Below are 144179 nucleotides of genomic sequence, written 5' to 3' on the forward strand. Positions count from 1 at the left end.
GTGGTCAATGCTTAAAAATGTGGCCTGTGCCTGAATCCTAGAGCAGCATATGCATCCAGGGTACAAATATGCAGGGCTGGAATGAAGGTGCACGCGCCACCTTAGCTGCAGCCCTTCACAACTAAGATGTAAGATTCAATACATCAAAGCTTATGAGCAAAAGTAAAACCTCATGAATGTGTCAAACATCTGTGCACTGGAGGAACAAGTAGGGCCGGAAAAGTGACCCTGCTGGAGTTTTCTCAGCACCTTCTAAAATGCCAGTAACAACATTTCTCCCACTCTTAAAATTAACAGTGAACTGAAGTGACACTTTTCATTATGGTGAGTAGTCAGGTAGATTCCACTGACAATGGAATTGTAGTCTTTATTAAAGTTATTTTACAAATTTATGTGTAATATGAAAAGGCTGCTTCCATTTTAACATGTGCTTTGGGGATTTGCATCAGCCGTAGGAAAGGCTTTAGCTGAATAGAGTTCTGTCTTCAAAAATGTGACTATATCCTTCACCTCCAGTCTTTCTATCTTCCAGTTATGGACCTTACCAAAGAAAGGAGAAAATAATCAGTTTGCAAGAAGGCAACACATAAAATAAAAGCTAGTTTCAAGATCCAAGCATGTGAAGGTAATACCAAGCCAACTGCTCTTTAAAAGCAAGTGTTATCTTATGATTACTCATGTTTTAAAAGGTTAGTAAGAGTATGTGCTAGGGTTAAAGAAAGCTCTACCAGTGTAAATTCTCAAACTTTTAAAGGTTTCCTGGGGCACCTGGGTGGCTCCACTGGTTAAGCATCCAACTCTCAATTTAGGCTCAGGTCATGATCTCAGTCTATGGGATAGAGCCCCATGTTAGGGGGTCCTGCTTGGGATTCTGTCTCCCTCTCCCTCTGCCCCTCCCCTCTCTCAAAAATAAATAAACATTTAAAAAATGAAGGTTCTCTAAAGGGTGCAAAAATCCCTTTCTTGGGATAATCATCCTTAGAATACATACAATATCCATTATGGGAGAAAAAGACTTAAATAGTTGCCCATTAAGAAAAATGTGGCATCAACCTCAGTAATATGCATGTAATCCATTTTTAGATATGAAAAGTATCATAATGTAAATGTGAATGTTTACATTTCACATAATATGCAGGACCAAATAACTGGCAATTAAATAGATCCCAACACTAACATATACATAAATTCATTCATAAGGTTCTTGCTCCATACAGACACCTCTGGAGATGCTGGTCAAAAAAAGCTGTGGAGTCGGAATGAAAATGAGGTGTGAACTCCCCTCTTACAAGCCATCTAGCTTTTCCTGGGGACACGCACCCTACAGCAGCCTCACACCGGCCCATGAAAACAAAGCTTTAATATTCATCTTTTCTTCCCTTAAGAAATTCTGGAAAATGAATAGGATTTCATGGGTCTTTAAAAAAAAAAAAAAATATGATTTACATTTTTCCTCTTAACAAAAAAGATGAAAGTTGACCAGATGCTAGCATTTATAAAACTCCTAGTAAACGACAGCCAGCAGCTGAGTGGACACCAAGCCACGTAGAGAAATGCTCTCCACCACAGAACCCCTGCAGGACTGCCGGCAATTCCCCCCGAGTCCTCGTGACCACCCTCAACCGCAACGTCCCCAGCGGAACGGACGTCAGTCACTGAAGACTATCCCGTTTGCATTTTCTTCTTACCAAGATCACATGAAAACCCATTATTTTCAAATGCCGCATTTTCATAGCAAGGTATCCTCTGGGGCGGGTTAAATCCAAACAGTAAGTGGATCTAGGAACACACAGCACGGCTACTCTGGAAACGAAAATGCACCAAAGGAGACCGTTACTTACGAGACCACACGTACAATCACGCTGTGTTCCTGTTCTTTGCAGACTTCATGGCTGAGCTCTCTGCCGACCACCGTCTTCACCGTCCCTCACTGCCCCTCCCGTCCTCCACCCCCTTGTTACCTGGCCTCTGCGAATACTCCAGGACGTGAAGGCTGCTTTAGAAACCAAAAGCTTGCAATAATGCTTTACATAGCTTTCCCTCAGCCACCTTCAAGGGTGGCTACGTACTTGATGAGGAAAATACCCAGATAGGAAAGCATTTCCAGGCTGTCCTGTGCAGTGTTAAAAATCTGACCCGAATACAATTATTTATGCTACTAGAAGCAGGGATGTAGATAAACAAATGGCACGTGTTTGCCTTGTACATATGGTCTCCCAGAGAGAGAAGCACTTGAAAACCAGAACGGAGAGTCCAAATACAAAACAGGAAACACTAAGAGAAAGGCCAAAACTGTTAAAAAGATAAAGTCTGTATGCGTAACAAAATATGGAAGGCAAAATTTGTTTTTTCATTGTTCTTGGCCTTTTGGAAAGATTAAGTCGGTTGGGGGAAAAATAAGACATTTGTATCCTTACTCTCTTATACTTTGGCTGTTATCTGAGATAGCGTAAGAGAAATTTTATCTTTTAAAGGAAAGCTCACACTCCTTACTTCTCCTCAGAGCTTCAGGCTGAGAGCTACTACATTATTAGGACAGAACAATGGAGCACCTGAAAGAGAAAAATTAGCTTTCACAGAGGTCAGAGAGAAAGCCACTCCTTTGGGGGAGGTACGTAACAGTATAGGGGAGACCACAGTGAAAAAGATGGACAAGGAACAAGCTGGGTGCATTCAGAAAAGGGTAAAGTTACAGAGCTGTAAGAGAATGGTGAGGGATGAGCAGATAAGAGTTTGAATCCCTACATATTTTTTCCCTAAACCTCCCCCTACTGTATGTACGTGCATACACACGAACACATCCTATAAAGCAATGGGATGCAGGCTCCTTGGGGTCGGGACCCACGGCTGCCTCCGCGCTGTGCGTCCCGCAGAGCCTCCGCACGGAGGCTGACTGAACACGGGGTGCCACAGCCAAGACCGGAAGCGCCGCTTCACCAGCACGCAGGATAGGCCCTCGGGGCGCAGTACCATCAGTCTCCAGAGACACCCAGGGTGCAGCACGCGAGTCAAGGAAACGCCTTATGATTAACTTCAATATGGCTTGACCCACGTACAATACAGCTTCACTAAAAAGCTAAAGTTTCTCTGCCTTTAGGAAGATCCTGGTGGTAAAACAAAATATTTACTGGGTACTTAATTTTTGTAGAAGCCTTAATTTTTTATAACAACTATTNCTAATTTTTAAAAACTCCTTGTTAAAAAAAAAAAAGACAACAAACATTGCCTATTTCATTAAATGACTCAACTCCAGTCCACCCTCTTTAATCAATGTCCACATTTACACCTACGGAGTAGATGAACGGATGAGAAGTCTACACAAACATAAAGTCTTAATATTGTTACCGCTACTTAATATGAAGTCTTTGAAAATCAAGATTTAAATGAATATATGCAAGCAACCTTTGAATATCTGCAGCGGCAGTTATCACATCCACACTGGAAAATGGAAGCACTTGACTCCTGTTAATATCCATTCTGACTTCAAAATCTGAAAGAAAAGAATTAATTTTTCCAACATTACTCAAAGTGATTTTCTGTTTCAAAATGTATACTGCCACTACTACTACGGACAATGGCATCAGACAAAAACCATGTTGAGCTGACCACGTGCCAGACTCTAGTCTGGATTTGACACATATAACGTCGCTTACTCCTCACAGGAAGCCTGAGAGGTGGGCACTACGGTTACTGCCATTTTACGGACAAGGGGCTGGGGGCTGAGGAGTGCCCGAAAACACTAGTACGCACAGAGCGAGAACCCAAACCAGCCCAGTTTGGAGACAACGCAGCACTAACCTGCCGCAGAAAACTCATCTTAGTCCAAAATAGAGGAAAATAAATAAAATACATAGAGGAAAATCATATAAAGCCTCATACCGATATGATAATTATGGGGCAAGTGTACATTTTTTAAGAAGTATCCTTCTCCGAGAAGGCTACTTAGCGCGTCTGCCACTTTCGCATTTGGATATAACGGGGTGGAAGGCAGCGGCGGCAGCACTAAGTCTATGGCCTTGTGACAAGAAACATCAAGTTTTAGACAAGCAGCCAAAATACGAAGCTTGTGAGCGTTCCTCTCTATGTCACCTAAAGAAAAGAGAAAGAAAATACATAGTTAAGAAAAAATATTACTGCCACATTTAAGACATTCTATTAATGCACCTATATTTCTGATTATCTGTTTCTTATTGACCACTGTCTTTGTGTTTCCCTAGTTCCCACAGACTCTAGATCAGTGCCCTGTATTTGATGATATTTTACAGTTTAAAATCTCTCTCAAGGTGATTTAGTCTAAACTCTTTACTGAATGATGAGGGAATGCCCAGGAAAATGTTCAAATGCCTCACGATTAACGAAAGGCAAAACTGGGACTAGAATCAAGGTTTCCTGGGTTCGAGGCTGCTTCTCCCACAATAACTGCTTAAAAAAATTAGCAAGTGGCGTTGTTTCTTCACATTTCAACTTCAGAATTTCCTAACATTGCTTTTCAAGGAATGTAAACTTTTCTATTCTCAAACACATTATCAAATTTTGTACATCTAGCCAGATATTGCTTTTCTTTGTTTAATATAAAAGACCAAAAGTCCACAATTAATTTCATTCCAAGAGTAAATAAATTCACTTCTTTGGGAACTATCTGATTGCTTGACCTCAGGGTGTGTATCCTCATTATAGGCCATGAGTGACAATGTGTTTAGAGCTGCAAAAGCTGACTGGACTTGGCTTCAAATGTGACATGTAAGGATTAGGAAGTACAAACATCTCTGTCACGGCATAAAGAACACCTTGAACACTCAGCCTTTGTACAGGTGCAGACAGCGTAAATAAAAGGAACAATGATGATGGGTTTCTTATCCTTGCCTTCTGTATCCAGGATCTGTCAGTAAAGGAGGCTGGTTTTCTGGTTTAAAGCACTGACCTCTGACTTCGTCATTTCTGGTTCTTTCCTCAGTAGCATCTGCTCCACCTATGACCCCATTCGGAATCACGAGGTAGCTAGCGGTATGGCCTTATTTTAGTCACCACTGTACACCGGCACCGTACCTGATGTCAGCAGCTCATTGATGATGTCCTTTTGGAGAAGCTGATTAATAAGGCCCAGGGGAAAATGATTCATCAAGCAAAATGAACACACAGCATTCAATAGGTTTTCAGAAGAGATGTGGTGAAGGTAACCAGTCAGAGAACTAGCCATAGCTTCCTGGAACCTTCAGGGGAACAGAGAAAAGGCAGCTTTCAAACATAAATAGAACACAAGTTCATGGTAAGGCGAGTAAGGTGCCAGAGAACCAATGGCTTTAAGGAGTCCAAAGAAAGGAAATCAGAAAATTAAACTGGCAAGAAGTATTCACATGTCCTTCAGGTCAGGTGGCTACCTCATAATAAATATATATTCTCAATAAATGTTATTAGTTAGCTACTGTCATGTCTTACACAGAACAAACACTTCATAGGCTTTAACTCATTTAATTACTACTAAAGCCTTATGGGGTAGGTATTATTATCCTCATAAAAAAAGACAAGTAAACAGGTTCATTGAGGTTGAAGAACTTGTCCAAGAAAAAAGAGCCAGGAAGTAGCAGAGACAGTGCTAGAACTCAAGTTGTCAGGCCCCAGAGCCTTTTAACCATGATACTGGAGTTTTTTTGTTTTTTTTTTTTACAATAGTTTATTGTCAAGTTGGTTTCCATATAACACCCAGTGCTCATCCCCACAAGTGCCCTCCTCCATGATACTGGATTTTAAGATGAGTGTGTCTGTAAGCCTAAAACACCACTGCAGATTCTCCAGCTATCAATATTCTGAATTAAAAGTAAAAAAAAACTGCAAGCCTAATCCTACCACTCAGAACCAATGTTATACAGTGTAACAAAGCAGTTAAACATAGATGAAGACATAAAAGGTCAAATTAGGTGAAGTCACTTGCCCAGGGTGACGCTGGTGATAAACGGCACAGGCAGGAACTGAACCCAGGTCAGCCAGAGTCTTAGACATAGCTATCTTATGTAGGAAAAAAATGAAGGACATGCAAAGTACAGAGATAGCACACAGCACAGTAAGTAGATAGAGATTTGGGGACAAGGAGAAGTACAAGTGGAAAAGACGGGAGAAGGGAAGATCACTTGAAACTGAGCAAAGAAATGGAGCCCGGAAAGTGCGTGCTATCTGCTGCTGTAAGGAGCTGGCGGGGCCAAGGTTCAGAGCAAAGGTGAGTGGGCCTGCGAGTGAGTCCTTCTGCACAGCGAGGTTGCAGAGGAAAAGCTGGGGGGGCCGGGCGGCAGGAGGCGGGTGAGGGAGGCAGCGGATGCTACGCAGNAGCGGGGCCAAGGTTCAGAGCAAAGGTGAGTGGGCCTGTGAGTGAGTCCTTTGCACAGCGAGGTTGTAGAGGAAAAGCTGGGGGGGCCGGGCGGCAGGAGGCGGGTGAGGGAGGCAGCGGATGCTACGCAGGCAGGCCGGGAAGGACTGTGGGAGTTACAATAGGGCAGGAAGAAGGGAACAGATCCTAGGGAAGGCAGTGAAGCAAGCACGTGTGGGCTGCTGCTGACCACGTCCGGAGCCTGGGTGGTAATTACCTCTCGAATCTTCTTACCCCACTCCTGCCGTTCCTCATGTTTTAGCAGCACCCAACTGCGTGTCCTTCCCTGCACGTGTTCTGCTGTTTCTTTCTCCCCAGACTGAATACGGAGTCCCTTCTGCTCAGAATCTTCTTTCCTGCTGACCTCACTATGGTTACCTCCTGCTGCTCCATCTTTTAACATCTGCTTAGGAACCACCTCTCCAGGCAGCCCTGCCTGGCACCCATTCTGAGCCTCCAGGTCACTGGGCTAGCTAGTGTCCTGGCACAGCCTTCCTCTCTTGCCATTTATCCTGTATTAAACTCGATCACTCCAATTTTTATGCTGTATATAACTACCAAAATCTATGTATCTACCTTACCCATTACACAGAATCCTGGCAAAAAAGGATTGTGTCTTGGGGTCCCTGGCTGGTTCGGTTGGGTGGGGCATGGGACTCTTGATCTTACGGTTGTGAGCTCAAGTCCCACACTGGGTATAGAAAAATACTTAAAACTAAAAACATTAAAAAAAAAAAAAGGGGGGATGCGTCAAGGAAGTGTCTTACTCATCTTTGTTCTAAGTGCTCAAGTGCTTAGTATACATTTTCTGACTAAATAAATAAACAGATTTAGATGAGGAAGACATAGGAAGGAGAATGTTAGTAGAAAAGGATGAATCAAAAATAATGAGTTAAAAACTCACCAAGTTGGGTACATGAGACATGTATTTTTTTACATGTTAATCAGACCTCAATAAAGTGGTTTAAAAAATCACTTCACATAGTATTTAGTAAACAGTAAATAGCTGCTGGAGGAGGAAGAAGAGAAAGAAGAAGAAAAGGAAGAAGATATACGGTGACCACATGCAAGTGACCAAAGTTCTGGAGTCCAGTAGCACATTAAGGAGCAGAGAGGCAAATCTGGGATTATTTACAGGGTGGTAAATACGGATCAAGAAGAAACCAAAGGACTGAAATGACAGTTTAAACGTTAAATGTTTTCTTCCTCAGGTTCAAACCCAGGCAGATACTCTGGATTTAACCACACCCTCCCTCCCATAAACGAAATGATTACTCACAACGTGTGGATACATAGTATGCTAAACCAACTCTTCTACCCACCCTCTTCCAGTCCACTTACTTCCCAAATGCTCTGAGCTGGCCTGCCTTTAAAATCTCTGCCCCCGCAGCCTAAGACCCCAGCATTCTTTCTCTCTCTCCCTTATTGTTCATTTGGTACCTACCATTTACTACCTTCCTCTGCATATCCAAGACTTGCCTCCTTAGGCGGACTAGAAGAACAGGGAACACAATGTAATAATTTGGACCACATTGTCTCTTGGGATGCTTACAACAGGCTGAAAAACTTCCTGACCACCCCAGTGCTTTTTCTTCCAACAGCATGGAATCTGTGCAGCTGTTTCTGGAGTTTTAACTACCACTCAGCTTGACTGTGTTTGTCAAGAAAGTGCAGGGGGTACATGGGAGCCAGCCTCAAAGACAAGCCGGCAAGCAGAGAAAGACCAAACTGGGGGGGGNACTTGTGCTCAGTACAGAATAACAAGAACTGAGTCTCACTCCAGAGGGCTTTCCAACCGGGATGCAGAGACAGGCTTAATGATAAGTGATTACAGCTCTGTGTCAAGGCTCCACCAGAGATCCACAGACGAGACAAGCACAAGGGCTCTGAAGGGAACAAGCAGGGAAGGCACGGGAAACGCAGCACAGAGGTTTTTGGTACAATGGAGGGTACAGCGGGCAGCTGCTTTGCAGTGGGCCCCACACTTCTTGGGTTATGTGCTCCAAAGCGACGGGCATGTGACCCAAACTCGGTCAATCAGACTTCCTGTTCTAGAAATCCCAAAATAAAAATAAAATGAAGTTCTGTTTAACTTCAAAAATAAAGTATACTCATGTTTTATTTCTTGATATAGATACTGACCACGGATGTGTTCATTTGTCATAATGCATTGAGCTTATGATAACATGTAATCTTTTCTTCAAGTATGTTATGCAGCAATAAAAAATTTTAAAAAAGAACAAGTACATACTCTTGGGTGTGGCACTTGTGGAAGTGATTCAGAGAAGAATATACATGGAGAACAGAGATAATGTTTTTCATGGTTAGAGAGGCAGGATCATCCATCACTTTTCTTATAAATAAGTCCATCACATCAGTATGTCGGAAACCAAGTTTTTCAAATAAAATGAGGAGAAAGAGAACCTTTTAAAAAGAGTAAATTGAGGAAAAACTTTTTAATAATTATAGTATGCTACCAGTAATTTCTTTAGACCTCAAAAAATTTAAACAGCAATAGAATTATCTGAAGAGAATATTCCGTACAAAGAAACAATTCTCTCTTCCTCAAAAAATCTGTTCCAGTGATGCTTGAATATTCAGATATTCAGTTAATACCAGAGCATACAATGGTTTTCATATTTCCAAATCATCTCCTATAGGTGTCTCATACAACAGACACGGAAACTACTTTAAATATACCTTTTCTGAGATTTTTCAAAATGAGCAACTCATTTTGAATTATTCCCTCTTCCAAACCTAGACACTTCCTACATTCAAAACATGTAAGAGACAACCCAAAACTTTCTGTATTCCATGTTGAGCTGTACAGATGAGAACAGAGATGAAATGCTATGATTAAATTAAAATTTCCAGTTCACTTCTCATTTCCCTCTTGGAACTTCTCACAATTAGTACTCCTTTTTCCAAAAACAATTTCCATGGTAATCTCAATATATACTTTACCCTCCAAAGTAAAGTGAATCTAGTCATCTAATGCAATTACCATCGCATCATTACAAAAAGAAATTTTTACCAGCAGCTTCATTAGATATTTATGTTACTAACATAGCTCCCAAATTTAAAGGTTCCTACTCTTGAGGAAACAAGACAACTTTCCATAAATAGAAAATAGTCATGATCATTAAGTAATGACATTTTATTCTTCCAAATGCGTAAAGTAAGCCTATCACATCACCCATTTTTATTATGCTAGATTGAAAAAAGTAAAAGCAGAAATAGAAATAATCCTAATTATCCAAAGTATCACACAACTGTTTTTTCGAAAAACAAATACAAAGAACAAACTTTGGACAATATGGTTTTTACTACAGTAAGATAGTCAAAAGACTGAATAGTATATTAATAGGTAACTCCTAGACATAAATGATAAGGAGCTGATTTTTCAAAAGTAAATCCAACACTGGAATATTTTAGTCTTTTAACTGCTCTAAAGCTGATACAGAAATACTCAGAATATTAAATGAATTGATATGCTTCTCAAAAGTTTCTGAGGTTTATTCTAAACTGTTAACAAACTTACTTGTTTTAACTTCCAGATGTCAATAGTTACAGCCACATAATCCGCTATCCCCTTAAAAAGATCTAAATTACGGTACTGGAGGTCTCTGCAGGACTGCAATATGCTGATCAATACTTTAAAAGGACACCCATGGATATTACCTTTAAGAATGAGTTAAATAAACAAACAAAAATTACCACATGGCTTTGAACGTAACATCCAAGATACTCTACACTCAATACTTTTGTTTCTTTAGAAAAAAAATAGCACTGTACTTTGTAAAAACAAAACACAAATCAAAACAAAACAAAAAAACCCAAAAAACTACAGGCAAAAATAAAGTTCAGATCTAATCATATTATCAGATAGTGTTTGCATAACAGCAAAGATTTTAAGACAAACAAAACAAATACAGTCCTCAACAGTAGGTCAGATGCTAAAAATCATGAAAGGAAAATTCTTCTTACCTATGACCATCTTACTGCATTCATTCAGAAGTGTAATAGAGCGGTGATTCATGGCAGCTAAAGCCTCAAACATGTGCTGGCTATTCAAATCAGAAAATCTGTCTAATTCTCTCAAGGCTTTCATCTAAAGAAAATAAAACTTTATAATTTGTGGCAAAGTAAATTAGACTTTTAAGTAAAAAGGATAAAGTCTGAGCAAAATGACTCAAAGAGATACACAGATTAAATACATATATTTGAATGTACAAAAAATAAAAATCTACACCTGTTATTTCATTTTAGCAAAGTTATAACCCAAAAGCACAACAATGTCCTCCTAAAAAACTGACTTTAGGAACTGATAACAGGTCATAAGAAGTATTTTTTTTTCAAATCTTGCCCACTAGAGAAAACTTAAAATATGGTTACCTCCAGTTTCCTTTTAAGAGCAATTGGTGCATCTTTCCCAACACATTTCATCACAACTTGTAATGTGAAGACACGTTCAATTTTCCAGACTTGCTGATTAGCTAGTATCCTGTAATTACATACAATAAATACCACAATCTAGTATCTGAAAATGAAATTACCTTAGAAGTCATTTGGTCCTGCTCCTAATTCTAGGCAGGGAAGATGAAGCCCATAATATAATCTGCCTGCCCATGGAGCAATGTAAGTACTTAAAGATGCAGGGCCAGCCTAGCACTATGTCGTCTCACATTATTCTGCTATCATTATGAATAAATAAATCACATCAGATTATAATAAGATATCCCAATGCACAGTCAATGAAAAAGGAAATAAGTACTATCCTCACAGACCTATGACAATAAATCAGTTGCACCAATTCTGTAAATCATAAAACTCAAGCCCCCTTTCAGGCCAGGTCAGCATCGTGTAACCTCCTCATAGTGCCCAAATAACCGTGATGAGCTGAACACAAGTCAATTCTCTCCCAGCCCACATCAGTACTATGTTTTAGATCAATTTAGAATTATCAGTATTACCCACACTTTTTTTTAAATGGTTGACCCTAAAAGAAGTATTATTTCTAGCTTTAGCTTTACTAGATCCAGAGTCAGGATCTGAAGTTTAAGAAGGTACTGAAGACCTTCCAAAAAGGACCCCCACCCAAAAAAGGCAGGTCAGCTTTCACCTTGGTTTTTGACTGGAGATATAAAAGCAATAGAGAACACTACGTGAAGAACGAGTAAGAGAGGACTCACCGCACTCCTGCTCGAAGAACATCCACATTCTTGCATGGCTCCATTGCCTCTAAAATAGTTGACAAAACTGAAAGACATTTCTCGTCACACTCATTGATACGTTCCTATTGAAATATAATTACAAGAACACTGCAGATGACAAGCCCAGAGCAGACTATCTCACCTAAGCAAAACTACTGAACTGATACTTTCAATGAAATGTCTAAGTATCAAACCAATTAATTCATGGTCAGCTCACAAGAAACGACGTCTTTGGGAAGTAAAATGTCTTATGTAGTGAATTTTCCAAATAACCAACACACACTTTTGTGCATCTACACTTTTTTTTTCATTCATCATTATCACCGAAAATCCATTTGATATTGATTATATTCTTCTGCTTCTGAAATAACTTCAAACATTACTTTTACTTCTTAGGACTCAAGTTCAGCACGAAGACAACAAATGCAGTGATGTAAGAGCTACTGAGGTATACATGGCAATCTGTCCATCCCTAAAGAAACTTAGATAGCTGTTCTCTTATAATTTCTCTCTGTCCTCTCTTGGGTATCATACTGTAACTTCAGCTGTGAATCTTCCCATCCACATCTGCTATCACATTTTACCACTGGGTCTCAAGGGCAGTGGCCAGGCCCCAGATCCCTCTTTCAGATCTCCTGGGTTAGGGTACTGATCTAGATTCTAGAAATGGCAGTGGGAATAATTCAGAAAGTTAATAGTAACAACACAGCTTACCTAGCGCTCTACAATTTAATCACAACTAGTTCATATACCTCACAAGAGTAGTTGTGATCACATATGAGAAAACCTAGGCTGAAAGAGGTATGCTCCTCTGTTAAAATGGCATGACTAACAAGGCACAAAGTTTTAGGTCAGGACCAGGTAATGAGAAGAAATGGATAAGGCTGAAAGAAAAAGAAAGGTCTCATTCCCATGGGAGGGTTTCCATTTCAATTTACAACATTCCATCATCATCTGCGGTGAAAGGAAAGACCAAGTAACTGAAGGGCAAATTCACTAATGACATACTGAGCTTTCATCTCCAGCTAAGGAGGATGATATGAGACAATTCTGCTTTCCAACTTTGTATATCTCTGCCTCAAACACTAACCCTGTATTCTCCTCCCTTGTCTTTTCTTCCCATTATGAAGGCCTTCTCCTGACTAAGCTTTAAGTCTGTTATACACTCGTACAAGACTCTATTTTTCTTTCACTGCACTCAAAGCTCTATGGGGCCATTATTTTGTTCATAATTATATTCCCTTGTGTTCAGCACAGTGCCTATAATGTAGTAAATGTATGACTTATCAGAGCAATGTTAGTTATTTTTGTAATTGCCTACAAAATATTTGTCTTCCCTCCTACATAGGGAAAACAGGACTCATGTCTCCTAAATCTTTCTCTCTAGTAGCAAGAACAGTAACTGATACATTACTGACACCAAATAAATGTTTATTGTATAAGTAAATGAATCCACTAGCTGTTTGACATTGGCCAAGTTGTTTAACATTACTAAGTCGTTTCTTCATCTGCAAAACTGAGGTAAATATTGACCTTGCGGGGCTATTGAGGATTAAGTAAGTAAAAAGCGCAGGTACTCAATAAATATTAGTTCTCCCCTCTTCCCTACCCTCAACTAACCAACACTTCCTTGTATGTTTGTATCTCTCCTCATTTTATTACTCACTATTGGTCAACTATGGAGAAGAAAAAACCAGCATAAGCTTTCATAGATTTCCATAGCAAAAGGAAGGAAAGGCCTAGTCAACTTAAGGTCTCTAAATGAGATATATGCAAAAACAAATATAAACTACCATTCCACTGATAGGGAGGATACATCTCTATTTCCCCTCAGTCTCTCAAAGTATGCCAAATCGAGTAAGATGATATTTAAGTAGCATTTTGATGTTACCTGGACCACCCTCAGCAAAGTCTGTACCAGCAAAGTGTTCTGAGGAATTCCCAGCTTCACTATAGCAAGAAGACTGAACAGCACGTGGTCATAGCGCATGATCTTGGCTTCTCTCATCATTTGTTCACACAGTTGGCTAAATGCAGGGTGGTTAAACATCAGTTGTTTCTCAATGCGTTTCTGGTCCTCAGACATCCTTTTGGCAATTGTCCACATTGAGGAAAGATAGTTACTGCTGGGAAAAGTAGGTGCTTCTGAAAATATATCTAACACATCACTCAGGGAACTACACTCCTGAGACAGTTTTCTATAGTTGACAGGGGTTGGCTTTGTTTCCTTGGTGAGAACATCTTCATTGGAGGCCTCCTGATAAAAGTTTATCTTCAACCCATCATCAGAGGCAAGAGAGTGTTTTGAATCAAAGGGCAGTCTTCTAGGACAAAGCACTCTGGTAACTGTAAGGACTGTTTCAGTGCTTATGCCCTTTGTTTGAAAGTCATCTCTTGATTTTAAAATTAAGGCATCCTGAAAAAGGTATCTAATAGATGACTGCACTCTATTGCCAAAGTCACTTAAGAGAAAGCTTCTTAGGTTTGAATTGTTTGAAAAAACAACTTTTAGTCTGGAAAATCCCAAAGGAGACAGCCTCATAGTTCTGCTTGTTGGAACGGCAGTACTGAATTGTCTGAGGTTCCATAAAAAGGAACTTGCTCTGTTAATCATTTTGCTCTCCACCAAACACTTTCAAATCGCTTTGAAGTAGTCTATGTATCACAAATGCCACTTCTGTGAGTGAAAGAGAAGACGTGCCGTTGTTTTCCTATGGGGGGAAGGGTTATAAAGGGAATAAAAGCCAAAGCAAAACCTTTATTTAAAGAGATGAAATGAATTTAACTGAGGCTAAAGTGAGAACCTATGGAGACATTAAAGATTAAAACGTTAAAACTACTTTACCAAAACGGGCTTCCTTCACTTCCACCGCATCGTATACACTGTCTTAGAGCAGCCAGGTTACTTTAGAGGTAGTCATCGTATAAATGAGTTTCAAAAATAAATAAAGTAGGGTTTCTGGTGAAAAGTGTTTCCACAGTTTCCTTTTAAGAAAGGGATTTTATGTTACCACTGCCTTGGAGAAATCTTCAATGAAAAAGTTTTAACGTTGAGGGATACTTTCTAACATGAAGATTTAGCAACTGCCAAACTCGGACTTTTAAGAATAGGGACTGGGGCAAGTACCGCTGATGAGAGGAAGCAACAGGTCAAAGTGACGCTTGCATGCGGCCTGCGCTTGGGAGGAAGAGACAGCCAGTATCACCAGATCTCATAAAACGTTAGGAGCCAGTCTTTTCGAAGCTGAGCCACCCAATATTAACCCACCTTCCTAAACTTAATGCCCGAGCAACTCCTAAGACTCTTCTCCAGAAAGCAAGAAGTCTAAGGTATAGGACTGCCAACTGCTCCCGCCTAAGCTCGTCGTCCACTCACCTGAGGTCAGAACCCCGAGGTCTATACAGGAGCAGCCATGACAGCTTCCCCCGCGATCTCGCGTATCGCGAGGTTTTACGGATCCTTCATAGGTCAAAAAGCTTACGTTCGCGGCAGTTAGAGAGGTTGACTCCTTGAAAAGAAAGCCCACCCGAGAATGACTAGTTTTCTTGGGTTTGGGGTTAGGGACAGGGGAGAGCATAAGGCTTTTAAAGACAATATATGATCGTGTGCCCCAACACCTAACAACTGCGGCAGGGCCTCAGACCCCGCGCTCAGCTTCAAAGTGCGCCTGCGCCACGCCGTGGTTGCTAGGAAACCGCTGGGCCGCTGTTTCTGGTGGCTGCTTTAACATGGCCAAATTCGTGCTTGCGGGTGAGTGATCCCCAAGTCCCCCCGTAGGACGCTCAAAACACCCAACGTGCTCATCTCCTTTCGTCTCTTGGCAGTGATATTCTTAACGTTTGTTCTAGCAACTCCGGCATCTCTATGGACCACCCGAACCTTCTTGTGAATTCATTCAAGATGTTTACTGGGCAGTGTCCTGTGCAAAGCACTCCCGGACACTGGAGATACCATGGGGGGAAACAGAACACCTGGGCCTTCGAGGAGCTTTCCGTCTCACAGAGTACAGAAGCTTGTAGATGAGAAATTTGGATCCACTGGAATTCATGAAATAAGGGAGATGTGCACAGTACTCTGGGAGGCGTTGCAGGAGCTGATTTGTGAAGATTTGCGATAGGGAGGACATTTCAGATAAAGGCTAAAAGAGGCTAGAAGTCTCATGGCCTAATGGAGGAACTAGATATGGAGGAAGTGTCCCGACCTGGGGCTAGAATGGGAGCAGCAGCCCGATCCTTGCACCTAAAGTCCACCAAACAAAGGTGTTTGTACTGTGTCTTGAAAGCAATGAAGACTAGGAGAGTATCCTTAATGGGTTTGCATTTTAGGAAGCCCACCTTTGCAGCAATGTAGGGGAAGGATTGAAAACATCCACTGGCATCCAGAAAACCACTAAAGGGTTTCAGGAAAAGCAGCAGACTCTTGTACCTGCCTCCTTCCCTTCTCAGCAAATTTCTTGAAAGAGCAGACTGCTTTTTTTGTCTTCAGGCCCTCCATTCCATCTGGCTCTCACTTCTACCTCTTTTCAGATATAGTCTTCACCAAAGTCACCGATGACTTTTACAGAAGCTGTCCAGTCCTTATTTGAACTTTCTGATTAACACAATTCACATCTCCCATCTGCCTGGAAATCTATTTCCTTTCCTTCTTTATTCATTCAGAAGAACATTTTTTATCACTGACTATTTGCTGGGAAGGCAGTGATACAGAAACTTACAGAGAATGGTGCTTGGGTGCCAGTGGCAAGGCAGACTCTGTAGAAGCAATGTGGCAGGAGACCTCATTTAGTGGAGGCAAAGACCTCCCAGAAGGTCTTTTAAGCAGCGATCTGAAAGATGAGAAGGAGTTACCTAACAGAAAGGAGGTAGGGAAGAAGAGAGAGATTAAGCATAGGTGGCAGGGAGTGGGGTTGGAAGGAGGAAAGCTAGTTTGGTGATGATCGAGACTGTACAATAAGCAGAAGATGGAAGTAGATTTAGTAGGACTGGCGTAAAGGGTACAAAGGGAGAGAGTATCATAGGCTGAGTCCAGCATTAGTTACTATAAATTTTTGTGAGCCGTGTTTATATTTTAAATATTATCCAAAGTACATGGAAGGCTTTTTGGAAGGAGAGAACATAATCAAAGTTGCATCTTATCTGAATGTTCTTCTCCATGGGAAGAGAAAGATTAGATGCCAAGACCCCAGTTAGATGTGATAGTCCAGGAAGGAGATAGTGGTGGCCTGGTCTGGGATGGTAGGCAATGGAAATGGAAGGAAATGAATGGACTGGAGAGATATTGCAGAGGCATAATTCACAGCACTAAATATCTAATTAGGTTGAGGAGAGCAAGTAAGGGAGAAGTAAGAGTTAAAATTATTTCCAACCAATGGTTTGGAAAAATGGGTAGATGAGGAGTCACTAAAAAAAAATTGGAAAACTAGTCTTAATACCCTGGATACTCTTAATTCTCTTAAATAACTATGTAGGTAAACATAAAGAACATAAGAGAAGGAGCAGATTCAGTGGGGGGGAGTTCAGGCAAAATCTGTCCTAGCCATGCTGAGTGCCTATGAGACATTCAGAAGGAGATGGAAAAATCCAGGAAGGTATAAACATCTTGGATAGTTCTGAATGGGATGTGCAGATTTCTACTTGAAACCAAGGGAGTGGAGGAGATTAGCCAGAAAGAATGCATAGAGTATGAAGATAAGGTGCAGTGAAGAAATTTATCCTTTTAGGGGATTGATAAAGGAATAAGAACCTACCAAGTATAGAGAGAATGGCCAGAGAAGTAGGACGAAAACCTTAAGAGTGACCCGACCGTAGCAGGTGTTCTAGAAGGATAGAAGAGGGCAAAGGTCAACAAGAAAATGCCCATGAGAAAAGAATCAAAAAGTATCCATTCGATGTAATGACATGGAGGTTCCCTGTGCCCTTCCAGAGAGTCGTGGTTCAAGCCAGATTGCAGTGAGATAAGAACTAAATGGGAGTAAAAAATGGGATGGCAAGTGTAGAGGACTCTTTCAAGAAATTTTTATAGAAAAGGGCACATAGAATGCATTAGCTAGAGAGACATAGGCTTTTTGTTTTTTTAGGACAGGAAAAACTTAAATATAACTTTACTATATTTAAATATGATAGAAAAGGAACATTAAGAACAGAGATAAAATGTTGAAAGAGAGGCAGTTCTGCAGGTAGAAGAGAGTGGTATTCAGAGCATAAGTGGCGAGGTTAGACCTGGACAGGAGGTAGAAGCCATCGTCCATTGAAGAGGAGAAAAAAGGAAAGAATGAGTCCAAATGCAGACAGGCTTATAGGTATGATGATAGGAGGTTGGGAGATTTACCAACTGATGACTTTTTGTATGATTTGGGTTTGTTTTTGTAAAGTAGAAAGCAAGGTTGTCTGTCGTCTTCCAATAGTGTGGGAAAATAGAAGGAAGAAGTTTGCACGAAGTAGGCCACATTTGGAAGGGTAATTGTAGAGAACAGAAGAGAGTGCTGATAAGGAAAACAGGAGGAGCTCCAGGCAGAGTTGAAGGCCAGTTGAGGCTAGTGACCATGAATTTATAATGGCGCCTCTCTGCTTGGATCTACTATGTTTCTCCAGGGGTACCTAGCGAATGAACCCAGAAACAGAAAAGGCAGGTAATTGAATTCATCCAAGGTGAGACATGTTTACCAGGCTCATTTGCCAGAAGCGTAGTGGGGCAAGATAATTTAAAACATGAGCCAGAGAGTGGTTTGAATTCATGAACCATGGATTTGAGCTCAACAGGGAGGCTAACAGACAGGGAGTGAGTGAGAGATTTGATGAGTTAGAAGTCACCCTAACGTTGAAGAACTCATGACTGTGAGTAACTGGGGAAGATTGTTGCAGAGGAGGTTCTGCCCTCGGCCTCTGCCCTTCCTGCTCCATCAGACACCCAACCCCATTGACTCTGGTGGCTTTAACTTCATGTGTGTTGATGGCTACAAAATCTATATCTTAATCCCTCACGTGGGTCCTGTACTTGAGACAACACCTGCAGCTACCTGCTGGTCAGATCCACTTAGATATACTGCACATACCTCCAATGCACTTGTCTGTAACTAAAATTCCTACCTCTCTAGTAAGTGCAGGATCATCTGCGCAAGCCAGAAAACAGAAGTTATCCCAGACTTGTCTCTCTCCCTTCCGCTTCTCCTCCTCCTAGTACCACTCCCTGCAACATATAGCAAATCTACATGTGATTTTACCACCACCCTTCACTTCATACTTTGCCTTTTAGTGGCTCCTAATGAGTAGTTCACTATTAGTAATTCATGCTTAGTTAGTAGCACGGCAGCCCCTTAGAGAAAGTGAGGTCTACCATGATACTGGAATAGAGTAAATATCCAATAGTCTTTTTCTTCTTTCCATATTTTATTACTTAAGATTCGGACCATCTATGAAATAATTTTTTTTTACCTCTGTTAAAAATAAGAAGTTTATATGGTGGCAGTTATATAATAAATCTATGTAATAGAATATATCATAACTCTGTGATTATTTCTGTAATTACATGCCAAATACTTATAACTGGATGACAATTTCTATGTGATGTATGAAAATGTTGCTATTTTGAACTCTTTTAGGTAGAGCAGATTGCCCATATTATGCTAAAGCAGAACTTCTGGCAGACTATTTACAAAAGAATCTTCCTAATTTCCAGATATATAAAATTACACAACGTCCTCAGGTTTGGGAGGTAAGAAGCCTTTCCATGTCTTCTAATTTAATGAAATATTAGCCAGTGTATCAGACAGTTTTCCAATAATGAACTTTTATGTACTACTGATATTTTTAACACTAATAAAATAAATTTCTATTTACTGGTCTCAAAATATTATGTATTTTCTTTTCCCAGTAGCTAGTAGAACAAATGAGGCCCTAACCAATCAGTGGAATAAATTTCACTATTTTTTCTCCCAAGAATCCAGGCAACTTATGTTATCCTTTTTAACTTTTCATTGTCCTTCGCCTAATTTCTAGCAACATGAGACACTACCATACTGCTGCATCAGAGGGCTCAGCCAGCCTTGAACTCTGAAGCTGGGTGGCCCTTCAGAGACACCCTAAATACAGGCAAGGTGGCTGGGCTTCTGTACTGACACAATTAACAGTCCTTGGATGCCAGCTGCCCTTGGGGAAAGGACTTAACTCTAGGCAAGGGAATGTCTCTGACCTCAGTTCCTATAGAGAGACTCAGCACTGAGCCAGCAGCAGCCAGTGCACCTAGTGGCCCAGGCAATGAGTGTCTTGGTCATGAAGGGGAAATCTGAAAGACATATGACAGGATCTACTACAGTTCACCAGCTGTGCCTTTGGGATCCATGTGCTCCATATAATAAGTTATTTTCATCTGGGAACAGCTTTTCTGAGGTTCTGGTTGGCGTCTTTCCCTGAGGAAAATTTACAAGAAGATGGTTAATCAAAAGAACATAGTCTCCACTGCATATCATTTTAGGGCTGTAACTGACACTCGTCACCTTTCTTGTCTATGATCCAATGTTGATCCCCCTCCTGCTCTGCTTGTCCAGGTGACTTAGGATGTGTGATGAACTAGACCTGTATCCATAGGGGTCTGAGTACTAGTCTCCAGTGCATGTACACTTGCTGTCAAAATTGAGCAAAGCAGTACCGAGGGATTCCCCAGTGGATCCCCTAGATGCCAAATATTCTTTCCTGCCCACATGCCCCAGAGCAGCAGTGCTGTTTACTCCTTCCAGGACAGTAGCTCCTTTCCTTAACTGCTGTCTCTTGGCACAGGAGCTCACAGTGACCGAGGAGCAGCCACAACTTAAAGTTTAACAGAACTCTTCCCAATAGAAACACCCTTGCACTTCTGGAACTTAGAACCTCCAGACCCATAGAATCTAGAGTAAGTGGGTTCGGGGAAGCACAAATTCTCCATGTGGGTCACTGGGAGTAAAGGTAAGCAAGATCACTCTTAATTCTGTCCCTTGGTTCCTGGGTTCATATATGTTACCTATTAGGGAAAAACACCATATTGATTCATGGTATATGTTGCATCCTGAAAGACAGTGTTTCATCCTTACAGGATAACAACCTCTAAGCACCTTCGGTGGGCTGTCCTATACCTCTATCAGGCTGCTATGTGGTGTGATATAGGATAGGGCCAGTACATCCCATGGTTACATGCCCAGTTCTATAAATGCTTTACTCCAAAGTGGTTCAAAGTGATGTTACTCAGGATCCCATGTTGCTAGGTTGAATGTTTTGTAAGCTCTTGGGCAGGGTGCTGGCCAAAGCCCTATAAGCAGAAAAAGCAGTTCTTTATTTTATATGTTGATTCCAGTCACATTGAATCACTGCCGTTTCTAGGCTGAAAGGGGTGAAATGTAATCACCTTGACACCAAAAAGCTAGTTAGTGTCTTTAAGGGATAGTGCCATTATCATGGAGTCAGTGTTGGTCTCTAGGGACATAGCATAACCTCTGTCTCCTTTGTGAGCCCATCGTCCCTTCAACTAAGACATTATCTACTGGTTATCTTGTGCTTTTATCATAATAGATGTTCTCTGGTGGGCACTTTCCCCGGCCTCTTTTATTTCAGGATTCTATCATCCCACTCACCAGGGAGTCCAGCTCTAGAACAGCGTGTCCTTGAAGATCCCTGGCTGGGAATGGACATCCACACCAGGCTTCTCAGTGGTGCCAAAAACATATCGCCAGCACAGTTCTTATCATTTTGATGAAAATGGTGTCTTCTAGGCCCTTCTGGAGAATGTAACTGACTAGTAGCTTCCATGCTTCCATAGTAGCATACCCACTCCAGCATGCCCACTTTTCTGAGCTTTTTGAATCCTTCTCCTATTGTCCTCCAAGGACGTTCTGGCATTTCTGTTTCATTTCATGTGAGTCATCACTTTTTCCAAGCTTCAGAGAGCCATCTTAACAACTTGTTACCACTGTCTTCTGAGGTTCTTGCCAGGATATACACCACTGAGTTGCAGAAGAGTGATTCATATTGATAAAATCTCCCTTATCCAACCATATGTTCTACTCTTGATTCTGCACCCTCAGGGTCCAGACCTAGACATATTCCTCCATCCTCTACCAAGACATCAACATGCCCCACTGGATGCTGAAGGTCTTTTGGGGCAGAGTCCCTTTCCTCCAGGCACCCGGCACTTCCCTGGCCAGGCTCTATAATGACTAGGGGAACCATGGCAGAATCCTCACCGCAGCACTATTTGCCTTAAGGGGAGATAAAGGCACAGAGATCTTCAACATAATCAAGAGAAATCAGTTTCTGAGATTTTATGTGTCCAGTAGTCTCATTATACTGTGTCCAATGACAAGGGTGCTATCATATACTTTACTTTCTGGCTCTACTCAGCTCTTATCATTGGAAGGCCAGGTCTACACAAGCCAGATAATTATGATTTAAACTTTTTCTAATGAATATTATTAGAAATCCATAGATCATTTTTAGCTCATTAATGCAGTCTGAATAACAAACTGTACCCTCATATTTGGAAAGCAGTGTCAAATTTGTGGGCCTAAGCCTGAAAATATCTCCTATAGAAGAGCAAGGGAAGAACCAGTTGAATTTTTGGCTAGCAGAGAAGTTAGAACACTTGGCTTCTCTTTTAAGCTAACTATTTTCATTCATGGTCTCCTCAGCAGAGAGCAACTTTCAGTACCTTTATTTGGTCAGCAAATTTGAAGAGCCGTCTTTCTTATTTGATTAATTTGTTACTTAACTCACTACTATTTTCTCTATTGACCTTTTACAATGTATAGATATCTAAATTTTATTATGTAAAAGTTTTACTACTCAGTGGTAGCAAAAAAAAAAAGCTAGTTTGTGTTTAAATTCTGAAGTATTGAACTAAATTCTGACACAGATTCAATGGGTGACTTCTCTTGGAATATCATTCAACAGGAGTGGCTAAAAGATTTGTGTGATGAAAAGAAGTGGAATCACAAAAACTCCCCCATCATCTGGAGAGAGCTGTTGGATCGTGGAGGAGAGGGGTTGCTTTTAGGAGGCTATAATGAGTTCCTGGAATACGCCCAGGTATATGAATTAAGTTAATTTATTTTCTCAAAATATTATCTTTCTCTCACACTGTTCTCCAAATGTCTTGCTTTTCAAAGTATTCCCTCATCTCTCTTTTTACTCTATTCTGGCTTTAAGTAAGAACTTCCCATTGTGATTACTGTCAGCTAATTATGTATTCTCGGTGTTGACTTTTTCTTTCCTAATATTAGCTTTACTATGGTGTCACCTCTAGCATGACTACTGAGCTGATGGAGACAATCGCTCAGGAGAACCTGGAGGCACATATAGAAAAAGAATTGGAGGAAGAAGCCAGGAAAGATCTTGTCAATCCCTTGCAGGTCTGGATCACCAGGTGGGACAAACTCCAGAGTTCATGAGGTTGGGTGTTTGTATTTAGAAAGAAAAAGAATGTGGGATTAAGTCCATGGTGGAAGAACATCTGAATGTCAAGTTTAAGATCTGGATGGATGGATGGATGGAAAGAGAGAGAGACAGACGGATAGATATGTGTATATATGCATATATCCCTCAATACGACTTCATATGTTTTATTTTTTAAAGATTTTTTAGAAGTTTATTTATTTATTTTGAGAGAGAGAGAGAGAGAGAGAGAGAGAGAGAAGGCACATGTGCATGAGCCAGGGAAGGGCAGAGAGAGGGAGAGAGAGCATCCAAGTAGGCTCTGCACTGACAATGTGGAGCCTGATATGGGGCTCGATCCCACAAACAGTGAGATTGTGACCTGAGTCGAGATCAACAGTTGGATGCTCAACCAACTGAGCGACCCGGGCACCTCCACATTTAAGCTGTAGAATAGAGGTGTATGTATGCATACACACATACGCAATCTAAGAGCAAGTGTATAGTGAAGATAATTACTCTGATAACCCGTCTCCGGCTCTTGTCCCCATTCTGTGTCTCTCATGGCATCTGCTGCTCTCGTTCTTGCTCTGCCTTGCTGTCTTTTGCCCTTTCCCTCACTTTCTTTTCCTCTCCCCCTGCCACCTCACGGCCTGCTGCCCTCCCCACTTCCACACTCGCTAGAGCTGACCTTGGCTCTTCCTCTGTCCCCTCCTGTTGTGTGCCTGCCTCGGTAACCAGTGTTGTGGCTGGACCAGCCTGTGGTTCTTACCGTGACTGCGGGACACCCTCAGCAATCACCATCAGGGAACTGGGGAAAGGGGGTTGTTACTTACACATCCTGGAAATTACATGGCACCTATGGAGCCACCCAGTGACATCACTGGCACAGAGAGAGAGAGAAAGAGAGAGAGAGAGAACATGTGAACACATATGGGCCTGGGGCTCTGCTTTACTTGAGGTTGAGAGTGGGGGCCTAGGGTTTTGTGGGCTCACTCTGTACTGCCGAATTTAAAACCTAAGAGTAGAAATTTAAAGCTTGGAAAGAGAAAAAACAAGTGGCCCAGATAGTCAACTACCTGGATACTTGCTGAATTATGGATACAGACCCATGATCCCCAGCTTCTGCTGACCCTAGGCTTCTCTGCAAGGATTTAGAAAAGATAGCCCTTTCCCCCAAAACATCATTACTTTGTAGCTAAGAGTATAAAGTAGAAAAGAGCTATGGTTAAATAAAACTTGTTATTTCTTTACCTTTTTAAGACAAAATGTAAACATGTTATCAGAGTAATATAATACCATTCTTTTAAATTCTGCCTTCTGCATATTCTATTTTATTTGAAAAGCTTTTTAAAAAGGTACATTTCTTATTTTGGGATTGTTTTCAGAGGGCCCAGAGCAAGGGATAGTAGTGAGCATTTTTTTGTTCAACTTTTGCTTTCTTATCTTAGAAAGTCTAAGCCGTTGTGGATGCTTATTTAAGCTATTAGATCACCTTATTACTGCACGTGCAGAAATCTCTATTAAGAATAAAGGCTTAACAGGGGCAAAAGATTTAACCATTCATAATCTGGCTTTGCACTTTACTAGTGCATCAGTACCTGCCTGCTACAACCTAATTCCCATCTTGGTAAGTGGCGAGGTGTTCGGAATGCAAACGGAAATGAGCATAAATCTATTTGACAATGAGCGGGCGAAAGAAGATCTCCACCTTCTCAGGACTGAGACTCAGGATCTGGTGGCGCCCTTGCTCCGGGGCGTCTCCGTCTGCACCAGCGTGGAGGATGCCTTCCGCCAGGCCCACGTGGTCATCATCCTGGATGACAGCACCGACCAGGAGGTGCACACTTTAGAAAGCTGCATCCAAAGCAGGCTTCCTCTGTGTAGGCTGTATGGAGGCCTGATCGAGAAAAATGCTCACGACTCCGTCAGAGTTATCGTGGGAGGAAAAACGTTCGTGAACCTGAAAACAGTTTTGCTTATGAGATACGCCCCAAACGTGGCACACAATATCATCGCTGTCGCGCTAGGGGTGGAAGGCCAAGCCAAAGCCATGCTGGCCAGAAAACTGAAGACTACCCCCTCGAGTGAGTGAGCTTCTGTTTCCATTTCTGGTTTTAAACAGTGTGATTGCAAAGCAGCTAGGAAGAACACCGTACTCTTTAGGATTATTCTGGGTAAACTTACTGTGTGATCTGACTATTGTGCAAACATTTTCTTTCTTTCTTTCTTTCTTTTTTTTTTTTTTCATGACTGGCTGACTTTGTCCATCATTATAAAAATTAGTAAACAGAGGCATCTGGGTGGCTCAGTCGATTAAGCATCCGATTTGGGCTCAGGTCATGAGTTCTAGCCCCACATGAGGCTCTGTGCTGACAGCTCAGAGCCTGAAGCCTGCTTTGGATTCTGTGTCTCCCTCTCTCTCTCTCTGCCCCTCCCCTGCTCTTGCTCTCTCAAAAATTAATAAACATTAAAAATTTTTAAATAAAAATTAGTTAACAAATGTTTCATGCAAAAAGCTATTTTTCAAGTTATAATTTGAAACCTAATATTCCAGTTTTCCATTATAATAGTCAACTAAGTAATCAGTGTTTTTAAAAATATAATCAGGGGAGTATTTAAGTGGCTCTACCCCACTGTGTGACCTTGGGCAACCACTTAACCTTGCTGTGCCTCAGTTTCCTCATCTGTAAAATGAGGATGTAATAGCACTTACCTCCAGGAACTGATGTGAGGATTCAAAGAAAAATATTTCCAAAGTGCTTGGAGGAGTGCCCAGCATGGGGTAGACATTTGAGAGGGCATTTCACTTGTCTATGGGATTATATCTGAGCTTTTTGTGCTTCTATTGGTCTTTGGACATCAGAATCCTGTGACCATGAGACTGGATCAGAAAATGGATTGGTGTATTTAAAAGGGGAGTGCTGTGTTTAAAAATATTTATTATGTTTGACAAATTTCAGCCATTGGGTAAAGGAAAGAGGGATGTGAGAGAGACAGCAGTCAATTGGAATTGTCAGCAGAGTAGCAATTAGAAACTCAGCACCAACAAAAATGTTGAAGCAAAGAGACCTGAAAGCAGAAAACCATCAGGGAGAATCATTCAGAGAAGAGTCCAGATACCAAGGGGGTAGCAGACCTTTTCAGGATATCCCTTGAGTTTAGTTCACACATAACCCTGTTTCTCAGACCATGTGCATTGGGCTTAGCTGGAACTCTTTCTGTTGCAAGTGACAAAGTCCACTCAAAGCGACTGAAGTCAGATAGCTTTTTGTCAGGCATAGATGGATGCTGGGGCTTAAATGATGATGTCAGGACTGGCTGGTTCTCTCTCTTGACCGATCCCTCAGCCCTGCTTTCCTAAGCATTGGCTCGAATCTTGGGCAGGCTCTCTGGAAACAAAAGTGGCAAAGTGGCCCCTGATGTCCCCAGACTCATACATTCATAGCTTAGCCACCCCAGTAGAAAGAGGGCTTGCTTTCTCAAATGTACATAAGTAGCAGGATAATATCTCGTTGGTCAGGCTTGGACCATTTGCCCGTCTCCAAAACAATTGTTGTGGCCAGAAATCTGGAATCTGGGTCTCGTGCCTATTGATAGACCTAAGGGGTGAGGACAGCCCTACCCAAACCATATGGACTGAAATTGAGAAAGGGTAGTTATTTAAAGGAAAACCAGGATGCTGTTAAAGAAAAACATTAGGAAGAAATGTTAGGAGGAAAAACAGCAGATGTCCACTATGATTTTCTCTAACAGAGCTAGAAAGAGCCTTCAATCTGATAAGCAGACTTCTTCCTGCCGCCTGCCTTTGCACACAGCCCTGTGAGAGTGTGAGGCCTGGAGCTGCTGCGGCTGGTTTAGGACCAGGCGGGACAGGCCAAGAGGGCAGCGTCCTCTGAGCCCTGAGCAAGCCTCAGTGTCACTGCCGACCTCAACCTGTTACCACAGAAGAGACGGGAACTCCTTCTAGTTAAGCCAAGGTGCAAGGATATTCTGTTACTTGAAACCAACAGCAATCTCACCTCATGCAGAACAGTAGAGACTTTAATCTCCACAAGAGGAAGTGCAGTGAACTTAGAATTCAGTCTTTAAGCGAAGAAATAAGTTAATAAGTCAATAAAATTACTTATTTTTCACTTTGGATACAATATTCCTAATAGATCCACAGTTTTAGAATCATATTAAAGCTTAATCACTATTTATCTCTGAGCCCCAGCCTCGTTTTTCTTCGTAGTACCTATCACTTTGTACAGTAGTCGCTTTGTCACCCACTCCCCTCCACCCTGAGAACGTTGCAAGGATTTGGACTGATATGTTTTCTTCTAAACCTCCCACCTAAAAGTGCCTCACACACAGAAGCTAATTCACTTATGTGTTGGTTAGGATGTTCCTGGGGTTCTCTTCTTATAACACCCTCACTCTGCAGAAAATGAATGGGGCGCCTGGGTGGCTTAGTCGGTTAAGCGTCCGACTTTCTCTTGGGTCATGATCTGGCGGTTCATGGGTTTGAGCCCCGCGTTGGGCTCTGTGCTGACTGCCAGCTCAGAGCCTGGAGCCTGTTTCAGTCTGTGACTCCCTCTCTCTCTGACCCTCCCCTGATCAGGCTGTCTCTCTGTCTCTCCTAGAAATAAATAAAAAACATTAAAAAAAGTAAAAAAAAAAAAAGGAAATGAAATTCACCCAGGAGTTAAGTGATTTGCCCAAATTTTGATTCCAGTGTAGGATCAAGGACTCTCTGTCAGAAACAAAGCAGATAAAAAGTTCTCTTCATGGCAAGCAGGGAGGGAAAAAGATCACACCGGTAGTATAATTTTCAGTAGCAATTCTCTGAGGGAGGATTTCAGTATATCTTGAATTCAATCATATGCCCACAACCTACACAGAGCATGATTAGGAACCGCCAAACCCTGATGATTCAGGAAATTATCCATGCCATTTTCACATTTTGGGGGGACCATAAACTAAGATCATATTATGGCAAAAAGATCAACCCTAAAACAAATGCACAAAAAAAAAAATAGACTGCCAGCAACTTTTTTATATATTAATGTTCATTATTATGTTAATTTCAAATTTCTTTTTCTTCACAGACATCAAAAATGTGATAGTTTGGGGTAATATCAGTGGAAATAACTACATTGATCTGAGAAAAGCCAGGGTTTACAGATACGAGAGTGCCATTTGGGGGCCTCCTAACTATTCACGTCCTGTTTTGAGCTTGATATTTGATAGGTATGGTATATTTTTAACTGAAGTATACTAACAATGGTGGATGAATGTATAATAGTTGTTAGAATCCTTTAAATCATCTTAGAAATCATTGTACAAAAATATCTTGGCATTATTCACACTCACCTTTGTTAATGCACTCTATTGAAGAAACATAGAAAATTCCACAGAATCTCAACTAGTAAATCCCCACACCCAATTTATTTGATTTTGCAATTATGAATTTTTATGTTAGACTATCCTTAAAGTAGCTCACATACTTCTTCAAATTTATTTCTAAAGCAAGCATATGTAAAGTGAGTCTTATTTAACACAGAGACATGTATCCAAATTGAAATTGGTGGAGACATTTGCGAGAGTAAGGAATTAAGATGGTGAGTGAGCTCAGGCCCGTGCTGGGTGCTCTGTCGCATGAGAGGCAGAACCCAGAATTGGTGAAGAGCACAGTCTTTAGAACCAAGCCACTTGGATTGAAATTCTATGAGCCGTGTGACTTCAGAGAAGTTCCTTAACCACTCTAGGCCTCTGTTTTTTCATCAGCAAAGTGGAAATGGTCACATATAGTATGAGCCTTATGGGGCCCTTGGGAAGATGAAAGGGATTAGTACAGGCAAAGCACTTAGAAGCAAGCCTGCTATGGTCAGCACTGCCATTACGATGGGCTGGGGGAGGGGAGAAGAGGGGGAGGCGCTCTGAAGCGTTTTTTCTAAACTTTGCAGCCCTTTTCCAGTTGCAGCATTTCCTTCCCATTGCCCCTTCCTCAGACCAGAGGCACTTCATCCATTCCCAGAAATTATGTGTCCCTGAGCCCACTCTTCTGGAGTGTGCTTCCTCTGGGTAGCAGCAGTATCTCAGGGAGCTGTATCATGGTGGCTTAGCAGGAGCAGCCATTCAGTGCTTGTTCTGGTCTGGCTGGACTACTCCCTGAACTTAAACTTTATAGAGTCTAACAACTTAGTTCTTTCCCCAGTCTTATGATATCATTTTACTTAGAATGAAGGATGCCACTGGTTCCAAAGATATCATCTACATAGAATAAATTCTTTGTAATGGAAGTAATTGTTCCTGCAGCCTTTGACCACGTTTCTGTGTTTTGTATGTGTTGTCATGTTTTTCATTTGACACTTTGGGAGTCCTTTCTACTATATTTCATTTCTTTTTTCTTTTTATGGGATTGAAGAAGCTTGAATACTTAGATCCATTGATCCAAAGAACATGCTTTTTCATTTGCATTCTTTCCTCCATTGTAACATTGTTTCTTTGTCTCCTTATAGGGATTGGGTAAACAGACAGTTTGTGGCAACTCTTAAAAAGCTGACTGAGACAGGAAAACAATTTGGAAGCATCTTAGCTGCACACAGTATAGCCACTACGTTGAAATACTGGTTCCAGGGCTCACCTCCCGGGGAGATCGTATCTTTAGGAGTACTAAGTGAAGGTAAATCTGGTTTGTTTGTTTTAACATTGTATTGTTTTCAAACTTCCGTGTATGCTCTGTGCTCCTGCTTTCGTGTCCCCACCTTCTGCCTTATGTGATCTATAAACTGTCCAGATGTCCAGAGTTCCATTGCCATTTATGCATCGTGCAGTCCTTCAGTTATCCATTCAGAAGTCCGGGAGTGTTTGTGTGAACGCGCAGGGAGCACACCGGGATCAGACCTGGCCTCCGCCTTCAGGCGACCTAGAGCAGGGTAAAGAAGAGCCAGCTAACCAAAACTAAACCATTCCATCAAGTTTCTCTCACTGCATCCCAGCTGAGGAGGGGAAGGCAAGGTTGATTGTAGGCAGATGGCAGGAAGAATCGAACAGACTTCAATAAGGAGGTGACACTCCAGGAAGCCTTCAAGCTTGAGCGGTGTTGACGTGGCAGACATGTGTGGGAAGAACATCCTGCAGATGCCACAGGAGCAAAGGCCCAGCAGGGGCGGGACCCAGAGGGCCCAGCAGGACACAGATCCCAGGTCCCAGTGGAAAAGTGGAAAGCCTGCTCTCCGTCCACAAATACCGCACATGCATTTTTCCAGCCTCGCTGCTGTCATTTGCTAAAACCCATTTCCAAGGACTTCTGCCATTTTTGCAAAGTAGGAAAGAGCCAACAGTTGATGTGCCGTGCTTTGTGGGTTCTATCTAAAGCACCTCTTTCCTTTGTGTTTTACTTTCTCCCTGTGCAAACTCATTCATGCCTAATGTTTCCCTATGAAAACATTGCCACCTGGATGTCATGTTGTCACTTCAAGCCAAAATACACCAAACTGAACTTATTGTCTTCCTCTCCCATGTGATACTCCTTATATTCCTTATTTTTCCACCACCATTTTCCCTGTTATTCCAGTGACAATAATGCAGCTCAAGGTAATCCCCCCAAATCCCCCAAGTCAGAATTAATCTGTCTCTCCTCTGTACCCACATAGCATTTTGTTCCTCTGTCAGAGAGCGTATTCCAGCCTGCCCTCGCTGGTGGTGTGGCTGATCACGTACGTACCCACCATCAGCAGACACCTACCCTGAGAGCAGGGCTGTGTGTGGCTGGGCCTTCTTGCTGCTTCATGGTTAGACACTCAGTGAATCTTGTTTCACTTGCAGTTAAGGTGATGAGCACCCTTTTACTGAATGAGGTGAATTCAAGTCAGCATGTGACCTTTTTAGTGTAATAGGCATTTAAAACCTTCTCTTTATTTGTAAACACTTTGCTTAAGCTCCGTAGGAATTCACCGATAAGCAATGCAATCAATTCTGGAGGTGAGGAGCATGTAATCATTGTCTCCCTGAAGCCATTTAGGTCCAGCTCTCTCATGTTGTCTACCCATAAGGCTGGCTTTTTACAGATAAAAAAGAGTGAACAGAGAACCTTGGGTGCTCTCTAAGGAAGGACCTTTTAGATCCTGGTTTTTTTTCTTTTTCTTGTTTTTAAAGATTAATTTTTCTTTTTTTTTTTTTAAATGTTTTATTTATTTCTGAGAGAGGGAGAGAGACAGCATGAACAGGGGAGGGTCAGAGAGAGAGCGAGATACAGAATCTGAAACAGCCTCCAGGCCCTGAGCTAGCTGTCGGCATAGAGCCTGACGCGGGGCTCAAACCCACGAACCGTGAGATCATGACCTGAGCCGAAGTCAGACGCTTAACCGACTGGGCCACCAGGCGCCCCTAGATCCCGGTTTCTTGACTGTCCTCTCATTTTTGTTCTCCTGTCACCATTTTTGATGACCAGATGGTAAGAATGATTTTCTCATTTGATCGAGTTACAAAAAGAGGAGGCAGTTTTCTCTGTATGTTGTCCAGTTAGTGGTAAGTATTGTCGATCTTTTTATTTGGAACACATCCAAACTGGGCCCTGGGAGATGCGGGGAATCCGTCGACTTTCCCTCCCATCCCCCCATCGCGGTGCTCACACCATAGCTGCAGGCCAGCCACAGCAGGCTAGCAGAGCAAGGCCAGGTGGACAGGTACCTTGGGGTCTTGGGCTACTGAGGCATCAAGGAGAGGCCACAGGGAGCAGACAACAGGTATCCAGACAAAATGGAGGAGAAAGAGTGCACTGGCCCCTGAGGCGGAGGCAGGGGATTTGAACCAAGCCAGAGGAGACAGAAGGGACGACAAGAGAAGCAGTAGGTCTTCTTTCAGAGAGAAGCACAGAGGACAGAGTTGTCAGAACTTGGAGAGGTGCTCAGGCAGTACTTCTGGAGTAAATGCTTCAATCCTCCCAGGAGAGAAATTGTCAGAGATGTAGTTCCACCGTTATCCTTAAAAATCATATGCAGTGTCTGTCCTTGTCTACAATGCTTAACGTGAAGGGTTTATTGTTCTGAGCGCTTTTGCTTTGCTTTGCTTTGTGTTTGCTCACTACAGGCCAGTTTGGTATTCCTGAAGGGATCGTCTTTTCTATGCCTGTAAAATTTGAGAATGGAACTTGGGTGGTTCTTACGGATCTCAAAGATATTGAAATCAGTAAAAAAATAATAACCAGAATGGCCAGTGATCTAATTCAGGTAATGTCCAGCTAAATACAAGAGCGCTGACTCTGATACTGACTATAAACTGATTCCTCTAGGCTAAGACAAATACTGATGTTCTTGGATTCAATTTGCATCTTATTCCTAAAAACAATAAGGAGGCAGTAAGAGTTGGAAGAAATCAACAGAAGAACACTACTCATTAGGTTATATTTCTGGCATGTTAAAAATATTTGTTGGTTACCTAAAAAATCAAGACTCAAAGTGTTTTTCTATTGAAGAATGATTAACTTAGCAATTGTGGCCATTTACTTCTCTGATTATAAAATTTTTCAACAGGAGAAACTTGTTGCACTTGGAGATTTGATCAGTTTTCAGCCCTATCAATCAGGTAATCTTTTAGATGTGACATTTTATTGTGCTGTTATTAAAAGACTACTAAAATAGGTGTTGAAACGGAATATTACTCAGCCATCAAAAAGAATAGAAGCTCACCATTTGCAGTGATGTGGATGGAACTAGGATATATTATGCTGAAGAAACGAAGTCAACCAGAGAAATACAAATACCACATGATTTTATTCATATGTGGAATTTAAGAAACAAAATAGTTGAACATATAGGAAGATGGGGAAAAAAGAAGAGAAGAGAGGGAAACAAATCACAGAAAATCTTTTTGTTTTTTTATGTATATTTACTTAAGAGAGAGAGTGCATGTGCACATGCAAGCAGGGGAGGGGTACACAGAGAGAAGGAGAGAGAATCCCAAGCAGGCTTCTTGCTGTCAGCACAGAGCCTGACCTGGGTCTTGAACCCACGAACCACGAGATCATGACCTGAGCCAAAATCAACAGTTGGATGCTCAACAGACTGAGCCACTCAGGCACCCCACAAGAGACTCTTAATGACAGACAACAAACTATGGATTGATGGAAGAAGGGGGGTAGGCGATGGACTAGATGGGTGATGGCTATTAAGGAGGCTGTATATGATGAGCACTGGGCATTGTATGTGAGTGATGAATCACTGAATTCTACTCTGAAACCAATGTTGCACTGTATGTTACTTAACTAAAATTTAAATGTAAAAACATAAATAAAATAAAGCAAGATCACCATAATCATCCATTAAAAAATAAAAGAAAATATTTGTTCAATGAGAAAGAATGAAATCTGGCCATTTGTAGCAACATGGATGGAATTTGAGGGTGTTATGCTGAGCGAAATAAGTCAGGCAGAGAAGGACAGATACCATATGTTTGCACGTATAGGGAGATTAGGAGGAACTTAATGGAGGACCATGGGGGAGAAGAAGGGGAAGAATAGTTGGAGAGAAGGAGGGAGCCAAACCATGAGAGACTCATGAATGCTGAGAACAAACTGAGGGTGGATGGGGGCGGGGAGAGGGGAAGGGAGGTGATGGGCATGGGGGAGGGCATTTGTTGGGATGAGCACTGGGTGTTATATGGAAACCAACTTGACAATAAACTATTTAAAAATTAAAAAAAAAGAAAATAATCTCCAAAGTGTAGAGTGAAGATAAAAAAATATTTTTTGAAACTGAATTACTGTTTAAAATTGATAACTATAATCCACATTTTATCACTTTTAAATGAAATTATTGACAAAATAAACTACCAAGCTCAGCGTGTCCTTTGAAATAAAATATCTCATAAAAATGCTAAAGAAATTACATCTTAAAAACAGTATGACCTTGGGGCACCTGGGTGCCGCAGTTGGTTGAGCATCTGACTTTGGCTTAGGTCATGATCTCATGGTTTATGGTTCAAGCCCCACCTTAGGCTTACTGCTGACAGATTGGAGCCTGCTTCAGATTCTCTGTCTCCCTCTCTCTCTCTGCCCCTCCTGTACTCAGGCTTTTGCTCAAAACTAAATAAACATTAAAATAACATCTTTTAAAATAACATCTTTTAAAAAACACTATGACCTTATAAATGTGTGTAACATATGTATTCATTTCCCAGAGCTGCCATAACAAATAACCACAAACTGGGTGGCTTAAACAATGGAAACTTATTCTCTAGTGAGTAAATGAGACTAGAAGTCCTACATCAGGGGCATGGTCCCTTTGAAGGCTCTATGGAAGCACCCGTTCCTGCCTCTTGGAGCTTCTGGTGGCAGTGTTTGGCAGTCTGGGCTAGAGCTGCGTCACTCCAGTCTCTGGCTCTCTCTTCACATGTCAGTGTTCTGTGTGTGTGTCTGTGTTTCTTCTTAAAATGGACACAGTCATTGCAATCCAGTATGACACCATGTTAACATGATTAAATCTGCTAAAACCCTATTTCTGAATAAGGTTACATTTGCAAGTATTAGAGATTGGGACTTCAGCCTATCTTCTTGGTAACACAATCCAATCCACAACATTCCATTTACTTTTAGATCACTTAAAAAAAAACCCAATAAATTCTAATAAGCTTATTTTTCTCATAGGCAGTTTCTCTAGTCCTAAACTCACAAAGAAGTGCTATCATCTTTCTTTAATCTCTACCTATTGAAAATATTTAACAATCAGTATGGCACGGATTGCACCCAATCTGGCTCTCCGAAAGAAGTAACTGGTAAAAAGAACTGGTAGGGGACAGAGAACTGTTCATGGTCCCACCTGGAGAAGTTTTAGTGAGGTCAAAGCATTGCAGAAGGGGAAAGGCAGAGAGACTAGACCTTGAGGGAAAAAGATTCTGGGCAGAGAGGTGGGCTTTGGGAATTCAGACCTGGTTCTGCCTGGTGGTCAAGTCACCAGGAATGGGCAAAACCAAATGAAGCCCCAAAGCAGCATCAGATCTGAAGGTACGGACTCAGAAGTCCAAAGAGCAGTTGATTTTCACTGATTTATTCCCAGAATTTCGAGGCGCTCCTTGAGGTGTCTTGCTTTTGCAGGGTGGAGCTACCCAAATTCCTTTTCTGAGAATTCTCAATGTGACTCTTTTGATTGGTAGTTAGTTCTAAATTTTCCATAATACTTATAGAGGATTTTGTGAAAAAAGAATAATCTGATTTTATGGTATTTTCATTAACAAAGGTCAACGGGCGTGTGCGCGCGCACACACACACACACGTATGTATGTATGTATGTATGTATGTATTTGATTGATCTTGACTCTGTCACCTTCAGACCTTGCCCAAACCACTGTTCCAGAGATTCCAAGATCAGAGCTTTGAAAATAATCAGAATTTTGCACAGTTTGGAGGTCTCTGCTTATTAACATATCAATGAGATGATTCATGTATGAGGTTTATTTAATCTTTTCAATTAATTTAATACATAACTTCTTGACTTTTAGAAACTGACTTAGCTAAAAGATATGAAAAGACCACCTTACCCACCACATATATCAACCAGGAAAATCAAAGAGTCTCAGAAGGTAGGTATATCGATTGAAAAAAAATGTCCTTTTTATTCAAGGTCTAACATTAAATTTCAAAGAAAGGAATTTGATCATCTATTAACCATGAAGGGGAGGTAAGTCTTTCATCACCCTCATCCTATATTCAAAACTCAGATCATATTTAAAATCTGTTAAAACCTGTGAAGAAAATGACCAGATATTCATTGAGCACCTTCGGTATGCTGGTCACTGTGAGGGACACTGGGGGACGCAATAACAGAGTTGTGGTCACACAAACATGTCTTGGGAAAGGAGCCATAAGAATATGGAACAGTAAATGCAAAGGTGCACAATTAACTAAACAGGTCAATAAAACAAAGCAAGACAGGTCAAAAGTAAAGAGAGTATAATAATGAATCTGGAAGCTCACAAGGAAAAGAGGGGTCGTTGTAATATATGAAGGAGGAAATTTAGTCATATCTTAAAATTTAGTTGGGACTTACGGTAGCTAAGATAATCAAATGGTCATATATTTAGCTATAAACTGTGATAGTTCTGTCACACAAGCTCAAAATATTCTAGAGATCTATCGTACAACAATGTGTACATAGTGAATATGGTGGCGTACGCTGAAAAACATGTTAAAAAGGTAGGTTTTGTGTTACATGTTTTTAGCATAATACAGAAAGAAAAAGAAAGAAATCATACTAGATTCTAGAGACATGAACGTAAATCAAATCTTGTTCTCAAAGTGTTCACCATCTCACATGGGAAACAGCAAAGCCAATTAAAAACTACCCAATTGAGGGGCGCCTGGGTGGCTCAGTCGGTTAAGTGTCTGAGTTCTGCTCAGGTCATTATCTCACAGCTTGTGAGTTCAAGCCCTGCATCGGGCTATGTGCTGACAGCTCAGAACGTGGAGCCTGCTTCGGATTCTGTATTTCCCTCTCTCTGCGCCTCCCCTGCTCTCTTTCTCTATCTCTCTCTCTGTCTCTCTCTCTCAAAAATATAAAAATAACTACCCAACTGAGAAGGAAGTGGTATGCCGAGAGAGGCCCAGGCATAATGGAACCACACTGGGGGTCTCCTGACATAGACGGGATCATTAGCAAAGGCGTTCAAGAAGAAACAAAGTGGGAGTGGACCCTATAAGGAGGAGTAGGAATTACTCATGTCATGTAGGGAAAAAGAAGCATGCAAGTGGAAGGGTAAAAGAGGCCGTGAAGGGTGCACCACCAGAAGGAGGCACATGAACAAAGGAGACATTTCGGGTGACCGAGGCATGACCAGAAGTGTGAACCTGAGGCGGTCTGGAATTGTATTCAGAAGACAATAAATAGAGTAGCCGGGCTAGAGGAGAGGATCTCAAGAGGATGAATAGAACTGGAAAAGGCAGATGGAGGCAGTTTGGCCAAATGGTTGGTTGAGAGCTCAGCAAAACAGCTGGTGGACGGCTAGACAAAGCATGAAATGGATGGTCAGGCTTCGAGAACTAATGTGGCTTTATCATTGGACCCTAGAGGACGACGGAGCAGCCCAAGTCAGTGTCTGCAGGACCGTGCTGAGCTCAGTCCCATACAGAACAGATACTTTAAGAGGCCCAGTGAGACAGTGTCTGCAGGGATCAGGGTGTCAGCACTATTGTTCCGATGAGCTCGCTGGCACTAAGCAATACTCAAGGAAAGGAGTGAGGGCTCCGAGGCCCTCGTGGGAGAACTGAGAAAAATTTGGAAGATCTGTCATGGTGAAGGTGACTGGCAGCTTCCCAGGATAGACGGAGAAAAGCCAAACTGTAGAGTATCTATTCCTGAGTTTCGGCATCAGACCAATCTAAGTTGTTAATTAAAATGGCAGGTTCTTAGGGGTGCATGGGGGGCTCAGTTGGTTAATCAAGCATCCAACTCTTGATTTCAGCTCAGGTCGTGATCTCACGTTTCATGAGTTTGAGCCCTGAATTGGGCTCTGCACTGAGAGTGAGGAGCCTGCTTGGGATTCTTTCTTTCCCTCTCTTGCTGCCCTTCTCCTGCTCTCTCTCTCTGTCTCTCTCTCTCTCTCTCTCTCTCAAAAAATAAACTAAAAAAAATTTAATGATAGATTCTTAGATCCTCTACAAAGTCATAATCTTACACAGACTAAGAATGTTAGTGGTGATAACATAAAGAAAATGGGGTTCATTTCAGGTTGCTTTGGGGCTATTGTTGAATGAGCATCAAGAACCAAATATCATTTAATAGTGCTTTCCACAGTGTGAGTTTGGTGAGTCATAAAAAAATTTTGCGGGTTGCAAAACCAGTTTAACAACTGGCATTTTTTCCTTGAACTGGAATAAAATTGATAAGAAAAAAATAGTGAGAAGACCAGAATTGTTTTCCCCAAAATTCTATGCACTTGAATAGAATAGAAAAACAAAGATGAATAGTAAAGATTAGAAAAGTTAAGTATCGCTTCGTGTAACTTTTTTTGTTTTATTAAATGCACACAAGTGCACATACTAGACTATAATGTAAAATACATTTTTAACTGTGAGTCCTAATCAACAAAGTTGGAAAAACACTGACCTAGAACATATTATAGATGGTTAGTTATATTCTACATCCAAATTATTTTTTAATTTTGGTTTTAGAATATAAAGATAGAAAGCATTCTGATCTAATCCAAGATGAAGAAGAAGATCCAGTTATGTCAAACAGTAAGTCAATCGAGTCATAAACAATCTCTGTAGTGCTAATGGTCAGGACTCATGCAGTCCAGTCTTAGACAATGACGATGCAGCCAGAAGAACATAGGCCAGCTCTTGAGACTCCATATAAAAGCAATCTAGTTTCTGGCAGCTCCCAAAGAGTGAGGTATTCAGAGAAACTTGGAGTGGAAAGAAAAAGAGGAAATGAGAAGAACTGCAAAAAATCAATGTGCTTCAGATACTAAAATCTCTGTTCTTTTCATTCTCTATTTACTTTGGTGGGTTTTTCAGATGTGACTCTTCTAACCATCTCTGAAAAGCCATACAGTCAAGCACCCTAAGTGGTAGGTGGGAAACAAAACATTAACTAGTCTTTTTCTTATTCTATAAATAGAACTGGGTAGAACCAATCCAGTGCCCCCCCGATATAGTTCTTTCCAAACCCTTTCCCCATCCCTCATCCCCAGGTACTCAGCTTTGCTTGCTGATGCTTCTGGATCCTACCTTCCTACATTTATAACCAGGCTATGTCAATGACGATTGAATCCTTCCCTTAGAATGAGTGTGGAAGGAAATGGACACAGATAGATCTGTGAGTCCAGATTTTCAAAGTCTGTAACTTAGTTGTCATGGTATTTTATGAAAACAAGGCTGATGTAGACTTCTTTATGGTTGACCAGCCAGGATATTCACCCACACCTCCACACCTCCACACTTTTATTTAAATATCCAATAAAATGGACAAATCCATTGTACCTTCCGTTCTGAAAATGTACAGTGTAATGAGCTTTGGAGTGGGGCTTACCACAGGGAATTAGAATTGGTGCATAGATGAGAAGCTGGACCAAGAAAATAAATGGAACTGACAATATAGCTGCAAATAAACTTGAGAATGGGAAGCAAAGGAGCCAAGGGGCACTGCATATAGAAACAGATTAAGGTGAGGAGGGAGTTTAGAATGTAGTTTTGCTGTATACAAGTACCTAACAATGGTCTTGTGATTCGATGTCCCTCATAGATAGAATCTCTCTCATGCACATACTCTCCCTCAATCAAATAAGTTGGAATACAGGAACCCAGGAAACAGAAGAAAGAGGAGAGCAAACAAAAGCTAATAAAAATATAGGTTATTCATAGATTTTTAAATAGTTATACCTTTTTATTCTCTTCCTTTTACAGAGTCTGCAGGCAAAACTATGGAACAGCAACAGATCATATGAGACCAACTATAAAGTTATTTAGTAATGTAATAAATATGGAAAGACCCAAGAATGTCTGTATTTAGGGAAGAATAATTTGAAAAGATTGACCTTCATCTTAGATAATGTTATGCTAGACAATGATAGTGATAGCACACACACAAAAAAGCGAGTTCAGTCATTTTGTGTCACCTGAATCCACTCATAGGTTTGCTTATTGTCCCATTGTCACCCATATTGTCAATTGCTATTTTTTAAACAACTTTAAGATACAATTGTCAGTCACTGCATCCTTGCCAGTATCTCCTTCTAGGAGAACCTGCTTCCTCCCACAGGCCATACCTCAGCCATGGGCATAAGCAGCCATGTTTGCTTAACGGGTCTCACCACCTTGGCTTCATCTGATTGTACCAGAAGAAACACCTTACTCAAAGAGAACCAATGAGATTTTTTTTTCTCACTGTGTCCAAAAATTTACACTGAGAAAAGACGGATAAGTAAGTTGGTGCCTGGATGATGGTAATGCTAGTGAACTAAAGAAGGCCACACAGTTCTGCTGTGAGGTTTTAAGAGCTAGGCAGGCTCACCACCTTCATAAGATCTGGCTGTGTATCTTTTCTCCTTGGATTTACTTGGGATAATTATCTTTACAATAAATACACTTCTACTTTAGCTTAGATTGAATAGGTTTCTGTTTCCTCACACCAGATGTGGCCTGAAAATAAATAGAATTTTGAAAGGAAAGCCTAATATTTTTACCATATAATTGCATGGTTTATGTAAAAATTACAGTCTTTATTAAAGCAGTAGTAGTCAAACCAGTATGCTCATATATTTTCAAGCTAATGGAACCCTTTACAAATGCCAATTAGGAGCTTCTGGAAAGCCCAGGAGTCATGTTAAAAACTGCTGATATCTGTGCTTTCTCTGTAGTTTAAATAGCTCTTACAGTACAAATTACCTTCTGAAAATTCAGGGAAATTTCAGATACTTCTTCATTGCTTCTACACCATTATGATTCAAGGCTGTGACTAACTTCTGCTTGTTTCCAAAGTCAGCACCTCACTTGATGTTATTGTAGAGAAAACTTAACGTCTGTCAGCGTTAAGGACTTGGGGTGAGGTTTTGTGCCCTGATCCCACCATTTCCCCTGCCCCTCCTTGTGGTATCCTCAGCCAATGGAGTGTGACCACAAAGAACAATAACTGGGTGGGGACTCACGTGGTGCTGTACGCACAGCTGGGCATGAACGTGGCAGTTGTTGCTCAACATATAGGGCTTCCTCATAGTAAAACTACGCTAGACTGGAAAATGGGGCTCAGACCAAGACACCGAAACAAAGCTTCCTGTTCCATTCCCCTTGAATCAGGTATGCTGGTCACCTATCAACGGGAACCAGCCGGAAAAGCTGGAATAGAGAATCTAACAAGAAAGATCCATCACCTTTCAAGGCAGTGGTCCCGCCCTTTAGTGATATGCTGTCCAGTGGGTGAACCCTGACCGTTCAGATAATCAGCTGCTTCTCTAATAGGTGGACCTCTATAAGGAGCTAGAGAGAGATAGGGCAGAGTTTCTCCTTTTCAGAGACTCTGTAGAACACATCCAGTCCCATCCCCGGCAGGCTATTCTTTCTAGCTTGGATATAAGCTATTATATGTTTGAAACCCTATAGGATGGCCAGGGCACTCTAGGATAGACTCCCATCGGAGCACAGAACACATGGATATTAATCATTACGCATAATATCACACATTTATGCCAGATTGGTATACGATATGGAATTACACCAAAAGGAAAATACAAGTGTTTGCTATTTGTTTAACAGTGATACTGGCACCATTTCAAAAACATCTCTCAGAGTGTTTTGTTTTGTTTCAGCTAATGCATTAGCTGTCACAGTAGCCTGATAGGTATAATCGACCAACTTGGGAAATCTCAAGCCTGGTTTTCCCATTAGAAGTAACTTTCATACGAGGTTCTTAAAAATAATTTCTTTATGTTATTAAAACTGTCACAATAAAGTCATGCGGGAGAAATATTCAGTAGGAAATTTAGAATATTACTAGAACAGAAGCATTATGTGAGTAAAGTAATTATTGGTCACAGAACTATGGGTTAAGTATAGATGTCCTTACAACCATAGCATGCACGGTTACTTGCTCCCCCTACAGCCCCGCCCCCCTTCCCCTGACTAACAGAACTCCAGTGGTATTGGGATGTACAATAGGCCCAACCCTAGGGCATGCATCTTGTTAGATGTCATCTACTCTCATGTCCTGGTGACAGGTATGTGATTTGGTTTTGTGCAGTGATACATAAGTCATCTGGAGGTGTGCGGGAGGCAGACAGGGTAGGAGATGAATAAATGGCATATGAAAAGATAGCACTTGGGCTCCCACCTACTTCCTTCCTGCTTAAAATGCTCTTCTACCAGGATAATAATGCTTGCAGCTTGGGCAGCCATTTGTGGCCATGAGGAGACATGTGACCAGTACGGTGCCCCACCAGGAAGGTAGCTGTGTGGAAAGAGAAAAAGCCTGGCACCGGGGACTGAGACCTTGATAATTAAAAGAGCCTCTGAACCAACTCTGGACCAACTTCAGAATGTCTGTCAAATAAACAATAAGCAACTTTATGGTTTAGACCCCTGTTAGCTGTTAGCCAATGACTATATACACTTATGGCCAACAGCTATATAACCTGATAGAGAAATATCTTTCTATTATTTGTCTCAGAGGAACAAATAAGAAATATATTTAGATAATTTAAATAACTGACTTCTCCCACTCAGCCAAGCTTAAAACCTTTATTGACTCCTATATTTGTAATATTCTTCCTAATTCCAGTTAGTAAATGTCTAGTTTGGTCCTAGACGTGTTTTCTAACATTAGCATGAATCATAATCATCTTTTTAAACAGATGGCTGGGCTCCACCTCTAGAGTCTCTGATCCAGTAGGTTTTAGGGAGAGCCGAAGAGTCTGCATTTTTAACAAATTCTCAGGTGATGCTGATGCCGCTGATCTGGGGACCCACACTTGGACATGCACGGCCTAGCCTATAGGCAGTCACCCTCTAAGTCAGCCACATCCCCAGTTCCCTCTACTCACACCTACACCACAGATAGTTTAGCCTGAGTTTCATTTTCTGACCACAGGACTCCTCTCCATACTCACCAGTACATTGTTTTAGGTCTCCTTAATGCCATCCGGACTGGTCCGCCATAACCCTGTGAGTCTTAGGTTTGTGCCCTGCCTGCTTTTACTTATACCATTTGCCCTGCCGGAATGTCCCCAAACCTTATCTCATTGAAGCCTCTTTAGGTCACGCATAGTGGGTGGCCTTCCCTCTCTTGACCAAATCCTTATTTCTTTCTATCTCAGAAGAAAACTGTGGGACTCCAACATCCAGAAATAGGTAAAGGGGCTTTTTCCTCCCTCTACTCCCTACCAGGTACAAGTGGGGTTAGTGTCCTACATAACTGTCATTTGCTCCTTTGCTGGCCTTAACATAAACATCTTTAACTCTAAAATTGCCTTGGCCCAGAGCTGAATGCTCACACATTCTGCAGAGGACACAGAAAGGTTACTCAAGCTTATAGCTGAGCTGCTGGAAGCAAAACTAGTAACCCTCCCAAGAGTAAGCAGCTGCTCCGTCCTTCACATTAATTTCTTCTGGGCAGAAATTATGAGCCCACAGAGACATCCAACCACAACTTTCTCACTTCACTGGCACAAAAAAGAATGATTTCTATACAAAGGGTCCATTAGCAGGGTTTTTGGAGAATGCATAGTCTCCTCCCTTCTCACAGGTATGCTGCCTCTCCCTGGGACAGTGGCCACAAACTGGAGTTTGGATTAGATCAGAATGCTTTCTATCTTTATATTCTAAAACCAAAAGTAAAAGAATATATTGGATGTAGAATATAACTAATCATCTATAAAATGTCCTAGGTCAGTGTTTTTCCAACTTTGTTGATTAGGACTCACAGTTAAAAATATATTTTACATTATAGTCTAGTATGTGCATTTGATGGACAGTATGTGCATCCATGGACAAGATCTTTTAGGGACTTGTTTTATAAAATTCCCAACCCTGCACCCATCCTTTTTTTTTTTTTTTTTTTTACCTAAGATGGCAGAATTTCAAAATTCCTTCTATATTGGAACCTTAAACAGGATGCCCTCAAATGGACTGATTTAAAATGTTTTTATGTTTATTTATTTTTTAAGAGAGAAACAGAGACAGTGAGTGGAGGAGGGGCAGAGAGAAAGAGGAAGAGAGAGAATCCCAAGCAGGCTCTACACTGTCAGCATGGAGGGGCTTGAATTCACAAACCATGAGATCATGACCTGAGCTGAAACCAAGAGTCAGATGCTTAACTGATTGAGCCACTGAAACGCCCCTGGGCTGATTTTAATCCGTAGAGAGTTAATGTGTGTTGCTGCTTATTGAAACATAGTTCAGTTGGAGGCCCAATTTACTCCCTATACTTTCCATTTGCCTCCTTCCTAAGCCACCAGGAGAGAACCCTCAGGTGGTGTCATTTGGTTCACGTGTGCCTACCCTGTTGAAGAACTGGGTTTTCATTCTTGAAGAAACTCATGAAACTGCATGCTTCTTATAAGTTCACATACTAATTTGTGCCAAAATGCCCTTCGTGCAACTTAGCCCAGTAATTATGAAGACTGTTTTGATTATTTCATGAAGCCTATGAAGTTGGAACAGGTAAGTCATGGGTGTGAAAGCTTTAATTTATCTACCTCACTTATTTTTATTTTTGTAGCCATCATTTCTGTTTTCCTATTTCATGACCGCCAAAGTGTTCCGACGCCCTGTCTTCAACCTGAGTTGATGTATGGTGGGAGTGATTGGACATTTAAGATACCTTTATGGTTCTTTGTTTTAAACTCCCCCCTTTTCGCATATGTAATGTGAAGCAAATGAGGACAGATTGCTCTAATGGTTTAACAGGAGAAAGAAAGATCTTAATTTATCAGTGGAGGAGTCTCCTTCAGTGTGGAAAAGCAGATAAAGACTGTTATCAAAAGTTTGTCTGTGTTATTGCACTTGACTTTAGGATCCAAAAAAATTTTTTTTTGCCATGTTGTGCCTTTCCTCCTGGAATTGTAAGTTGAATACAATACTAGCACCTGTTTACAGTGTGAAGTAGATACTGTCATATTGAATGTATGATCTATGGAGAAACCCCTGTAGTTTTACCTGCTGACGCTGTCTTATTGGAGAATACATTTTGGATGTTTTGACCCTTGTCTTCTAAATTCTGATAATATTCACTATTATTTTTTTGAAGTATGAAAGAAATGGAAAGTCAGCGAGTCTCCAAGGAAGTGGGGTTAGTACATGGGTGATATTACCTTGGTAGAATCCACCACCAGAACCCATCCTTCATCTTTGAGGATTAGAAGTATAGTTTGCAGACACCATTAGTGATCTTCACATGACTAAGAACAAGACTAATGATGGAACAAGAATGCCACTTTATAAATCTTAGATTCAAAATAGAACTACCAAGGATACCAGAAGTCCACAGCTCCAACAGTGAATTCACTTCCTGTGCAAGCTAGATGGAGGCAAGATTACAATCAGAAGGTTTAGAGTCAGAACAAGGAAAAAGTATTTAGATGATTTGAAATTCGATGGCCTTAGACTCTAACTTTCATCTCTGTAATAAAGCCATATACAGTATAGACTTGTTGAGATGGACAGGGTACCCTCTTCCTATATAATGCCAATTAGTGTCTCTTGATTTATTTTTTCATCAGTGCTTATGCTAGGTCATGCAGTGTGGGAAGCAAGCACTGAGGATACAAAGCAGAATTCTGCTCCCAGTTCTGAGCTGCAGAGGTTTCCCCAGCACAAAGCAAGACTCCTACACCAGCTGGGTGTCCTACAATTCAGCTCAATTCTGACACTATCTACCTGGAGATACATCAGATCCCACAGGGTAAGAGCTCATTGTTACAAGATTGCCCCCTTTCTGCCACCACTCCACTTCAGATACCAATCAAATTGTCACCTGTGCTTCTGACCAACCAGCTTACAGATCAGAGGTCACAACAACCCTCTCCCTGGGTTCACTTAATTTGCTAGAGGGGCTCACAGAATTCTGAGGATCATTTTACCTACCAGATTACCAGTTTAGTACAAAAGGATATAACTCAGGAGCCAGATGGGAAGAGTGCATAGGGCAGGGCATGGGGAAAGGGGACAAAGCTTCTGCACTCTCTCCAGTGCACCACTTACCCCAAATCTCCACATGTTTGCCAATCCATGAGCTCTCTGAACCACACCATGTTGGGATTTTATGGAAGTTTTACGGCATAAGAATGAGTGATTAAATCACTGGCCATTGGTGATTGATTCAACCTCTAGCTCCTCTCCCCTCCCTGGAAACCAGGGGTAAGACTTAAATTTGGTTCCTGGCAACCAGGCCCCCTCTCTTAACGTGGGCCAAAAGTTGCTTCATTTGCATAACAAAAGTTATCTTAGCCCTCTCATCCCTCAGGAAATTTCAAGGGTTTTAACAGCTCTATGTGCCAGAAAGACAAAGACCAAGTATATATTACTTATTAGAAATCATAATGTCACAGAAGGACAAACAAGAGAAAAGAGCTCTTCTTCCTGCCTTTAAAGAACTTGCTTTCTATTAGAGAAGAGAAATAATAAACCAGTTAACCAATTAATATAAAAAAACCAAGATGACCAGTTTGTGCTTATAAGCTACGAATCAAGTAGAGTGATGTATTGAAGCTACTTCAGATACGGGGGTCATGGAAGACCTCAACGAAGCCTAAAGGATGAGTTTGTAGCCTTGATCAGTAACTCCCCTTACACCCACCCCCCACCCATCTCTGGAAAACACTATTTTACTCTCTGTTACTATGAGGTCAACTTTTCTTCTTTTTACAAAAAAGCCCACATGTAAGTGAGACTGTTTAATATTGGTCTTTGTGCCTGGCTTATTTCACTTAGCATAATGCCCTCCAGGCTCACCCATCTCATTGCAAATGGAAGGACTTCCTTTTTTTTTTTTTTTAAAGGCTGAATAATACTCTATCATATATACATTCCACATACTCCTTCTTCATTTATTCACTAATGAACACTTAGGTTGTTTCCATATCTTGGTTACTGTGGATAATGCTGCAATGAACATATGAGTGCAGATCTCTTTGAGATACTGATTTTATTTCCTTTGGATATATACTCAGAAGTAGGACTGCTGGATCATATGGTAGATCTATTTTTAATTTTTTGAGGAATCTCCGTATTGTTTTCCATAATGGCAGTACCAATTTACATTCCCACCAACAGCACACAAATGTTCTCTTTCCTCCATTCTATCTTGAGTCGATTTCAGTAAATTAAATTTTCCTTGAAATTTTTCACACATATGTGAAATATGCATACAGGATCATCCTGTAATTTATGCAAGGGACTACCTAAACACATTAGCGTTCAAGGTGTCAAGTCTCTTCTTTCTCTCTTGGGAGTTAGAGTCTTCAAATGTATGTGTAGAGAGCTATCAGATAGAGGGTGAACAGAACACTGGCTGCCTCAAAAAACAGTCCCCGTGCATAATAAGCAATGGTCGCCCGGTTTCTGGTTGGCGTGGAGCCTGCTATGTCCAAACCAGGGCGTGTTGTGATTGTGTGGGAAGTTTGAACCCTCTACCTACCTGCTTCCTCAGAGTGGGGCTGCTCCGTTTCAGGAGATAAAGAATATCAATTATAAATTATGATTTACAGGACCTACTGCCATGCTGGCAAAAAATGCCCCCTCACGGGGGATCCATTGTCTAGTAGAATTGTAGTAACTGGTTTTGATTTATAACCCAAAACATCCTATGAAAAAGAAAAGTCTTAATGTGACTAAGTCTACCTGAGCCTGAACCAGGAGGTGCAACAGTAACTAAAACTTGCCAGAAGTAAGTGAAACCTAAACAGTCGGGAGCTTTTATCTCAGCCTGTCTAAAACCAGCCAGACTTACAGCTCAGACTATCAGTTGTTCATGCCCATGTGCTTAAATTACTTTCCAACAAACCCTAGTTCACTCATATGTACTTAAATATTTGTCTGTTTAATTATGTCATTTTGACTGGAACTTTAGACAGCATTTTTTTGTTGGTGGTGGTGCTATGATTCTTGAGCCACATAAATAATCAGCACCAGAGAGTTGCTCAGATCTCAACAAGGCAGCATTCAGTAAAACATCCCAACCTCCCTCTATTGCCAATACCTCTGATAATATATTTCTTGATGCAAGTAGAATGGAACATGAACCTTGTAAGTACGATTTCAACTTTGACTCTACAACACTCAAATGACAGCGATTTCCTGTGAGATAAACGTACTCTTTTCCCACATTGTCTTACCTGTTCCCAGAAAATCAATAGAATTTATCTATGGAAAGGCAAATGATGAGTTGCTTTCTCCCCTTCTCTTGATCCATGCTACCCCATTTTTTTTTTAATAAAAGCTTTTTAATGTTTATTCAGTTTTGAGAGACAGGGAAAGGCAGAGCACAAGTGGGGGAGGGGAAGGGAGAGAGAAGGAGACAGAGAATCTGAAGCAGGCTCCAGGCTCTGAGCTGGCTATCAGCACAGAGCTTTAAGTGGGGCTTGAACTCATGAACTGTGAGATCATGACCTGAGCTGAAGTCGGACGCTTAACCAACTGAGCCACCCAGGCGCCCGGATGCCACCCTATTATTAATCCATTTTTCATCCTTTATTTGTTTAAACACAGAGTCAAGTTTATTCTTTTTTTTAAAATGTTCATTTATTTTGAGAAGGAGAGAGCACGAGTGAGGGAGGGGTAGAGAGAGGGAGACAGAGGACCTGAAGTACGCTGATAGTGCAGAGCCTAATGCCGGACTCTAACTCACGAACCAACCCATGAGATGATGACCTGAGCCAAAGTTGGAGGCTTAACCAACTGAGCCACCCAGGTGCCCCATTTTTCATTCTTTAAATGTCTCAAGTTTAATTTTAAGAAACCAACAGTGTGACACTAATACTTTCAAAAAGACAGGAATACATTGGCTATCCTTGGATATCATACTTTTGAAAACTGATTTTTATTATGAGATATTTTGGAGTGGATTCATGGCCACTTATCACAATTGTTTTAAGTGCCTCAGATGGGACCATGGTCTCCGAGACATTCTGGCTCTCCAGGGCAGAGAAGTAATATACTCACGAAGTAATATACCCATGCTTTGGGTTCCGACCCTTTTGAAAAGAATGTTAAAATCAGCTCTTTACTTCCCCAGCAGTCTGGAAACGTTAGTGGTAAAGTTCTAATACATTTGGATCCTGAGACATCATTTTTTTCAATTTATAAAACCCTATTAGGAATCCAACAGGTTTATTTTTAATCTGAATTGCTTAAAAATGAAGACATTTTCAGGTGACACTTAAAACTTCAGAGGAAATGTGTACTTGTAACAAATTATTCCCTTTTTGAAAACCTGCATTATATTTGGTGACTTTTAAAATGTGTGGCAATACTTCTGTATTTGTAAAAGAATTAATAAAGTGAATTAGATTTCATTTCTAGGTCACTCTATCTGGGATGGTTAGCAAGGTGGCCATTGTCTGGGATATGGAGCCCTTTTTACTGGTTCATAATCTCTATGGCAACCCCTGCTCTCCACAGCACCCAGAAGATGCTTTACTTGCCTCTCCTACACATGAAAGTTAATACAGAAATAGCCCTTGAAACAGAGATGTGGGAGTAGCCTTAAATTATTCAAGCTCTTTATTACTAATGAATGTACTTTTGTGAGGCCTTAAAAAGGGTGCAACCTCAATGTCACCGTTTTACATGCAATTGCTGTGCCGTCAGAACAAGGCATCAACTCTCCCTAGGAATGCCACGTCTGGAAATCTGTTATTACTCAGCTTTGCCATCTTCCAAAACTGATGAGTAACCTATACGGGCTGTGTGGCCAAACTGCTGCTTCAATAAAGTAAGAAAGGTAAGGAGCTGACGGGAAGGTGGATCAATTTCATCTCCAGCTGCACTGTTGACGCGACGGGAGGCTGAACCCTTCAGCATCTTCCTGGGGGATTTAGGAAGAGCTCAGGGGAGCAGTTCTATGCCCCAAAGAGTTCTAATCTGATTGTCCTTGGTACACTTTTTTATTTTTATTTTTATTTTTTTTTTATAATTTCTTTTTTTTTTAATGTTTATTTATTTACTTTTTTTTTAATAGTTTATTGTCAAATTAGTTTCCACATAACACTCAGTGCTCATCCCCAAAGTGTCCTCCTCCATGCCCATCCCCCCTCCCCCCACATCCATCAGTCCTCAGTTTTTGTCAGCATTCAAAAGTCTCTCATGGTTTGCTTCTCTCCCTTTCCCCCACCATTTCCGCCCTTCTTCTCCCCCTTGTTCCTCCGTCAAGTTCCTCCTAATCCTCCTATACGTGCAAACATATGATATTTGTCCTTCTCTGCCTGACTTATTTCGCTCAGCATAACACCCTCAAGGTCCATCCATGTTGCTACACATGGCCAGATTTCATTGTTTCTCATTGCCATGTAGTATTCCATGGTATAGATAAACCACATCTTCTTGATCCATTCATCTGTTGATGGACACTTAGGCTCTTTCCATGTTTTAGCTATTGTGGAGAGTGCTGCTATGAACATTGGGGTACATGTGCTCCTATGCCTCAGCATTTCTGTATCCCTTGGGTAAATTCCTAGCAGTGCTATTGCTGGGTCATAGGGGAGTTCTATTGTTAGTTTCCTGAGGAACCTCCACACTGTTTTCCAGAGGGGCTGTACCAGTTTACATTCCCACCAACAGTGTAGGAGGGTGCCCGTTTCTCCACATCCTCGCCAGCATCTAGAGTTCTCTGATTTGCTCATTTTAGCCACTCTGACTGGCGTGAGGTGGTATCTCAGTGTGGTTTTGATTTGTATTTCCCTGATGAGGAGGGATGCTGAACATCGTTTCATGTGTCTGTTGGCCATCTGGATGTCCTCTTTGGAGAAGTGTCTGTTCATATCTTCTGCCCATTTCTTCACTGGGTTGTTTGTGTTTCGGGCGTTGGTACACTTTTTTAAAACAAATCTTACTTGAATATATTTGGAACTTCCTTAGTTTGGGGCAAGTCAGGGATTATCACTATTGCTATGATTTTTAAGTAACTTACATAATCAGTTTTTGTTTGTAAAGCTGTGTCACTAATTAACTCATTCATTAGAAGAGAAGGAAAGTGCTATTTAAATTTAATTGTCATGTAACTTTAAAAAACAGTTCTCAACTGCTTATGTTAAAAAATGGGGTTTTTTTCTTAGAACTGTGTAAGTATAAGGTTTTTTACAGAATAATCCATTAATCCATTCTTTTGTGTAAGTTTACATATATGTGTGTAGTCCAGACAATAGTTGCAACAAGAAGTAGAGGTGGCTAGTGGACTACTGTTTTTAAAATAAAACATTAATTGAATTCTATGTGCACACACATTTATGCATATTTGCGATAAGGTATTCAAATAGATAGTATTTGTCAGAAATTTAATACATAGATTATTGAGCATAGTACTGTTAGAAGCTTAAGCATTGAGAGCTTCAAATTTTGTCCTGAAAACTTCAATTTACATTTTCTTAAAGTGAGAATGTAGTCCACTCTAAAAATTATAATGCCTCCAAAGTTCTATGTATTCACCATATCAGTCTCAGGAACTTTCTCAATTCCTGAGGTACAGCTTCGAATCCCTACAGGTGTAGCCAGTATAAGAAGCCTCTACCCCTATATTCCTTATTTTTTTTCTCCAAGGAGATTACACAGGCTCTCTGAACACCTTCTACTCGTTGCTCCACAGGGGAAATGGCTTTGCCTAGCTGTCTTTTTGTTCTCCCACCTTTACCCTTCCACTGCAAAATCTTTCGGCTTAAAATATGGGTTTATTTCCAGTTACAGGGACCCTCTTACCATCTGTCACTCTAAGAAATTCCTGAAATGGACCCAGATAAACAAGGTGAGTACTATTGTCAAGTTTCTGAGCACAGTTTGTAAACAAAAAAAATCAGGCACAGACGCTGTATTTTCAGGCCTCTGAGTTGCAAAACAGTAGACATTTAGCATCTGGCTGAAAAAGAAACTAGTAGGTGATTGAAAATATTTCCTTTTTTTTTTTTTTTCCTAAACAGAACTTCATAATGTATGTAAAAGAGTTTAGTCTATTGTCTCCAAAGCACCAAAAGTAATCTAACAAAAGACTTGTCCTCAATATAATTACACCTCAAATTGCTACTCAAGGGGCACCTAGATGGTTCAGTCAGTTGAGTGTCTGACTTCGGCTCAGGTCATGATCTCGTGGTTTGTGAGTTTGAGCTATCAGCACAGAGCCTAGAGCCTGCTTTGGATTCTCTCTCTCTCTCTCTCTCTCTGCTTCTCCTCTGCTCACACTCTGTGTTTCTCTGAAAAATAAATAAAGATTTAAAAAAAAATTATAAATTGCTATTCAAATATAGCTTAGCTTATTTTTGTGTATTTTCTTGTTTACTATTAAAATGACATCACTGTACATATTTTAATGTCAGGGGTAATTTCACAGTATTATGGGAGCCCAAAGATGGGGAAGAGATCTCACAGCTGTCACTGTATAAATATTTGATAAATGAGTATGGAGACATGAATTTCCCTTTCTACCAATATCTCTGAATGCCAAAGTAGGCCCAGGACTGGCTTGTGACATTTTTATTGCTGAATTGAGTTTCAGCCCTATTCGGCTATCTGAAATCTAGCTTGTTAACTTCACTTGCTTTATATAAAATTCTGTAATATCTCAAGTGATTTATCTGAAACAACATATGGATGATTCAAATCATCTTTTGGTTTTCCCAAATTTAAGCCCTCACTCATTGTAAAAAGCTTCATACAAAGTGGTAGATAATCCATTGAAATCCAACGTTCACTCCCTAGAGGAGTGCCTCCCCAGTTAATCGTGAGCCAGAATCACCCGGGGCCTTTGTTAAAATGCCAAGTTCCACCCCCAGCTTGTGACTCAGTAGGTCTAGGCTGGGGTCTGAGAACATGCATTTCTAACAGGCTCGCAGGCAGAAGCTGCTCACTGGAAATATACTTTGAGGACCACCGACCAAAAATCCCTCTTTCTGGATCATCACACTATCGATGAGGGACCGCTGAAAGATAGTTTATTGCACTCTCAGTATCAGTGGACATACTGATAGGCTGACACGTATTGATCTGGCTAAGCAAAAATAAGAATCATTTAAAGCAAAATGTGTTTCCCAAATTGCTTCCATGAGCAGGACCATACGTAGCTTGTCTTATTATTTCTCTAAGCATCTAAAACTACTCTCTTCATAGCTTTGAGCCTGACACATCAAGTGATTTCTTCCTTTCTCAAGTTTTCTCTCACCAGCAGGAAAGGAAAAAAAAAAGCCGTTAGGAAGCAGAGCTGGTAGTGAATCACCTGGGATACTCATTCATTTTCCACGTTGTGCTCTGTCACAGCTTGCAGTGCTATGCTGCATAACTGCATCAGATGACACTGCAAAACATAATCTGACAGGAGTGCATTGGGCCAGATGGTCCGGCAGCTACAGAATCGCTCTTGCACCCACGGCAGCATCTGGGAACCTGCACGGCCCCTAGTTTGCTGATGCGCGATATTCACTTGGTGCATCTGAGAGGAGCCAGGGCACAAAACCTGGCCAGTTTCCAGAAGGAAAGAAAATGTTGGGCATTACATTTTTGTAAACTCTTTTCGCACCATTATGGCTACTCTCCATTTGTTTTCCTTCTCCAGATGTGGGGCAGAGGTGTTTCTGACTACTCCATACTCCAACACTGGACTCATCTGGAAACTGGAAAACATTTTCAAAACACAGGGAAATATACGTAACAAAAGATTTAGAGCAAATTGTAGCTTCTTTGATATCGCTTTGATATCGCCGCACTTGTTGCAAAAAGGTAGGGAGGGAAATGTGGAGAGTTCTTAGGACTGCTTGTCTAATGACATTTTTAGACACATTCAGCTGAGGTAAGTGGCTTCCACTCATGATCATGTATCCATCACTGAATTAGTGTATGTTCCAGGAGAGGCTTTTGGTGTGCTCTAACCCCCAAAGGGTGGATCTGACCTGGTTCAGCATCATAAGCCCCTCAGTGGCTTAGCATAGTGCCTGGCATGCCATATCCGTATGTGTAACAGCTAGAACTTTGCCCCCACAACACTCCAGGGCAAGAAACATTGTTTTCTAAACCAAAACCAAGTCCTTGTAGCTTGGGATGAAATTCAGATTCAGTTAAGTTTGGGAAGGAGCCATGCCTTAAAGACAGACAAAAACTTTTAAGGTTCTTATGCTGAACATCTGATCTGAAGTATTCAGAACTTCCTATACAGGCATTAGCCTCTCCCCCCACTCCCCCCCACAAAAAGACAGCCATAGCTAGAACAACACTGAAATCAAGATTGATTTTCAAGGCAAGGCAGAGTCCAGAATGTGTGTATGGATCAAGGAGGAGCTAGGACAGAGGATGCAGTAGAGGGTTCAGGAAGTGAGGGATCCCCGTGGTATCTGATGTAATAAAGTCCCTCTCCAACGAACCTGTTCCTCTGGCCACCCAGCACCCATTCGGCTTTCTTCTGGTGAACTAGGCACCTTTTCTGCTTTAGAAGAACAACTTGCCTTTGATCTTGGTCCATGAAATTCTATTGGCATTGATTCGAACTCTCCCATTTCCATGGGTGGCTTCAGTTCTTTGATGGGCCTTTCATACAAAGGCCTGAGTGGGCTGACTTCCAGGTGGCCCCTTAAACACGAAAAAGCTGTTAAATCTTCCAAAGGAGTAAAATGAGGTTAGATCTTGGGACACACACCGGAACGTGCATGGAGCCATTGCCTTTTCATCCTTTAAATTCTCCCATTTCTGCAAGAATAAGAAAAGAATTTAATATTGCCATAGATTATCCTGCCACATATGTTTGAATCAATGAAATCCACAGAGCAGCTCCTTGTTTTGTTTTGCTTTGGGGCCTGCTTAGCTGGGGCCAACGAGCTGCCTGTTCCTAGTCACAATCATGTCTCAAGCACACACACCTATCTATCTATCTGATGAAAAACACGAAGATAAAAATGTAAACTAATTTCTCCCAAAGAAAAAGGAATTAGTCATGGTTCCAGAGCTTTCTCTTCTCCACCACACTGTGAAATGGGTGTATTAACTCTCGGTGCCTGGTAAGGGCTCAGCCATGTTAGCCATTGTTGCAGCGGTGTTAGTGTGGTATCTCTCAGAAGAAGGTATATTAATAATTCTTCTCTGATTATAAAAAGAATATATGCTCTTTATAACCAAATTGAGGTGATATCAACAAGCAGAAAGAAAGTAACGATAAATACTAAGAATTCAAGAAACCAGAGATATCCTCTATGAACAATTTGGCAAATGCTCCTAGAAATTAAATTAAGCTTCATGTGCCTGTTTTGTTAATTGCTGTATTTCAGAGGCCTGGAATCATGCGGGGGCCATACAGTAAGAGCTCAATAAATATTTGCTGAACAAATGAATGGATGTAGAGTTTTGTGTTGTTTTCATTTATAAATATATGTGTGTACATCCAACTACAATATATTAACAAGGCTGAGTTTATATTCTACACAGAGTTTTTTTTATCCTATTTGTTTCACAAGGCCTTAGGGTTCCCTGTAAGGTCACTTGCAGCCTAAGTCACTTTTTTTTGTTGTTCTCAGGTAGTAAAGAGAGCTCTAGACTTTCATTTCTCACCTGCAAAATAATATAGAGCTGCATGATCTCTCAGATCCCCTTCTTGGATGTGGGGTTTATCTAAAGAGATGGTCCTTTTATTCATGATGTTTCCTCTTTTCTTTACAGACGCTCTTAACAGTATTGAGAATTCCATTTACAGAACAGCCTTCAAATTACGATCAGTGCAAACTCTATGCCAGTGTAAGTACAGGCTCTCTTTAAAAACTTGAAATCATTGGATCCTGACATGTGATGTGAAATCCAAAGGGCAAACAAGAACTCCCCATGTGAGTGACTGCTAGATCCAGAAGGTTGGATCTGTGCATTCACCGCATCAGTAACAGAGAAGACGGAGGGGGGAGGGACACGCCCTTTGTGTTTTACCCACATGCAGCTTCACCCACAGGAGAAGATAATTCATGGATGAGGATTTTAACTTGGTTTCCAGACATTTTTTTGTTTCCTTTTCAGGATGACAATAGTGACACAAAATAAAATTACAAAGTAAGTTAGTTTAGAATCTTCACTTGTAGATTTAAGCGTGTAAATTTTAAATTCCTTCTGCCACATAAGATTTGCATTTTGAAATTGTACCTCTTTCTCTGAACGTGCAGAAGTACATTTGGATGAATAATCCTTGGGCCACAAATGTTAAAACTATCTCAAGAGTTCTTGCGAACTGCTTTTTTTTTTTTTGCATTAAATTTGTATCTGCTTAAATGCTATGATTTTCTTCTCCTATCCTGTCATCACAGGCAAACTAAGGTAAAGTACGGTGAAGAGGTTTAATTAGTAAAAATTCTCCAAAATGAAATAAACTGGGCTCTAACCATGAACAATGATAGGGATTCAACATCTCTAATAAGTTCTATATTGCATTATAAAATCCCTTCATGTAAAATGATTTAAGACATTTATCATTTTAGAACTAAAAGAAGTTGCGTTACACCTATGACATTTCTCCTGAAGGCTGAAATATTTTTAGGGGTGCCTGAGTGACTCAGTCAGATAAAGGCCACTTCGATTCAGGTCATGATCTCACAGTTTGTGAGTTCAAGCCCTGTGTTGGGCTCTGTGCTGACAGCTCAGAGCCTGGAGCCTGTTTCAGATTCTGTCTCCCTCTCTCTCTGTCCTTCCCCTGCTCATGCTCTGTCTTCCTTTGTCTCTCAAAAATAAATAAATGTTTTTTAAAATTTTAATAAATAAAAAAGAAATTTTTTTTATAGTTTGCCTTCTGCCTTGTAAGTTCTACAGATCAGTGGTTTTCAAATCATGCTTCACAAAGTGCAATGAGTGCTATTGAATAGGGCAGGAAAGGAAGTGGGGAAAGGGAAGTACAGGCAAGTAAGGGGAACCTAAAAGATCATCTGTCTCTTCAACCAGTACAACTCGTTTTCTCTGTTTTCTCTACTACATTCTATAAAAGGGTCCTTCGAAGAGGGATTCTCGGCTTTTTAAAAAGATTTTTTTTAACCTGGCAAGGCAGACAAACTCACTTATAAGTATTATTTACTATTCCAGGGATCAACAAAAGGCAAAATATGCTCACTAAAAGTTTACACTCAATTATGCGATTTTCCTGGGGAATTTCTCCATTAAAGAAAGTTAGCAGCAAATGTCTGTGTCAGCCCCCATCATTAATGCCCGAGTATGCGCAAACAGCACAATTTGAACTTTTTATTACCCCTGGCATTAGAACCTGAATACAAATAATACTACTGGGTATATTAACAAGACACAAAACCAGTATTTCAAAGTTCTGCCTAGAAACGATATCCAAACAATAATCTGAAAACAGAAAAAGTCCCAAAGCCGGAGAGAAAGCACACAGTGAGCGCCCGACGTCAGCATCCCAGAGCGCCGCGCAGGAATCTTGGGCAGGGAGGCGCGCTCTCCACCGTTATCTGCTCTGCTGTAACACAGACCTCGTGGCAGAGACAAGAACGCCCTGTGTGCCGCGTGCCAGGCCAAGAGGACGAGTTTTGCGATTGAATAACGATAAAACGGTTTTCGTTCTCCACCTCCTGCAGCCAGGGTTTTATTAAAGTCACATCCTGACACCTATGCCTCACTTCTGCAGACTCCCTCTGTGAAAGCAGTATCTGAGAACAAATAAAAAATTCTATTATACTTGCTAGATTTCTTATCTGTGAGGCTGATTTACGAAGTAGAGAAATGCGCAGGGTTTTATCATTTCACACACTGAAGCATTTTCAGTGCCAGCAGCTCGTGATGCCACTGACATCCTCATCTCTCAGATGATACAATGGGTGTTTATTAATTTTGTCTGTTATCCTCTGCCTGCAAGAACCATAGGGTTAGCTCTGTTTCATTCTTCGTTGTATTCATTGCCTTGTAAAAATTTTAGAAGGTGGTAAAAAAAAACCATAAGAAATAAGACATTATTTTTTTGTAAGCAACTTTGGCTTTATTAAGTGCCTTCCCTGGATAATAATACCAATGGAAGTGAAATCAGCAGGAAGAAATATTATTGAGGCAAGGAGGGGACTTGAAGAGTCTCATAATTCAGCAACTGCTCTTTTATAAAGATCACTGGGTTTCTTAACTTAGGCAATTGCATTTTAACACAATATTCCTTCTGCAGCAAAGCTGCATACAGGGAAAACTACATTTGAACACAAAGGGTATAAAAAGGATGTCGCCACTTTTCAGAACAGTGCTCAACTTCGTTGGAAGGCTGTTTTTCACATTTCTCACTTTTTCCCCTTTCAACGTCATTCTATAAAGCAACATCCTAGAGGTTATACTGGCAATAATCTCATAACAATGATGTACTAATAGATATGCTTTTCCAAAATCAAATCTATCAGAATAATAGGGCCTGAATTCTACACAAGAGATATGCATCCAAATAGTGATCGTATCTAATTCCTCTTAAAGAAAATAGCTGCCATTAAAAAAAAGTCTTATTAAACACTAAATGACATTTGCTTTATTTGAAGCCTTCATATGAAGGTTTTGTTCCCATTGGAAAATAAGACAACTTTTCATTTGCTTCCTACAGTGGACTTGATGGACAGCTCTGTGATTCAGCATGTCCTCCTACGTCACAGAGCCTGGGAAGCAAGAGAGAGGCCCATGTCTGTGCAACAGCTCTTTCAGGCTCTTCAGGAGCTATTTCAGAGAGTCAGGATGGAAAAACCAGGCCAGGTGCATCCCAGAGCTTCAGAACTCACTCTGAGCCTTCTCACGGCTATGTATGACAGGTGAGCATGTGAAAGTTGTACTGTGACCTCAAGGGCAGTGCTTAGTCACCACTGGTCATTGACCATTTGGTGTTATCTAAGGTTTGCATAAGGTTTGACACAGAAGAAGGCTTCTTTGTTTTCCATGAATGTATTATTCATTCTGGAGAGGACCTGAGAAGCATGTTTATCAGCTTCACTAATATGAGAGACCCAAGGATAGCAAAAGGGAAAAACAATCCACATTACTTTTGCCTACACAAACTCATTTCCACTCTAGATGCCTGCACACCTTTTGCTGAGGTGATTACATGCCCATACATAGGAAAAATCACACCTTTCTCTTGAGTTCCTGGTAGCTTATTTGTTTGCTCATTTTCTTGTAAGCAATGATCAGTTTTTGTTTTGTTTTGTGTCTCAGGTGCAGCAAGGTTGAATAACCTGTGTGCGGGTGGCTAACCTATTGTTGTGGTCTGTTTGGGCTGCTACAGAAACACACTGTAGACCGGTGGCTTCAACAACAAACATTTATTTCTCACAGCTCTGGAGGCCAGGAAGTCCAAGGTCAAAGTGCCAGCCAGTTCAGTGTTTAGTGAGGACTAGCTTCCTAACTCACAGAGAACTACCTTCTCACTGTGTCCTCATGGGGTGAAAGGGGTGAAGGAGTTCTCTTTTCTAAGAGCACTAATCCAGTTCACGAGGGCTCCACCCTCTTGACCTAATCACCCCAAAGTCCCACCTCCAAATTTCGTCACTTTGGAGGTGAGGATTTTGATATACGGATTTGGGGGGGGGATCCAAACATTCTGTGCATTGTGCCTGTAAGCCAGTTTAGACCGTGTCAAAGGCTTTATTATCTATGCCATAGAATACACGGTGGTGTGTGTCTGTGTGTATGTCTACATTTGTGTCTAGGTATGTGTGTGTTTCCCTGGCTCTGGGGTCCACCATTCTTCTGTCCCATTTCATTCTGTTTACCTTATTTGGTCTTGACCTCATCCTCTAAGATAGACTTCTAAAAATCCATAGTAAATACAGTAAATGTAAAACATTTGGAAAGTGCAGAAAAGAGTAAAGAAGAAGAAAAGTCACCCAAAATCCTGCCTTCTGTGTCAACCACAGTTTACCCATCTGGCAAAGGGTTAAACAAAAGGAAACAGTGCTTCCTTTTCCAGTTTATTCTTTATTTTGTTATTGCATAAATAATATATCAATATGTTTTCAAGCTATTTTTTCATTATTTCATTATTTCAGATTCCTTAAACGTTAAGCTCTCGACTGTCATTTCTAGTATCAACGCCTGCCTCTAGCAATCCTCCTGCCTTTGAGCCAGTGAGCCAAGGACGATTCGGCTCCAAGTGAGAGCCCATGAACTTGTGGATTTCGTATACAAATGCTTGCTCCTTTTCTCTTCCTCTTATGCTTCTTTCTTTGGTTTCCAGACATGTGTGTCCTAAGGATGTGACACTGCTTACTCCCTCAGGACACGGCGTATCCCTGTTTCCCTGGTGCCTCATACGGTGCTTACCACAGAGGAGGCACCCAGTAAATATTTGTTGGGCACATGAATGAATGCATGAATGAATGAGTGAATGACTAAGGAAATATTTTAATTCCATTTTTATTCTGTCAAAATCTAGATATAAGAAAACAGACCATGAAAAATGTGAACTTGGAACACAATGTCAGAAGTGTCCATTAACCGTGATAGTTTTTATAACCCACGTCACCCAGAATCACCCTGCCTTTCCCATCCTTGTCTCTGTGTTTTGTTGCTCTGCAGCACAGGAACAGGGCTGCTCAGGCTTGCACCTGCGGCTGCTGCCCTGATCGCTCTCTCTGGGGACAGCCCTCTTATAAAATACAGAGGTAATCTACATTTGAGTTTGAGTGTGTCGAGTGCAGTGACCTCCAAATCTCCAACTCACTGTCTCCTTCACTCATTCCCATTCCCTGCCACATGGCTCTTGTTTGATATGCATTGAGCATGGTGGAAGTTTTCAAGATGTCCATCTATGGTTTCTCAGTATTCATAACTTTGTTTTCCTTGATCCTTATTTGTGTGGGGATTATCCAGACACAAGTAGTTATTATTCCTTTAAAGACTGGGACTCTCCTCACATCGCCATTTACCAACTTCATGGTCTTCATTGCTGATGTGCTGAATTATCAAGAGGTTGAAATGTGAATTGCTTTTCACTAGTCGTCATATTACCTAGTTTGGGAAGCCTTCAAAACAGCAAGCAGATAATCAAGAAATAAAACATTCCCTTCCATTTCCCTTCGTACTTACAAATAAATTGTTTAGAATTCAAGGCACATATTCTTCAAAGACGTATTGCAAGTATTCAGTTTAAAGATTTCTTTTTTCCCCTTGTATGTCTAGCTCTTTTTCAGCTCTATGCAGAAAATAACAAGGGAGGTTATGATTCTGGGACACGCATGACTCGAAGGGTTTTGAGAAACCTACTAACAGATCTACAACAGGTAAATCTCCAATACTTAAGAATTCTAAATCTGTTCCAGTTATATTAGCCACCTTTGTTATTAAAGAATCTAATTTTCTACTGTGTCAATTCTATCTTAATATAGTTCTCCATGCAATCCCTCTCCTCTATAGCCACTGCTTTATCTGAGCACAGGCCTGATCTTTTACAATCACTTCTTAACCGATTCCCCAACTCAAACTTCTCCTCCATCCAACTCTGCCTCCACCCTGCTGTCAGTGACTTTTCCAAAATACACATGTCATCCTCAGGCCTAAAATTCCTCATTGGCCATCCGTGTGTCTATAGAACAAAGCCTAACAAAGCCTAAATTCCTTAGCATCATATGAAAAGCTTTCCTGGGGTGCCTGGGTGGCTCAGTTGGTTGACTGCCTGACTTTGATTTTGGCTCTTGATGTCAGGTTCCTTGCTGAGCGTGGAGTCCGCTTGAGATTCTCTCTCTCTCTTTCTCTCTCCTTCTGCCCCTCTTCTCTCTCTCTCTCTTAAAATAAAATAAAATAAAATAGAAAACAAAAGAAAAGCTTTCATGATTTGGCCCAATACTTCTCTTTACAAAAAGAGGTAAAATCATGATTTTTATAGGAATACAAAATAATCATGTGTCCAAAAGTGTATTTAGCTCGTTAATTAAAATAAGACAGCAGTAAGGTGTTATAAGTAGTTAAAAGAAATAGCCAAAGGACAGACAAACTGATAGATAAGGAATATTAAAATGAATTTGCAGGTGGATGCAAGACTGGCTTTTGGGGGAAGAGGGAGAGGTCGGTCTTGCACCAGGATGGAATTTATTTGCATGTCTGTACATGAGAATTATTTGTCTTTCAATCAGTTCTCTCCTACAAGTTAACTTGAACTTTCCACAGAGTTGTAAAATAACCCAGTCAAACGGTGTGTAATGATGTGTGGCTCTATAAGGTGGGGAATCTCCATTGAAAAGGTATCCAGTGGTCTCTTTTGCTTGTTCCAGAGTGTTTCATCTTTTTTTACGTTTTGTGCACCGATTTCACTCCTTCGCCACAAAATCGTTGCTCTGCCCAGCACGTGCCTAGTTCTCCACGCCTGCCTCGCACTGACCCATCTCTCTGCAGCAGCGCTGCGTCTCCTTTCCCTTGGCAAACACCGTTCATCTCTCAAGTCATTCAGATTATCAGTCACCTCCTCACTAAAAGCTCTTTAACTCCCTGTGCATAACTTTGTTGTCACATTTTTGTTGCAATTATTGCCAGATATGGGCCTTCCACACTAGGCTGCTTCTCCAGGGGAAGGATGATATTGCATTCGTGTTCACATCTCCAGTGGATTAAAAAGTGCCTGGTCGTAAGGCCTTCGACAAATGCTTAATGAAAGTATAAATGAAATGCAATGCTGAATACTCAGATAGTTAAGATTTCCATCATTTCCTCGGCTTTAAGAATGTACAAATGTAATATTGTTTTTATCCTTGCTAGGTAAGGGAATTTAACCTCCTTAAAGAAAGTACAGTACTTAAATGTTAAAATGATACCAAATGATGTATCTGAGCAAGAACTTCTACAAATGGATTAAGCAGACTCCAGGTTGTCTTGTGTGCAAGCAGTTGGTGTCCCAGTGTACCTTTTACCCATTTCGAGAATGGCTCTGCTTTTCTTCTGGCCCCTGTAAAATCCTCACACTAGGCTCTTTGCACTATGAAGCCCTAATAGCTTTCCGTCATTTTTCTCCTGGGTCTAGGCTGTAAGGGAGGAAAAAAATAACCTTTCCTTCTACCCATTTTAAGGTTCTCTGGCTGGGACCCTGTACATGAGACTGACAAAAGACGGATTAAGAAGAANATCATTTTTCTCCTGGGTCTAGGCTGTAAGGGAGGAAAAAAAATAATCTTTCCTTCTACCCATTTTAAGGTTCTCTGGCTGGGACCCTGTACATGAGACTGACAAAAGACGGATTAAGAAGAAGAGAACAAACAAATGTATTAACACGTATATGGTACATACACATGGGAGTACCCAGTGCTGAGTAACTCGAAGGGATGACTAGAATTCAGGCTTACGAATCTTAAGCTAAACAAAGGGAAGGGGTTCTGGGCTTCCTAGTGGAGAAGGAAAGTTCTGATAAGGTGACCAGGAAAAGCTTGGTGAACAAGGGTTGTCTAGTAAAGGTTGTTGTGTGGATTTAAAGTCGGTACCTTCTCTGTTGATCAGAGTTGTTAAGAGTTCTCCTCTTTCTGGTAGGGACAGGGAGGCAGCTTTGGCAGATGACAATTTCCTTTATAAATGTACATTTTCTTTACAAAAGGAAAACTTGTGCCCTGCTTTTAGAGCTTTTCCTTCATCTGCTGGTTTTCAATGGACTTTAGCTCAGAATAATCCATACACCAAAGAGGTCCATTTTGGGGTGCCATACTCTGGTACCCTTCAGGACCAAGAATTCTGGGGATGGTCATGAAGGGGGTGGGTAAAGAGGAAGACTATCAGAAGTCTAGGACAAGGAGTATGGTTTAGGAAAATCTATCCAAAATTACCTGTGCTTTGATTTGGTCTTAATATCTTAGGTTCATACTGATCATAATAATGTTTAATTTATTCTGGAAATTCCAAATAATATTCAACAGGTTTATATTTTTTTAAATGGAGTATGATTTCTTTAAAAACGTAGAAGGTTAAACTTCAGGCATAGCTATTGGTGATGGTGGCACAGGGATCCCACTGAGCCCTAGGCATATCCGCCATAGCAGAGGCGCCCACCCCAACAATCCTCGCATCTCAGGACTCAAGCTAACGGGGAACCAGGGAAACTGGAAGAGTCTGTCCATCCATTTATGCAGTCAGACTTGTAAGACCAGAGAGGGCTTAGGTGGATGTCACGAAAGTAGGTGGACCGAGGGGCATTTTCCTTCTCCTGTAGAAATCCTTGTGCTCACTTTCTAACTACTGTAGCTAGCCCCGGGGTAGCACCCCATCCAACAAGCCCTAAAACTCTGCCCTTCTTCCCTGCTCCACTAAGGTCAATGAGCTGCTGAAATGGCAGCGCTCAGCCTGTCACCCGTGCATTAGCACGCTCCCGAGAAAACTCTTAGGAAGGTGGAAATTTGCATAGGAAATTATCATCCTATTGACTTCCATTAAGAACTCCGAGATGGGTTCCCATAGAAAATTCCAGGCCCCATCCTGTGATTCAAACCCCTCCCCTAAGAATCCTAATTATCATTTCAAGTGGCATTCTGCCTGTGCAATCTTCCATAGCACACCTGCAAGACATTAGTCAAATGGACAATTAATCCACAAAATTTTCATGCACACACTTAGAGCCAAAAATGGAGGTTAAAACCTCCTACAGAAGTGAGTTTTCTTTTGACCAACGGCAGAATCACAGAGCTGGCAAGTCGACCCCATCTGATCTCCTTCCCTTGTTTTACATGGGGTTAACCCCCTTTCCCAGCACTCAAGAACACCCTCCAACTAATTTTCCAGTTAGTTCATGAGCACTCACAGGCCAAAGGATGGGTAATGAGTCAGTTTTTCAGACAAAGGCCAAATGAGGTAGGGAGTAGTTACTTATGTTCAGCTAGTGACGGGGTTATTATCAATGTAAAGTACAGCCATCTTGTCACTGTTACAAAAATGTTTGTTGACTCCTGCCTGGCTAATTGTCAGCAAAGTGGTTCTAAGTGCCACTTTACTGATTAGAAGACTGTTTATTCGAGTTGATGGACTCAGCAGGGGGGTCTTTGAAATTACTTTTGAGCTTGCAGGCGATGCCTCCTGACAGCCAGTGCTGTACAAGACATCAGACATGAAATTAGGACTTGCGACCAAATGGGCATAAATGGAGGTGACAGGTACACGTATTTGTGCAGATAGATAATGTCAGAACCAAGTCCCTGGCCAGTCACAAGGGGTTCTTAGTGCCTTAGTTAAACGCCTTTGGTGATCATGATTGAAAGGTGGAAACCATTGAGTGAGGCAGTGCAGATGGGGCCCTTGGAACGCTTTCAGCAGAAGCCAGAAGGACCAAGCTTTGTGAGCACCCTCAACAGAATAAGGAGTCTTACAGGGAGATCTCAGTTCTGCAACTAAATCACTTATTTTTACCCTGAGCAAAACAGTCAATCTCAGTCGCCCCTTGCTTTCAACAAGGATGATGATTACTGCCCTACCCCAGACACTGGTGCTTGTTAAAATGATATGAAAGTGTTTGAAAGGTTTTCCTTAAAACTGCTCCGAAGACTAATACAGTGTCATTGTTGTATGTAATTCACAGGTAAATGAGGACAAAGAAAGGTGAAAATAATTCGACTGGGATCGTAGGAAGTGAAACAATGGCAGCTGTCCCTGGATTGCCCCAATTGCTAGACTGTCTTCTCACCCTCCTCCTTCCTCTCAGCCCCACTTCTCCCCACCTGTCCATTCATTGTCCTCATTCAGACATTGCAAAAAACCCACAAATTTCTTGTCTGCTTGGGCTGGGACAGTTGATCCAGTCTCAGACACCAATACTTGTGACTCCATGGCTGTAAGCACCACTCTTCAGGTGTGCTGATTCCAGCGGTCCTAGATTTCTCTGTTTTCTCACAACTGACATCTTGCCTCTTGTAGATCCCAGCTGTCGTGGGGGAGAGTCGTGCTCTGTGCTCTGTGGAAAGTGCCACCCGCAGCTGTTTCCAAGGGGTGAGTAGCACACAAATGTCCCTGGGAGTTGGGGGCAACACGTTTCCTGCTCAGTTCAAATTACAGAACTGTTACTCCACACAGCATCCCAGACAACCTAAGATATAACCTTGCCTCGGGGTTGGTGGGGGGGGGGCTCAGGTTGGTTAAGCTTCTGACTCTTGATCTCAGCTCAGGTCCTGATCTCATGGTTTGGGAGATTAACCCCCGCATCAGGCTCTGTGCTGACAGTGAGGAAACTGCTTGGGATTCTCTCTCTCCTCTGTCTCTCAAAATAAATAAAATAAACATTAAAAAAAAGATATAAACTTGCCTCTGACTTTTCATGTGATAAATTTCTTTGGCAGAGCTGATCAGAAACAGCCAGAAAAGAAAATGAAAATTCATTTGCATCTATACTAGAGACCAAAGTCACGCTGGAAACACATCTAAGTGACCCATTGTTTTTCAGGTGTTGAGCCCAACAATCAAAGAAGAAAAATTCCTCTCTTGGTTACAGTCTGAGCCTCCCATCCTCCTGTGGCTCCCAACGTGCTATCGGCTATCTGCCACTGAAATGGTCACTCACCCTGTTCGGTGTAGAATCTGCAGGAACTTCCCAATCACTGGACTGAGGTACTCATCGGTATTTTGCAGACAGTTCTTCTCCAAATGGGTCTGGGGGTGGAGCTGTGTCTCTCCAGATTCTTGTTGAAGTCCTCACACATCTGGAACTCAGTTGATATTTTGGGGTCAGTCAGTAATTTTCTGAATGAGGGATCTTGGCTGACAATAAATTACATTTTATCTTCTATAATTAATGGAATATTAAATTCTTCCATTGACACATCGTCTGATCAAGAGACATTTTTATTTCTCTAAGAGGAAGAGGTGTTTTCTTTTGTTACAAAAGACATATGTAAGTTTAATTTAAATATTTAAATATTTTGGAGCTATTCATAAGAATTGCAGTAATAATAATAGTTTCTGAAGTGTTGAGTGTTAGGCTGAGTGGTTCACGTGGATCATTTTATTTAAGGACTTGTTAGAACCTCTATAAAAGGTGGCATTATTATCCCCAATTTGCAGAGGAGCTAAATGACTTGCACATGGTTAGCAAGTAGCAGATGCTGGCAATCTGGATCCAGAGTCCCTGCCTTGCAACTCTGATGCTATACTGCCTCCCAGTGGAGACAGCTGGGAACAAGGTCTCAGGATCCAAAGGAATAATCAGGTTTTGTGGGGGCAGCTCACACCAGACCTTCGCTCTGCCTGGAGGAAAGGGCAGATTTGGAAGCTAGGTTTGAACATTCAGATCTTTCCACAGCTTTGAGGATGACAGTCAGAACCCCACCTTAGAAAAAGGGTGCTGTTGGTCTCCCATAAAAAGAACAATAGGGGCACCTGGGTGGCTCAGTCAGTTAAGGGTCCAGCTTCGGCTCAGGTCGTGATCTCTCAGTTCATGGGTTTGAGTCCCGCATCGGGCTCTGTGCTGACAGCTAGCTCAGAGCCTGGAGGCTGTTTCGGATTCTGTGTCTCCCTCTCTCGCTGACCCTCCCCTGCTCACACTGTCTCCCTCGCTCTCTCTCTCTCTCTCTCAGAAATAAATAAAACATTTTTAAAATTAAAAAAAAGAACAATGAAGAGTGAAATTAAAGTGGTTGAAAACTTGAGGAGGAAAGAAGGAAACCAGCAAGTCTAGGCCAGGCACAGGGACATCATTGTCATGGTGAATGAACACAGGTAGGCGCTGAAGGTGGGGTAGGACAGATTGCTGAGAAAACCCAGCTGCTAACAACAAGTCAAAGAAAGTGGTGTCCAGGAGGGGCAGGAGTGAGGACTCGGGGACTCTGTTCCTCTTCTCATCCTATCCTTCCAGATCTTAAGTAGTTTACCCAGATGGTAAATGTGCTCCCTGTGGCTATACATTATATCTGCTGGGTCCACTGCCCATCTGGAAATCAGGTTTTAATTTTGCCAAGAAAATGAACTAGGTTTGCAGAGAATCCTGAGGACATGGTGAAACTTCGCTGATCATAACTGTATGAAACACACAAATGGAAAGGACTGTTGGAGACCAAGCAAACCAAACCAAAGAAATCTCCATACTACAGTGAAAGATAACTTCTTTTTATATTGGACAGTGGAGGAACATGAATATGACGCACGATGTTATATGCAACCAATAAATAAGTATTAATTAAGTAGTTACTACATGTCCTGCACTCCACCAGGTAGAGAGTTCACTTTGCAATTATATAAAACATAACTTTTAGATTGAAATAGTTTAAAATTATTTTGTATAATATAATGCAGATATTATTATTCCTGTTTTACAAAGAAGTCTGAAAGAGTTTGAACGACTCAGGTCATAAGAAGGCAGGAAGCAAGAAAGGCCATGCTCTAAATTTTACACTACGTCACTTTCTATTGAGAATGAAATTAAGCTTCCTCTTAGAAATGGCTTCATGCAAACCATCTTTCCTTCTAGGAATCCAAGACAATGTACAGTTCTCAGAGATGCAGACAGCTGGGTGACTTGCTCAAGGCCATTAACCTCTTTGGACTTTGATTTCTTTATAAGTAAAATCAGGAGAGCTGGATCCAATGGAGTGCTAGACTTCTTCTAACTACAACCTTCTGAGTCTGTTAGAAATAGAATGTATTACAGTCCTAGACTTAAACTTGTGTTTTTGGCTCTCATAAACTCCAACAATAGCCTCAAGGCTTTAAGTTTTAGTGAGATTAAGAAGGTCATTTTAAAGCAGCAGTGTTTGCAGATTTGGAGGTAGCAGGAAGAGGGCTAACGCTTAACCTTCTAAGGAAAGAGAAGGTACGAAGATCGGAGACTGTTCATAAGCCAGTGTTGTATTTTAGCAGGATGTGTCATATTCATGCTCTGTAATAGCCATGTAAGGTTGGGATGAGATTGGGGAAAAAGCCCAAGCTTGGTTCTCTCTTGGTAAAGGCATCAACAGATCGATCTCATCATCCACACTACACCTTTTCTCACATACCTGTAGGTAGATTCTGAGCATAAAGGGATTAATTAATGCAAGGTTAGGGTCAGTGTATTGTCCCAGATGAGTCAATTGCAGCAATATGGTAATGCTGATAAAGTAGCCAGTACAGGTGGCTCGTCAAATAATCCTATACAAAATATTATGTTATACATTTCATGCAAACAGCAATTATCTTCCCTATTATGCATGTTGAATAATTTTCAAAGCTTTATAAAAAACTTGCAAGGCATGAGAAAGAATGAAATCTGGCCATGTGTAGCAACATGGATGGACCTTGAGGGTGTTATGCTGAGCGAAATAAGTCAGGCAGAGAAGGACAAATACCATATGTTTGCACGTATAGGAGGATTAGGAGGAACTTAACGGAGGACCATGGGGGAGAAGAAGGAGGGAAATGGTGGGGGAGAGGGAGAGAGGCAAACCATGAGAGACTCTTGAATGCTGAGAAACAAACTGAGGACTGATGGATGTGGGGGGGAGGGGGGAGATGGGCCTGGAGGAGGACACTTGTGGGGATGAGCACTGGGTGTTATATGGAAACCAACTTGACAATAAACTATTGGTAAAAATTTTAAAAATAATAATAATTTTAAAAAAACTTGCAAAGCCAAGAAGGCAGGGCTTACCAGTCCCATTTTCCTTGTGAAGAAACTAAGTCATTCACTTAACTTCATTCAACTCATTTTATTTAAAGCATTCAGTGTACCAGGCATCCTCCAAAGCATCTGACTTTAAGTTCCCATGTCACGGTCACTGGTAATGGTGGTGTGTGTGTTCAAACTCAAGCCTCCTGCACCGGCGGTCTATCCCAGTGGTGAAAATAGCTGGATCTCCATTCAGGTGATATCTCTGGGCTCAAAGCCTAGTTCCACCTCTGACCAAGCAGTTGTGTGACTGTGCGCAAGTTGCTTACATTCTGATTGATTCAGTTTCTGAAAAAATGAGAATAATAAGAATGCCTTACCTTAAAGAACTTTCATGGGGACAACTGTTAATACATGTATACTGCCTGCCCTTTAGTAAGTGTTCCAAAACATTAGCTACTATTCCAGCCATTCGATGCTACTTATGAATACGCTTCATGGAACGAGGTGTCAGGGTACGGCAGCAAGCAAGGGTTGCTGATGGCTGGTCTCAGGGAACTTGCATTCTTCTGCTCTGCCTTCCAAGGACTTTGGCCAGAAGACCTTCTGCCACCTGGCCTCTGGGGTGCTCCAAGGTTTGATTCCTCTGTTCTTCAGAATAATTAGTGGGTCTGATAGATTTGACGTGCTCTAAACCCTCCTTCTTGGCTCCAGCCTCCTTACCTCACTCCTTTCTATCTGGGACTTCATCCTCGTTGATCTGCAGCCCAATGGCACACTTCCTCCATGAAAACTTTTCTGACCTAGCAGCCCACAGAGGTCTCCCCCTCTCTCCCTCTATGGCACTTGCCTTCCATGCCTTATATTTGGCACATAATCACATATTGCTTAACTTTGCCAGTTACTACCACAAGCTTCCCTATCATCTCTCTGCAGCAAGGCATGATATTTGAAGAGTACAGGGGTCTTGTCATATTTCTTTTTCTGTAACTTTCAAGGCACAGGTTGAAAATTCAAATGTTTACAGGAGCTAGGCACATAGTCTACATGTGGGAAGTAGGCCAGGTAGGGACTGTGGTGAGCTGGAGAGTGTTATCTCCAGTCTAGAAGGAGTAGCTCCCACTTTTCCCTCACCTATTGTTATTGATGAAGAAGACAGAGCTTTTAAACCACCTATATTTAAACCACCTATCTCCTCCTGTATTTGGAGGAGAGAATTAAAATATCAGGAAAAAAGTAGAGATCCCTGATCTTTGACAAACACTATGATTCCACTCAAATATCATCAGAAGTCACTGAACCGTAACTATGAGTCCTTACCAGCCCTCCCTGATATCACCATATTACGAGACACCCCCCCTTCCCACAGGGTCTCAAGATCCCCCGCTCTGCTGACCACAGGAAATGTAAGGGAATGCTCCTAAAGGAAGGACGGCAATGTTGATGTGTTAAGAAGCTTGGATGTGCTGGTGGCTCCCCTACACTGCTGCTGGAGGAACTACCCTCCTCCACTGCATTTCTTTCCTACAGACAGAGTTCTAGAAAATCACAAAAGTATATTTTAAATTCTTTATCTATGGCTTTATTTTCCCCAATACCATGCAGGAACGCAGGTCCAGTATTATCATATCTTGAAAATTTTCAAGAGAAGTCAAAAGTCAGAATTTACCGAAATCTTCCAGTTTGTTTTAACTTGACAACTAAATTCAAAATATTTGAATGCACTGTGTTAACACACAAGATGTGACTTCAGGCTTAGGGGTCTATCTTAAGGGTAGTAGTACACAGTACCTTACATTTAGAAAGTGTTTGGTATATTTGAGGAAGCATGAATCAGACTACTATAGTTTGTTGGATAAACTATGTTAAGATAATGCTGTATTATAAAAAAAATACTATCAAAAGAAGATTTATTTGGTTAAAAAACATGTCAGAGTCACTTAACATGCCTACAAAGTTTGGGAGAAATTTTACACTTCCTTGATAGCTGAGATATCTCCTGTATGTTCTGGGGTGCTCATTCTCCACCCTAACGTTACTTTCTTGGCTCATGAACTAGTTGTGATGTTAGCCTTCCTTCCGTTTTAATTGGCAGATACCGCTGTCTGAAGTGTCTCAACTTTGACATCTGCCAGGCGTGTTTCTTATCCAGTCTTCACAGCAGGTCCCACCAGAAGGCCCATCCTGTGCTTGAGCACTGCGTCCAGGTAACATTTAAGGCAATATACCTGCCATTCATGAATCGTACTGGCTACAGCAGTTAACAAACTTTCCCTCCACTAAAACCACAGATTCTGCTCCTTTCATCCACAATAATATTTAAGACGAAGGAAGCAGTGGGACGCCTGAGTGGCTCAGTCAGTTACATGTCCAATTCTTAATTTCAGCTCAGATCATTCAGTTTTATGAGTCCAAGCCACCACCCTCCCCCCCACCCCCCACNACCTACTTGGGATTCTCTCCTTTCTCTCTGCCCCTTCCCCACTTGCGCTGTTTCTGTCTCTCTCCAAATAAATAAATAAACTTAAAAAAAGACTAAGGAAATAAGGAAATGGCAAACTCAACCTTAAAAATCTCTCAATATAAATATGCTTTCCTTACATCATAGATTTTATTAAAACCTACTGGGGACAAGAAAAGGCCAAAGAGCACTCAGTATGAAGCCACTGGTCACACACTCTATTGCAAGACAATATCTGAGGAACAAGAGGGGAGAGCTTTGGGACTGGATTCAAAGAAAAGGCTTTGGTTTGGTAAAAATGACAAAACTAGGCTTCTAGTTACCAATGCCTTTGGAGGAAACTTTTCTTTTAGCATGTCTTATCCTGAGCCCTAAGTTTCCGGTATTTTTGCTTTAGGAAAAATGAAAGAAAAAGATTACTATCTCAGTTTTGACTGAAACAATATTAAACTAAGACTTCACAGCTGCCTTTCAAATGATTTTTAAAGAAAATCTAAATACTCAGCAAGAGAATTCAGGTCTTTTGAAGAGACAAGAGAAATTCGAATAGTAAATTTTAAGCAAGGAACGTTTTCATTTTCCCAGAAAGAGCACTTTCTACCCATTATGAAGTTCCCACGAATCCATTTCTCCATATAGATTGTGTCATCCTCAAACACGGCAGTGGTGAAGGATGCTGATTAGCTAGCTTCGCAGAGGACAGCTTTCTCTTGTTCTCTCTTTAACACGAATGGTCCACAACAGTCAAGTGCTTGGATCTTGCCAAAAAATTCCGGTGGGCATTGTTTTATGAAACTTAAATATCCCAGATGCTGGGTTATTTGTTGGCCTGGGGAGAAATAGGGCTTCTTGATGTTAGACTGACACCATGTGGTCACCTTGTTATTACACTTCAGATTTTAAGAGCTGAAAATCTTTTCATAAAATCCTTCATTCCTTTGTTCCCTTTGGCAGAAGTTCTTAATGTGAGTGGACTTCAGATAGTCTGTGAATCCACTGATATTTTGTATGGAATTAAATGTATGAGCCACTTTTCTATAGATAAATCCACGAGTGACCATCCAGTTCTGAAAGGAATCCACACCCCAAATGTCAGCAGCCCTGGACCTAGCCCTGTTTCATACCCCTTCTAGCTTTAGCATTCCAGGTTACTGGATGGTTCTAAGGAAGAGGGGCTATTTGAGTAAGTTGAGTGATCTTTATTTTGGAAACTTACACTATGTGGACAAATAGAATGTAAAGAAATTCAGGTTGTAAGGAAGTAACATGATTTTTCTAAGGACGTAAAAGTGAATGAAATAACTCCAAAAACTTTCATGGTGGCCAGTCCACTCAAGTAAGGAAAAAAGACGATGTTTAGACTGATAGGACCCCTTTTTAATGTTGGCTGTCCCAGCAGATGTCAGCAAAGGAGAATACAAAACTCCTGCTCAGGACCCTCAGAAACAACCTGCTCCAAGGGCTCTGTGAGAGAAAAGAAGCTTTAAGAAGGCAGTGGCTGCTGGACCAGATGACTCCAAAGGACACGGCTGACCACACACAGGCCAGGTGAGTGAACATGAGTGACAGTCCTTCAGCGCAGCCTCCCAGGAGCCTGGGGACCGAATTATGCAGCTGGCACAGCACACCCACACAGCTGCTCTCATAATACAGGCAGTAAGGAATGTAGGACATGGTGGGGGGGGGGGGTTAGATGTGTCTCCCCTCCAAAAATGATCTTTAATTTTAAAATAGAACAAGAGGCAAAAGTACTTCTAAATGGCCGATCCGATCATTTAAAATTATTCCAACTAAAGGCACCAAACACAGAAGAGTTTTCACATTAGAGTATTTGAATAACTTTTTATCCCTAGTTTTTGTCGGTTTGCTTTTGAAAGCCTAATTTAGAATTAATAGTTTATTTTTATTAACAAAGGAAAAGAAAGACACTCAGAAGCCCATCATGCACAGATGAGTACCAGTCACATTTTTTTTTATTAAAAAAAATGTATTACCAAAGCAGGAAGTATGCTGTAGATATAATTGCTTTAAGTTTAATCAGTCAATTAACTAATTTAGAAAGAGCATGTAGGGGAGGAGCAGAGAGAGAGGGGGGAAGAGAGAATCCCAAACAGGCTCCATGCTGTCATTGCAGAGCCCCATGCCGGGCTCAGTCCCATAAACCATGAGATCATGACGTGAGCTGAAATCAAGAGGTGGACACTTAATCGACTGAAACATCCAAGTGCTCCTGTAGATAGAAGTTTTTGATCCTTCTTTTCACCTACATTAAATGGTGAGTATTTCCCCTGTCATTAGTTTCCAAACTATTATTTTTAATGGCCTCACTTTCGTCCTTTTAAGGAAGTATCATAATTCGTAAACAATTCCTCATATCATTGGACATTTTGGTTATTTTCAAAATTTGCCCCCCCAAAAAAATTCTGTAGTCAACATCCTTATACATGCATCTGTCTTAATATTTTATTAAGATAAATTTGCTCAAAACCATTCAATCAAAAGTTGTGAATTTTGTTAACCCTCAAAATTCAGAATGCCAAATTGTGCTCCAGAGGGTTATCTCAGAGCGTGCCCAGCACTACTGCTATATGAGGTAGCCTATCACCTACCTTCAGATCACCAGCCTAAAGATGACTTTAAAAAGTCTTTGGAATGGGGGCACTTGGCTGGCTGGGTTGGTGGAGCATGTAACTCTTGATCTTGGAGGATGTGAATTTGAGCCCCATGTTGAGTGTATTTGTAAAAACAAAAAAAAATCTTTAAGTCTTCGTGATGTTAATTTTGGAAGTAACCACCTCAAACTTTAAAATTGTAGAAAGTAAATGAAAGAGATACTGTTTCCATGGGCTTGTGATCATCAAACTTTTGGGAGAAAAAAACCCAGAATTATTAGTTTTACCTACAGAGAGTAGAAGGGATCAATTTAAATCAGACCAGTATTCACTTATTAATTTCTTTTGTAATCTTCTAATCTTGTCTCAGACACCCACCAGCATATTTCTATCTCAATCCCAGACCCTATTTCTAGGGTCATTTTGTCACTTTCCAACCTAAATATGTTTTATAGTTCTTTCCTTTAAAGGAAAAACTACATGTTAACATTGCAGTTAGATCCCATTTATTATGCCTGTGTCACATTTACCTAACAGGTTGTATCAACAGATCTTTAAAGTTAGAGGATTTGAGTATCTGGATGTATATCTTTAATACAGTACAAAGACTTTTAAAATAAGCACAAAGATATCAGGTGTCAATTCATCTGTCTTCTTCAAGACAGATTTCACCTTTCCAAGGCAAAGGAACAAACAATACAATGTGTTGGTTAGTCATCTAGATTTATTCGACACTTGAGATCTAGTAAAATTCCTATGTTCTCGTAGTTAGAACACAAAGACCTATACTCTTAATTTTATTTCTTTTGGCTGCTGAGGCCAGACTGATGTTTTAAAAAGCACAAATTTGATGGCATTTCTCATGTGCCCATATTCCCTAAACTCCTATATCTTACATCCCTTCACCTTCCTCCCATTGATTTTAAGCTAAAAACTAAAAGTTGTACTGACTGAGAGACACCTGGAAGGCTCAGTTGGTTAAGCATCCAACTTAGGCTCAGGTCATGATCTCATGGTTGATGGGTTAGCCCCTCATGGGAGCTCTGTGCTGACAGCTTGGAGCCTGGATCCTGCTTCAGATTCTATGCGTGTGTCCCTCCTCTGCTTGCACTCTCTGTCTCTCTCTCTCTCTCAAAAATAAATAAACATTACAAAAATAGATATTATCCTTAAAAGTTGTAATGACTTAGAAAAGTTCTGCATATTTTGGGGCCCTCTGAGCACCTCTCCAGTTTCATCTCCCCACCCCTACATTTTCCATGCTCTAGCACTCATTTCTTTCTGCTCCCCACAAGACTAAGCCAGGTACCCACCCTCTGAAGACTTAAACCTTTACTTTAAGGAATTTATACCTCTCATTCCTAAAGACCCATAGAAGTCTTTGCTCATATGTCGTCTCATCCATAAGGCCATTCTTGATCACTTACCATTTCAGCCTCATCCCCATGCTGGCACTCCAATCCGCCTCTCTTGCTTTATTTTATTTCAGAGCATTGCATCAGCACCTGACATCCTATATATTTTACTTTTATTTTTTGTTTGTTTGCTATAATGTAAGCTCAGGAGTGGGGGTGGAGAACCTTTTATTGTTTCCAGCTGTATTTCCAGAATCTGTAACAATGTCTGCATTTGATAAATACTCCATAAATGTTTGTTGAATGATTGGCTGATAAACTGAATAATACAACAATGGATGTGTGATGAAGAGATTGATGGGGGGTAGTAAGGCAGGTCATGAGCTCTTTTGAATGGAGCATGAGAGGAGCACCTGGGTGGCTCAGTCGGTTGAGTGTCTGACTTATGCTCAGGTCATGATCTTGTGGTTTGTGGGTTTGAGCCCTGTTTTGGGCTCTGTACTGACAGCTCAGAGCCTGGAGCTGTTTTGGACTCTGTGTCTTCCCCTCCCTATGCTCCTCCCCTACTCATGCTGTCTTTCTCTCAAAACTAAATAAACATTAAAAAAAAAAAAAGAATAAAGCTTGAGAAAGTGTCACAAGACTGATTACACAGTGTTGGGAGAAGGTAATGAAGTAATTGAGCTTCGCCCTCAGTCAACTGTGTGGCCTTGAAGAAGTCATTTCATGTTTCTATGACTGTTTCTTCACTTGGTAATAAAGATAATCTGTCCTTTCTACTGCGAGTAGTATCAGCAGAGATAAGAGGAGGGAAGGAAATTGCAAGCACTATGCAAAGTTAAAGGTTTTTTAAATGTCAATGTGTTCTACGCTGTCCACCCGAGTACAATAGAGTATTCCCCAAAGTAAAATTCTTACGTAATAATTTTCAGTTTAGCTTAGATATTAATGAGTTCAGAAATTCTGATCAGTGGCTGATCTAGGAGAAATGATGAGGAATATTACTATTTGGTAATGTGATAATAGGCAGAAACACATCCCTGATATCTGTTGACATAATAGTACTGATCATCATCTAAGAGATTGATGATTTTGCCAAGTGATAATACTAAAAGTTCATTCATTGGTTCAGCAAATATTCTGCAAGGTGATAAGCCTCCTCCCTTTCAATGTGAATTCATGCACTTTAAATATAATAGTTTACACTGAGAATATTTTCACTTACAAAAAACATAACTGAAAGCCAGGTGCCAAATACCACCACTGTTATTAAATATTTTGGGAAGTTCTTGCAAATATAATTAAAAAATTAAAACAGTGAAACAGACAAAATTACTTTCATTTGCAGCTAATATGATTGTAAATCCCCAAGAAAGTTTAAGTAACTCTTGCAAAAACTGTTAGAAATAATAGGCTTTGAATGGTGGGAAATAAAATATACATGCACAAATTAATAGCTCTGTACTATGATAACAATAGCCAGCTAGAAACTTTGTTAAAATCCCATTTACAGAACCTGTAAAAATTATTTTAAAGAGAAACTAGAAAGAGTGCCTGGGTGGTTCAGTCGGTTGAGCGTTCGGCTTTGGCTCAGGTCATGGTCTCGTGGTTTGTGGGCTTGAGCCCCAAAATTTATTTATAACCTTAAAATCAATACTTGCAGTGTCTTCCTGGTCATTTGCAGACATGTGCAGAGTGGCAAAATATTTGAGTTGCCTACTGCACAGCTGAGGTCAAACTGAGAGTCTTTCTGCCTTTTTATTTCAGCTATTATACCAGAAAAATGTCCTTTTCACATTTTTGTGCACAATTGCAAATTGCCAGCAAACATTGTGCTGCATTGTTGTCTGCTGTTCCTAAGTGCAAAAAGGCCATTACATATGTGCCTTAATAGGAAAATGTGCCTCAACTTTCGTTCGCGCATGTGTTATAGTGCTATTGACCATAAGTTCAATGTAAACAAATCAACAGTATGTATTAAATAAGGTGTCCATAAACAGAGACACACATAAAACAAAGTTATATATTGAGTGGATGACAAAAATGATCTGACCAGAGACCAACGAGAACCGAACACTGTATTTCCTCTTGGAGCCATGGGTCAGTCTTCACTAAGTCACAGTGACTATGTAAAACATAATGCCCATCAATGAGAAATGCATTTTTGAATAGAATCACAATGGTTTTAAATTTTGATAAAATGATTTTGAAGACATTTTGAAATAATAAATTGTACAAGAGTATTTTAAATTATAAAATTGAAGAATAGTGGGAAGGGATGTTTTTCAACAGATATTAAAACTTACTGTAGAACCACTATGACCAAATAGTATTGTATAAAAAAAGAATGGACATGTAGATATGTGGATAAAAATACACAATTTAATTATTGATCCAAGCATAAAGGGGAACCTAATATATGATAAAGGTGGTGTTTTGATTCACCCAGAAAAGGATGCAAAGTTGTCTATCCATCTGAAAGAAAGCAAACTGGCCCTTATTTCATCCCATTAACTAAATTCCAAATTGTTTGAAATTTAAATTTAAGAACAACTGTATGTGTCTTCCTGTCTCTCTGCCCCTCTGCTGCTCACACTCTGTCTCCTTCTCTCAAAAATAAATAAACACTTAAAAATCTATAATAAAAAAGGGGGCACCTGCATGGCTCAGTTGGTTAAGGTCGTGATCTCATGAGTTGGAGCCCCACATTGAGCTCTGTGCTGACAGCTCAGAGCCTGGAGCCTGCTTCAGATTCTCCCTCTCTCCCTGCCTCTCCCCTGCTCGTACTCTGCCTCTCTCTCTCTCAAAATAAACATTAAACATTTTTTAAATTTTGTAAATGTAAAAACAATTTAAAATAAAAATATTAAGCCTGGGGTTGGAAGAGATTGTCCTAAGAAAGACAGAAAAGGCACTGTGAAGTAATAATATGCAGATATAGGGGCACTTGGGTGGTTAAGCCTCTGACTCTTGATTTCAGCTCAGGTCATGATCTCACTCAGTTGTGAGATCAAGCCCCACGTTAGGCTCTGTGCTGAGTGTTGAGCCTGCTTCAGATTCTCTCTTTTCCTCTCTCTCTCTCTCTCTCTACCCCTACCCCCACTCACCCACTCTCTCTTTCAAAATAAATAAGTAAACTTTAAAAAATAATAATACACAGATATATATATGTTATGCACACTTAAATATTTTTCTGTGGTAAATGATATAAAGAAAGTCAAAAGATAAACTTAGAAATAAAAATATTTTCACGAATAAGACAAACTATGTGATAGAAAAGCCCTTGCAAATTGATCAGAAAAACTCAAAAAGAAGGAGACGGACAGAGAAGGGGAAATGAGGAAGAAGAATATGAGGAAGGAGAAGAGAGTGAGGAGAAAAATACACCAAATATATAAATAGGCAACCATAGAAGAAGTATTGCAAATGGCTATTAAACACCCCAAAATATTCTCAGTCTCACTAGTGGCTAAATTAAAAATTAAAGGAAGAATGAGCTACCATCATTCTATAACAGAACGGCAAAGAGTGAGCGAATAACCACAACCAATGCTGCTAAATATGGAAGAGAATAGGTGCTCTGAAATTTAGTAGGAACACAATTAGCTACAGACTCTGCAGAAAATAATCTGAAAAATGTCCGTTTGTTTGTTCATTCAAATAACCTGTAACTAACACTCTTCTGGGCTCTTAGATACATCAGTAAACAAAAGGGACAAAGATCTATCTCTGCTTTCAGAGAGCTTTCATTCTAGTGGCGAGACTAGACGATGAAAAACAGGCATATTGTTGAATTCTATAGTATATGAGAAGTTATAAATACTAAAGTTAAAGAAAAAAGAAGGACCAGGTAAGAGGTACCAAGACTTAGAGGGGGAATTGGTAGCACATTTAAATAGGGTGGTTACAGTGGACCTCTGTGAAAAGTCACATTTGAACAATGCTTTGAAGCAGGTGAGGGAGTGAAGCCCACAAGTATCTGAGAAAAGCCCTGCAAATTGAGAAGACAGGCAGCTGGAAGTGGAAGTGTGCTCAGCAGATCCAAAGAACAGCAAAGAGGCCAGTTTGGCAGAACACAGCAAAACAGACCAAAGGGATGCAGGGCTGGGGGCAAAAGTAGAAGCGAGGCCATATCATAACTTCCTTAATGTTCTTCTAGTGTTCCTAGTTTGAATTTTGAGTTTAAATTTCAATCCATTTTGGAATTTATTTTAGCAAGGGTCTGGCTTTGCTTTCTTTTAGACGTATAGCCAATTTTGCTCTCTTTTCCCCACTTCCTTAAAGCTACCAACTTTGTCACCTATTAGATTTCCTTATATACTTGGGTTATTTAAGAGACTTTATATTCTCATCCTCAGATCTTATGGGTCAGTTCCATCTCTACTAAACTATATGGGCATGGCGATACTATAGGGAGGAGCAGGAGAAAGTAACTATCATCTGAAATGGGGAGGCTGTTGCTGGAGCAGGCCTGGCGGGGGCGGGGGGGGGCGGAGATGATCAGGAGTTCAGTTTGGGATAGATTAAGATTGAGATATCTCAGACATCCATGTGGAGATTTTGAATGGGCAGTTGCCCATTCATGGCTGGAATTGGGGGCAAGTCTCCTGGAGGTAGAAATTTAGGAGCTGTTGACACAGATGGCTCTTTGAGCCATGCCATTGTGTGGGATCACCAAGGAGAGTGTAGACAGAGAAAAAAGGTGGATAGGGGACTGAACCCTGCAACAGTCCACATTACAAAGTTGGAGAGCAGAAAAAAAGCCAGCAGGGGAGACTGAGAAAGATGAATGATCTGGGAGGAAAAGGAAGAAAATGAGGACTCCTGGAAGATAGGTGAAGTGTTTCAAGGAGGAGGGTGTGGTCTGCTCTGTCAAATGCTGCTGCCAGGACAAGCAAGAATTGGCCTTTGGATTTTGCAGTGACGGAACCATTGATGACCTCACAAAGAGCAGGAGACAATGGAGCTGAGGAATTGAAGATACCAAATAAAATTCTTTCCAGGATTTGTGACAGCAGAGGGAGCAAAGAGTTAGTGTGCCTAAAGTGGAGAGAATGTTTTGTTATGATGGGAAAAATAACAGCATGTTTGAGTACTAAAGGGAATGATCCTATGGAAATAAAATCACCACTACGTAGTAAATAAGGACACACATTATAGCACTGGAGGGTGCGGAGGGTGCGGCAGTAAACCAGAAACAACCCAAGGGTCCACCAGTAGAAAAATGGTGAAATACACATGATACAGACATACGACAGAACATAATAAATCCACTTAAATGAACAAATTTAAGTACATATCTATTATATTAGAGGGCATTCAACACCCTACATTAGCAAAAAGGGCAAGTGGCAGAATAATGTGTAGAAAATGATGTCATTTTTGTTCCCAAAATAAATTCAATATACATTTGATGTTTGTATGAATACTTAAAATGGTATGGAACAACTCGAGGTCATCAAAATGATCTCAGACAGGACAGGAAAAGAGTGTGTCACTCAAACATATGTGACAAAGAAGTTACAAGTTCTCCCCAAATGTTCCACTGCTTAAAGACATAATTAAGTATATCACAGAATAAACTTCATTCCCTGTGCCCTCATCACATTCTGTAGAAATAATCACATTGTGTCAATAATGATTGCAGATTCATCTCTTTGTTAAATGTGAACTCTCTGTGAGCAGGGAGTTCTCTGCTTCCATTTTTTATTTTTTATCTGCAACAACTCGAGATGGCGAGATGCTTTAAAATGGTTTTTGAATAAAAGAATGAAACTAAGTGGAACTGTATAAAATGGAATATGCCTGACCTTAAACTAATCTACTCTATTTTATGTTCTTTCAGACATGACACAGTAAGCACACACTGGCATTTAGAACCCCTGGTTTCTGACCTGAACAGGATGACCTGGGGGTTTGATGCAGTCATCCCTAAATTTCCTTGCATTCTCATTTCTAGATTGTGAAGAAGGAGGGTGGGAAATAAAATCCCCCCTTCCATTATTGGCTAATTCCTCTCTATCACCTAGGTATCTGGATGGGGAAGAAAAGCACAGGAAAAAAAAAAAGTCATGCTACTTGAATGCTATTTTGAATATTAAATTTAATATCTGATTAAGCATTTTCCAAAAAGGCTTTCTTCAATGTCATAAATGATAATCAAATATTATTACAACCTTTTATGAATCTCTGCTTTACAGTAGGATTTCTATTCAGTACAATAGCTCTGAAGCACCAATGTATGGAAGTCCAGCTATACTAGTGGACACAGCAGCCACAGACACTTCCAAACAAGTATCTCCAATGAGATGTCGGACTCAGCAAACTGATAACAGCAGCCCACATCATCAGGTAAGTCCAAAAGAGAAAGGAACCAATATTCAATCAGTCGAGACCACCTTGTAAGGATGCAGTGAGATTCAGTGTGGTATGGGGAATATTTTCAAGATGTGAATGTGATAAACAAAATATTTTTTAAAATAACTTTTTATCTCCAATCATAAAGCATTACATATTTACGCTAGAAAACTTGGAAAAGCCAGCAAAGAACAAAATTGTAATTACAGTCAAATCACAACATAACCGCTATTTTAATATTTTTTATTAAGTTTTTTATTTTAATTCCAGTATAGTGAACACACGGTGTTATGTTAGAGTTAGGTGTACAATACAGTGATTCAACAATTCTATACATTACTCAGGGCTCATCATGATAGGTGTACTCTTTGCTAATATTAATGTTTTAATATTAATGTGTTAGTATTTTGGCATACTGCCTTCCCTGCAAATACTTTTAATATAGTTTACATCAAACTGCAATATGTATTGATTATATAGTTCTATATCAGTGCAGCTTATACTGTGAGTGTTTCCCATTGCCATTACAATTCTTCAAACACGTTGTATAAGTTTTATTTAAGTGGATGTAACATTATTTATTTAACCATCCTTCTGTCATTGGATATTTGAGTTATTTCCAACTTTTGCATGATTTAATATTTTACTATTAAAATCCTTGTACTTTATTCTTTGTACATGGTTCCCCAAATATTTCAGTGGGTTATGTTCTTAAAGTGGAATCACTAGAATGAAAAGTAGGAATGTGGTTCAAACTCTTCATACTTGCTACAAAATTACGATTTAGAAACTATACACCAAACTATACTCCTAGTGAATTCAGGTAACCATCTGGCTTGATCCTTGCTAATACTGTTACCTAATTTTAAATTTTGTTAATTTTATGAGCAGAACATTTTTTATTTGCTTTAATGTCCACTTCTTAATTTAGAAGGCAATTGTATTTTCTCTTCTGGTAGTGTCCTCTGACCAGTTTTACTGGTGCATCAATTTGTTTTATTAATGTTTTTGAACTTTTAAGATTTTTTAGCTATGGGAAACGTTTCTTCATAGTTACTTTCTTTTGATCTTATTTATAACATGACTTGCTGTCTAGATAGTTTTAATTCCTATGAAAGCATTATTATCTTTCCCTTTCTGACTCCTTACCCAGTTTTGTGCTTGGAAAATTTACTGCGTTAAAAATCAAATGACCCTTCAGCTGTATTTGCTTTAACAGGGCTTGATTTTTTGTTGTTTTTTGTTTGTTTTGTTTTGTGTGTTTTATGGGTTTTTTTTGCATAACATGGCTTGACTTTTTTCCGACATTTAAGGTTTAAATCTACCTGGCTTTTATTCTGATGTGTGTTAAGAGGTGAGGCTATTCTCCTACTTTTACTTTTTTACTTAAATAGCCAATTCTCCAGGAAGCCCCCAGTAAAATCCGAACTCGGATACACGACCCATCCTCGCCTCACTCCCCCAGGCGGAGGCAGAACTGTAGTGATGTAGTCAGTGTGGGGGGCGGGGTGCTACACAGGAGGGTCCAGGGCTTTCTCTTCTGCTGCTGTGCTGACATCATTGTTATTTTTATTTTTTTTAAAGTGCTTGCTATTATTAGACAATTATTCTTCTAGAAGAACTTTATTTTTTTTTTTATGTTTTATTTATTTTTGAGAGAGAGACAGCGTGAGCAGGAGAGGGACAGAAAGAGAGGGAGACACAGAATCCGAAGACAGGATCCAGGCTCTGAGCTGGCTGCCAGCACAGAGCCCAACGCCGGGCTCCAACCCACAAACCGCGAGATCATGACTTGAGCCCAAGCTGGATGCTTAACCAACTGAGCCAGCCAGGCACCCCTAGAACTTTAAAACCCAATTGTAATATGCCAAATCAGTCACTAGTATTTTGGTTTGATGCACATTAAACCTATATTTTGAGGTGCAAATATCTGTCAGTAATGGTTGTCTGTAGCTTCCTTCTAACCAGTCTGTTTCGCACGGAGGGCACCCTGGGTGTTTCACATTTGTTGTACTTATTTTGAATAAAGACCTTTCCCATTGTACCATTTTCTTAATGATTGTTGATGGCATATTGGAAAGTTACGGATTTTTGAATAGTTTTCTTGTAAAGGGAAACCTTTCTGAACACTCGTAATAATTTCAAATGCTGGTTGAGTTTGAATCTCTTGCTTCTAAGTAAGCAATCATACAGTTTGGGGGGGGAAAGGATATTTTGGTCTCTCTTTCCAATATTTAAACCTCTCATTTCTCTGCATGTCTTCATTCCTGAGAGAATCCAGATCTTCCAGAACAATACTGAATAATGCAAGAGATGATGGGAAAGCATATTTCACTTAAAATAGGATGAGATTTAATGGGGACGTTTCTCTCATGCTTCTCCATTAAATATGATAGTATTAGTTGTTGGATTGAAATTCCTTTTAATGTGAAGGAAGTAATTTTGTTTTCTTATTCCTATTACATTTGGGGAGGGCTGATATGCAGTCAAAAGTGATTTTGAATTTGTTTATTTTAAATCTCTTTTTAAGCCTCATTTGAAATTGTCTCATGTTTCCGTTATTGGGAATATTGCATTAATAGTCTCTGAGAGTAAACATTCCTGGCATCGCTGAAACTAAAGGCTGTATTTGTTTGTAGTGGATTGTTCTTTAAATTTAACTTAAATTTGATTTGCCAATATTTTTATTTAGAATTGCAACATTTATGGGGCACATGGGTGGCTCAGTCAGTTAAGCGACCGACTTCAGCTCAGGTCATGATCTCACGATTGGTGGGTTCAGGCCCTGCATCGGGCTCTGTGCTGACAACTCAAAGCCTGGAGCCTGCTTCAGATTCTGTGTCTCCCTCTCTCTCCGCCCTTGCCCCCACTCACACTCTGTCTCTCTGTCTCTCTGTCTCTGTCTCTCTCTCTCTCTCAAAAATAAATAAACATTAAAAATTTTTTTAAACATTTCTTCTCAAATTAGATAACTGCTGGTCAGACTTTGGCCTCTTTAATATGATCAATTGCATAGTCTTTCCCGAAGAGTAAAAATGTATCAGGTAAATCTGATGTTTGCAAGTGTGCAGTTCATTGTAAATATTCTTTCCAGCTAAAAACTATGAATGACTACAGTGATACACACAATTAATTATAATATAGTCTATATTGTTCTTTGTGGCATATTTTAGAAGATTCAATATTAACATCTATAAGAAGATACAAACATATCCTCATTTACATGTAGCTGAGCAACATGAATTTTCTCTTACCTTTTGCTCCCCCAAAAGTGGGCAACTCTCTCCACAACAGTACATGCAGCCGGTAAACTGGATTGGCCACCTAGTGGACACAGTCGGCTTTGAAGGGACTGTTCCTAAGTCTAGTCCTAAAAGTAAGCTGGATTCAACTTTGATGTCTTTAAATTACTCCAGTGTATGTAGGTATGAAGTCTCTGCCCCAAAACTTGCCCGTGTAACCTACTTACAGGTGAAGACTTCTTCTGCCCATAGGGGCCTCAACATGGCAACTCAGTATCACACAACGTGATGCTATTCAAAAGTAGGGGGGGAAGGAAAAGCAGTACAACCATACATAAGGAAAATGTCAGGAAATCAGGAAGGGAAGAAGTGAGAGAGAAAGAGAGGTGAAAGAAAAAGAAAATGAAAGAGAAATGTAAAAAAAAAATCCAACGGAATTTTTCATCAAAGGAATTAGAAATGCCACCTTGGTTTGTGTGTGTGTGTGTGTGTGTGTGTGTGTGTGCACGCACAATCTACAAATACTTTATCGTGTTTTCAACCAGTTGTTTGCCCTCCCAAGTGTGACTCCCCTGGTAGGTGTTCCCCTCAATCAGTGTAATCAGTACAGTCTGGTCCTAAGGAAGGTCTTCAAAACATTATTTGTAATGCTTTTCAATCAGCCAAGAAAAATTAAAGTTTCCATGCTGCAGCGGGGAGGGGGAGAGATGTGAGCAGAGGCTGGGCCCTGCAACCGCCCAGTGACAGGCAGCCTGTGTGCACAGTCCCCAGCAGCCCCCCACAGGCCACAAGACCCCGCCCTGCAGAAGGCATTACACGTGTGGGGACACATTCAACAGCTTCTCCATCTCCTGCTTCGAATAAAAGAGGAAGAAAAGCCATTTCCACAGCTGAGCCTTTCTTCCACTCTAACATTCCTTTGTTCCGAAGGAGGAAATTTAAAAGAGGCTTTGCTGTTTGGGTCTCTGTCCTTTATTTCACTCTCCTTTTATTCCATCTCGTCTCTTTTTCATTTTTAGAATTGCCACAGCCTATCTGATTCATGTAGTACATTTCTCTCTTAGATTAAAAAAAAAAACGTTTTTAATTATACAAGTAAGACCTGAATCAATTTGACTTATAAAAAGTTAAAATATTGCAGAGAAAGGCAAAGTCTTTTTCAACCATAATTCCTATCCCAGGTCAGGTCCCTAGTTCCCCAGAGGTGATCTGTTTGGGCTAGATCTTTGCATTTGTTTGCAATATATCTATTCATTTTCAAATATGCATACATGTGTGTTCACGTATGTGTGTGTGCATGTGTATACCCAAAGTGGGCAAATGGCTCCTATCAAATGTAAAACCTGAGACCCCTGCACATATATATGCTCAAGGAGACATTAAAACTTTGTTCACTGCAACGTTGCTTATGCTTTTGAAAAACTGGAAACAGCTTAATGTCCTTCAGTTGAGAATGACTAAATAAACCGTAGTAGCTATTCTACGGCTGTGCCATGGTAGGCCCATATGTGCTAACCTGAAACTACACCTCTCAGGTGTAGAACAACATGTACCACGTGATAACATTGATATTAATACAACGTTCACTGACTCAAAGGCTATGCTAGGCATGCAGAAGCTGTTTGAACATTTGAATGAAGAGACAGACAGGTCCAGGTCACTTGGGCCACAGGGTACACACCAACCAGAGAATGTGACTCTGTGTAGTTCAGTTCCTTCTTCCTGCTTTTCCTCCTTCCTCTTTCAGGCTGTTCCTGTAATGTCCCCAAGGCAGCCAGCCCCTCTTCAGATGGTTTGCAGGAATGACATAAGGCCACAGAGTGTAGCCACAGCTGCTTATCAATGTAGAGTAATGAAATCCAATCTCTCATCCCCAGAAGTGCAAGAGCCAAGGGCTGGTACATGGTGCCCCAGGAGCCTGGGCCAGTCTGAGTCAAGTCAAGACCTGCACCTGGGTGCCGGTCAGGGAGGGGAATGTGACATGAGGGGCAAAACTTGGTAGGAAAAATGTAAATGAGAGCAGAGCTGATCACTATTAATTCAAACAGCCTTGGTGAATCCAAAGAGAAGCGATGNAGGGAAAGATTTCTTGAGTCAAGGGGAAGTCAGTGACCCAACTGCTTTTCATAGATGCTGTTGGGGAAGGAGGTTTTCTGGGCAGCAGTCTAAGTCAGGCAAAGGACTATTGTAACTTACTTTTAAAGCCTAAAAATCTTGTTCATGTTGAAATCCTTTTTAAAGAAAAGCATCATGCAAAAATGGGATTGTGAAGTTGCCCTGTGAGCGTATGAACATCTGCATCATTGTAAATGACCATGAACCCAAACACCACTCACTTCTTGAAATAGACTGTAGTATATATAATCTACATTATATATATTAGAATACATATATATCTCATTATCATGTTCCTATGATGAATAGTAAGGAGTGTGGGTTAAATTCAAGCCAAAAGCTAAAAACTTATTGTCTGTATTTCTTGCTTCTCCAGACTGTGGTCAGGATCAGGAATGAACTGTGGAGAACTCACGAATCATTTAACGCCCTCCACAGGGATAGAAGGTAGGACCCATGTGTGAATGCACTAACACTGACACCAGAGACAAACCAAAAGCATTTCTTTTGCTTTTATAGGAAAACTTTCTACAAAGATATCACTATGCTTTTTTTTTAAATTAAGAAGAAATTCCTTAAAAATAGTAATACTAAGCATAATATGAAGGTAAAAGGAGGCTTTGGTTCTACTTAAGTTAAGCATAACAGAAATCATCAGGCTAATTCCATGAAGTTTGGGGAATGGGGATAGTGACCAGCATTTGACACCACTAGTGGTTATAATAAGCACAACATTGTCTAGAAAACTGTCCAGAGATGACTTCTGAGGATATATCTTTGTTGTCTGCTATCAAATCCCTGGACTGACTGCTCTCTGAAAAACCCATCATAAAGATATATTTGAAACTCCAATTATAATCAAAGTCATTAGAGTCAGACTCCCATTTCATCTGAGGGTGATTGCCTATAAGTTTGAGGACTCTCCTTCAGAGATGCCCACTTGGGTGGGAGCCCAAACTAGACTCCAAGACCTCTTCAAAATCTATAGTAATTAGGAAGTCCAATGGTTCTAACATTGAGAAATCTCGTTGTATTTGCCACCAGCGATTTGATTTCTACAAATTCCACAAATATGCCAGCCATACTGATAAAAGAATAAGATTGTACTTTACTCTGCCAATTTTAATTGCATACATACTCTGTAACCGGGGCTATTTTAGGCCTGTGCCTGGGAATGTGGCAACAAGCAAAACAGAAGAAAAAAAATTTTCCAGAATAAAGAGACAATAAGCAATCATTAAGTAGTAAAATAAGTAATGTATAAGTAAAATAATATGTAAAATATGTCATATGCCATATAATGTGACTGTCCAGAGGTTTGAAGGCTGGAGACGAAGTCTTAAATCTAAGATTTTATCAAGCTCTGTCACAATTAGACATGCAGAAAGCCATGAAGACAAAAAAGGGGAGGAGATGTGAGGCGCTGGAGGCCGGGTTGGGGGTCCTGTTTTGCAATTTCAAGCAGAGCAGTCGGGGAGTCAGGAGGGGAAGTTAAGATGACAGAATAGTAAAGGGACCCTGGGCTTGTCTCAGCTAGATCGATATCGAACCATTTTGAACACACTGGAAATAGATCTGACGATAAACAGAACAACCTGCGTAATTTGAGGGAGAGAACACAGCAGGGATGTGGCAAGGCGAGGTGAACTGGGGGAGACAAGAAGTGGGAGCCCTTTTCGGAGAGAGGAGAAAGAGGGAGAGAGCAGGGCATTGAGTTTACACGAGAAAGCACTCCCTCCCCCCCAAAGCAGCTAGAGAGAAAGAGTGAAAACAGGCACAGGGGACTGCACAAGAAACCTGTTCCCCCAAACCATTGACGAGGGTGGAGAGAAAGGAGAGGGTTTCAGTACCACCAGGTTTTTATCAACAGCAGAGCACAGGGTCTGAACTTTCAGAGGCCAGCCGCAGTGCAGTGAGAGGATCCCCGGGGTCTCACAGGGAGCAGTGGCTCCCCTGCTTGGCGTGTATTTGGTAGAGGTGGTGCAGCCTCTCCGTGGGCAAAAGACCCCACCGGTGCCATCAAGCCACCACATTCACCAGTATAGGAACAAAGACACCAGCTGGGGCAGCAAACCCTGACCCCCGCTGTGTGTTGTGATTTACCATAAATTCTGTTCTGTTGCCACTGCGCGGTAATATGACCATTTTCTGGGACAGGCCAGCACCAGCCACAACATGGGGAGACCCTCCCCCAGAAGACCACTGTGGGTCCCAACAGCGGGAGTCTCTAAATTGTGGATTTTTGAAACACAGCCGGGCCTGAGATAAAAATTTTGGACAGAGGCACCTCCTGGTAGGCAAACAGCTTGGACACAGACAGGGGGAAAGTGGGGACACAGAAGGGGTGACTGAACACGCACCTGTGAGAGTGTGAACTTCCTGTTCTGGAGACTAGAGAGAATGGTGAAGGCGTTTTCCCTGTTAGCCCAACAATGACTGACCCCAGTGAGCTATACAGCGCCACCAGGTGGAGAATGGAGCCGTTACACCAAGCCCTGCCCTGCTGTGACCTCCAAACACATCTCCGCTGGGGCAAGTGGGCCTGAGAACCAGAGTAGCAGGTCCCTCCCTTAGGAGACCAGCATAGATCCCTTCCACGAGTTTAGTCTACTGACCATAGACTCCTGCAAAATTTCAGCTCTATGAGAAACTGGATCTAGCTTCATTTGGGTTTTTTTGCTTGCTTGTTTGGTTGTTCCTGCTTCTGTTTGTTGTTGTTGCTGTTGTTGTTGTTGTTTTTCTTTTGTTTCTTGGATACAGAAAGAGCAAAAATTTTTGTAAGAAACAGCCAGCGATTTAATTTTTTAATTTTAAATTTTTTTCTCTCTTCTTCTCTCTTCTTTCTGTCAAGCTTCTCTTAACAAGCAGACCAAAACACACCTAGGATCTAGCTTCCCTTATTTGATTTTTTTTTCAATGATTTTTTCAATTTTTCAATTTTATTTTATTCTATTAGTAGTATTATTATTGTGTTGTCTTCCTCCAAAATGACAAGATGGAGGAATCTACCTCTAAAGAAAGAACAGGAAGAAATGACAGCCAGGGATTTAGTCAATGCAGATATAAGTAAGATGTCTGAACTAGAATTTAAAACAACAATTATAAGGATACTACTTATGATTGAAAAAGCATAGAAGACACCAGAGAATCCCTTTCTGCAGAGATAAAAGAACTAAAATCTAGTCAGGCCAAAATTAAAAATGCTATAACTGAGAGGCAAACCTAAATGGAGGCCATAGAAAATGAAGACGGATGAGGCAGAGGAGTGAATTTGTGGTAAAGAAGATAAAATTATGGAAAATAATGAAGCTGACAAAAAAGAGGAAACGAAGGTCAGGGATCATGAAGGCAGACTTAAAGAACTAAGCAATTTATTAAAATGTAATAATGTTCAAACCATAGGGTCCTAGAAGATGAAGAGAGAGAAAAGGGGGGTAGAAGATTTATGTGAGCGAATTGTAACTGAAAACTTCTCTAATCTGGGGAAGGCCACAGACATCAAAATCCAAGAAGCACAGAGAGCTCCCATTAAACTCAAAAACAGCCAGCCACCACCAAGCCATATCATAGTCAAATTCACAAAATACACAGACAAGGAGAGAAAGCAACAAGGGAAAAAGAAAAGTCTTTAACCTACAAGAGAAGACAGATCAGGTCAGTTCACAGCAGATCTGTTCACAGAAATTTGGCAGGCCAGAAGAGTGGCAAGATATATTAAACATGGCTGAATTGGAAAAATATGCAGCCAAGAATATTCTATCCAGCAAGGCTGTCTGTCATTCAAAATAGAATGAGAGCTAGAGAGTTCCCCCAAACAAATAAAAATGAAAGGAGTTTTTGACCACTAAACCAGCCCTACAGGAAATTTTAAGGGGGACTCTTTGAGGGGAGAAGAAAAAGACCAAAAGCAACAAAGATGAGAAAGGACCAGAGATCATCACCAGAAACACCAACACTACAGATAACACAATGACACTAAATTCATGTTTCAATAATCACTCTGAATGTAAATGGACTAAATGCTCCAATCAAAAGACATAGGATATCAGAATGGATTAAAAACAACAAGATTCATCTATGTGCTGCCTACAAGAGACTCATTTTAGTAAAGACACTTGCAGAGTGAAAGTAAGGGGATGGAGAACCATCTATCACACTAATGGAAATCAAAAGAAAGCCAAAGTAGCCATACTTATATCAAACAAACTAGATTTTAAAATAAAGACCATAACAAGAGATGAAGAAGGGCATTATATCATAATGGGGTCTATATACCAAGAGGATCTAACAATTGCAAATATCGATGCCCCCAACTTAGATACACGCAAATATCAAAATCAATTTATCACAACCATAAAGAAACTCATTGACAGTGATACCATAATAGTAGGGGACTGTAACACCCCACTTACACTAATGGACAGATCATCTAAGCAGAAAATCCACAAGGAAACAAGAGCTTCAAATGACATAATGGACTGGATGGACTTAACAGAGATATTCAGAACATTTCGTCAAGTAGGGCAGTCAGGGATGGCCTCACTGAGAATGCGGTGTTGAGCAATGACTTTAAAGATGTGAGTGGGTGAGGAGAGGAAGGAGGGTTCCGGGAAAAGGGACCAAAAGAGCAGACTCTCAGGGGAGGACATGTCTGGTGTGTTGAGAGTAGCCAAGAGCTCTGTGTGGCAGGCAGTGAATGAATAAGAGGAGGCAGAGGGCAAGTCAAAGAGGAAAGGGGATCTTGGCCAACTCTTGGGCCTTGTCTGCCTCTGAAGGACTTTGGCTTATTGTAAACAAGGAAAGGGAACCACTAGAGGACTTTGAGCAGAGGGACATGACCTGGTTTATGTTTTGAAAGGCTTGCCCTGACTGCCTGGTTCATTCTTAAACCAATAAACAACTACATTTAGGAAGAGAAGCCAAAACAGACCCACAATTTATGAATTACCTGCCTCATTGTTCCCTGCCTATCCTGGTCAGGTGTTAGGTGTTTAGCCATGTGTGTATATTGTCATTCTAAATGGAGTGATTTCAGACAAAAGGAAATTTAAAAGGTCAATATTCAAATTTAACTAGCTAGTGAAAGTATGCTGTTAAAAGTAACCCATAACATGCATGATGAGTTTTCTAAAACACCTCTAACGCCTATGAAATGCTTAATGGAATTGTGTTTATATAAGAGACATAAAGGGCAGTGGAATATGGTAAAGAGTCAAACAGTATAAAACAGCACTGATCAATGTTAAGTAATAGTCAAGGCACAGGCTTCTCCAGCATCTTTTCCCAGAGAGAGGACTCCCAGTACATCTTGTTAGGACTCTAGTCAGTGTGCTGGCCTCTTGGCCTTCCGACTTACTCAAACCTGTCCTCTTTGCAGATTCCTTAAAAAACGGTTAAACAGATACAAAGACAAGTTGCAAGCCTTATGTGCCTCCCAGAAAGAAAAAAGTTGCCAATTTGAAACAAAGATTCACCAACTCACAGCCAAGCAGGATAGTCTGTGGACCCAGCTACAGCAGATGGGGCAGCATCTGCAGGTATGAACATGCGAGAGACACTGGCCATCTGGAGCATCCAGAAATCTGGCCTCAAATCCTCTGGCCAGTGGAAGGACTTCTGCCGGAAGCTTCTCACCTCACTTTGATCAGCCTCTTCCCTGACTCCTCTCTCCATTCCCTCACTCCTCCACTCACACCCTCCAGACTGTGTCCTTCCCCTTTCTGAAAGCAATGCCACTGGGAGAATTGGTGGCTGGTACAGTATCAGGGCCATTTAGAAACTATCGATCTAGAGCAAAGCGGTCCTTTACAGCATTGACTCATAGTCTTTTGGTCTCTGCATCCTTTTTATATTCTTAACAAAATTTGAGCATCCCAAGGAGCTTTTGTGGGTTATATCAGGCTCTTTACCATGATCAAAAATAAAAGTGAGAAGTGGCTTAAAAGTTTATTACTTAATTTAAAAATATAATAAACCCATTATATATGTGATGATTTTAAACAGTAACTACATATTTTTTTAAAACCTTAGTTAGAATAGTGGCATTGTTTCACAGTTTTTAACAAATTGCTTTAATATCTGGCTTAATAAAAGACATCACATAACTGCTTCGTTCAATCCATTGCAAGATGTTTTATTGAAGTATATGAAGAAATTTGGCATTACAGAGATTTGCAGTTGAAAAAGAGAAGACTGTGTTGATAGTCTTTTCAAACCATTAAAGGTCTTTTTCTTTAGTAGTACACCAAAACATGACAGGGGATTACTCTTTTTCTTTTCTTTTCTTCTTTTCTTTTCTTTTCTTTTCTTTTTTCTTTTCTTTCCTTTTCCTTTCCTTTCTTTTCTTTTCTTTTCCTTTCTTTCTTTTCTTTTCTTTTCCTTTCCTTTCCTTTCCTTTCTTTTCTTTTCTTCTTCCCTTTTCTTTCCTTTTCCTTTCCTTTCTTTTCTTTTCCTTTCTTTCTTTCCTTTCCTTTCTTTTCTTTTCTTTTCTTTTCTTTTCTTTTCTTTTCTTTTCTTTTCTTTTCTCCTACATCCAAGTTAGTTAGCGTATAGTGCAACAATGATTTCAGGAGTAGATTCCTTAATGCCCCTCACCCATTTAGCCCTTCCCACCCCCACAACCCCTCCAGTAACCATCTGTTTGTTCTCTATATTTAAGAGTCTCTTATGTTTTGTCCCCCTCCCTGTTTCCATACCATCTCTGCTTCCCTTCCTTTGTGTTCATCTGTTCTGCGTATTAAAGTTCTCATATGAGTGAAGTCATATGATAATTTGTCTTCCTCTGACTGACTAATTTTGCTTAGCATAATACCCTCTAGTTCCATGCATGTAGTTGCAAATGGTAAGATTTCATTCTTTTTGAATGCCGAGTAACATTCCATTGTATATATATACCACATCTTCTTTATCCATTCATCCATCGATGGGCATTTGGGCTCTTTCCATGCTTTGGCTATGGTGATAGTGTTGCTATAAACATTGGGGGGCATGTGCCCCTTCGAAACAGCACAACTGTATCAACAGGAGATTGTTTCTTAAAGGAGAGTCACAGCATTGAATCTGAAACCATATCTATCTCACACTCTGTTTCATTAAAATACAATGTTCTGTTGTGCTCTTTGAATGAATCTTCTACCCATGCATGATTTTGCAGCATGATAGATACACTGGAAATTTGGAAGTTCACTGAGCTAAGCCAAACTTCCTACTGCTCATTATAAGATATCTACCCTTCCTCCTCAAAAATCACATTCATTAATATCACCATCAATCTCATCAAGAAAGTCTTTATGAACTGGAAAGGTATTATGCACAAGATGGCAGATACGAGTTTGCTAAAATTCTGATTTTTGCAAAAACTTCACCTGTCAAAATTGACAATGCATATAATTGTTTCTTTACTGTGACAATCTCACTTCACTTATTTTTGAGAAAATGTTTGCCAAACATCCAACTCTGAATAACAGCCTGCAAGTCATACTTTCACAAAAAAGGCAACTTCTGTGTTTCAGTAACATTAGAAGTATTTTACACACTTTCCATTTCATCATACACAATATTAAAAATACGTGTCATATACATCCCCAAAAGCAAGGGAATCAAGAGCAAAAATAAATGATTGGGACCTCATCAAGATTAAAAGCTTCTGCACAGCAAAGNTAGAAAGAGTTAAAAAATTTTAAAAAAAATAAAAATACGTGTCATAATTAAGAAAATCGAAAAATTTTGTCATACCATCAAGGATATTTTTAAGTGGAGCAGTGGAGCTGTTTTTGGTGGTGTTGTTTGGCTGGTTGGTCTTTTTTTTTTTTTTTTTTTTTTTTTTTTTTTTTAGCTGCAAGAGCATAATGGTGAAGAATACCATGATTCCTAGCACTCTTTGGTGTTGCCTTGATTTGTACAAAGGCACCAACAGCATTAGCCTAACTTACTTCAACTTTATTTACTTTTGACTCTGCACCCTGGGGGCAAATGTCAACACAGTGAACAGGCAAATAACATCTAAGTATTATTGTGAAAATTATTTGGACCTCACAGACCTCTAAAAAGGTCTTAGGGATTTCCGAGAATCTGTGGACCACACTTTGGAGATTGTGCTTCGTAGGGGGCACACTCCCTAGATTTTATACCTGTGGTTTATTATAAGCCTCCCAACATACCTACCTAGGTGGATCATCATGAACATGTTTTATTGTAATACATTTTGGCTACAATTCAAGATATGTTGATGTTCTCAGAAATTCCTTATGATATTCTTAGAACCTGAATAGTTAGGTCCTAGAATTTTCCCAAGTTCCTGTGAAATTTTAGAATCTGAACTGGTGGGTCACCTGGGTAGCTCAGTTGGTTAAGCTTCCAACTTCGGCTCAGGTCATGATCTTGCAGTGTGTGAGTTCGAGCCCCGCGCTGGGCTCTGTGCTGACAGCTCAGAGCCTGGAGCCTGCTTCAGATTCTGCTGTCTGTGTCTCCCTCTCTCATGCTCTTATGTGTCATCCCCCACTCATGCTCTGTCTCTCTGTCTCTTTCAAAGATAAATAAACATTAAAAAAATGTTTTTAAAAGAATCTGAGCTATTGTCCTTTTTGTAGGCTGTTTTAGATGAATATTGAATTAACAGCATAAAATAAAATCAATAATAAATTATTTAGAAAGGAGAAAGAAAACTCTTGCATTAAAATTTCCTATTAGGAGATTAAAATTTAACATATTTATGAAAAGAGTAAGATAAAGGTCGATTTCTTCATAAAGTTTTCTTTATCCAGGCAATGTTGCAGCCACTCCATCCTTCATCTTCTTCCTGCCAAAATATGATTTCCGAGGGTGACCACGGAAAGGATGAACGGTTTTGGAGGCGAGGAGATCCTCCCCAGGTCACAAATGCCACTGAAGATGGTTCAGAAAGGGAACCTCTTGCTCACCCAATGATGATTGACAAAAGTCACCAAAGTCAAGCACATGCAGAGCATGCTACACCAAATTCAGAATCTCCAGAGGCCGTCTTGCAGCTGAAGTCAACACAAAACAACAGGGCACAAAGCCAAGCACAAAAGACCTCAAAGGAAATCTTTAGCTCCCTACCTGGTTCCCAGGAACGACCGCTGCAGGCCACCCCCCAGATGGTTCCTGCTGAAATGAACCATCCTGCTCTGGCACCTGCAGACAGAAAAGAGATGGCTAACATCCAGGAGGGAAAGGATGAGCGAGAGCAAAAGGAACTGCAAGAACTGTTGTCAAAACTTACAGATGCCTTCACTCTAGAGATGCCACCAGGTAAGGTTTTCACAATCAATGGAGAGAGTAATGGCCAGGGATTCAGGCTGCCTTTTCTTTTTTTTTTTTTTTTAATTTTTAACTAATTTATTTTTTTAATGTTTTATTTATTTCTGAGAGAGAAAGAGAGACAGCATGAGCAGGGGAGGGTCAGAGAGAGAGGGTGACACAGAATCTGAAACAGGCTCCAGGCTCTGAGCTAGCTGTCAGCACAGAGCCCGACGCGGGACTCGAACCCACGAACCATGAGATCATGACCTGAGCTGAAGTCAGACGCTTAACCGACTGAGCCACCAAGGTGCCCCTCAGGCTGCCTTTTCAACACTTGATTTTATAACATTATCCCAACAGCTACAATTCATTTAGTGAGTAACCAAATCTTTTGGACATCAGTAGCATCTCTGAACTTGAGGTCTAATATTGCCCAATTTACAAAGTTTTTGTGGGCACTAAAGGTGATAGACCATAAGAGATTTTACTATAGCATCTGGCACAATCCCAGCATTCCATAGTAGTAAATAACTACAAATATTTTAGAAATAAGCAGCTTATCTATTCATAGATAAACTGGAGAAACAAACAAAAAGTGAAAATGGGATGAAAATGTCAAAGACCACAAGACTTTCGTAGAAGAGAAGCCAAGTTTTATGTGAAATTTCCATTATGAAATATTAAATGATAAAATATAAGTAAATAACAAATAGTAGATAATTTTGTTATTGCAGTCAGTAGTGTCAGTAGCACTACAACAAATATAATTGGGCAGCCTGGTGTTACTGTTTAAAAAGGGGGGTAATCATGATGCTCTTCCAGAGCACAGTTGATTACGTTTCTATAATGTAAGCAGTACCATCATTATCATCATCATTTTCTTCAGAAGCTATGATTCATTGCTAAATTCTGAAGGCTATTTTTAAAAATCTTCTTTAAAATTAAAATTTAATGTAAAATTTTAATCTTAAAATTAAAAGGATCTCTTTATATAGTTATTTCTTCTGTTTTGGACTGATACAGTCTTATTTATAGTGTTTTGTTGCCTTTGGATATACCTTATACCTATATCCATGTCCTTTTCGAAAACCTAAAATCTTTTATGTTGAGTGATCATCTAGAGATTTGTGAGGAGGCCTTCTCAAAATATTTCTGAATTGGTGTGTGAGTTTGCCAGAGCTGCTATAACAAAGTACCCACCACGGAGTGGGTAGCTTAAACATCACAGATTAATTTTCTCACAGTCATGAAGGTTAGAAGTGTGAGATCACACTTTCAGTGGGCATCCCTATCCAAATTTGTTCTTTTAATAAAGACACTACTTCTATTGGATTTGGATCTGCCAGTATAACTTCATTTTGATTTAATTAACTCTTTAAAGAATATGTTTCCAAATATAACCACACTCTGAGGTACTGGGGTTAGGACAGCCACATATGAATTTGGGGAGAGACACAATCCAGCCCATAACAGTTGGTGAGCTGGAAAATCAGTACCTCATAATGTCGGTTGTATATTGAAGTTGGCCGAACCAAGTCAATGAAGTAAGTATTTGGTGATTCTAAAAATCTCTACTGTAAAGAGAGTTGGAGTTATAATTCTTGCATTAGAGACGCAAGATTACCAAGATGCCGAAAGCATGCTCAGACTGCCTGAGACCAAAACAGGATGAGAACTCCTTGTGCCTCGTTCTGAGGCTGACACAAAATTCCACCCACTGTGTTTCCTTTTTAACTTCACTGGGGTCATGATGAGTACTCAAAGCAAAGTCAACATCCACTTGAAGGTTTTAGGAAAATTTCACATAAAAATTTGGCTTTTATTCCAGAAAAATCTCTCAGTCTTTGACATCTTCATCTCATTTTTTTGTTTTGTTTTGTTTGTCCAACTGAGCTTATAAAAGCTGCTGATTCCTCACAGCCCTCGCAAGTGTAGTAGGCTGTGTTGCATATCTGCTGTCACTAATAAGCTAGGCCTACTACACACATTGGGAAGACATTATCCCAACACTTGTGCAGGTTGATACCTAAAACTAAAAGGCACATGCATATTTTACTTTACTTTATCAGTCTATATATAAAAAACATACCTATATACCTCTGTATACACACGATTATATTATTAAAAGGAAAAATCATGGAAGGGTAAAGCTTATTTCTACATTTAGATGATGCAATAATGTGGAGAGGTGCAGTTAGCATTGTCCAATCTTGTAGAAAATACCCCCAAAAAAGTATGTCTCAAAAAATTACCTTGCCTTCCACTTAAGTTTATTTATTTATTTTGTTTGCTTTTGGGTTTTTTCCCCCTTCATAGTTTATTGTCAAGTTGGTTTCCATATAACACCCAGTGCTCATCCCAACAAATGCCCTCCTCCATGTCCATGGAGGACCACTCTTCCCCTCTCCCCCACCCCCATCAGCCTTTAGTTTGTTCTCAGCATTCAAGAGTCTCTCATGGTTTGCCTCCCTCCCTCTCCCCAACTATTTTTCTCCTTTTCCTCCCCCATGGTCTTCTGTTGAGTTCCTCCTAATCCACCTGTACGTGAAAACATATGGTATCTGTAACTTAAGTCTAAAGAGAGCCATTGGGATGTTTCTACTAGAAGTATGCATTATTATACAAAAGTGCTTATGATGTTAGCAAGAGGGTACACATTTTCCCTTTTTGTTATCATGGTAGTGTATATTCCACGATGATTCCACAAATGCTAATTGGTAAGATTTAAATTTATAGTCTTATTTCTTTTTGGTCAGCCCTGTTTCCTTAATCCTTGTAAGCATAGGATCTATGTTAATCTTCATGGCTATTTGCATGTAATAAACATGGTTTCTCCTCTCTCAAATATTTCTAAGTAAGTTTATATCTTTATTCAATCTGGTTTTGAATATGGTCTTGTTTGCAAATTCTTCTTAGCCATTGGTGATAAGCGTTATAAAAGTACACTCCATCATTTATGCATAATCTCTGCATGCCAAAATTACACCGAAAGTGGGTAACAGAGCAAGAAGTGTGATAAGCGCACTGATGAAGATATGGAAAGGCAAACAAACTAAATCAGGGTGTTGGTTACCTTTGTTTTATTTCTCTGTCATGAATACATCAGATAACAGCAGGAAGTTTTTGATCATTTTACCATTTTACTGTCCCAGTTTTTTTTTTTTAATTTGAGAATTGTTTGGAAAATTAGAATGTTCCACTGTTTGTAACATGCTAAGATTGCTATTCAGACAGTGTCGTGATCATCCTAGTGATGTAAGCAGGCTGGGTCCGAGGACCCAGAGTGCGTCCTGAGGACCAGCCAAGAGTCTGTGGCTTCATGCAGGATGGAAATAAAATGCAAGCCAGCAGGAGGTGAGAGCAGAATTTATTGAAGATACATAGAACGAGGTACAGATGGAAAGTCTGAGAGACTTGAAAGGAAGAGAGAGCGTCTCACTTTTGCTTCGGGTCTGGGGTTATTACTGGCAATTTTAGTCAGAGCCTGTGTCCTGTCAGGCACACAGAAACTGGTCAGAACAAGGACAAAGTCCAGGGGTCCATCATAAAGCATTTACTGCCTGAAGCAGGCNTGGCTCAGCCCCATTGTTCCTTAGATATCACCTATTGTGCTGGAAGGCCCCCAAGACATCATGCTCTTTTCGTCCCTGACAAGGAGGACACACATTAGGGCATGTGTAGGGTGGGGGTGCAGGTTCTGGCAAGAACAGAAGCAGGAAAAGAAATGAAGGGGGGAAAACCCCAGCTTTTTCCTTCACAGGGTCTCTTCCGTTTCCCTGCCTCATTGTAGCTGACTATTCTTCCACATTGGAGCTGTGCTAAGGAGTCAACACATTTTGGAAATTAAGATGAACTTTAAATTACTTAAAGGCTAAGACTAAAGCAGTAAGGCTAATGGTCAATTAGGCAGTCGTACACATGAACTGAATAAAGTCCTTCATTATCACAATAGGGTAACAGAATTTCAAGACTATGAGAGTTTGATAGAAGGTATGTAGATGAGGTTCCCCAAACTTTAATTTCTGTATGTTGGGTTGAAAATCAGTAGCAAACAATTTGCTCAAACTTGTAGTGAAGGAATTTACTTTACAGTATAGGAACAGGGATGTTTTTCTCTGTATAGTTGTATGTCTTTCCTTTCTCAACCTAAGTTATATTGTTCCTGCTTTTGCTTTTTTTCCCCACTTGACAATATACCTTAGACATTGAGTAATTTCATGTTTTAAATGCTGCATAATATCACAGAGTATAAATGTACTATAATTTATTTATTGGTATATAATTAAGCTGCTTCCAATTTTTTATTACCATAAGAATGGTTTGGTGAGTGCCTTTATAACCTATATGTTTGTCCTCATATGTGAGTATACCTCTAGGATCAATTTCTGGAAAAGTAATTCTTAGGTTAAAAATTACGCATGTTAAATTTTGGTTGATAAATGCCAAACTATAGATCTTTCTACAACACAACCCCTATTATAACGGATCATAAGGCACCACTCAAACCATTCATCGGCAGCTATACAACAGAGGTTCCCACAGCATGGTCCCTGGACCAGTGGCATCAGAATCACCTAGGACCTTGTCAGAAATGCAAATTCTCGGGCCCCATCCCGGGTACACTCTATTAGTTAGGGATCTTCAGAGAAACGGAACCAATAGGATGTAATATAGATGTAGAAAGAGACTTATTTTTAAGAAATTGGCTCTTGTGATTATGGAGGCTGACAAGTCCCAAGATCTACTGTCCTCAAGTTGGAGACCTAGGAGAACCAGTGAGGGCAGTTCCAGTGCAAAAGCTGGCAGGCTGGAGACTTAAGAAAGGGTGATCTTTCCATTGGAATCTCAAGGCAGAAGACACCTGATGTCCCAGCTGCAAGGCAGTCAGGCAGAAGGACTTCTCTGACTCAGCCTTTTTGCTCACTTCAGGCCTTCAACTGATTGAGGTCCATCCATATCAGGGAAGGCAGTCTGCTGTGGTTGGTCTGCAGATTCAATGTTAATCTCATCCAGAAACACCCGTACAGCACACCCAGAACAATGTTTGACCAAGTATCTGAGCACAGCAAGTATCTGACCAAGTAGCGAGTCAAGTTGAGGCATAAAATTAATCATCATATGTACTAAATCAGAGCTCTTAGGGAAGGACTAGAAATCTGTTTTTACACTGTCTATCCAGGTGATTCTGATATACTTAGAGTTTGAACACCTCTGCTCTACAGTGGGATTTCTGGCTACTCAGATTATTGCTCAGAGTGATGGAAAATGTCCTTTAAGAACCCACGACCAAGTTGTATTAGTAATTGATCATGGCAAATAACAACCATCTTATTTTCCGGGTAACCTAGAAAAAGGGCATCATCAACAGGAACTGGGGAGAGGTAGTTTTTATTCCTTCTCTGTGCTAGAGCTTTGGCACGATCAGCTTGGAAACCTTTAGGTGTTTTCTCTGAAGGACTCTCCTGTTTGTTGATTTCAGGCCCACAGTCTTCAGTAAACACGGACCTGTATTGTGGAGCTGAGCGGCTGTGCAGGGCCTTCTCTGCCCTTGTTGATCAAATCACTCTATCCAGCTTGAAGTGATAAGGAGTCCAGGCACAAAGATCCCTTGGATGATGATGAAACATATTTTCAAAATCTATATTAAAAGAACTAAGCCTTTTACCTCTCTATAATTTGATGTGAAATGTGAAGAAAATAAGTTGTTGTTTTGTTGTTGTTGTTCTTTTGGATCTCCCTACTCATGTATCTCAGTTCTGCAGTTCCGACTAAAGCCTTGGGAGTGAGGGAAAAGGAAAGAAAAGGCCAAGTCAAATCTGGTCTGTTGGGTCTCCAAGAGAGGGCCATTCTTTTTTTTTTTTTCCCCTAGGAGAGAGAGAGAGACAGACAGCGTGAGCAGGGGAGGGTCAGAGAGAGAGGGAGTCACAGACTGAAACAGGCTCCAGGCTCTGAGCTGGCAGTCAGCACAGAGCCCGACGCGGGGCTCGAACCCACGAACCGCGAGATCATGACCTAAGCGAAAGTCGGACGCTCAACCGACTAAGCCACCCAGGCGCTCCAAGAGAGGGCCATTCTTAATTCGAATACCTTGGTGGTAATATTCCAGTGTGTAATCTACATAATCAATGTGACTGTCTTCTTCAAGTAGCATTTAAATTAGTGAATTGATGACCAAATTTTCCTTTTTTTCCAGTATTAATTTCTCTCTTTTTTTATTTCTTTTTTATTTTTTAATTTACATCCAAGTTAGCATATGGTGCAATAATGATTTCAGGAGTAGATTCCAGGGATTCATCCCCTATGTATAACACCCAGTGCTCATCCCAACAAGTGCTCTCCTTAATGCCTTGTACCCATTTAGCCCATCCCCCCTCCCACCAACCCCTCCAGCAACCCTCAGTTTGCTCTATGTATTTAAGAGTCTCTTATGTTTTGTCCCCCTCTGTTTTTAAATTATTTTTCCTCCCTTCCCTTATGTTCATCTGTTTTGTATCTTAAATTCCACATATGAGTTAAGTCATATGACATTTTCTTTCTCTCACTAATTTTGCTTAGCATAATACCATCTAGTTCCATCCACATTGTTGCAAATGGCAAGATTTTATTCTTCTTTATTGTCAAGTAATACTCCATTGTATATATATAACACATCTTCTTTATCCATTCACATGTCAATGAACATTTGGGCACTTTCCATACTTTGACGATTGTCAATAGCACTGCTATAAACATTGGGGTGCATGTGCCCCTTCAAAACAGCACGCCGTATCCCTTGGATAAATACCTAGGAGTGCAATTGCTGGGTTGTAGGGTAGTTCTATTTTTAACTTTTTGAGGAACCTCCATACTGTTTTTCAGGGCGGCTGCACCAGTTTGCATCCCCACCTGCAGTGCATAAGAGATCCTCTTTCTCCACATCTTCGCCAGCGTCTGTTGTTGCCTGAGTTGTGAATCAGCCACTCTGACTGGTGTGAGGTGGTATCTCATTGTGGTTTTGATTTGCATTTTCCTGATGATTGAAAAAATGAGCATTTTTTCATGTGAGCTACTGACCCAGTTTTCTATCTGGATGCTCCTGATGGAGATCAGGCTTGTCAAAGAACTAAACACACACACACACACACACACACACACACACACACGAGTATATGCAAAACTGATGAAATCTGAATAAACTTTGTGGCTTGTACCAATGTTGATTTCTTGGTTGCATTATTGTATAATAATTATGCAAGATGTTACCATTGGGGAACTGGATGAAGAGTCTACAGGATGTCTCTGGGTTATATTTTTATAACTTTATATGAACCAACCATGGTCTTAAAATAATTTTAATTTTATTTTTTTTAAATATTTTTATTTATTTCTAGGAGAGAGAGAGAGACAGCGTGAGCAGGGGAGGGTCAGAGAGAGAGGGAGATACAGACTCTGAAATAGGCTCCAGGCTCTGAGCTGGCAGTCAGCACAGAGCGCGACGTGGGGCTCGAACCCACGAACCGCGAGAAAGTCGGACGCTTAACCGACTAAGCCACCCAGGCGCCCCAAAATAATTTTAATTTTAAAACATGAACATTTCTCACTAAAATCCTGCATCCAGTGAGTTTGGCTAAGATATTTATCTGCCTCCCTTCTCTGTATGGATGCTTAATTTAATGATGTCCAAAGTAATCACTATCACTCTTTAACTATTTAATTTTTTTTTTAACTAGTAGAGCACTTCGTTTCTAAGCACCTTGTAAGCACCAAGTCATTGACTCCTCACAACAAAACTAGCATGTAGATATATCATTTTATGAGGAAACATCGGCACAAAGAAGTTCAGTAACTTGTCAAAAGTTGCTTGGCCAGTAGCTGATGAAGTTGAGATTGGAATGCAGCTTCTGAGCCTGTACTCTGCTCTGTACTTTCTCTATATAAATACGGCTGTGAGTCCAGTCTTTTGCATAGTGTCTTGATGTGCAACCCATGTTGTATTTAGAGTCCTGGATTTTTATTTGTATGATCTGTAATTTCTAGTACTGTCCCAGAATAAAATGATGGCCATTTAAATAGGATTAGAGGTAAGTTATCCCCAGTCAATCTCGTGCTAATATTTGCTTTTTAGTCTATCAGTTTTTTTTTTTAATTTTGCTTTTATTCACTCTCCTTCTCACTTTATCCCAGCTTGTTCCTTACAAGTTTTATAAGCATCCCTTAGAACACAGAGCAGCAAGCAACAGCCCACAGGCCAAACCCTGCCTGCTCCCTGTTTTGTCCGATCTATGAACTAAGAGTGGTTATTACATTTTTAAAAATGGTTGAAAGAGTCAAGAAAAAGAAGAAAATGTTGTGACACTTGGAAATGATATGGATTCAGGTTCCATTATCAATAAGCAAAGCTTTATTAGAACATCGCCGTGCACTTTCATTCACATAGTGTCTATGGTTACTTTTATTCCACAAAAGCAGACTTGATGATTCGTTGTAACAGAGACCAGACCTATAAGCATATGATATTTACTATCTGATCCTTTACCGGAAAAAATGAGCAGATCCTGCTGTATAGACCAAGGTGAGAGGGGAGTCACAGGCAAGCTCTTCTGTCAGCAAGAGTGGCATTTCTTCAATGATTTATAAGAGATAATAAGTTCATGTTGATGGTTTTTAGGAATGTGATGAAGGGTATTAGAAAGAGTGGCACGAAAGCAAAACCATAAGCCTACGTAGGGGCGCCTGGGTGGCTCAGTCTGTTAAGCGGCTGACTTGGGCTCAGGTCATGACCACACGGTTTGTGAGTTCAGCCTCTGTGCTGATAGCCAGAGCCTGGAGCCTGCTTCAAGTTCTGTGTCTCCCTCTCTCTACCTCTCCCTCACTCATTCTCTGTCTCTCTCTCAAAAATAAATAAGTATTTTTAAAACTTTTAAAAAGAAATGATAAAGTGGCAGCTTTTAATGTGCTCATTCTCTTCACAAAGAAAAGCTGAAGGTTAACAAGAAAAGGCAGTTCCTTCCCCAGACTCTCTTCCCCTGTTATTAGGACTTGTTTAATTCTCAGTTGCAGCTGTCTTCTGATAACCCTTTGGATAAGATCTTTAGTTTAAGGAGGACCTTAAACCTTCAGTGGAAACATTTTCTGAAGCTTCCCTCAGGTATGGAAAAAGCAAGTCAATTGTTAACATACTGAATGAAATTCAAATTGGTTGTCAAGCATTGGTTATATAGTACAATTGGAGAGATGAAGTAATTAGATATATAAAAATCTCATTGTGTCGGGATCTCAAATACATTTGCTCATTGAAATTCTCTGTTATGAACTTCATTCAGGTCTGGTCACTTCTCAGGGGAAAATTTGTTATGGATTCTCTTATTATAATGCTGTTCATTTTACTTTTAGTTTGCCTTGCAATGCAAAGTTATAACTAACCACTTACAGGGTTTTAATATTTAATCAAATAGAAAATAGGCTAATTGAAAGATACTTATACTTACTGTTCTTTTCTTAGTGTTTAGATTGTCAATAATGGTAATATGAAATATTGAAATATGGGGCGCCTGGGTGGCTCAGTCGGTTGAGCGTCTGGCTTCAGCGCAGGTCATCATCTCACTGTTCCGAGCTAGAGCCTCACGTGGGGTTCTGTGCTCACAGCTCAGAGCCTAGAGCCTGCTTAGGATTCCGTGTTTGCCTCTCTCTCTGCTCCTCTCCTGCTTGTGCGCTGTCTCTCTCTCTTTCTCAAAAATAAATAAACATTAAAAAAATTAAAATATTGAAATAAAAAGACTCCTTGGGGCACCTGAGTGGCTCAGTCAATTAAGTGTCCAACTCTTTATTTCAGCTCAGGTCTTGATCTGAGGGTTGTGAGTTTAAGCCCTGCATTGGGCTCCATGATGTACGTGAAGTCTACTTAAAAAAAAAAAAAGACTCTGGGGCTCCTAGGTGGTTCAGTCGGTTGAGCAGCCAGCTCTTGACTTTGATTTGGGTCATGATCTCACAGCTAGTGGGTTTGAGTCCCACATCCAGCTGTGTAGTGGTAGCGTGGAGCCTGGTTGGAATTCTGCATCCCTCTTTCTGCCCCTTCCCCACTTGCTCTCTGTCTCTCTCCTAAAATAAATAAATAAAAAAAAAACTTAAAAAAGACTCCAATAATGTTACTTGGGATCCAGAGCTTTTATTGATTTTGTTTCCATTAGAAGAATGCTTTATTTGCCATTGCATATTGTTTTGTTTGTTTTTTGCTTTATTCGTTATTCAAAAATATTCTTTCAAACAAGATTTTATGTATTGCAGTCAGTAACTGGTAATAAATAAAGCCCATTATGCCTGTACATAAGCAGTGGCTACTGGCTTGGAAGTCATGCAGTGTATTCAAGTTAAATGGATGGGACTCTAGTTCACCAAGATCCAGCATCCCAGAGCAATCGATCAGAGTGAATACAAGCAATGTGACTTTCCCAATCCCCTGATCATCCTTGGAAGCTACTTTAACTCTTTCAGACAGTGGGATGAGGTGGCAGTAAAGCCACTCTTTGAAGGAACATGCTAGCAGGCTAAAATAATGAAAATCCATAAGTAGGTACTCTGAGAGAATTTGGCTTAATATTTACCTCTGGACATTCCCACCATTTCAACTAATGAAATGATCAATAGTCAAGGAAACAATGCTTGTTTGTTTTTTAATTCCAAGATGTGAATTAGCTCTGAGGTTAGATTTATTTTCTCTTTATTTGCAGGCCACTGGTGACTTTCCCAATGAGCTTAGACCCACTTCTGTGCAAATGCATGCTTATCACACCTTCAATCAACTCTTTCTTCTTTAGGAAAGGTGTTCTTAGCTGCTGAGAATATACACCTGAAAGCAGAGAAAAGGAACTAGTCATTAGAGCACCAAATTATTCTCAGGTTAATTAAATGTCAATAAATTGGTTTTAAAGTTTTTATTCCTGTCACTCTATCAAAAGTCTGTATAAATTTATTGCAGGAGTGTCTATGTAAACCTATGGTTATGTGTCCTTTGCAGTTTAAATTACCTAAATTAAATGAATTATACTAAAGACATTTCCTTGTTAATTAATATGTATGTATTAAGATATGTTTTTCTGATTAAAAAAGTAAAAGTGATCATTATATAATTTTAATACAAAAATATACAGAAAAACTTTATATTGCCCATAATATAATCTTTTAGAGATAACCATAGTTTTTTGCATACACGCTTTATGCCATAATTTAGTGAACCATTACTTATTATGCAACATTCCAATTATTTCCAAATTTTCTACTGTTATAAATAGCATTGCGGTGAAGATTCGTGTACTGAATGATTGGCTACATCTCTGAATATTTCTTTAGGGTAGAGTTCTAGGTAAGTAATTTCTAAAGATGTTTCTAGGAAATTTCTTGGAGTAAGTAAAGTAAAAAGATCAAACATTGGCACATCGGATTATTTGTATTCCTGAAGCATTGTTTTCTCTAATGTTTGGTGTTTTAAAAAAAAAACATTTACCAGCTAGTTAGACACCAACTACAAATATCATCAAATTATAAATCTAAATTTTAATGTTCGCATCATGAAGGAATGCAAAGACTCACAGTTTTTCCAGAACATACAAACTGCCAGTCTCAGGCAGGCAGGTTTTTAAAATTTCTCTCACTGGCAGAGCATGATCTGTCGAAGGAAAGGGCCATTGTTTTTTGACACAGAGATATACTTCAAAATCCCTTCATTTGCATTGAAGCTCTTACTAACCCATGAGTTAACATCAAATCTGTCATTTTCTATTTGCAAATTATTAGCCTACTATTTTCCTAAATCAATTAATAACTCTTTCACTCCCTCTTTCTCTCTGCCTTGACATAACCCATCATAATTTGGTGGTTATACCTAGTTACACCATTTTCACACCTTATGGATATTTCAGCATTCAGTTACTAACTCATATCTTTCTAGACTAATTAATAATGATCTTTTAAGTCTTTCCTCAAGTGAGGATATATCTGGACCTCAGAATTTTTGGAATTCTCATTTCTAGATGCCCTCTGTTCCTGCTTAGCACTATTATAAACAACTATAGTATCTAGGTCATCACCCAGCTCAACAAGCTGTCTTTGGGGTAAAGCTCTTCCAGATTCAATTCATGGTTAAATACATGCCTCTCATAAATTTCTTTTTTATAGAATCACAGAACATTAGAAAGAAGAACATAGAGAGACTTTATGGGTCATCTAATTCTTACCACATCCCTCTTTTTCAGACAAAGAAACTGAGGGCTAAATAAGTTAATTTGGTTGACTGGTTGCATAGCTATTTAATATCTCTTGTTTTCATAATTTTTGGCCCAATAGTAACAAATATGATATATTGACATATAAAATGGGAGTTTTACGGTTTGGGGTTTTTAAAAAATATTTTGGGGGAAGAGGAGAAAGGCAGAGGAAGAGATAGAGAAAGAGAGGGAGGCTCCATACTCAGTACACATCCCAATGCAGGGCATGATCCCACAACCTTGGGATTATGACCTGAGCCAAAATCAAGAGTCACTTGCTCAACCAACTGAGCCACCCAGGTGCCCAGGAGTTTTATGTTTTTAGCAAAGTATGATTCATAGCAACAATTCTCAAGTGTATTTAAACTATTAAAATTGAGGATATCAAAATAAGAACCTTGTTGCACATTATGTAGACATATTAGTTCTTCCCTTCTGCTCTGGTGATGTGATTTTCCTGAGAACTACAGAGATAAACATCTCTTCACCTCACCCCCATCCCAACCTTGTAGCATATTAATCCCCCAAGGACAATAGAAAAAGGTAGTAGAGAATCCGTGCAAGTACATCCAGAGCCCAGTTGAGCCACTAGAGACTTAAGCCTCTTGAGATGGAATCTCGATGTTCCAGCAACTATTTAACTTTTAGACATGGTGTCTTCTTGACCCAAGACCCACTTTGATTGTGATTATACAGTCCAAATGGAAAGCTTTGTTTCCTGATCTGCAAACAGTTGTTTATGTCAAACATTAAAATAACTTCAATAAAGTGAAATGTTCCCTCCTGCTACATAGTCATTCTGACTAAAGTTTGCAGACCAGCTGAGTCAACGGCAACTCTGTAGCAAGATTAAAAAAGTGGCTTCTAAAGCTGAAGATAAATCTACTGCCTTTAAAAAGAATAAGGAGAATAAGAAGATAGAAATGCTATGTTGAAATATGCTCCAAAAATTACATGAAACTTCTGACTATTCTGATAGCCACGTTGCCAGCAAGCAAACTGAAAGCCATTTTAGAGAAAGACCTTGTTTGTGTGTGTATAGTTATTCTCATATTCATGTGAACACAAATAGTATTATATTAATTTATTCTATAGATAATTTAGTAATTCAAAGTGAGTACCAATAAATATTAGTGTCATTTGAGTATGACAACTAAATATAAGAATGGAAGAAAGAGTCCTACAGTACAAATGAAGAAAATAGAGAATTCTATTGATGCTGATGTCCAAACAGCCTCTGTTTAAAATAATTTTTAAATATTGGTAACCAACATTGAAAGACACTTATTTTTGTATTTCTTTAGTAGCTAAGCTGGTAAAAGAATATTTCCTCTAAATGTGGAAATCAGTTTAGTTACAGTAACATTTGTCAAAATAATAAACTTATCTATAAATAACTGCAGTGGATTGATTATATGGTTTAATGGATCAGCAAATCATAAGAACTTTTAGTGAGGTTAAAATGAACCAGATACAATACCTTGGGAAAGTGTTGTTCTAGAAATATTACTGTTAAGTGTTATTTTAATAGAGAAATTATAGCAATATATAACAATTCTCACAATAAAATATAGACATGTAAACTTTAGTTATGCCTCAATTTTGCACTAGTGCTTAAATAATTCTAAGTGTTACTACCACCCAAACAGGCTTTGCTGCAAAGATTGGAAGCTCATTGGTTGAAACAACTCTAAAAATGGAACAAAAACAATATGAATAGGCCCAGGTATCTGTCTCTCAGCTTATTCACACGGGATCATTTGCCCTAATTTTAATTCTGTAAGGGATACTTCTGCTAGTACTCCCAGAGAAGTCTGTTTGAATAAAATATTTACACCAGTGAGAATCTCTAAATTTGTCAGAAGTTCCAAATTACTAAAAATTAATCAGTCAGGTTGCTGGAAGCTAATTACATATTTGAGATTTGTTCAAAAAGCAACAAGGAGTGAATCTGCAAGCCAGCCAATTTTTCTGCCCTTTACTTCACCAAGTACATTACAAGGAGCCTCTCCATTTACATGAAAGCATTCTTTTTTTCCATTTAAAAGAGGCAAGTGCTTGTGTGTTGTGAATATTCCCCAGACTTACATTCAAATCTTCCCAAATCCATAGCATACGAAGACAGGTTATGACTGCTAATATTCAGACTAATCACTTTATACTTTTTGTTATATTTTGAGAATCATGCTTTTCCTTACTCGCCTTTCTTGACTCTTCCTTGCTGCTGTTTACATGAAGTATGAAAATGAGGACAATATGTTGATATAAACAGATACCATGAAATACCAAAGGAAGTGCTGTCTTCCTATCACTTATGTGCTCTTGGGTCCGCCCCTGAGAGGAATATATGTGGCAATGGATTCCCCTAAAGCTATTTTCCTCTTCCTCACAATGCATTACACTCATACTTGATTCACCATTTCGAAAAACATGGGACCTAGAGTTGACCACCTTGTTTTCTCTCTGTGTGCTGTGGATGCACTGTTGAAATCTTCTCTTCCTTCCCAGCCAATTGCCTCCTTCCTAAGCCATGGTTCCTGGAGAGAACACAGTCCACATAGATGTCCCAGAAGAGTTGGGCCAAATCCCAAAATAGTGCCCCATGTTTCAAGTTCTCAGATGATTTAAGGTAGATCATAAAGTCCCAGAAACCTGAAACGGTGTTAGAAATTCGAGGCTTCCGCATTTCTAGGAGGAGGACTGAAGAAGATTCCCAGCACTGAGGATCAGCTTGATTAAGGGCCAGCAGGTCTGTCTGGCTGTGGCAGGAGAAAGGAGACACACAGCACATTCCCACAATGAGCAGGGAGCAGGTAAGGGTCAAGGGGCGGTAGATCCCTCTTCTGTTTCCAGGATCGGCCATGGTGCTGAAACTGCACAGAATGGAAATATCTTATGAATCTTGCTTGAGCTCCACTCAGTAATGAAAATAATTATGCCTTTAAAAACCTTGGTGTCAACAAAGAAAATACACCATTGCACCTAGGAAAAGTCTTATCATAGCTCCCATATCATAAACCCCATTTTACCTAAAATGACACATTGTCAAGCCAGGTACTGTAAAACCAAGATATTTAGATTAAGAAGTGTTTATTCCTAAGACATGTTCCTTTGTGACATGAATAAGTGAACTTGTTTTTCTCAAATACAGAGGAGCATAGTTTAAAAGAATCTTAAGTGAAAATTTAAAATCTTTGCTGCATGGCTTTAATTATTCTATAATATCATAATTTACCCTACCTATTTCTAATTCAGGACTCACATGCAATTAAGAATTTCAATATATTTTATCCTTAAATGTTTTCTTATTTGGGGTCACCTTCAATTTTTAAAAAGAAAAAAGTAGTAAAATGTTATAAATAAAAATAGTGTGCTGAAAGTATAAGAACTAAGGGGCATATATTCAATCAGAGTAGAATTAATAGACATTTTAAAATGCTCTACAATTCTGATATAACTTTCATAAAAATGATGTTTTATCATTTCTTTCTTCTTGCTACAAATCTCAAGAATTTTAATGAAAATATTCACCTCTCACTCAACTTTTCTGGCTCTCAAAGGCTGTTACAATAAAATTAAACCATATACCACTTTGAAATTATTATGTTACACTTCAGACAAGTGCAGTGAGAAATAATGTCCTTAAAATAATATGAATCTAAATTTTCCTTTTTTCCAAGGAAACAAGCTTATATTACTCTTTAAGAGTATTCAAAATGTATATCACACGGAAACAACTCTAACATAAAGAAAAATCAGGAGAGTATATGCGGCTAACTTTTAGTTTTATCTTATATTTCCAAACCTTTTAGATGTTAGTATCATGAAGGCAAGGAAGACACATCTCATAGGGATACTTATGGGAATACATCTATATTGGAATATGTAAGGATAACACCTTAAGATGGAATCTTTCTCTGCTGCACAGCAGCAGAACATATTGAGGTAACCTTAAATCAATATTCCAGAACTGCCTTTGAACAATGCAGGTTTCTATTTGGAAGAGGTACGTTGAGATACAAGATTATTCAAAAATATTTAGATCGCTTACATAGGATCTCTCCCTGAACAAAACTGTATTCAGTACGTCCTCCTCTGAACTAAAATATCAAAGTGGAGTTGCCCCCATAGGCTGTTTTCCTTAGGGGACAAGTCCAAGTGTCAGTGGGAAGTTATTGGAAGAGGGCGGGACGCTGTCCAGTGTGCTGAAGTTAGTGTTGTCCTGGACTCCCTGCCTGATTGCACCACAGCGCTCATGCAGGCTCCTTTAGATTCCCTTTTCAGGAGTCTTTCTCGAGCGTGGAAGTTCCTCAGCCTTGGGGTCCTTCGTGCGCCCCGCTACGAGCCTCGCGCTATGCTCACTGGGTCCCAATCCCACACCTGGTTCCACGGCCTCACCCACATCAGGGTGTAGCTGCCAAGGACCCGCTGTGTCCTTTGTGCCCCATTATTTTCCTTACACAGAGGCTCAACTCCCAGGTCTCAGGAGGGCACCCCTTCCCACTTACCTGCTCAACCCTCTCTGGATTCCCTCGAGTGTCTGGAGAGGAAATGCTCAGGCTGCTCCCGGAGCGAGTGACTGTCCCCAGCCCCGGCGTCCTGAAGGCTACGGTGCCTCTTAAGCAGTGGGAGTGTTCGGCGCCTCTCCAAGTCTACGTCAAAGCGCCGGGAAACTGCCGCCACCTCTCGCCCCCAAGTCCATCTCCCGCACTCTCTTTCTCCCTCCCTCCCCTAGAGATCTCACTTCAGGTAACCAGCAGGCTTAGCCACACACACCCTCACCGACCCTGACGCACAGCTACCCTCCACCCAGTGGAGCTGAGCCTTTATGCGGTTTGGCTTCCCGGTCTTACCTCGGGAGGAGCGATGCGACGCAGGAACTGGAAAGTTGGGACCCAGCTCTGAGACGGTCTAGGAGCCAGTGGGGGTCCCTAGATCCCCACCCTCCAGGCGCGCCTTGTTTGAGAATAAACAGATGTGAGGGAAGACCCAGGACTCCTGGGGTCGGAGAAGGCATTAGGGCGCCCAGATAGCGATCAGAAAGGGCTCCATGGGAATAAGGAGCCTCCTAGAAACATGGGAGTGAATTTCTCCGCCTGTCTGTAGTCGGAGGCTGGGGGTAGGAAAATGCCCATGGGGCAAGGATGTGGGTAGGGAGATGGCATTGCTGGAAGTTCCCCCTTGACTGGGGACAGGAGACCCCATTACCTCTAGGCTCTGTGACCTGGATCCCCTCAAGAGCCCGTGTTGTTGCTGGGGTGGAAGATTCGCCTCAGGGGCCCTGCATTTCACCTGGGACTCCCTTTGGTTCTCAACTCACAGCTAGGTAATACCTGTCAAGCTTACAGAGCTCTGCTGAGCATTAGTGTCCTCCCTTCACTGAAACACAACCTGCCTGAGGGCCTGAAGTAAAAGTCCTAGCTTTGCAAGTGTTTCCAGGGTTTGCCCCTCACCTGGAAACCCTCTGAGTGTCCTAAAATCCACTTTAAGTCTCCATTAACTGAAGGCTTTTGTGTCAGCTCAATAGTATCCATGGTTACCTTCCAGAGGGGCACAGGGAGGAACCCAGGCTTATAGCAAGGTTTACTGAAGAAAAGAACTGACAGCTACCCAAAAGATAGAAACAAAGTTCCAAAGAGAATTCTTGAGGGGTTCTGGACTTTTTCTTCTACTCTGAACCTGCATGGGGTGTGCTTTAGTTACTCAATCTGTGAACTGAACATGCTAATGTCTACTTCTAATTACACTGTAGAAGGTGGGGTGGGGGTTGGGGGAGATAATAGGTGAGGTCTTGGCCTTGCTTCCTGAACTTCAAGACAGTCTCAGCCTTTTGGAGAAGGTCATTAGAGAAATACAGGTGTGTTAGCACAGGGAGAAGCCTGTGGAAAGAAAAAAGAAAGGAGGGCGGAAAGAAGGTATCTTTAAGGAGGTGACTGATGAACTTCTTGGGGAAGGAGTTATACAGGTATCCTGGGGCCAAATGGATATAGTCTTCTCCAGTCAGAGAAGTCAGCATGAGCAAAGACATTGAGGGAGCACTCAAAGCAGTTCTGTGTTTCTAGAGAGAAAATTTAAGGAAAGGAGTGTGAAGAAAGAAGAGAGAACAGAAATTCTGGTTTTGGATGTGTTGACCTTACCTTTGAAAACATTGGTATATTAATATGCAGTGCTTACTTTACTTTCCAATGCCTATGTACCAGACAGTATTCTAGAAGCTATGTATGCAGAAGGAACAAAACAAAGTCCCTCAATTCATGAAGCTTACATTAGAGTGGGGGTGGGGGAAGAACACTGATATATTTTTAAATTTTTTAATGTTTATTTATTTTTGAGAGGGAGAATGATCAGGGGAAGGGCAGAGAGAGAGAGGGAGACACAGAATCTGAAGCAGGCTCTGGGCGGGGCTCAAACTCATGAACTGTGAGATCATGACCTGAGCAAAAGCTGGAAACTCAACCAAATGAGCTACCCAGGTGCCCTAAGAACATGTATATTTTAATTTAAAAATTATATATATGTAAATCATTATAATANTATGTATAACAATTTGTAGTTCCAGGTTCTGTGTTGCACATTGAGTTTACAGCTACCTATCAAAAACAAACACATAACTAGCTAATTAAATGAACAAATAGTGCTATGTATGAGTCAATAATGAGACCCTATCATTCTGAACTCCCCCCCCCAATATATGTGTAATATATCAGGTGTAATAAGAAAAAGCAAAACATTATAAGAAAAAATAAAGCAGGTTTGGAAAAGGATGTGGAGAAGAGCTATTCTAGATGGAGTACTGAGAAGCCCTTCCTGGTGAGGAAATATTGAGTAAATTCTATTAATGTGAAAGAACCATACATATACATGGGAAAGAATGCTCCCAGTGGAGCATAAGGGAAGCTTGGAAGAAGTGTGTTGTGAGAAGTGTTTTCTGGGTATAGTGGTAGGAAGTGAGGTCAGAGAGGTGGTCAGAAGCCCATCCTGGCTGCTTAGTAGAGCACAGACTGGATAGGGCAGGGCAGAGGCAGCAAGTACACTTGGGAGCTACTACAATAATTCAAATGAGATATGGTGAATTCAGTACAGGTGGTAGCAGTGGAGTCAATGAAAGTAAGTGGATTCTGAATATATTTTGATGATAGGAAAAACAGGACTTATTGATGGACCAGATGCAGGGTGTAAGAAAAAGAAATTGAACATGACTCCAAGTTTTGGGGGCTAAGCAACTGGAGGTTTGGAATTACCACCAGTTAAGAGAATAAAAGTGTTTTGAGGAATAAGTTTGAGAAAGGAACATCAAGAATTGGGTTTTCTTTTTTTTTCCCTTAAATAGTTTATTGTCAAGTTGGTTTACATATAACATTCAGTGTTCATCCCAACAAGTGCCATCCTCCATGCCCACCACCCCCCTTCCCTTCTCCCCCACCCCCCCTCAGCCCTCAGTTTGTTCTCAGCATTCAAGAGTCTCTCATGTTTTACCTCCTTCCCTCTCCCCAACTATTTTCTCCCTTCTTCTGCTTCATCTTCCATTTTCAAGATGTCAAGTTTGAGATGACTGTCATCCAATGGAGATGCTGAATAGCCAAGGCAAAGGCGGGGACTAATGATAAACACTTGGGATACAGCATTCAGGAGAGAAGTTCAGATTTGGGATTTAAGCAATAGGTAAAATCCTCACAGGAAAGTATGTAAAGTGGGTAAAAGAATAGCCAGAGGAGAGAAACTAGAAATGCCAACATTTAAGTGATTGACAGGATTAAAAGGAACCAGAAAAGTGTGGTTCCTTAGAAGCCAGTGAGACAGAGATTTTCACAAGAAGGAGGAAATCAACCATATCATACAGATTTAGAAAAGGGGTAAATAAAGTGAAGACTAAGAATTTTCCATTGGATTTGAAAAAGAAGAGGCCACCGAGTTGTTTATTAGGAACAAATTTTAGTTGAGTATTCATGGAGGAGTGGTGGGTTGAGGAGAAATGGAAAGTGAAGAAATGCAGACAGTGCCTGTGAAACACCTTCTATGAAGTTGGGAAAAGAAGAGGGAGATGGATTGGAATAGAAGGTTAGAGGTTGGATCTTTGTCATGTTTACAGGCTGAGGGAGAGAAACCACTAGAGAGAGAAGTTGAAAGTCGGGAGAGAAGGACAATCAACAGTCTCAGAGGAAATGAGAAGCAAGAGGAATAAGAGAATAAAAAGAAGCCAGTGTTTAACAGAAGGGGGCATAGCTTGCTCTATGAACAAGGAAGAAGGGGGACTATCTCTCTCTGCATTTGTCTGTAGGTAGAATGGTGAGCAGTGGTGCAGAGTTGAGATGGTGAGAGATGGTCTCAATTATCCTAATAAAGTAAGATGCACAGTCAGCCACAAAAAAATGAATGAGGGAGGTGTTAAGAAGGGAACTTAAGGGTGAAAAGACTTTGGGATAATCATTGAAGAGACGAGAGGAGATAAGAAAGAAAGAGACACTAAAGAAAGTACTAAAAGCCCGGGCAAAGTTTGAGACCATAAATTTGTAACAAACCATTTTGCATGCAAGCCTGGTTTTTATGAGGCAAAATAACTTAATGATGAAAATTATTATGCTCTGTAGCCAAACTGGCTGGGTTTACACTATATCTTTCTCATATGTCATATTTCACTGATTCTTAGATGAATTTTTTTTTTCACATTTAACACCGCTGAAATCAGAATGTATCTTTCAGTGGATGGTACTTTGCAATTAGGCAGCATTTTCTTTAGCTTTTTTAAAATAATGAGATATCTACAATTGGCTGCGTTTGTGATTTGATGTAATGTTTTGGGCAACCTGACCTCTGTGAAACAGTTTTCCTGTGTGTAAAATGGGCAAAAATCTCTCCTGTGGCTCATGAAAATAAAATGAGATCATACATGGGAAATACTTAGAATGGTGCTGCATGTAGCAAGTACTTGAAAAATGTTGGTTGTTATTTTTCTCCTGCAGGGTTCATCTGACTGAACGTAGGAGAAAAGGATGGTCATTATTACATTCACTTAGTGTTAGAGTTGGGTAAGTGCTGATGCAGACAGATACAAAGGACTCAAGGTTATAGAAGCAAGTTAGAAAAAGAGAAGAGGCCATGGTAGAGAAGGAAAGACTAGAAGGAAATGGAGGAAACGAGAGGCCTCAATAAGGGCAATAAGGGAGGGAAAAGGCAGGTGTAAGAGGAATAAAGAAGGAAGGTACTGAAAGGCAGAGAAGTTCTTGTCAAGGAGAGCGATATTTAGGTTTCACATTTTAGAAGTGGAACAGCTCTGAATTCTGACCACAACCACTACAATGAGCGGCTGAAATGGAGCGAAGGTAAAGACCACGGTAGTTGAGCTCCCCCCTTTCTCGTATAATGAATTGAAATGGTCACACCTATTTGTAGAAGCTGAGGATGTGTGACATGGCTATCCCAATGAGATGGCTTACAACAGCTCTTGTTAATTGGGGTAAAGGCTTTTAAAATATTTTTTAGAAGTCTAGCTAGTGTCTACTCATATGCTTTTTTTTTTTCCAATATAGTTACTGGGAACTGGAAGTTTTGTCCTTCAGCAAAACTTTTGTAGTGCCACTCTGGAAAATAATGTCCTGATGAGACATTTCTCATAAACAGGATTTACCAGCTTGCACTTGAAAATTAAAATATTGAACATTTTATTTATTTATTTATTTATTTATTTAAAATGTTTGTTTGTTCGTTTTGAGAGAAAGAGAAAGAGTGGGGGAGAGGCAGAGAGAGAGAGTCCCAAGCAGGCTCTGTGCTGTCAGTGCAGAGTGCTATGTGGGGCTCAATCTCACCAACTGTGAGATCACGACCTGAGCTAAAATCAAGAATCAGAAGCTCAACTGACTGAGTCACCTGAATATTCTTATTTAAAAGCAGATTTTAATGACTATATATTCTGTTGTAATGTATATTTAGTATTCCTTGGTTATCAGAGAAAGCTGGAGAGGTTCTTGGGAAGAAATATATGTCTTTTATCTGAGCCTTATAATTAGCTTAATAACTGCAAGAGAAAACTTACAGACTAATTCTTGAATTTAGATAAAAAGAAAGCCATCACCAAATCATTTGAATAAAACACTTTATGCTCTGTGTAATATTAGAATCTTTAGTTTGATATCTTATCCTTGTGGCTTCATTTCCATAGACTAAACTCTACCTAACAATGATGACTTTCAGTCAGCAACTATAGTTTACAAAACTTTATTTTCATACACCTGGTTTCATGTGATCCTAAGGAAAACAGGTATTATTCTCCTCTTTCCCAATTTTCCTGTTAAGGGATTTTCCCTGGGTGACTTAGCTGGAAAGAATTAGAACATGGTTTGTTCCCAAACTTAGCTTTATTCATGGTCACTTATAAGTCCTAAATAGTGCACTTGTACAAACACACATACTATCTGTCACTCTCTATTCTCTTTAGTGTATAGTTTATCTCTATTCCCCTCCATGTCCCCAGTTGACCAACTGGGAGGGAAGATATGGCCGATCCAACTTAGAGAATCATTTTAATAAACCATATCTGGAATCAATCTATCATATCATCATTCTGTTAAAAACATTCAGAAAATCAATGGGTCTTTTAAAATTACATGAGGCCAAAAAACTGGTTTGACTGGCATTTGTCATCCAAAGAGTTGTTTCAGTTTTATGCAGTTGCAGCCTCCAGCGAAAGAATGACTAGTTGAGAAGTAAATCGCAATTAGCTGAATGTGCCCCATGGGTAGATTTCCTGATTTTTGCCACTTGAAGCAATTCTCAAAGACATTAAAAAGGACTTCCGATTAATTTTAATGAAATTCGAGAGCAGTTATATAGATAGTTTGCATCTTCAGCAGAGCATTAATTTGCAAATGATGGGGACAGCCTTTAAGAATAGGGTGCTTCTTTAACATTTAGGATCAGATAGTAAAAATAATTACTTTCTCTCATTCTTTTATGCTTTTCCATAATTTGAAGATGGCAATAAACAAGGACAATTTCCTGGAATGCCCACTGGGGTAAATGGATGAGTCATTCTTTAAGTGTCATCAAATTCATAAGGACACATTGCAGTGAAGTAGTCAGATGATATTGGGCATTGATTCTAAAATGTGCAGAAAAGGAAAGTTACTCAGTGATACAGGAATAGTTCATTCATGTTTTTCCTGCTTGTACAAGTGAAGATACTGTAGTTGTGATCACAGGCATAATGGTGGGTTTTTTTGGAGGTACTTCTCAAGATCTATCCATCCTTTGCCCATTCTTTCTAGTATGTTGCAAAGCCCATAGGGATTCTTATGGCTTTGTCAAGAGTTGAGTTTATCTCTCACAATAATCCCAGTCATTCAAAAATGACCATTGTTAAGTCCTGTCTTTTGGGCTACTCATTTCCAGAGGAGACTACAATACCAGCGATTTGTTTTCAATTGGCTTATATACCAAAGCAACTATGGCAAAGGTCTGAAGTTTTAGCAATAGTAAGTTTCCTTCTCTAAGGGCTTAACTGTGATAGAGTAACAACAACAACAACAACAGCAACAACAACAACAACAACAAAACACCATAAAACCTCTCCTTCAACACATGTAGGAGTACAGGGGTTCACAGTCAGAAAGTCAGAGGTCCAGTGACATTCATGGATTTTTGTCCAGAAGAAAACATCTGTGAAAGAACAATAAGGACATAGACCTATATGCTCAAGGCATAAAAGCATCTCACAGTATGAGCAGGGCTCCTGGGATGAGGAGCTTTTCCTTGACCCATGTGCCTCTAATGGGGTTAGCTTTTCTCTGCCCCAGATTTTGTTCATACTTTGTTCTGCCACAATTTTGTTCATACTTTCATTATGCACTTACTGTATTCTAACTGATATACATGGTTATCTGTCTCTCTTCACCTTCCTACTCCCACCCAACCCACGATTCAGAATGGGAATCGTGTCTGACTACTCTTACCTTTAAAGCCCAATCAGTGTAGGTTGAATTTATTTATGAGAATCATCTCATTGTGAACCTGAGATTGGAGTAGTGAGTGTCATTTATCAACTTTGCATTGATCATATTTCTTTCTTATGCCTGGACAAAGAAATTAAAATGTCAGTCAGCCAATTTACTTTTATTCTTTATCCAGTACCCAAACTTTTTATCATGCTTTTGCTGGATGAATATATTACTTTTATGTAATTATAAATACATCCTCTGAAATGAAATTTTTTGATTGCAAGAATATAATCTAAAAGTGGATGCTAAGTATGCAAGTAGCAAATCACTTTCCTTGAGGAAAAAAACATCTACCATTCAATGACAAGTGTTTAACTTTCAGTCACTGGAAAATGAGAAACATTCTAAATCTAGTCTGAGATCCTTTTGGTAACATGTTGTATTAGCCAGAAACACAATAAGCTGCAATAACAGAAAACTTGACTACAGTAGTTTAAATAAAAAGGGATTTATTTTTCCTACCTAAGAAGAAGTCTGGAGAGGTGTGGGTGCTGATACTAGTTCAGTGACCAAAAATATCAGGCCCTACATTTCTGATTCCCTTAGCCTTGCCTCGGACTCTGAGGTTAGATGCCACAGCTCCAGATGTCATATCTACATTCAAGGAAGGAAGTGGGTAGAAGGATTGTTCCAGACCAGCTACCTCTGTTACTTTTTAATCAAAATAATGAAAACATTCTTAAAACCATGGACTTACAGTTAAATTCATAGGCTACATCTAGGTCACATGATCATTTTTAGACACAGATAAGTCTGGGGGAAAAAGCTCCAGTGGAAGGGGGTAAAGTACTTTGTTCAGGGAGTTGGGAATGACTTTGGGAGAAGCAAACGGCAAAGTCAGCCCCACAAGGCAACATGAGCTGATGGAAAACAAGGCAATTTTAACCCTAATTGGGGATAACTTTTTTGCTGCTTTTTTTTTTTTTTAGGTCTTAACTTCTTTATCTTAAAAATGGAAGTTTTACTATTATTCACCAAACATTACATATTTGAGAAATAGAAGATGCTAGTAAGAATATAGCGATGGTTGGGGCACCCAGGTGGCTCAGTTGGTTAAGCATCCGACTTTGACTCAGGTCGTGATCTCATCCTTGGTGAGTTCAAGTCCCGTGTCAGGTTCTGCACTGACAACTCAGAGCTTGGGGCCCCCTTCAGATTCTGTCTCCCTCTCTCTCTACCCTTCTCCTGCTTGCATTCTGTGTGTCTCACTCCCTCATAAATAAATAAACATTAAAAATGAAAAAAAAAGAATACAGTGATGTTGCATAAACTACTTGGGGATGCATCTGAAAGCTCCTTGTTTCTAGGACTTTGAGCAAAGCATTTCAGCTCTCCTATGCATCAATGTTCTCTGTGAATTATACAGGTCCAATTAGATAATCCCAAAAGTATTTTTTGCCTTCTCAAATTATTACCTATGATTTGTGGCAATAATCCATTGATAAAATAAATGTCTAGAAATGCTGGAGTTTAGAAAATCGTTGAAATTAAGAATTAGAAGTGGTATAATCATTATAGAAAGGAGTTAAACATTGCTTTACCCTATGAGTAAGTACACACTTCTCAGTGTAAACACCAGAGAGATGCTTGCATTTGTACATTAATAAATATGTATGAGAATGTTCACAAAGATACCATTAATAGAGCAAGAAACCAGAAACAAAGAGTAGGGAATAAATAAATGCCTTGTAGTATATTCACACAACAGACTATTTCATAGTAGTTAAGATGAATGAAGTACAGCTAGTTGGAACACCATGGATGGCTTTACAAGTATATTGAAAAGAAAACATAAGTCCCAAAAGATTATATACAAATGTCAATACTCTTTTTATAAAGTTAAGACAACTAAAACCAAGCAACACATTTATTAGGAATATTTAAAAGAATATAATGATGTGTTTCAAATGCCAATAAAATTATTACTGTAGGAATCAAGGTAGTAAGTACATTAGGAGGGAAAAGTTCAATGGACAAGATGGAGGAGTTTCACACAGACAGTGTTAGTTACTGTCAGTGTTCTGACTACCATATTGAATAGTAGATTCATTGTATGTACATATATACATATTCAATATATATACATACTCATTACATACTGTATAGGATTGTAATCAATAAGTAGGTAAGTAAATAAATACCTGCATAAAAAGTCCAGTAGTTTAATGATGGAGTATATCAAGGACCAAGAATTATGATTAATCCCATTCTGCTTATATTTCAAGCAAAGAAAAATTTTTCAAATCCATATCACCTATGGAAGGTCTTTAAGAAAAAGACCTTATTGAGCTAATGTTCTTCATTCCTCATTAAACAAATGGTGCAAAACTTCATCCACCAAAAAAAGAATTTCTTGACTATTTAGGATGTCTTCTATTAGAGTACCAAGTCATTTAACCAGTGCTAATAAAATAAAGAGGAAAACTGGAAATGTATAAGACCCTGTCCTGAACTCTAGTCCCTCTTGCGATAACCACACTCTATTCTCTTTGACCATCAGTCCCCATCCCTGTGCACTTTCTCCGGGGTAAGTTCAGGACAGTGAAATGTGTGGGTCCATCTACAGAATCTTCCTGAGAAGAAAGGAGATTGTTGAGATGACCGAATATTTACCATTTCAAAGCATGTCCTCTGCTAAGTACAATGAGAGATCATCAAGATATGTTTTAAACCACTTATAAATCCAGAAGTTAAACGGGAACACAGTAGATGAACACAGGCAAACAACAAGGTATTAAAATATACTGACACATATGCCCAAACCAAAGCAATTCATTTGTTCAGCATCACACAAACACACACACACGCACGCGCGCACACACACACACACACACACACACACTATTATTTTCAGTTATGGGCATGGGCATGGGGGATACATATCAGTGAATAAGATAAGCAAAATCTTTGCTTTTGTGGAACTTACATTCTACTAGAGAAGACAAAAAATATTCGATAAACAAATAAATAAATCAGATAATTTAAGAGCAAGAGTGAAGTATAGGAAATAAAAGCATGTATTATAGTAGAGATTAAGAAGAAAAACATGGCTTTAATGCACACGTGACTTCAGTCCTCTCACTTTTTTAGGCCTTTAATCCATGGAAACTTTGAGATTGCATCAGTGCTCATTAGAACCAAATCACAGCTCCTTATGCTTATAAAATTGACTTGTATCAACCAAATTCAAGTGTCATTAGGCACACACATGTGAAACTACTGAAACCTACCAAGATATGTGGAGAGAATATGCNTTTTTTTTTTTTAAACTCTTCCCCAACCTCTTCCTTGAAAACCTTCCAAATGATAGGAGACCCACCCCTTCCCTAATGGCCAGTAGCTCCTGTAGAAGAGTACATTTCTTTTAACAGCCTCCATGATTCTGACATATCTGAGGATTATATTCTAAGGGAATTTAAATTTATACCTAATTTACATGGGCACAGATATGGAAAATCATGTTATATGTTCAAATATATATGTATATATAGATATTTGTTTGTATATATGTACATGTACATCCATCCCATCTTGGGATCCCATATTCCAGATGAAGTTTCATACCTAACTAACATCTTGGGACACCCATTCATAGATGATTCATAGACGAATTAATAACCATGCAGAAAACTTCTAGACTCCAACAAAGGTGTGACACCAGCCAAGGCATCAATTAAGTCTTAGTGAGAAGTTTACCACTTCCTGTATATACGTTTGTGATTGACTGTTTTCAACTTGTAAATCTGATCTAGAGTTGCTATCAGAAAACTGACCACTTCTGTACTCAAACATGACATCTACCTTTGATGTCCAACATAACTTGTCATCCCCAGGAGAAAAATTTGACTTTGGAACAAATTTCTTGAGCTTTCAGTTCAACACCTCTTGCTTACTAGGTAACAAAGGCAAGAGAATTTTCCAGGAAATCTATTATATGTCTATATGACCATTGCATTGATCCATTTCAAGACCAGAAAGATGTCAAGCAACAGCCCACATAACCAGAAGCGTTTGAATTATTTTAACATTTCATCAAATGCCTGACAGTCTTTGAAACACTCTGGTGAGATGCTGGTTGTAAAGACTATTGAACCTCTTGTTTATCTGCCTCAGTTGTAAATGTTTCAGACATAAAGAAAATACAGTAAAATTGGGGAGAAAATCCAAACAAGAAACAAAATAAAGTTAAAGCCATGTTTGTACGCTAATGTATTCTTGACCTGTCTCTCTGGCCATTTTTGAAAAGTCATATTTATATAACCCACCTCATTTCTAAATCACTGTAGTTCAATCGTATTCTGTCCAGAACCATGATCCCACATTTCTTCCTTTTTCTAAAATAGTTCCCAGAACAAGTGTTAGCCCTGCAGCACATCCTGCAAATCAGACTTTCATACTGAATAGGGAGTTGGAGGCATTCTCAGGCTCTCATAAAATCTAGATAGGGGAGAAGAGCGTTACGAAGGGCTGGGATTATTTTGTTAGGGGTGCTTCCAGGCTTTAATTCTTTTGTGGTGGGGGAAAAAAGCTTTCATTTCAAAAGCAAAATGTCAACATTCTTAGCTGTCTATCACATTTTATGCAAGGAACTCAGTTTTAGATATCGATGACTTTTTGTGCAAGGAATTCGAAATTCATCTTTCTCTTTTACTCTAATAAAAGTAAATATACACAAAGTGTTCCAACCAAACTAATTTCAGAGCTATGTAACTAACCTTCAAAATAAGGTTTTGCCAAACAAAGAGATGATCCATGTTATAGCCAAAGGGCAAGTCAGACAAACAAAGAGATGATCTATGTTATAAAATATTTGTAATAATCCACTAATATAAGTGATATGTGAAATGTGGATATATGAATTGTTTGGCTTTCCGGGTAACTAACTGGAAATGGTATAAACTTTGATAGTCAAAGGACTTCTTCCAGGGACATTCATCTGTAATTCATTCATCTGTAAAAAGCAAAGGCTTTTTATTTTATATGGACAACTACCTACTCAGTATATATATCCTGAGAACAAAGCTGAAATGGACTGAATTGACTACATTTTCCTCCTTTCATCTGAGCATTTGGTCTTTGGTCTCATATAAATATTTGAGTACAAGGCCTTCTCAGAGTTCTTTTTTTTAACTTTAATAAAGAAAAATTATTTCTTCATTTCTAACCATAGCTAATGAAATGTGGCTCTGGGCAATACATCACCAGGAAAGGAGACGTTATACAACTTTCTGAGAATTGTCAGAAAGGGACAGGTCACACAGGTAGGATCAACAGAGGCTTGCAGCTGGTTGTGGGAAGGAAGAGAGAGGGAAGGGTAATACTCTGGATGTCAACTCTGAAACACAGAGCATTATGATTACCTGTAACCATGACTTTCTACTCGGATTGGCTTCTTTTATTTCCTTTGTTCAATTCACATTTCACAAAATGTCCAACAAAATGTCTTCAGCACCTCACCCCTTCTTTGTGTAGTATTGAGAGTGTAATTTTGAAACTGAAGAACAATGAACAACTTACTTGTGTTCATCTGTTTTTATATCATCGTGGCCCAGGGGCAGTATTTTTCTGTGGAGAGCCACCATGGTGTTATTAATAAACAACTACTCTCCTGATAAATCAATATTTGACTTCTAATAAGTATGGGAGTGTCATTCTTATCTCTCATTCCTGGAATGCCAAATGCTCATAATTTCAGTTTTGGACTAAAGAAAGTGTAATTATGGTTATAGTAATGGAAGTGAAAGGATTTTTTAAATCCATTCTTTTGCTACAATGGAGATACTGTCAAAAGTTTTTTCAAGTTTAGATATCCCAGTTTTCCTCAAAAAAATTAAATAGATCCTAGTGAGGCTCCCATGACTTGGGGGAGTTGAATATTGCCCTTTATGGAAAGTCATTATTGATTTCAAATTTTTGGAATCGTGGCTACAGCTGGAAGATTGGATTCACCTTTTCTTGCTAAGTTCTGTCTTTGGGACCAATGGAATTCAGTTCCACTGCCAGTAGTATCTTTTAGCACATAAGGCTGATCTCATGGAAGTCATCTTCTTCCTCTGTTACATTTATTCCATATTTTCACCCAATCTTATCAGTTCTTTGTCTCCCTGTCTTCCTTTCCCTATCTGTAATACATCTTCAAGAATTTGCCTCTAATTCTATGGCTTAAATTTTTACATCTATAGGTGATTCTCAAGTAAATATTTCCATCCTAACCCTTCCAAGATATTCTATATCTTCCTTTCAATTACGTGCTGGACAACTTCACCTGATTTCCATCAAGCCCTTTGAAGCCAACAGATCCGAAATGGATCTTCTCCGGACTGCCCCCATCATCCCAGCTACTAGGTATCAAACCTGGCCTTCACCTTTTACCCTTCCCTCTCTCTTCCTTCCCACAACCAGCTGCAAGTTTCTGTTGATCCTACCTGTGTGATCTGTCCCTTCCACTCTTTTTTCCCTTTCTAGATCCCTATGTCAATTCCTTGTCATCCTGGATCTATGGTGTGTGACTGGCACCCTGACTGGTTTGGATACTACCTACCAGCTCTGTGACCCACAATCCATTTTATATACTACTGCCAGAGAGCATCCCTTACTCTGATCCTCATAAACCTGCTTTCAATTGCTAGAGAATTAGGTCCACAGACGACAGTCCAGAATCTACAACTTTATCCAGGGCTCCAGGTCATTCCTCACTTCCTTCCTTTCTTCTTTATACCCTATGATCTGATGAAACCAACAGCTGCTTGGTGACTGTTCCAGATGGGATTGCCTGGAAATCAGACTCTGAGGTAGAGAGTAGGGACACGCTGTTCACCAGGGAGGGAAGGGAGTAGGATTGGGCAGAAGGAGATGAACTTCCTTGCAGGCCCAATAGAGAAGGAGCTTCTAGAGCTGGTCTGGCCCTGAGAGTTGTCCTGAGTCAGGGTGGAGGGCTGGGCCCTGATTACCCCTCAGTGATCCACCACTGGATGTGGGTCACTTCAACACGTGCAGTTTTCTTCAGTAGAGGCAAACTTCAAAAGGATGGACAGTTGATGCCCATCTTCTGACACTACCCCCAACAGATAGAGGAATAAATCTTTTCTGCTCCCTTTATTCCTCAAAGTGGATCTGAGCAGCACATCATGCACCCACCCAGGGATCCCTATCCACCCTCACGATTGATTCCCCCTCGTTACTTTTCTGTAAGCGCTGTGGTAAACACTAGCTCTCTCTCAATGGTCCTCTCTAACCTGTTTCCTTAGTAATAATATGCCTCACCCACTACATTTTCTAGTCTCTTTGCAACTAGGTGTGGCTATGTGACTAAGTTCTAATCAGTGCCTGTGATAAAAAGTGATATATGCAACTACCAGATCAGTAGTTGGGACTGGTAGATCCTCCATGTCTCCTTCTTACTTCCTGCTTCCTGGAAGGCAGATAGGGTGGTGGACACCGGAGCAGAGAATCTGTTCCATGGGATGGAAGCTCTGTACTAAGGATTGCATGGCAAGAAGATGGAGGGTGTGTGGAGTTACCACACATACCAGCTCTGACTACTCATAGAAGAAAAAAAACTTCCATTTTCTTTAAGCCCCTAGTATTTTGGTCTTTGTTATTGTAGCTGAACTTGTACATCCTATCTAGTTCAAGTTGCAACACTTTTCTCCCCATTGCCATATGTCCATAGTGCACCAATTGTTCCGATACTAGTTCAAATGCTCCCACACGGCAAGAAGTTGATTGATGCCCTTCCTTCACTTCTGTAGCAAGAAGTAGCATTTTCTTCTGCTGATCTTCCATAGTTTAGCTGTATTTCCTTTACCTAGTGTGACACTTTCATCATAAATGGTCATTCTTCCCCTATTTCTCAGCTCCTCTATTAAACCGTAATATCGTGTAGGGCAACATCTGGGCATCATATTTCCTGACCCACCATTACTAATAAAGTGCCTTTGTTAGTAGATTTTCATATTACTCGTTGACTCAGTGAAGTTCTTTTTCATACAGAATTGCACGTAGCATTTCTGTAATCTTCCAGCCAACAGTTTTGTAACAGAAAACTGTTTTACTCAGTAGAGGTAACGGAAAAATCCTATCTCTTCTCTCACTTAACGTCTTGCAGATACTTCAAGCTGGTTTACATGTTCCCTCCCTCTTAGGTGGAATGCCATAGAACTGATTTTTAGGCTTTTCCTACAGTCCTGCTAGCCTCTCTCTCTCTCTAGTTCTAACCAAAGGTTAACATTTACATTTTGAAAGGGAAGATTCTATCATACAGACTCTCTGACCTTGGACACTCCCTGTCTCACAGCGGTGCCAGTGAGTAGTGGTTCCAGCAGTCGTCCTGGCTGAATCAGCCCACAGAGGTAGGCAGCAAGTGATTCTCTCCAAGGATCTACCATTAACCACACCCCCTGCCCCACTCATTTTCCTGTGTTATATGTGCCATATTCCATGCTCTCCTGGGTTCAAAAAAGATCCAGAGTTAGACTGCCTGTGTCCTGAGTCTGGCCTTGCCTCTTATTAGAATGATAATCTTAAGGAAGATGTTAAACCTCTTCAACATGGAGGGTTTTTTTTTTTTCAACTGTAAAATGGGGATAAAGAGGGACAATAAAGCAAGGTGGTTAGACCATGGGTTCTGGAGCTTATAATGCCTGGGGTTTCATTCCAGCTCCACCACTAACTGCAGCCCCCATCCTTGCACATACCCAGAAAGCAGTGGAAGGACCAGGAAAGACTTCATGGAGAAGGTAACATTTGAGGTGACACTTGGGGATGCACAGGAATTTGACTGGGGCTGTAAGAGGAAGGAGAAGCCTTCCAAGCAAAAAACAAAAAAACAAAACAAACAAAAAAAAAACAAGCTAAGTGAAGTCCAAGAGATTAGAAAGCACTTCCTTGCCCTAATGATCTGACAGTCTCATGCTCTTTTGGAGCCAGGAGAACACAGAACATGGTACACAGGAGGGGGAATGAAACACAGATCCTCAGAGAGATCCACTTGCTGCTTACCTTTGTGGGCTGCATCTGCAGTGGTGAGAGAAAAATGAAAGATTCACAAATAGTGATGGGGGGGGTTATATCTTACTGATTAGATTATAGTTGTTTTGATTTTCTTTAAATTTTTGTTTTCCAATTTTTCTGCAGTGGACATATAGATTTTCATAATTAATCAGAAAAAAATTTAAATAGTTCTTTCCTGCTGAATGTTTTTGCTTCTGCATGTCTTCACTCAGAAATTTTTTCCCAATTTCCCTGGATCCAGAAAATTACATAGGACCTCTGGATTGGCTGATTCATGCCTATATCTAATTGATTTTGAAAGTCAAAGACAGAAAGAAAGGCTGTCTTAAGATTTCTATGGATCTAGTCAGGCAGTTATGGTTGCCAGGTCACAGACATTCATAATCAACTGCAGACTCTCTCTAACAGATGGCAGACATGGCTTAGGATCCAGGCAGTCACTAAGCTGCCTTAGACAAGGTCTCAACGCACTGAGGAATGAGCCCTGAGAAAAAGCTGATTTGCCAATGCAGGATTAGTTCACTGTATACAAACGAGCACATCTGAATAAGCTTAGCACACAAACCACCACCAAAAGGAAGTACCTTCCGGCAGGCTGCTTTCAATGGCTGTGCCTCCACCAACACAAAACAAGAGTAAGTCAGCATGGTAGGTGGCGACTCATGTGAACACCTGCATGATTCTTCAGTGGGAAACCTGCAGCCCTGACTGGGAACAAAGCCACGTCTGTGTCCCCACTGGAGCAGTCAGACGATTTCAGGGGGCCACGTGTGAAAATGTCTCACTAATGTATGTGGAAGTTACATACTAGGGGCCAATAGGCTCAATCCTACACAAAGACAGGTTCTGACTGCATCATCTTGACCCACGCAGTGCTTTTAAAATAGGAATTGCCTGCACCTTTTAAAAAATAGGAAGAACTCTGGATTTCTGGCTCCTCTGGAAACATAAATGGAAGGGACAATGGAAGAACAAATTTTCCGTGTGGTGACAGTTGACTGGAGCTGAGTAGAGACAGGGTGAGTGCTCTCCAGCCCAGCTCAGTTTCCCCAACTCTCTGGTCTTCTATACTGCACTGTTCTGCTCATTTTGATAATTTGCCACCCTTGCCTTATAGTCATTTCACCTACACGGGAAAAGCTCCTGTGTACAGTCCATCCGCCATCTCTGTGGGAGTTACAATGGCCCCAGAAGGCTGGGTCTGTTGCTGCAGACCAGAGGCATCTCTGACGTCATTTACAATCCAAGTTCCCTTTTTTGTGTCTTCACCATGAGACCTGGACCTGAAGAAGCAAGAGGTCTCCTGCAAGCTCATTTACCCCCTGAAGACTGGAAGCTATTTAAAGCTCCAAAGAGATCTGAAGAACCCTTGATATACCCCTGATCATTCAGGACAAAGATTTTCGTGTTCTTTTGTTTTGCTTTGCTTTCCTTTGTTTTCCCTTGTTTTTGTAGGACCAATCGATTTACTCAGCTAATTTGGCTTTCAATGATCATCACAGTCAGATAAATGTTTCCAGAAGGACGGACTCTGTGGGGTCACAAGTTTAGTCCTTGCAGCCACACCAGGCAAGTGTGTGCGCACGCAATCAGCTGGGAGAGGAGCGTTGGCAGATCCCAGCAGGACAACTATTTTCGGGTAATGAGGGATCATGGCATTTGCTTTCTCTCCAGAAGTCACGTACGTGGCCAAGAACTTGTTCCAGTCAAGGAGCCAGATCTGCTGACAGATTTCAGAAAAGCTCAAGGAATGGTGGCCTTCTCCCCAAGGCATAAACACCAACTTGAGTGGCCAGGGACTGCAATTGGACTTGGAAAATACTTTTGACCCTTCATTAATTGAAGGATTTGAAGGACTTCCTAATGATGCTTTAAAAGCATTTGTGGTTTTTATTCACCCCCTCACTCTAGACTGAAATTGGCCAGGGATCTTTATGCGAAGAAAATATTAGAAGTTGACAACGATATATCATTGTCATTAGTAACTGATAGCCCCAAACAATGAAGACTGAGCCATGATGAGCACATCAGTGGGAAAATATTTCAAAAATATAAGGTTCTGGGGCACCTGGAGGCGGGGGCTCAGTTGGTTGAGCACCTGACTTCACCTCAGGTCATGATCTCATGGTTCGTGAGTTCAAGCTCCTTATCAAGCTCACTGCTGTCACCATGAAGCCCACTTTGTAACCTCTGTCCCTCTGTCTCTGCACCCCCATTGCTAATGCTTTCTCTCTCAAAAATGAATAAAACATTTGTTAAAACTACAAGGTTCTGATGGACAATCTTATAATAATCATCTCCCTGAAAGCTAAAAGAATTCAGATATCTCAAAGTTAGACTCAACATTACAGGTTGTTCTTCCTCAAGATATTTATGAGCGAGCGAACTTCCATCAACCAAAATGGGCCCTGGTTAACATAACAGTAAGTGATCATGGCATTAGGTCCAATGACACAGCTTTTTTCTCAAATGTCACCTCCTCTGTGAAGCCATTTTTTATCTCAAGGGCAGAGATAGAGTCTTCCTCCTCTCTCCTTCTGAAGTGCCTAATACTTAAGATGGCTAGGGCACTTATCACATTGTATTTACATGTTGCATCTTACTTCCAAGTTTACCAGCTCATCATTGTGTTCTTGAGACCTGACACAATACTGTAAGATCTTTACAGATCAAGTGTTTGTGAAAGGTAGGAAGAAAAGAAGGAAGGAGAGAGGGAGGGAGGGGGGAAGACTGGAAGAAAACACGGACACATAGCATTTCCTTGACCAAGGGTCTGAGCAGCTCTTCCTCTTGGTCTTGGCACGTTGCTTCCTGTGCCTTGAGTGTGTTTCCCACTTTATTAGACTAGTGAACTCTTGTCATTTCTCAAGATAGTTCAAAACTTACTTCTTTCAAAAAGCCCTCCTGCATCCCTCTCCTGCCTGCCCCACATGAGTTCTCCTTTCTTCTGTTCATGATTTTGTTTGTCACATTTATCATGTCTCTTTCTGCTGAATTGTGAGCAAGTTTAGACTAGCTCTTTTCTTTTGTTCCTTCTATTTCTACAAGGAGTTCCCAGCATAGACTCTTAAGAAATAGTTGTTGAATGAATGAATTAATAAGTAGAAGGCCCTAACTCTTACACATTAACCTGAAGGGTGCTTATCTCTAATTTCAAAAGTTACCTAAGAATTCCATTGTGGGCATATGGATTATCTACTTAATTATTCACATCAAAATTTTAACTCTAGGGCTGCTGTTCTGTGTCTAAGGAGCTTCTGATTTCAGGCCACCTTTCCAAGTCAGTTACCAAGAGAGCATGGGGTAGAACTCATTTCAATGTCAACTTCAAAAACAGAATGACTTACAGGAAAATGTATCAAAAAAAGATCACATAATTCATTGAAAGTCAAACTTAAATGATACTCTCACATGCTTTCTTGTTTAAAGTATAATATTCATGTTATTTTTCTGAAGTTTATTTATTTCTTTTGAGAGGGAGAGGGAGAGCATGAGCAGGGGAGGGACAGAAAAAGAGGTAGAGAGAGGGAATCCCAAGCAGGCTCTGTGCTGTCAGTGCAGAACTGTGAGACCATGGCCTGAGCCAAGATCAAGTGTCAGACACTTAACCAACTGAGCCACACTGGTGCCCCATTCATGTTATTTTAAAGTGCTCCTATATTTATTTTATCACATAAAATGACATAGAAACAAATGAATTGTGGTGAATGGACATAAAATTTCCACAAGATTATTTAGCTTGGGTAGAAGAGGCTCTTTGAGGGGAATCCTAAGTAAGGTGGCTGAGAGGATAAGCCGATGATAGCTAGAAAAATAAACCGGGTCGAGGTTATGAAAGGCGGCAGAAGTTTAAGTCATGTTATCAAGCTTGAACTTTATCTGATAGGAGATGAAAAGTCCCTGCAAACTTTCATCAGAGGAGCAATGTGCACAGATCCGTCTCTTTCCTTTTCTGGGTGGTAGATGTATGTAAGATACCTGTGGCCAACCCAAGGTATGGCAGTGAGGATGGAGGAGACATACTGAAAGATATATAGAAAGAAGGAACTATCATTTGGTGATCAATTCCATGTGACGTGTGAGGAAATACTTCCTTCGACTGCTTTTGAGAAAATGATTTCTATAACCAAATACTTCTATTTCCTCCCTATTTTCATGTCAAAAGTATTGCTAGCCATCCTCTTATAGACTCAGAAGAGAGACACTAAAGAAGAAAAAATGATAATGGTATGATTCTAAGGTGTTTTTTTTTTTTTTGCCCCTGATTTATAGCAGGCAGAGCATTTCCAATAAAACCAATGAAACTGAATTCTAATCAGGAATATATTTATCATTAATCAGAGATTTTATTTTGCTCCATTGACTGCTTAAATTTTCAGTGAGCCTTTGACTGAGAAACCCGTGCTAAAACTCTTGATATCAGGCACATGGCCATTTAATCAACAATACAAGATAACACAAACAAAGGGGCTTAAGAAAAATAAAGTATAAAGCTACAACATTCTATGTTAACAAAGATTTTAATACACACTTGTCTAAAAGATGCATACAATGACTACTGAATCTCCATTCACAGGCAGCCGACAGGATTATGAATGAATTTATCAACTTCCAACAAAACTTCAGGTTGTACACTTAAAAAAATTACAAACCATTTAAAAATGAAAATTAACAGTGGAAGCAACAATGACTATAAAATCTGATGGGATGACTTTAAAGAAAGGTTCAAGTATTGTTTGTAAAGTTCTTCGGACGCTATAGTCTTCGAAAAGTTTGTGCATTTCCCATCTTTGCATAGTAAAAACAAAAACCAAAAGAGAAAACACGCATACTACTTGGTAAAACTCCACAGCTCTATGTGATTCATGTTTCAAAACATGCACCTATGTGTACTGCTCATTGATCTAACAGGAGTAGCACTAATTCAGTGGGCTCATGCAGTATCCCAGTGAGCAATGAAGTTAGCGCACACCTCCTCATCCAGGTGTCGTTAATTAATGCAGCAAAGAATAGCAGGTGGAATGGGAACTTGCCATCACTTAACACTAACTCTTGTTGGGTAACATTAAGATGGTGATAACTTGAGCTTGTGCTTTGAGCTCAAATTAATGAAAAGGACTACCCTCACCACAAAAATGAGCAAATGAATGGCATGTGCAAGAAAAAATACAGCAAAGAGTTTGAAACGACATAACCTAATACCACCAAAGATAATTATAATCCATTGTTTGCGACTGGTGTGGTTGCATTATCTTTCATACACACATAGCTTAAAGCTTGTGTATTTTACATATACACACAAATAATTCAACATTGGAACATAGGGTTGGTTACCTATGAAACTGCCAGTGTAACAAAAAGTTACACTGACATTTGCCGTTATGTACATAATATTTGGGGACCACTGTGGTCTGATTTAAAACGTAACATCGCACACTTACAATGTTGTTTGTGAAATGCTCAAAACTTAATAAAAGAGATTCAACCTGTTTTGTAACCACCATGGTTTTGTGTCCGTAAGTCACCACGGGGCCTCTGGAAGAGCAGTGAAATGTGTATGGTGTACTCGGTAGCAGCTTGGAATCCACTAGTGAGTGCAATCCAGCAACAGCGAGACATAAACAATGCAACGACAGGAAGAGATGCCAAGTAATCTGAGTTTCCTCGGGGCTGAAAGAGCCATCGCCACTAGGTGGAGGGATACAACCTGTGTTTTATGAAGCCAAGAATAAGGCTGATAAGCCTGGTAATAGCCCTGTTATTACAATATAAACGGATAGCTAGTTCTAGAGAAAGACTGCAGACCTGGGTAGCACCTAGTACTCAGAATGCAATAACAGGATTAAGAGGTTAGGCTGTGATCTACTGTAGCACACAGAAATTAAGGTTTCTGCTCTATGATTGTGATAATTCCACAATTAAATGTATCTGGAAAAAAAACCCCACTGTTTCAAGCAGTACATTTTAAGGACAAAAGCCTCTCCAAAATCAAAGCCAATGTGGTGAGATTGGTGCCATGAATCTTGCTGAAAAGGGACTTAACGCTAAATCTAGCAACTCATTGGGTTGTCATGAAGCGAATAGTAGAATTGTGTGTCCTGTTCCTGAAAGGGGGACGTTAGGGAAGAGTGGGCTCTATGGGGGCTGTCAGGAAAGAGGAAAGCTCGTCTCTAAATGGATGTGCTGACTGAAGAAATCACGTACAAGTTTTTACATTCAAAACAAAGTCAGGACCAAATTTCTTTATTAATGCATATACTTAACACTTGAATGGAAGCTGTGTTGATCATAAATGGAAGAAAAAGTCAGTGCAAATGAAGTAAACTTGAAGGGGCTTGGGAACCCAGATTACATCTGCACATCTCCCTGGAGGCAAAAGAAGACCATGAGCTTGTGAATAGTAGAATCCCGTCATAATCCGAACATTCCACAGACCAGGAACACACCATGGGCCCAACAAGATTTGTCGAAAACACAACACACAGACTTAAATCCTATGATAGCAATGCTCACAAGAAGGTAATTGCTGCTTCTGTCTCCATTCCCAGTTTCACAGTGGGGTTCTACCATATGTATTTCAAGGCAGGAAGATGAAGCATGAATGAGATACTGACAATAATAGATATGAATAAAATGGAAAGCTTAATTTTTTCCCCCAAGTTTTTAACATTTAAAAATTGTTTTTAATTTAAGGCTTTAAGTTTATCCTTCTTTCACATTAAAGACAGGGAAAGAAAACTGTCAAAACCAAAAACAAAAATCATGAGCTTGGCACTTCTGTGATTAATTTGAGAGGGTGTCTACTTTCTTACATTATGTACACACGTTTATAATGACATCAAAAATTTTTAGACTTGTCAGTACATATATCTGCATTTACATAATTTCCGTATGTTTAATAAGGGTTATTTAGTTGTTTGTGTCCCTCCCCCCCCCCAGCCTTTTGCTTACTTTTGGTTTCAAGCATTTCCTTTCATTCAAGGATTTCATTTTTAAATTGTACCTATTTTGTGCCCAAACTCCCTGCATCTGTGGCTATGTCTGTCTCTGTTAAGCAAGCCCCCAAATCATTGTTGTGACTGTTGTGACAAGAGAAGAAGAGAGAGAGAGGAAACAAGAGAAAAGAACCCAAAAGATGGGGAGCAAACAATGAACTCAAATCTACTTTACAAGAAAAATATTTCAGTACAGACAAGTGAAAATGATGTGTCAAAATCTCTTATTTCCATATTTACATTTATAAAAGAACTATACAGTAGCATCATTGTTCGAGTCTCAGCTCCTATTTCCAAAGGATGCTTGGTCCGAGAGAACAGACAATGGGGAAGTGAATCAACAAGAGCCCGGGTCCGGAGTCCCTCGTGGCCTGGTCTAGACTAGGGGGTGAAGGCCAGGCAGCCTCCATGTGTTTACCTTTCATCTTCACCGTAGGAATTCAGTTGCAGGTTTGGCTGTGGATTGGTTTGCGAGCTGCTTGTTGTATAGATGCCATGCAGATTTGACCCTTTCGAAAATTAGATCTTCATGCCACTGGAGTGTGTCATTGGTAGGAAAGGGGAAAAAAAATCATGCCAAATCATTTAGAAGATGTTAAGTGCCGGCAGGCTGAGGAAAGAAAAAAAATCATTTGCTATTTTTTAATGGTTCTTTTATTGCACTTAATTTTGTGTTATTGTCCCTTCTTCCTTTAGTTAGAAAAAAAAAAAGATTCTGTGAAATAGTTCTTTTTTATAACATCGTCTTTTATCCCCTTTTATTGACAGGTGGTGAGAGGGGTTCTTCGAAATTAGTTCCCAAAAGGACAGTTTCCTTTTGCCCCATCCCTGTCCCCCAGCTTCAGTTCTGTGGTCGTTACCACCCAGTGTTCTTGTTTACAGACTTAACAGTTCCGGCCAGGGTGCTGTGAGTTTGTCACGCCCAGAACCCAACAGTGCGAAGCACCGCTCACCCGGTGCCGCCGACTCAGATGGGGCCTTGCTGAGTGGGATCGAACCTCCTCTTCTTGACATTTCTTCCAGAGACGCAGGCAGAGAGAGAAAAATCCACAATATTAATCAGATCATGGCGAGAGGAGCGCGATGATAATGACAACCACGCTAGTTCCAGAGCAAAGTAATCAACTCACACGGAGGCAGGTTTCCCAAAATAACTCGAAACAGAACAGCTCACACTTTTGAATGTCTTTACAACATCTCCACTAGAGTAGATCCATTTGTAAAGACCAAAAGAAGCTTTGAGTTGTTCATTTTAAATCACTGGAAGCCTCCGCAGCCCAATTTGTCTCTTGTTTCAGAAGTGAGTGATGTGACTAATTTTAACTAGATGAACATTACAGGGAGGGCTCTTCCTACATTGTAGGGGGCTCTTAGGGGAACTACGCACGACTCCGAAGGGCTTCTAGCTGCTTCCTTCCAGGACGTGAGAGTTCTGTACCAGTGGGTCGGCCTTTGCCAAGATGGCAAGGAGCCTCATTCGCTATCTTGCTGCCTTGGGTGTGTGAGCTCTTACCCCACCGTGGAACAAGCATTTTTTGTATCTACACAGTTGAAAACCAGAGTGCACAGCAAGACGGTACACCCAAAGGAGAATGGACACGGGCTCGGGTTAGTTAAGCAAATGCAGCAGTTAAGCTCAGTGGAAATAAGCAAGTTAAAATGCCTTGCTCTCAGTGTCCAGTCTCCTAAAAAGTGGTTCCTATTATTTAAAAAGAGAAAAGAACCAGCAAGACACCACAAGGCAACACCAAAAGTTGGTTGCAACCTCCCCATGGTCTGGCTTCATGTGGGGCATCAAGCAAGGGGGCTCATGCATTTAGTGTGCGCACTGGGCGGGTGCAATGCTGTTGCCACCGCGGCATCATGCAAAACCGGAGAGCGAGGGGTCCCCGAGCCCCCTCTCGCCCCTGCCCACTCAGGGCCAGCTGAATACCCTTCCGGCTCTATGTGCCAAAAAACGACAGTGTGTTCCTCCTTCCCCACACATAATTCAAAATTAAAACAATACCAAAGCTCAAAATATGTATAAAGGCATCCTGCAAAGTTCTCATTTCTCCCAGATGGCCACTTCGATGCTTCTCTTTTGAAATAACAGAAATTTTTAAAATCTGCAAAGAAAATCTCCCTTTTCTTGTAAAAGTTTTCATTAAAATGTCTTTGTTAATGGCCTAAGCCTGTGGTTTGTTGGCCTAGCAGGTAACCCATTGCTGCAAACGCTATTTGCAACAGTGCTACTTCCTTTCTTCCCCATTCCCCACCACCTCCAAGAACTTTCTTTTGAGCCAGTATTTTCAAAAGCAGTCATGGCTGCTGCTTTGAGACCAAAAGGGACGTCCCCCTTAACGCATCTGGCAGAGTTCGTTGGCTGCAGAGCACAGGGCTTGTGCCTACTACCCACACTCACAGCTCTTAAAAGTAGATGTATAAAGAACAACTCTACCCGTGGGTGAGGTGAGGAAAAACAAAGACTGCTTGACCTTGCCGAATGACCCTGAAGGACCAGGTGCTCCAACCAATTTAGCTGTGTGTCGCTGAAATCGAAGAGAAACAGGAAACTAACGTCCCCTCAATTAAAACGAATGTAAAGGAAAGATCAAGAGAGCTAGTGCTGCGCGTGTGACTACACGGCTCACATCTAAATTCCCTTATTCAAATTCAGGGAATGGAAGATAGATAGCCATGTCCAAGGTCATAACTGCAATCTAGTTCATTTTTAAATGGAGATATGAAATTCCATTTCAGCTTGGCATACAGTCAACCCCCAGTGCCCAAAAGATTGTGCTCCTTTCAAAAGTCAGTTTTTGAAACTTAGATTACATTATTTTAAAGAAAATATATTCTAGAGGATGAATGGTTTCCCAGGTCAGACCAAGAGGCCAAGCCATCCTGTAAAACCATTCTTTCTATGGGGAAATGGACTCTGAATACCACCAGGGCGCTGTATTTCCTCCACAGATGCCGCAGCAGGAGGAAGGCACGGCCCCATGATGAGGGCAGAGGGGGACCCTCCTGTGGCAGGCTGACTGTGAGGCTCCTCGTGTATAAATTGCAGAACTACTATGGTGAGTCGTGAGAACTCACCTTACCTTGAGAACTGCCTGGCCTGAATTTTCTGTATGAAAAAAAGTCTTTTCGCTCAATTGTAATATGAAAGTACAACTATCATGGGGAGATGGTTGTCTTCCTTCCACAGCTGTTTCATCTGACTTCCTTCTGCTCACTAGGACCAGGAAGGCAGCAAATGTCCTCGTCATAACCCGTACAGTGTTTCTGGATCATTATAAAATGTTAGCATAATCCATAAGCCTTGCATCAACCCAGCTTTCACCAATCCTCCTGACATCTGAGGAAACTGCACTTTTGTCTACAATATACATTGTCCACATATGTATCTATACAAAATTAAAACAATGCTCTTCAGGTAACAACACCCCTCTCAGATCTGTAAAGGCTTTAGTTCTTTCAAGGGAACATATTTACCCCTTGCTACCACCTTCTTCTGTTTCCATGATGAGTCATCACCACTCACCAAGACCCCTTCCCTCAACCCCTCCAACACCACCTTTGACTGAGGTCACTTCCCCAGGGAGTTGAGGTGGGGGGCTAACCTGCTTTTTCCTGGCCAGCCTGCTAGGTCTGAGTGAGAAAGTGCCTAACCCCGGAATTGTAGGAATTAAGGGAATGAGGCTCCTTATTTCCCACTGGGATATGGTCGTGGAATTCAGAGAAGCAGCAGTCTGGTTCCCCCCATGGAAAGAGGAGCTAAAATTGATTCCATTTCCTAATCCTATAAAAATCAAAACCAAAACAAAATAAAGAGGCATTTACCCTTTTGAGAAAATATAATTGGCAGTATTAAATTCCTTTCAAATTTCATCCAACTTGACATTCACACAATTCAACTCTCCTTGTGGTAAACCCAGATATGATCCTTTATGTATCACTTATGTGATCACCTTTTCTTTAATCTTTTAATATGTCCTATGAAATGGAACACAGACCAAACAGAATTGCTTAAAATCAGTCAAAATCAGGCTCAGTAAGAACTTGTAGCCCAAATAACTATTCATAGGGAGGAAATCACAACAGATTATTATACAGACTTATTAAGGTAACACTTTTAAGGTCAAGAGCAGCTCTGCCAAGCCAGTATGACCGCTACTGCCACTGAATCATACTGAGGGAGATGGAGGGAGCAAGCAGTGGGGCGGTGGGACGTGGTAACAGGGCTCCACAGTCTGAGACATGGTAATATGGTTGTGAGAGCTCAATGCTAAGCCTCAAATCAACAAACTATGTCACTGTTACCTTCAAGTTGTTTTCCTATGATCGCCTAGAATTTCACTTTCTGACCACCGCCTATAGTGTTCATACACTTCGTATGCAATGTAAACGACTGTATTGCTCACATCTAAATTTCTGTGTTCAAATTTAGGGAATGTCAGATAGAAACCCATGTCCAAGGGGGTATGAGCAATTCGGTTCATTTTTAAATGGAAACGTGAAATCCTCTTTTCATCTATTTGCTACCTTTCCTACGATTGAGAGGAAGATGCTACTCAAATGATCCTTCATCTACTTCATTTTTCTAATGGCTAGGAAGCAACAGCCCTAATCATCTAAGGCAGCAGCATTACTATGCAAAACTGAATGAGGCTGTGCGTCTTCATTCGTCAACCAGAACCAAGACTGCCAGTGCTCTGCTTTATTCTGCGTGTGTAGGTGATGGAGACGAAAAGGAACCTGGGGGTGGGAGGGACGTAAATAAATGCAGATATGGGGGTAAAGTGGGACAAATTGGTGTGCCAAGAACCTACCTTCATCTTTCACAGGATTTCTCAGAGAAAATTTCTAACACCCCATAGACTGAGAATCCACCCGCTAAATCACCCTAAGGGTCTTCATACTTCCGGAGGATGCAGACTAACGGAAGTTGCAAAGGTGTACCTACCACAATACCCCACACATCAGAATATGTTAAATAAAAGAATCTACCACAAAAGGCACTTTTTTCTTCTCAGGAGGTCTACAGCTTTGCAATGGATGTCTTGTTTGCATTAAGCAAAGCTTGCAGACTCTATCATTCTGCTGAAAAGATGTCATATAAGCTTGTATTATTTTTTATCACAATTATCTCAACAAAACTTCATTATCATGTATTCACACAAAGATGTACACATTCACACATGCATGCACACTCACATACACTCATGCTTTTTACCACCTATTTCAGAGGAAATATGGCTTAAGACAAAAGCTATAAAGAATGGCAGACAATGTCAGGGGTCAGAGCAGAGGTATCTTCTCAATGTATTTGAACAGGTCATGTGCGGTATGGAACTTCTTCCACACTGAAGTTACTCACAGTGTTATGCCTCAAAAAATGTGACTTTGGGAAAAAGCAACACTGTCCCTGAGCAGTTAACATGTTTTCATTTAATCTAAAAGTCCATATACCCTCAAATTCTCAGGCTACTGTGTTATTGCTTTGCTTTTCTCTTCTAGTAAAACGCAATTCAGGAAGGATTTCCAATAAAAGTATTCAGAGAAATCGCCTTTAAACACTATTTTCAACTTCTGATTCCCAATGACCCTCTTTTGTATTTACAGTGAACTCAACAAGAAACTGAAATAACTTAGTTCATTTAGCAAATAACTTCTAGACTAATAATCTCCCAAATTGCCCAAGTGGTGGGAAAACCTAAACTGTATCATTTGGCACCCAATGCCTTCTCTTGCAAAGTAGAAGCAGTTCTTTAATGTTTACTATAAACCACATGCCTACTTTTAAAATCTAAAGCAAATTCAGATCCTCATGTAGCAACCAATAGTCATCATGAAGAACAGTGGTGTCTCCAAGTTTAAACTACTAACATTCAAGAATTACTCTGTCTTCAGTTTTTCCTTAGTTTTGGGCATAAAGATACTTCCCATTATTGTGTGTGTGCCTTCCTACAACATTTTCCTTTAAAGTAATCCTTAGGGTCACAGAGCACGGGAAAGGGCATTGGCTTAGCGCAGCAGTGCGCATGTCTGCACAGCAGTGCCCTCTCGGCTGTCAGGAGAGGCTGCTTCTCACCTTACTAAGTGTCCGTCTCCCCTCCCTTTTCTGTTCCTCCGATGAGTAGACGTATCTCTCAGATATAAATCATCTGTACAGGGCCTAATCCACTTATATACACAGCGATAAAGGCTTTTCCATTTTCCCCCAAAGAAACATGCAATTCAAGCTGTGCGCTAGGCCAGGCCACTGTTTTGAGGTCCTGCTACAGAATAGTGCTCTTGTCTCCAAAGGCTGAGATAGTAAATTTGGCGTTGCGTGTGGCTGGACGTCAGAGATGCAGAGGACTGTCTTCCAGTCCTTTGAAACTGAGGCTTCCTGATGCCAAGAAGACAGAAGCTTGGGCACGGGCCAAATTTTTTTTCCTTAAGGCATATTTATGAAACATTTCAAGGAAGTATTTTAAAATAAGAACAGATCATGGAACTACTATAATGTGCAATGACTTTTTTTATAGTTATATGGCACAAAGAAAACTTCTTGCTTGAATTAGGCTGGACTAAACAAAACAAAACAAATATATATATATATTTATATTTATATATATATACGTATATATAGATCATATATATTATCTATTATAGATAAATATATATGCACATGAGAGTGCCCTAGAGATCATGAGTGACTCATTATCTGGGCAATGTCTTGTTAATACCACAATGAGAATTCAAATATGAGTTGTCCATTTCGTGTGTGTTTTTGAAAACAGGATGATGCAGGGGCGTCTGGGTGGCTCAGTCGGTTAAGCATCCGACTTCGGCTCAGGTCATGATCTCACGGTTCATGGGTTTGAGCCCCGCGTTGGACTCTGTGCTGACAGCTAGCTCAGAGCCTGGAGGCTGCTTCAGATTCTGTGTCTCCCTCTCTCTCTGACCCTCGCTGTCTCTCTCTCTCTCTCAGAAATAAATAAAACATTAAAAAATTAAAGAAAAAAAGAAAACAGGATGATGCAAAAACTACTGTCTCATCAAACAAGTTCAAGTTTACAAATATCTCTGTAGAAGAGAAGTACCATTTGATAACAACTTTCCAAGTTCAAGCCATTCAAAAACTTGTAGGCTTACTCATTAAATCTTATGACTTAAATAACAAAATTATCAGAAAATGCTGAATTTATTTAGATCATCATGTAGTTTGTTTTTCTTTCATTATCGGTTTCTAATGACATTTTACCTGGTTTCAAAATTTGAATTCAGGATTCAAAATATAAAATAGAACCAAGTTCACAATTAATACAATTATTTAGATAATTCAAGTAAAAAACATCCTCAGTTGAGTAACCAGATGGAGGCAAAGTGGGTTTTGAATTTAGGTAATGGTCCTATTTCCCACTTAAATTTGTTTCTGTAGATCTGGCTGGGGCTTAATTTATCACAGGGAATATTTG

At 40.3% G+C, this 144179-nt stretch overlaps 5 protein-coding genes across 9 annotated transcripts in view; 2 read left to right on the forward strand and 3 right to left on the reverse strand.

Annotated features, from left to right (window-relative positions):
* Positions 1–347: 347 nt before the first annotated feature.
* Positions 348–15045, reverse strand: FASTKD2 (FAST kinase domains 2). 2 transcript variants are annotated; one of them, XM_077771255.1, is made up of 12 exons: positions 14948–15045; positions 13463–14282; positions 11551–11654; positions 10754–10862; positions 10346–10469; positions 9900–10039; positions 8610–8782; positions 5047–5210; positions 3880–4089; positions 3403–3490; positions 1689–1803; positions 348–540 (listed from the first exon to the last, which is right to left on the reverse strand). In XM_077771255.1, the coding sequence occupies exons 2-12, from the start codon at positions 14183–14185 to the stop codon at positions 421–423; spliced, it is 2070 nt and encodes a 689-aa protein (XP_077627381.1). In that variant the 5' UTR covers positions 14186–14282; positions 14948–15045; the 3' UTR covers positions 348–420. The 2 variants fall into 2 exon arrangements, with proteins under 2 accessions (XP_077627381.1, XP_077627391.1); XM_077771265.1 differs by lacking the exon at positions 14948–15045 and adding an exon at positions 14417–14477.
* Positions 15046–15268: 223 nt separating this feature from the next.
* On the forward strand, positions 15269–40119 carry MDH1B (malate dehydrogenase 1B). Of its 4 annotated transcripts, XM_077771472.1 has the most exons (12): positions 15269–15322; positions 19170–19282; positions 22486–22620; positions 22815–22957; positions 24556–25052; positions 28056–28197; positions 29469–29632; positions 32041–32180; positions 32484–32535; positions 35446–35526; positions 38114–38179; positions 39350–40119. In XM_077771472.1, exons 1-12 carry the CDS (start codon positions 15301–15303, stop codon positions 39388–39390), a joined length of 1596 nt encoding a protein of 531 aa, XP_077627598.1. In that variant the 5' UTR covers positions 15269–15300; the 3' UTR covers positions 39391–40119. The 4 variants fall into 4 exon arrangements, with proteins under 4 accessions (XP_077627598.1, XP_077627604.1, XP_077627610.1 ...); XM_077771478.1 differs by lacking the exon at positions 38114–38179; XM_077771484.1 differs by lacking the exons at positions 15269–15322; positions 19170–19282 and adding an exon at positions 20450–20508 and having other exon boundaries at positions 22838–22957.
* A 9197-nt stretch (positions 40120–49316) lies between these two features.
* DYTN (dystrotelin) lies at positions 49317–102111 on the forward strand. Its single transcript, XM_077771503.1, has 13 exons — positions 49317–49373; positions 51323–51386; positions 55271–55345; positions 58170–58371; positions 60134–60219; positions 60737–60837; positions 65432–65503; positions 65955–66118; positions 71185–71296; positions 72950–73098; positions 92609–92768; positions 95994–96501; positions 101972–102111. Exons 2-13 carry the CDS (start codon positions 51368–51370, stop codon positions 102073–102075), a joined length of 1752 nt encoding a protein of 583 aa, XP_077627629.1. The 5' UTR covers positions 49317–49373; positions 51323–51367; the 3' UTR covers positions 102076–102111.
* A 4583-nt stretch (positions 102112–106694) lies between these two features.
* On the reverse strand, positions 106695–113595 carry FAM237A (family with sequence similarity 237 member A). The gene is made up of 3 exons (XM_077771514.1): positions 113585–113595; positions 111183–111604; positions 106695–107317 (listed from the first exon to the last, which is right to left on the reverse strand). Exons 2-3 carry the CDS (start codon positions 111592–111594, stop codon positions 107178–107180), a joined length of 552 nt encoding a protein of 183 aa, XP_077627640.1. The 5' UTR covers positions 111595–111604; positions 113585–113595; the 3' UTR covers positions 106695–107177.
* Positions 113596–136935: 23340 nt separating this feature from the next.
* Positions 136936–144179, reverse strand: part of ADAM23 (ADAM metallopeptidase domain 23) — a 164265-nt gene continuing 157021 nt past the window's right edge. Inside the window, exons 25-26 of the mRNA XM_077771577.1 lie at positions 137682–137744; positions 136936–137338 (exon numbers count right to left, since the gene is read on the reverse strand). Coding sequence (XP_077627703.1) covers positions 137696–137744 — 49 coding nt within the window. The 3' untranslated portion in view covers positions 136936–137338; positions 137682–137695. The remainder of the gene's footprint in view (positions 137339–137681; positions 137745–144179) is intronic.

Source organism: Crocuta crocuta, unplaced genomic scaffold, assembly GCF_008692635.1.
Source record: "Crocuta crocuta isolate KB4526 unplaced genomic scaffold, BGI_CrCroc_1.0 scaffold160, whole genome shotgun sequence".
Lineage (NCBI taxonomy): Eukaryota > Metazoa > Chordata > Mammalia > Carnivora > Hyaenidae > Crocuta > Crocuta crocuta.

Bases quoted from the DNA above. Each gene is read 5' to 3' on its own strand.
- FASTKD2 (XM_077771255.1), bottom strand. From the start codon at position 14,185: ATGATTAACAGAGCAAGTTCCTTTTTATGGAACCTCAGACAATTCAGT. The intron at 10,470-10,753 runs GTAACCATATTT...TATTTTCTTTAG, and splicing joins CTCTTAAAAGGAAACTGGAG to ATGAAAGCCTTGAGAGAATT. The intron at 1,804-3,402 runs GTTGCTTGCATA...TTTCGTTTCCAG, and splicing joins GCCGCTGCAGATATTCAAAG to AGTAGCCGTGCTGTGTGTTC.
- MDH1B (XM_077771472.1), top strand. From the start codon at position 15,301: ATGGCCAAATTCGTGCTTGCGG. The intron at 32,536-35,445 runs GTAATCTTTTAG...CTTGACTTTTAG, and splicing joins TTTTCAGCCCTATCAATCAG to AAACTGACTTAGCTAAAAGA. The intron at 38,180-39,349 runs GTAAGTCAATCG...TTCCTTTTACAG, and splicing joins AGATCCAGTTATGTCAAACA to AGTCTGCAGGCAAAACTATG.
- DYTN (XM_077771503.1), top strand. The intron at 60,220-60,736 runs GTAATCTACATT...TTGTATGTCTAG, and splicing joins CCCTCTTATAAAATACAGAG to CTCTTTTTCAGCTCTATGCA. The intron at 96,502-101,971 runs GTAAGGTTTTCA...TGTTGATTTCAG, and splicing joins CACTCTAGAGATGCCACCAG to GCCCACAGTCTTCAGTAAAC.
- FAM237A (XM_077771514.1), bottom strand. From the start codon at position 111,594: ATGGCCGATCCTGGAAACAGAAGAGGGATCTACCGCCCCTTGACCCTT. The intron at 107,318-111,182 runs GTGGTCAACTCT...CTCTGCTTTCAG, and splicing joins GCACACAGAGAGAAAACAAG to GTGTATATTCTCAGCAGCTA.